Below are 144179 nucleotides of genomic sequence, written 5' to 3'. Positions count from 1 at the left end.
TAATGCATCCAAAATTGATATAACTGGAGATCTGTTTAAAAAATCTGACATCCGAGGGGCCGTCATATTATCTAACGGACAAATGTTATTTGCAGATTGTAGTCAAAGGAAGCTTATCTTGATAAATAATGACGGTACGCTCGCAAAAACCGTATTAGTGACCAGTGGGCCGTATGACGTTTCAATCATTGGCGATAGAAAAGTAGCAATGTCAGCCTTTCGTGCCGTACACATTATTGACATCGATTCAGAGGATATCAAAGACAATATCAATACACACGGAGAGTGTCAGGGCATAGATTACCATAGCGCAAGAGGAATGATAATCTGTTATGTAAAATCAAAAGGAATTCAATCGATTCAACTATTTGACAAGACAATATCAACTATTGTACAAGTAAGAGGGGATTCGAAGACGGGTTCGTTCTATATTGCTGTCTATGGCGATAATATTTACGAATCAAGGGCTGAACAACATACTATAACATGTTATTCCTTAGTTGGAGAGAAAAGATGGGTTTACAACAACACTGACCTATTGGCGTCCCCTATGGCGATTTCCGTTGATGACAACTCAAACTTGTTTGTTTCCTCTAATTTTACAAACAGTTTAGTTGCACTGTCGCCTGATGGAACAATATGTAAGCAGCTTCTAAGTTTCGAAGACGGAATCACGCGTCCGTTGGCCCTATATTTTGATGTTAAGAAGAACATCCTGCTTTATGCAAAGAAAAGTGGACCAGCCTTTATATATAATGTATCGTAAAAAAGACGAAAGCATTAAAACAGTAACTTAATTACATTTAAGGTAGCACAATACAAAAATGTTTCATCCCCAATCAGATATCTTGAATTGATGTAATTCCACTCATCCTTCTTTAAATTTTATAAATGAGCTTCCAAAAGAAAGACGAAGGATTAATTTTTAAAATTGTAATAATTTCATTATGACATAATTATTACGTAATTTATTGTTATGTAATAAGTTGTTATATTGTGATGTCCACACTTGAATTTATTTAGCTGCTTTGTTCTTCATAGCATCCGAAAATATTTTATAGATTCACACTTTGACCTCCAAAACTGTGTCTCGGATTTTTCCTATTGTATGTCATTCTCTCATAAATCTTCAATGAAGTTTGCAACATCAAGAGATCACTAAATTCAACTGGGTATAACATTTGTTCTATTGTTGGTTTTTTTTTTAATCTGAGAAACGATTTTTGAGGTCAATCTGTTTTGTACACGAATCTATAAAAAAAATTATCCGGGTTTCCTTGAAATGAGCATGGTTTATCCTTTTTATTTACCCCTGTTTGTTTTTGAAATGTATTTTGTTTATTAAAACTTGCAACTTGAACAAGAGGTGACTATTTTTTATTTAAGGGAGTTAATTAGTACCATATTATTTCAAATTAGAACCAAAAGAACAAACTTCTAGGGCTATAACTTCGTTGATATCAATCAAAATCAAGATTAAAAAAAAACTGAATTGGTCTATGAAATCAATGCTACATTAGTCCTTAAAGATATAAATGTTGCAAAGCACTTGTCCTACCTCCATGACTTAAATGACAATCTCCCTACAAATAAAGCTCCAAACAACAACAAAATAAACCCCAACGACACTAAACGAAAAGAAAATTCTTGGCACGAATAGGTCGGTTCTATAATCCTTTAAAATTATAACCATTACTATATATGATATCTTACCTTAATTAATGTCTTCCTACCGCTTCATCAAACCTATTTTCAAATAATTAACATCAATTTTAGAACACACCAAAGCCGAACTTCGAAGTTTTTGTGAACTACCGTTTCTCGAGCTAAATCAGACATGGATACTGCAAAACTCTAATGATATGTTTGAAAACTCACTCATCTTTCAACAATATCAAAACGTTTGACTTTTGTTTTGAATATTGTGTTTTACGTTTATACAAATATATTCATTATACCTAACTTAGACAAACTCAAGGAGTTGGTCCTATTTCGTTTCATAACAAAAATGTTAATTCATGTTAACCGATTTGACTCAAATTTTCATATTCCATTATAATATACTTTAAAATAATGTATATCTGAACTACAAAAATAGTGCTTGAAACGGATAATATGTATCAATATTTCGTTGTCATTTAGTCTAGACGTCTTCTTATTATCAGCGAGATAGCATTCGAAGACTGCCGACAGTCAAACACACCTACACAAACATATATATCCTACATGTGTTTGATTTAATGTTTGAGGTCACAAAAAAGTGAATCATCGTGTTTATAAGAATAATTGTTAGTGGATCGAAAAAGTCAAAGAAATTGTACATTCTTAATTGTTTTCCCTGTTCTTTTCCTTTTGATGACGGAACACAACTAATACATACGTTATATTTTTCTAGATAATAGATGTATTTGAAGATCTTATGATTATGGACTCAATATGGTCGAATTATTCACTTGCCAGTGAATAATTCATTTGCAATGTATCTTAACTAATTTTGACAAACTTGAACTGAACTGGCTGCTGAAATTATTATTTCCCAATTTCACTTTCATTAATGATTGAAAAAAACAAAAACATATTCAATTTTTCATCTCTTTTGACTAATGCCTCTTACAAAATTATAACCTAAAGAAATCACAAGAACTCGTTGTGAAGCTAAAATAGTTGATGCATATTGTTTAATGGTCTAACAGAAAGACGTATGATGTTAAAAGTTTACACTTGCCTCAAAGCCGGTTCAATTTAATCTCATAAACTCATAATGTATCGAAAATGGTTGATACATTTGTTTAAGTTTAAAAATTCACTAAAGAGACGATTGATGTTAAAAGTTTACACTCGCCTCAAGACCACGTCAATTTAATCTCAATTTCATATCATAAGGCAATTGTTTTCGATAACATGTTTATCTCTGGGACAATCTTATGTACAGATTAAACAACAATTCAACTGTTTGGTGAACTGTTTTAACATGAAAGCAGGTTGTGTAGTTAATAAATTCCCATATATTGTCAAGTACTAAAATGATATACAAGACATATTGTATTCGTTACTCCTTTTTAATTTACTCCTTTTTATAATCATATGACAAAAACGCCTTCGTATTAATAGCAATTTATCAAATTAATTGCGATTTAATCTGAATTTCAATCTATTCATATATTAATATTTAATTACGACACGGTATATTTCATATATTGCTTTTAACGAATAAGGAACTATATGATAATACATTTATAATATTAAAATGGAAATTCATGCGTCACTGATGAATCTTTTGTAGACGAAACGCGAGTCTGGTGCAATAACAAAATTTCAATTCTGGTATCTGTTATGACTTTATTTGTGTTTTGTTCATCTGTACATGTTCAGACCCAAATAAGACCAGAGTGGCAAAATTATAATTGATAATCATTATGGCTAAAAGGAGTTGCAATCAAATCTCATACTTAATTCCAGACATTATTATATTAAACATTGAGCTTGCTCTAACCTTGGAGATAATGCTTGTCAACGTGTGCATTTTATGTGTATTCACTCGGAAGGAAAATCGTTCTCCTGTAACTGTCTTATTGTCAGTTTTGGCTGTTACAGATAGCTTAACTGCATTTTCTACAACGATCATTGATTTATGTGGATATTATGTATTCAATGACGATATAAACTTAGTATTAAAGTCGTCTAACTTGCATTACACTATTTTTATGTGGAATAGGAAATATCCAGCTTGCGTAGTATTTCATGTACTTGACGACTTGGCATATGTTTGTCATATGTCATCTGTATTAATAACAACTTTTTTGTGTATGCAGAAGGCGCTCGCTATGCTGTTCCCAATGTGGGCTAAAACAAACTTGAACGCAACAACTTCTCTCATTGCCAGTATGGTTGCATTCGTTTGCTCTCTATCTCTGTTTTTGCCGACTACTATAACATCATCACTTGGAATGTTCAAAGGACCAAATGGCACGTGCTGTTATTCTGATAAAAGCAGTTCACTAGTTTTAAATGTGTTCCAAAATGAAAGTTGCAATAGCTGGCTAAATGAATCAAGCATCGATTCTCAGAAAACATTTTTTCAGGCTTATCATTTGATTGGTTGAAAAACAAACCAAAAAAATAATACTGACTACCAGATACAAATGTATATTATGTTTATAAAGGAATTATTACATTTGAAAAGCTTCTAGGACATCGTAGCAGTTTCTGTCATGTAACTTAAAGGAACAATTCCAATAATCAGAGTTTAGTAAATCTTTCTCGTGTTGTCACTGCTTTTTGTATTTTAAAAGGAAGAGTTTTGATTTAGACAAAAATTACTTTACATAATTCAATATTATAAATTCTGCGAGTTACCAAAGTTTGGATTAACAGAATCACAGTGCAACATGAACAATTGTGCTGCATTAAACCTGTATTTATAATCTATTATCAAATTCATCAAAAATAGCTTAGTCCATAGTTGCCTAAAGTAAAACATCAAAAACGAAAAACTCCAAGGAAAATTCAAGACGGAAATTTTTGATAAGTTGGCAAAATCAAAAGATAAAACACATCAAACGAAAGATCACAACTGTCATAGTCATGACCTGGTACATAAATGATGGATTAACCAGTTTTTGCAGCTAGGAAAAACTTCAAAATTAGTGTGCAGCAGTCAACAATACGTCTTTGTTACTAGTAATTTGTTGTGATGAATTCCTGGGTAATTAACATATAGAAAGAGCATTCCTCTTTAACATCAAACTCAATTTTTTATCATCTCATGAGTAATTACTTGACTGTTCATTTCATAACCATGATAACTATCAAATAGTAAGTTTTATATTGCACCCGTACTATTTGAGCAGTCGAATGGCGTTGACTGTATATTTCTATGTTATATCCAGTCACTGACCTGATATCCCTTTTCCTCATCAATATCTAAGGGGAAGAGCCAGAACTATATTCAAATATTCATGACGACCTCTTCAATTTGTTCTTGTTTCAAATATATTCAACAAAGCGTGGGACGATTCAAACTTATTTCTTTTACAATCGTTGGAAAAACATATTTCATTTGTTTAAAACAAATAAATCATTATGGTTTATGCTGATTATTGATATTTTAGTCCATACTCACACGCGTTCGTTTTAATCAAACAAGTAACAATAACACAATAAACAAAAATAAAACTATTTTTTTTAGATTGCAGCAAACAGACAATAATAGTGTATTGACTTTACGTATCAACGATATAAGGATTCGGCCCGAAACAAATAGAAAGCTCGTCAGAGCCTCGCATTTCCCCGTGTGTAAGCCTCATCCTTAAATCGTTGATATGTCAAGTCAACACACTATCATTGTGTCTGTATTAATATTCACCTGTACACATTTAGACAAAACGATTCATAGCTGAAAATACATTTTATACTTGTTGATCAGTCTAAGTAACTTTGAAAATATACCTATCAAAATGAGAGAAAAATATGTTTCTCCATACAGTTACCAAAGACGAAAAATAAAAGGAAACATGAACAAAATACATATGTGAGTATATCCTGGTCTATAGTCATTTGAATTTTGTTTTCCAGAAATTGGGCAAGATGATGATAATCTTGATTCTATAAAAAGTAAAATCACAAAAATACTTAACTCAGAGGAAAAGCAATTGGAAAGTCGAATAATAGTGTTACTTAATGATCAATTATTATCAGCATTATAGTAAGGACATTTTCTTTATCGCAGATGTTTACCATATAAAAGTAACAATAAACGTGTGTATCAATTGCACGTTTAGCCAACAGTTATCTACAAAGGACAAAAATAACTGGATCATATAAATGGCTATGTGTAATATAGTAAATAAACTCATCATAGATACCAGGACTAAATTTTGTATATACGCCAGACGGGCGTTTAGTCTACAAAAGACTCATCAGTGACGCTCAAATCCAAAAATGTTAAAAAGGCCAAATAAAGTACGAAGTTGAAGAGTCATTCAATATAGTTTACCAATTCATGATGACTTTCGTAAAAAGTTCGTAGAATGTAGGAAGGATTGACTTCAATGTCAACACTTGGAAATATACAAAAAACAAGAGGTGGTATGATTGCCAATGAGACAACTCTCTACAAAAGTAAAAAATGACACAGAAATTAACAACTATAGGTCACCTCAAGGCTTTCAACAATGAGCAAAACTGATACCGCATAGTCATCTATAAAGGCCCCGATATGACAATGTAAAACAATCCAAACAAGAAAACTAACGGCCTTATTTATGTACAAAAAATGAAAGAAAAAAGTTTGGTTTAATAGCGTCATGGTAAACGCCAACCAAAATTTATTATGATTTGTTAACGCAAGCTCCAGAATTTTATATGAATTGACAGATATAAAATCCATATGGTGGAATGTTGCTACACTAGTAGGATAACACAATTCAGACCTTATTGTCGAACATTTCTGTAATAACCAACCTTACCTGTCTGTATCCGTCCAATGTAGTGTATGATTTTAACAAAGTTATTAAAGTAATAATAATTAATCTTGCTCTATATGAAATTTTGTGATTCTTTGTTACATATTTGTATGTTTTTTCAGTGATTAAGATTATAACCCAATGATTGACTGCTGTATTTTGACATTTTCACCTTTTATGTCTGTTTGTTTTTTTCTTCACGTATCGTAGTCAGTATAATGGAAATTGATGAGACTGTCAAACAAGTGAGACTTTAAGCTGGCTATGAAATCATGTTCAATCCACCATTTTCTACATGCCTGTACCATATTAGGAATATGGCAGTTGTTATCCATTTATTTTAAAGTCTTTGATCATTTGAGTTTAGTATGTTTGTGATTTTACTTTATAGTGAGAGGAAATCATCTCTATAATGAAATGATAAGTAAACCTAAAAAAATTAAATCTTAGATTTAGAAAATACAATGAATCTAGGATTTCCTCTTTGGGCAAATTTGACCTTATGATGATTTGACCTATATTTAAATTCTTTTCAACCTCATAGCTCTTCAATTGTATCGACTCTAACATGGTACCTTGGCATTTTGATATTTGGATGTGAGCGTTCGACGGAGGCTTATCCAGAAAAGTTATTTTTCTATGTGTGTTGTTTTGTGTTGTTATGTGGCCTGATGTTTTTTGCTTTTTTTTTGTCGTCAATTCAATTGTTTATTATAATCTGCTAATTAATTGTTCGGTTTTCTCTTTCCTATTGTTAACAACCTAAAAATAAGAATAAAAAAAGACAAATTTATTAAACCTTTGAATTTAAAGTTATCAGACATCGTCTATATACCGGATGGTAAAGTTTAACTTACAGAAACTAAGGTTTTGTAATCAAAAACTAGATTCAGAATTTCATGCATATGAAAAAAGCTTTATCTATTTAATATACAGAAACTGTTGAAGCGGGACGAACGAATCCAGAGGGACTATCAAACTTATAGATCGAAAACAAACTGAAAACGCCATGACTAAAAACAAAAAGACAAGCAGACAAATAAAAGTTCAGAAAACACAACATCGAAAACTTAATACTAAACAACACAATCCCCACCAAACCTGAGGGTGATGTCATTCGCTCCGGAAGGGTAGCAGGTCCTGCTCCACATGGTGCACCCGTCGTGTTGCTTATGGTATTACAAATCCGGTAAATATTTTAATTCGGTAGGTTAAATTCGTGAAAAAGGTAGGGTATTGTAGTAACGACATAAGGAACATATACGATATCATCTCTGAAACGATTATTTCATAAAGGTCAACCAACTCGTTATGGCGTCAATTAAATTTACGAAGGGGTGATTTCAACTTCATCATTTGGAACTCTTGGTTTTATAACTTCCTTGGGAGCAGCAATCCTCTATCAATGGAATTATAATAGGAAACAAGCCCTGGAATATCGTATCAATTTGGAGATATTAATCCGTATATATGCTGGCGCTGCTGGAATGTTGCAACACAAAAATTGAATTGAAAAACTGAAATCATCTCTTTTGTCGTAGAAATTTGTTTTCAACCGACCCTCATCGTCAAATCTAGATGTACGTCAAGATATGAGGTATAGTTGTTAATGTCTGTTTCATTTTAATAATACCATATCTTCAGTTTTATATATTCTCTATGAGAAAAATTATGCTTTTGACAATGAATTATAGGTCCGGGATAACTTCAAGGAGCAGTTGGGATAGTATTGTGTATAATCATATATCAATAGCGTCTGAAATCTGCTATAACTTCCCTTTCAATGTTATTTAAAGGACATTACTAAACTTTACCTGTTACAGGTACACAAGTGACAAGGCTATGTTGCTTGTTCAAATATTTTTTTAAACAACGCACCTAAAACGTTAGCATTAAGTTCTAGATAAACGTTTAAACTTTGATCTGCATACGTATCATCTGTTTAATATCAATATCTGAATGACATACAGAGTCAAACTATAGATGGTGATATCAGGTAAGATGGTCATTTTAGCAATAAATAGAATGACGCGCACTCTTGCAATGGTTAAGAAAATACCATAGTTACCACAAAGACGTTACATGTAAGTGTGAGTTGATAAATGTATGTTATGAACTTATAATTTGTGATTTTTGAAAAACAACATGTATTAAAGTTATTTGTGAAAAGGCAATTGTTTCATCCGGTGTCTTTTAAAATACAAAATAGCTTAAATTATTATAATTTTTGGGGGCTTTATAGTTCAATTTTGTTGAAGAGAAAACACATTTGTTACGATATTACACGGGTCAGTCGGGCCCCTTGCAATTGATATATCCTGGTTTTTAAAGACTTTATAGGGATATGTAACTGTATACCTGCTTATACGAGACCATTGTGATGACCATGCTATGAAATTGATCTGACGATCAACATAAAATGTCAAAACATGCGCTTTTCACAAAGTTTGTATCAACAAAGATACATGTACAGTTTGTCATACATTGATCCTTATTTCCTTTGCACAAGTTATACACATTGAAAGGAAGTTAGTAACTGTAAAATATCCGAGAGTTAAGTACTAAAGATTCAGGTCGTGGATAGATGACTTTGTCGTATTGGTAACCAAATATCATGATAAAATCTTCATTGATGTCTAGTTGACATATTTTCCTTCTTTACCAAAAATCGCAAACCAGATTTGTTATTTTTTAAAGAAATATTAAATAAGAAATCAAAGTATAAATGAAAACTGTTTTGTCACCCCCAGCTATATTGGTAAAAACTCGTTTTACTATATTTAGAATCAAGTTACCTTCTTCTAGCAACGATCAAATATCTTCCATATTGTGATTATATGTTCTTCTCTTCTTTTTTCTTGTGAAAGAAATAATCCCTAATTTGGACAAATATTCACGCGAATAGGTAGCACAGTCGATCGCACTTAAGTTTTTTTTTCTTTGGTAGCGTGGTACTCTGGTATCGTGGTTTTTTTTTTTGTGGTAATCCGGTTGACCTTAGGTTGGTTCGGTATAGGTGTTTGTGGTATTTTGTGTTATTCTGGTAGATCTAAGGTTGGTTCTGTATAGGTTTTTGTACGAATAACAGACGCGTTAAATAAAAATCCATTTGTATTTACTTTAAGATGTATAAAATATCAACAATACATACAAATAGTATATCTCTTAACAGTATTCTAGTCTAACAATAAAATACTTTATTAACTTAGAATATCGTGAATTAAAGAAAATGAATAGCAGAAATATTTATATACCCCGAAAGCTTACTAACTCTAGTTTGGTAATCGGCAAATGGTAAATCAAATTCAATGTCAAAAGATAACGTTTTCTCGAGAAGTTCTTCTCTAAATGTGACTAACAAGCCCACATTAAACGGAAATTATCTAATTACTACTCAGTCTGGTAAATGCAAAATGGTTTCGGAACGTTTATATCAAAATCGCTTGGAATAAGCGTGTGTTACTTGCCCAGGTTAAAGTCGTACTGAAGTCTTATCCGTTTCCTCCACCGTATTTATACTTAGGTAAACCAATCTACCGATTTGGTTTTCCGTTCGTAATTTTGGTTTACCATTTACCTTTTCGGAAAATACCTAAATTACCAAAACCGGAAATAATGACGTCATTTTATTGTACGTCATTTGAAGTAAACAATTCACAGATGTTCCGATTGTAAAAGTTTTAGCGTGAACAATCTTTCAAACATAGTTATACAAGAAGTATATAATAAGAACAATCAATTATCGGTAAGATTCAAACAACGTAATCTTACAATTTTAGGGGAAACAAGTTCCAAAAAAGGGACCTGCATTTTGTTACACTACATTTAAATGATATCAAATCGAGTCAAGAAGGCGAATTATCTAAATTATTTTCTCCCCTTATTTTCATTTTTTTTCAGGGAACTATGGACAATTATAGTGAAGAGTTTTGTGGAATATGTTATGCTCGTCATATAAAAAAATCACCAAATTTCTGGTGCTCTGATTGCGATGAGGGTCTGTGAACAGAGTGTCATGGGCATCACAGTATTTCAAAATCATCACGAAACCATAATGTCATTCCAATGGAAAGTTACAATAAGTTGCCAGCCTCTATTTCAAACATCGTCAATTATTGCACCAATCATGGCCGGAAGTATGAAAATTATTGCCCGCACCATGACAAACTTTGTTGTCCTGCATGCATTTCAATTGACCACAGAAGCTGCATTGGTCTTCTGCTCCTCCAAGACGTATTAAAAACTGCAAAGACCTCGGTTTTATTAGATTATATTGAATCAGATATAAAAGACATGAAATGTAACACTGAAAATATAATTCAAGACCGCCAACAAAATCTGGCAATTATCAATGACATCCGAAATAGATACAGACTCGAAATAAAACAGGTTCGAACAACATTAAACTCTCATCTAGACACCATAGAAGAAAATATCCTTGAAGATTTAGATGCAAACGAAAACAAAGTAAAACAAGAGGCAGAGAAATTAATCTCAAAACTCTTCGAAAAAATGAAAGTTGTTGAAGATTTGGTAAGAAACATTTCAGCGATTAAAATGCATGCTACAGACATTCAGGCATTTATTGGAAGTAAATCGATTGAAATCAGATTCAAAGAAAAAGAAAAATACCTACAAGGCCTAACAGAGGATGGAAGTTTTAGTCAAATTTTGCTTAGACTGAATATCAATGAAAAATTGTCCAATATGAAATCAACCATAAAAGACTTTGGAAACGTAACAACAGAAACATCACAGTCGTCAGTCGTTTTGAAAAAGACAAAGACCAAACTAGCCCAGAAAACTTTAAAGAATCAATACTATGTTCAAAAACCTTTTTATAATATTACACTAGATCTAAGGTCAATAATTACGATGCCAGTTAGCATGGCTAGGAGCTGGCTTTTTCGCAGTTAGAATGTCATTAATTTTCGATTTTTTACCATTTTGCATAGAATAGCTGGGAAATAATCTTTATATTTACCTTTAAACGTCGAACAACAAGACCCAGACATCAAGTTTTAGGTCAATCAAATCGATGGATTGATATCTTAACAGACACTTACATGCACAGGTAACCGATCAATTCAAGATATATAATCAAACGTCATGCAACAGAGTACTCTACTTTTTATACGTGAATTTGTATTTGATTTCTAGTCCTATTGATTTTTAGCTAACATACTTTAAACTTCATTTAACACTTCTGTGTGTGCACAATCTATGAGGAGACACCGACTAAACAAGTGAACTTGTATATAAGGTAAGATGACTGTTTAAGAAATACACATTCAGCTTGAATTTAATTACTGTTCAATATGGTCTTTACGTATATATTCTAGGTAGACTTACATTGTGTATCAGCCCAATAGTTAAACGTATTATATTGTTCTTTCATTTCTCTGTGTAAATCAATACTTTTACTGTTAAGTCTTTCTTTGTAAACATTTTTTTGTTCGAGCGTCACTGATGAGTCTTTTGTAGACGAAACGCGCGTCTTGCGTATATATAAAATTTTAATACTGGTATCTATGATGAGTTTATTGGTAATACCCATTTTATGTGGTTCGATACTTAAACATCACATCATTGTGTTATTGTATTATAATGGTAATTTTTGTATTCTTGTCTTTCGTTTTTGCATTTGTGCGTGGTCTACATGCCTGTCTGCTTTTCTTTGTTGACATATTTGGGTTTTTTGTATGGTGCTTAAGATTTAAAATTTTTACTGCTATATCTAACATTTTTGACATTTTCCGTATTATGTCTGGGGTTTTTTTCACGCATAGTTGGCAATATAACGGAATTGTTTGCGACTGGCATACAAGTGAGAGGTTTCACTAGCTATAGCATCAAGTTTAATCCACCATTTTCTAGATAAGCGAATGTCTGTTCCACTTTAGGAATATGACAGTTGCTATCCTTTCGTTTGGTGTGTTTGAGATTTGGTTTTGCTATTTGATTACGGATTTTTCGTTTTAAATTTTTCTCGGAGTTCAGTATTTTTTGTAATTTCCCTTTTTTATTACCAATTTTTTTATCGTGTATATTCATTTTACAGTGTTGATCCTAATGGGTCTTTCTGTACTTTATGTCTAAATAAGAAATCTTATATTATTAACATGGAAAACTTTTACTTAACTTTCTTATTGTTAAAAAAATACTGGTGAAAAATAATCGGTCAACATACGGGCAATAAAGTTATTCTTTATATACATGGTTATCAGAATAAATATAGAAAAATATATTTTACAAAGATTGCGACTACATGATATGGTGCATTTTCATCATTCTTAACTAAACGCCTTCTCAACAAATTGTTAATTTTTCTGTTGAACTACATACCAGTAGAAGCCACTGTGAACTTAGTATAAATGCTCTACCCTTTAATATGTAACATTTGTTTTAGGATATGGATACAGAAAGTAAACGATTTTGTGGAATTTGTGAAGTGCGTCAAATTATATTGGAAGCAAACGTTTGGTGTTCTGAGTGTGGTGAAGGGCTTTGTTCGGAATGTCTTGAGCATCATAAAATTTCAAGATCTTCTAAACACCATGTGGCCATTCCCATTAAAAATTACAACAAACTGCCATCATCTATGGCAGGAATCGTTAACTTTTGCGACAAGCACCATGGCAGAAAGTATGAAAACTATTGTCCATCGCATGAGCAACTTTGTTGCCCTGAATGCATTTCTGTGGACCATAAAGAATGCAATGGTATTCTACTCCTTCAAGACGTTATTAAAACTGCAAAGACCTCGGCTTTGTTAGATTCTATTGAAACAAATATCAAAAATATAAAAAGTAACATTGAGAACATAAAGGAAGACCGAAAACAAAATCTTGCAATTATCCATGACCAACGACAGACTTTTCAGGAGAAGATAAATCAGGTACGAACCAAAGTGTACTCTCACTTGGAAACACTTGAACAACAAATTATGAAAAATATGGATGCTACGGAGGCTAAAATAAAAAGAGAGACAGATACTTTAACAGCAGAACTATCAGATAAAGTGAAAGTCGCAGATGAATTGGAAGAGAACGTTTTGGCAATCAGAGAGTATGCAACAGACCTTCAGGTATACATTGGTAGTAAATCAATTGAAAATGAAATACAAAAGGAGGAAAACTATTTGCAGTCCTTATTAGATGATGGAAGATTGCGTCAAATTCAAATGAAACTGGAAATGAACACGATATTATCCAATATCAAATCAACCGTAACAAGTTTTGGAGAAGTCATAACAGAAATAAAACAACCGGTAGTTGTTTTGAAAAGAGAAAAGAACAAACACGCTCAGAATATGGCAAACGATTCACAATCTGTCGACAAATCTGTTGAAAAAATAACACTCTCTCTAAAATCAAAGATAGCAATACCTGTTGGCATGGTTAGGAGTTGGTTTATAAACAGTTTTGTACTTGAGGGAATTAGTGTTCTTCCTAATGAGAAAATGATATTGGCAGACAGTTATTACAGGAGACTTCTCGTTGTCAATAACAACAACAATGTTGACATGTCAATAGAATGTAAAATCGCCGGATATGGACCATATGGCGTCACACATGTAGAGAAAGCTTTAGTTGCCGTTTCAACATCACGTGGTATTCAGATTGTTAACATTGAAACTAAAACAGTTGTAGAAAAAATACCAACAACTGGAGAATGTCGAGGAATAGCATATAACAATGGCGCATTAATATGCTCTGTGAGATCAATTGGTATTCAATCCATTCAGCTGTCGAACAAGAACACGAGGTCGAGCATCACAACATTAATAAAGGTAGATGACCGTCATGATCGACTTGGTATCACTGTTCACAGAAATAAAATATACGCAACTGACTTTTCTAAGCACGCCGTGAGTTGTTACACGTTGGAAGGGACGAACTTATGGCAGTTCAAAAATGAATCTATTTTGAAATGTCCAATAGGAATAGCTGTAGATAACAACTCTAAAGTTTACATTGCGGCATACAAATGCGTGATTTGTTTGTCTTCTGACGGAAAGAATAATAAAACATTTGCGGCCTCGAAAGACGGCTTCTCAGACCCTACAGCATTACATTTTGATGAAACAAGAAATAATTTGATTGTCGCTAATAGAGGACAACCTGTATTTGTGTATCATGTTCATGATAAATTAATGTGATTATCCGAATAAAACTGTGTGAACATATGTTGAAATTTGGTTCAATTCTGCTAAATATTTATGTCAAGCAACGATTTTGTGGTGTTAAATGAATAAACGAAAACGGCTCTGTAAATATTACTAGTTGCTTGCACAAATGTTTTTTAGCATGTTAAGGTTTATGATGCGAGTAGAACATAGTTCATGAAATTGTATCAGAATTTGACTGTGTCTTTTTTTCAGGGAAAAGTGATAATTACAGACATTTTTGTGCATAAAAAGAAATGTATGAAATAGTATTTTTAAATGAAATAAGAGAAGATAGGTTTTATTATATATTTTAACATTTTTAATGAAATATAGAGAAAAATTGTGTCCCGAACTTATTCTCTTGCTTAAAGTACCAAAATAAATCCCCATCAGTCAAGGCTTAATTTGGGTTGGTGGGTTCGTTTAATAATATTGTAAGATCATCTGCAAAAAGGATGATTATATCGATTTCATTGAAATTTGTTTAGACTTCAATGATCAGCAGAGACGAAAATATTTTTCAAGACCAAAGTTATATTAAAAGTGCATACGTTTAAATTTTTTCTATTATTTCGTACAGAAAAAACATTTTTTTAAAGTATTCAAAAATGTATAAATCATTAATCATGTTAATCGTTGGATTATAACAAACAACATATTGAAAGAAGCAACATTGCATGTTTCTGCAAGTTTGTTTTCTTTTGTAAAAAATGTATGAATTCCTTGCTTGTCTTCTGTTGTTTATGTGCTTTCAAAGTTATTAAGAATCCCTTGTTCCCTCTATTATATGTTTAACATAGGTGTTGTATGTCGAAAGTATTTCTATATAACAATTAAAAGTTATGGTGTTGTAAATTTCAAAAAATTCATTGCATGCATTTGAGAATGCTATTTCACCATAACTGACCAAAATTTGAGAATTACATTCACCTGAACCGCCGACAGAAGGACAATAAATCCCGTTTTCAGGAGTCTCATCCCGTCCTCCCGTTAAGGAGAAAACTCCCGTGTATGAAAGATTTCACCTGTGTTAAATTTTACCTGTAATCAAAGAAGATAATGATATGGCTTCATTTGACAACTAGCTTGGGTGTCAAACATACTGGTAATCAACGATGTTTAATAAAAATTATGTGTATTAAAAAATAACCTGGTTACTTCCCTTTGATTTATCCTGTATCAATTTATTTTTCTTACAATGATTTAAATTGTAAAAATGATAGAAATATATGATATTTGAATCAAATTATCATATGGGTCAAGTTGCGTATTAGTTTCTCCATAGGCGGTAATGGTAACGTTTTCTTCTGTTGCTCAGTCCATATCGTTAACTTGGATATGTGTGATGGCTCGTTTCGAAGCTGAGACATTTTGACATATGTGGTTAAATTTTCGGGGTACGAAGTGAGATTACTTTTTCCGTAAATGAGCAAACCCCGAGTATCCTTTTGTGATGCGGCTCCTCATGGTAAAAAATCCCATTTTAACACAATAAGTTTTTTGAAAATTTAATACTTTGAACACATTTAATAGCTCCATAGATTTTACACATTTATTCTGTGTTCCCCTACTTTCTAAATTAACTCAAATGGTTAAGCTCAGTCACTTGCTTATCATAGAAAAGTGTCAAATATCACTACACAGAGATTTTTTGTTTACACGTGACTTTTGAGTTCCTCATTTCAAGGCGCATTAGGGATATTGTCCCATATGAGGATTAGATTAATCTAAATGTCTTGGGACAAATAAAAATAAATCAATTTTAAAATTATTTGAGGAATCTAGACATGAAATTTATGAAACAAGTCTGACTGTCATAATCATTTCATAGAAATATGACTTTCATAATGCTTTAAAATTATGTTAAAATGTATATGTAAAGCATTTTTCTTTCATATTACCTATGATAAAGAGATAGAGGCAATTAATATTGCTATAATAAGAAAAACTTCATTCTAATATATGTCAAAGATTTCAGATTGTGAGTTCTTAGTGTTTCGATCTTTCACCCAGTCTCAATATTTGCCAAAAAAAGTCTGATTTTACATTATTATATAATGAGACAAATTTTCACTTGAGAATAATTGACGTGGATGTCAGCAACTGAAGGTAATTACGGCCTTCAACATTTAACAAAACCAAAACAACATATAATATATAAAATGTCAAATGAAAATTCTGCAGTCTTACAAGGTCATGTTTTTCTCTGGCTGTTTATGACGTCTTTACACTAAATCCATTGGATTTTGGATATGTACGGATTGATAGTTTAGTCTTAGTTGTATGATTTTTTTATTAGTTGTTAGTGGCTCTCAACTAGCTGTCAGATAACTGCGAGTACTCTCCGATCTGTTCATTGTGTCTTTTTGTGTCGGGATGTATAAGTACCGGGCCACGTCCACTTGTATTTTTGTCCGTCTGACGAGTTAAGCCTTTTTCAACTAATTTTTATAGTTCGTTCTTATGTTGTACTGTTATACCACTGTCCCAGGTTAGGGGGAGGGTTGGGATCCCGCTAACATGTTTAACCCCGCCACATTATTTATGTATGTGCCTGTCCCAAGTCAGGAGCCTGTAATTCAGTCGTGGTCCTTTGTTTATGTCTTACATATTTGTTTTTCGTTCATTTTTTTTTTTTTTCATAAATAAGGCCGTTAGTTTTCTCATTTGAATTGTTTTACATTATCTTATCGGGGCCTTTTATAACTCACTATGCGGTACGGGCTTTGCTCATTGTTGAAGGCCGTACGGTGACCTATAGTTATTAATGTCTGTGTCATTTTTGTCTCATTGGCAATCCTACCACATCTTCTTTTTTATATTATAATTGTTAGTATGTTTTCCATGGAAGTCACTGTTTGGTGTTATTTGTTCTTGACAGATTTTTCCAAGATGAATGTTAAAGTCATATACAATTAAGGTATCCATTCTTGTAGTGGAAAAACTAAGTATTTCGAAAGATTCAACGTTTTGTCCATTTGATTACGATTTATTTCTAGAAAAGGACAACGAAGGTCGGTTGGAAACAGAACTTTACGACGAAAGAGATGATTTCAGCTTCTCAATATTGACCTTTTCATTTTTAAAACAAAGGTTCCGAATGGTGAAGTAAAAATCATGAGTTCGTTAATTTTATGGACGCCATCACGAGTTGGTTGACTGTTATGGAATATCACTGATGATACCTGATTTCTTCCTTATGTCATAACTACAATCACGTTCCTTTTTCACGAATTTGACCTACCGAATAAGACTATATACCGGATGTGTAATAACATGAGCAACACGATAGGTTTTACACGTGGAGCAGGATCTGCTTATCATTGCGGAGCACCTGCGAAAACCAACAGTTTATTGGTGGGGTTCGTGTTGCTGTTGTACCCCTATTTGTGACATTTTTATTTATTGTATCTGTTTATTGTGTTCAAACATCGTTGTTAATATACATGGTATAATGGAATTTGATGTGACTGGCATACTATCCGTGAGAGGTTTGACAAGCTTTGAAACCAGGTTTAACACACCATTTTTTTACCAAGTCAGAAAAATGGCAATTGTTATGTTATAGTTCGGATCGTTTCTGTGTGTGTTGCATTGTCGGATTTTTTTCAAGTTCAATGTTGGTGGTCACTAATCTTGAGGTGTGTGCGTATAAAATACGATATCCATGTACAATTGAACTTGATAAGAATAAGTCTGTTCTATTTTGACTACCGTCTTAGGTCATGTGAAAGTGTGCACAAGCATTTCCATCATAAACACGGACTATTCGTAAATGACACATCAACTAAACAGCATTATATTACTAATATAAATACAATCAGGTTACAAATTGTTTTAATCGTTACACATATTATACAACTGTCAAAATCAACATCATATGGTATCGAAAAAATTTGGGTGCATATTAAAAGACTACCAAAACAACGTCTTCTTTATCAAATTCAATAGAATTATAATATAAATAAGAGAGATTATTTTGTTAACAGTAATTCACTTAGATTGTTATAGATATTTTGAATAGAAATTTAAAATATATTGATTTATTGCGCGTAGTTGATTTTCAAATTTCACCTGCATTGTGTTCTATAAAAAGACAATCTAATTAAAATATTGATCTCTGATTACGTTATACTACAATATGTAGTATAACGTAATCAGAGATCAATATTTTAATTAGATTGATAAAAAGACTGACTCTTGACCTGCTTACTTCCTGTTTGTAAGATGGTATATATATACAAAACTTTAGAGGAATACAAATTCAACATCCTGGGATACATCAGGCAAAAAATAGTATTTCTAAACAAATGTTAAGCTTGAACTTTGTAAATAATTCACAGAATCCAGCAATGATTAAACGTTGATTATTAATAGTGTAATAGTATTGCTATCATTACACGCATTATTTAAAACAAGTCTAGACTTTACGGGGCGCCGAATCACAGGGACTCGGTTAGCAGATTATAATTTTGTAAATCAATGTTTTTAATTTATTTGTTATTATTTCCTGTCTATTTCATTTTGCATTACTTTATTAACGTATTTAACGTTGCCATCACTATTTCTTTGTTTTCTGGCAATGTGCAGTTTACTATCCATATCCGTATACTGAAAAATACTAAAGGGATCTAAGTCGCCATCTTGAATTGCCTTCCCTACTTTAGATAAAAAATAATTAAAAATATTAATAAATTACTATATACCTTATAAAAGCCCTCATTGTCATTCGGGAACTTCCGGGTTGATGCGTTTACCACAACGATAACTCCTTATAAACTAATGAGTGCTGTCCCCTGATTTATTATTACCAGAGACATATAATTGTATTATATGTCTCTGTTATTACATATCGAGCGCAATATAACCATGTTAACGAATAGAACCTTTCTTCAAACGAGGTACCATAAATCATTGACTTTTTCGTAGACACATTAATAAAATGATAAAGTTACTTAAAATATTGACACGTTCAATGGGATTTATAAGGTTTACAAACAGTACCAGGATTTAAAAAAAGGGGGGAGGGCCAGTTGGTAGGTCAACTTGGATTAATACTTTGAAAAAGTCTATTAATTTATCATACATGCATGTATTATGTTCAATCAGAAGGCCCCTTTTACCCATAAATACGCCTCTGATTATATAAGTGTTGTACTGCATAAATCCATGATTTGAAAAATATCAGGACGATGTCAGAAAGTCACATTCCTTTATGGAAATAAAACCCGACAGTTTGGGGACAATCATTTGATATTTTCAATGGGCGGAGGGATAGAATGATAATCTGATATTGAAAAACACATGCACTGACTGTTCAAAGACATTTTTGTTTGATATTTAATTTATATGAAGGATATCTTGGTGTGGCGTATAGGTATCAAGTTAGGGGACAGCACTCGTTTGTTTATAAGGAGTTATCGTTGTGGTAAACGCATCAACCCGGAAGTTCCCGAATGACAAGAGTTATCTCCCATTTCGTCTATCATATTGAAAACGACATGTTTGCCAGTTACGTTGCTTTCGCCGGGAAATTTGAATATTCTGACACGAATGCAACTGAAGCTGCGTAAGGGTTCTGTTAATCCACAAATCAAAATATGCATGTGATAGAAGAATAATTTCGGAAGAAAATGAGGGCTTTTATAAGGTATATAGTAATTTATTAATATATAATTATTTTTTATCTAAAGTAGGGAAGGCAATTCAAGATGGCGACTTAGATCCCTTTAGTATTTTTCAGTATACGGATATGGATATAGTAAACTGCACATTGCCAGAAAACAAAGAAATAGTGATGGCAACGTTAAATACGTTAATAAAGTAATGCAAATAGACAGGAAATAATAATAAAAAAATTAAAAACATTGATTTACAAAATTTTAATCTGCTAACCGAGTCCCTGTGGACAAAAGTTACTTTTGTCATGACAAAATTCATTTTTGTAACACAGACTTAACTTTTGTAACCTAATTTGAAAATTGGGTGACAAAAGTCAATTTTGTATGCAAATTAGTAATGTTTGGTTTCTGTGAACTAATTTGCATACAAAATCGACTTTTGTGAGGAGGCAAAATTGACTTTTGTGAGACAAAATTGACTTTTGTGAGACAAAATTGATTTTTGTGAAACAAAATTGACTTAAGTAGACAAAATTGGCTTTTGTGAGACAAAATTGACTTTTGTGAGACAAAATTGACTTTTGTGAGACAAAATTGACTTTTGTGAGACAAAATTGACAAAATTGAATTTTGTCTCACTAAAGTCAATTTTGTCTCACAAAAGTAAATTTTGTCTACTAAAGTCAATTTTGTCTCAAGTCAATTTTGTCTCACAAAAGTAAATTTTGTCTACTAAAGTCAATTTTGTCTCAAGTCAATTTTGTCTCACAAAAGTCAATTTTGCCTCACAAAAGTCAATTTTGTATGCAAATTAGTATAGTTTGGTTTCTGTGAACTAATTTGCATACAAAATCGACTTTTGTGAGGCAAAATTGACTTTTGTGAGACAAAATTGACTTTTGTGAGACAAAATTGATTTTTGTGAGACAAAATTGACTTAAGTAGACAAAATTGGCTTTTGTGGGACAAAATTGACTTTTGTGAGACAAAATTGACTTTTGTGAGACAAAATTGAATTTTGTCTCACTAAAGTCAATTTTGTCTCACTAAAGTCAATTTTGTCTCACTAAAGTCAATTTTGTCTCACTAAAGTCAATTTTGTCTCACAAAAGTAAATTTTGTCTACTAAAGTCAATTTTGTCTCAAGTCAATTTTGGCTCACAAAAGTCAATTTTGGCGCACAAAATTTTGTGTTCACAAAATTTAATTTTGACGTCATACACGCGAAGCAATGAATGTGGTTTATAAATTTGAAAGAGGCTTTTTGTGCTTTTTTGTTAAATATTTGTTTGTTTTGAGATTGTGGCACAGTGATGACTTCTGTACCCATATTTTGGCTATTTTACCTATTATGTCTGTTTTGTTCACGCATCGTTGTAAATATAAGAAAGTTGATGCAACTGTCATACAAGTGAGAGGTTTAGCACTATAAAAGCAGGTTCAATCCACCGTTTTCTACATAAAAAAATGTCGGTACCAAGTCAGGAATATGACAGTGGTTGTCCATTCGTTTGATGTGTTTTATCATTTGATTTAGTCATTTGATTAATGTCTTTCCGTTTTGAATTTACCTCGGAGTTCAGTATTTTTGTGATTTCCCTTTTAACCTCCTTTTAAGGGTAAACTAGTCCAACATATAACCAATCTGTCTGTATGTAAGCCTAGGCTACTTCGAAAGAATAATAGTATACCTTACCTAATAATGACTTGAAGGTTCAGCTAGCAAGCAAGCTAACCAACGACCTTTCTTATTAGTAAATTAAAGGCTTTGAACTACCTGTCAGTTTACTACGAGTACTCTCAGATATATACCTAGTGTCTTTTTCTTGTTGGGATGTACAAGTACCTAGCCACGTCCACTTGTATTTTTGTCCATCTGATGAGTCCTTTTTCAACTTATTTTGATAGTTCGTTCTTATGTTGTACTGTTATACCACTGTCCCAGGTAAGGGAGGGTTGGGATCCCGCTAACATGTTTAACCCCGATTCATTATACATAAAATTGAGAATGGAAATGGGGAATGTGCCAAAGAGACAACAACCCTACCATAGAAAAAAACAACAGCAGAAGGTCACCAACAGGTCTCCAATGTAGTGAGAAACCCCCGCACCCGGAGGCGCCCTTCAGCCGGCCCCCAAACAAATATACACTACCTCAGCGACAACGAACGCCATACCAATTTCCAAATTGTAAACAAGAAACCAAAACCAAAACAATACAAGACTAACAAAGGCCAGAGGGTCCTGACTTAGGACAGGCGCAAAAATGCGGCGGGGTTAAACATGTTTGTGAGATCCCAACCCTCCCCCTATACCTCTAGCCAATATAGAAAAGCAATGTAAAAGCAAAATGTATGTATGTGACAGGAGCCTGTAAGTCAGTGGTTCTCGCTTGTTTATGTGTTACATATTTGTTTCGTTCATTTTTTGTACATAAATAAAGCCGTTAGTTTTCTCTGTTGAATTGTTTTACATTGTCATTTTTGGGGCCCTTTACAGCTGACTATGCGGTATGGGCTTTGCTCGTTATTGAAGGCCGTATTGTGACCTATATTTGTTAAATTCTGTGCCGATTTGGTCTCTTATGGAGAGTTGTCTCATTGGCAATCATACCACATCTTCTTTTTTAATAACCAAAGACATTACCCTTTGCCTTCATACTCAATGCAATCGGATTTTAACGCGTACTATTTTTGTACATATTGAAAGTGTATATGTATCAATTCTATATCACAACTAGAAACACAAAAGATACAAATAGAAAACTAAAAGGATTTCAATACAAACAACAAGTTAATCCACTTATATCAGTACCGAAATGCATACAGTTAAAATCCTGAAAAAAGGAGAGCTATGCTTCCCATCACGTGATAACAGTTTGTTTATCGCTGATATTATGTTAAAATCAAAAACGAGATAAACTTTAAGCTATATAACATAACGGTGAACAAGGTTATTTGATAATTAAAAAAAGTTACACGGTGAGTTTATTCTCATTCAAATAGAATCCGATGTTTTCATTTAAACCTTTAAATATAAATAAGAAAGGAAGAAAATAACTCTAACAAAATATTGAGGAAGTGCCGTATTATGATTATACGAGTTTCTGGATGGGGTTTACTGAAAATAAAAATAATGGATTCTAAACTGTCATACATATATGACTTTTTTGGCTTAAATTACACAATTTGACACAAATCATTTTGGCGGAAGAAATCTTTGATATTCCAAAATAGCCTACAGTTAGACAAATTAAAACATTTGAAATAAGACATGTTACAAAATTGCCAATTTCAATTGTTTGTAAAGTTTGCGTCCAAAATGTTGTATGTAAATAAGGGCAACAGTAGTTTACCGCTGTTCGAAATTCATAAATCGATTGAGAAAAAAAACAAATCCGGGTTACAAACTAAAACTGATGGAAACACAAATAATATATGAGAGGAGATCAACGACACAAGAGAAACACAACAATTAAACGCGACACACACAGAAAAGAAGACAATAACAATCAAAACCAAGGAGTAAACAGAAGACTCATATAAAAACCAAAAGACATATACATCGCAATTAAGTTATAAATAATGAATAAAAAACAACACGAATTTAACTCCACTAAAAACCGGGAGTGAAATCAGGTGCTCCAGAAGGGTAAGCATTTTCTGTACCGTATACGGCACCCGTCGTGTTATTTCTTTGTTCAGTTCGGTAATGATGGAAGGTTGTTATGACTGCATGAGGAAGAATATCAGATATGATTTCTGACACATTTTTGTCATTATGGCCGCCAATCAGCTCATGATGGTTACTGTAAAATTTCTTGAATGATGACCTTAATTTGATTGATTCATAGCCCTGTCTTAGTAACTTTTGAGAAAGCTGATTCGAACTATCATACTAATGGAAATTTTCCTGACTTGGTACAGGACATTTTGAGAAAAAAATGGTGGGTTGAACCTAATTTTTTTGGCTAGTCAAACTTCCCGCTTTTATGCCAATGTTAAATTATAAAAGTAAAATGACAACATTACATGACACGACTACAATACCAATAAAAGGGAGAACATACAGGACAGAGAAACACAAATAAAAGATAATAGAAATAATAGAAGGTATAATTGCTCTGGGAATCAAATCGCTTGTGACCGTTATGCACGATGTTCGTATATGTAAGCGTAACACAACGTCGCGAATATATGAAATGCGGGACAGCCTAAAAATAGCCGGTTTTTAAAAACGAAGCTTGTCGCCTGCAGCATAAAACATTGTTTAAACAAATTTTTTTTCGTTTTTAGTTTAAAAAAACATTATTTTTTAAAATACGTACAATACCTATAAATATGATATCACAAAATTATATATTTTGGACTTGCATCTTGCCAACTACACCGATTTTCCAATGAGGTACGAACATCGCGCGTAACGTCTGTACATTTCTTTATTTCTGTGAGCATAAATTAATTTTTGGGGTAATTAAGAAATGTCAAAGATTTTATTTCACTGCTTATAAAAACGTTCAAGATCACATACGACAATTTGGAAGCATGCATTTCGACCAAATTTTCAAAGCCTGTTTATGAGGATTTTTTTGTTTGAAAAATTAGTTATTTACGACATTTAAGAAGCCCAGCGAAGATAAGTCGAAAAGAAACTAACAATGACATTGCAATAACTTGAAGAAAAACTACAGAAAGACCAACAATTGTACAATTAAGAAACTACGGAAGCGTATTAGCGCCACACATTTTTATTTTTTTTATTTTTCTTCCTAAGTATGTTTGCGTTATAACGCAAACCTTTGCGATATAACGCAAACCTTGGCGTTGTAACGCAAACTTTTGCGTTATATAACGCAAACCTTTGCGATATAACGCAAACCTTTGCGTTATAACGCAAACATTTGTTTTATCTTATTTCTTATTTAAGTTTCAAAGGAAACAGTAGTTATTAATGGAGGAAGCTGTATATAATAAAATGTATCACCTTTGTAGTAATTGCAAAGTAAACTGCTTGAACAATTAGATCATATCAATGACTAATAATGAACAGAATAATATAAGAAGATGTGGTATGAGTGCCAATAAGAAAACTCTCCATCTAAGTCACTATTCGTAAAAGTAAACCATCATAGGTCGAATTACGGTCTTCAACACGGAACATTGGCTCACACTGAACAACAAACTATAAAGGTCCCCAAAAACGATATCCAAGTTACTACTAGTATATATATTACAAAGAAAATTGAGTAAATTGAGGTTATACCTAAGAAAAAAATCAACCCTGCTAATATAGCTACATCTTCGTTAGCCAAGGGTTACGATCCACTCCCGATCTTCGTTAGCCAAGGGTTACGATCCACTCCCGCTCTCTTCACCCTTGGCAGATTGAGCCAACATTTGTGATATCAATGTTGCGCCATCTATCGGAAGATTAAAGTCAAGCCCATTCCGAATACATTATTCTTGACCAATGGTAGCACTTGAACTCTTCAATTTGGAAGTAAAAACACGGTAGCGTCTATATTCTACCCACTTGGTAAAGCCGGAAACGAAAATATACGTCAACATTCGTGCATTTGTGCATGAAACATACACAGGAACTTCTATTAGTTGATTAAAAACATTCAAGTTGTCACTAAATATAGTCGTTTGTTTAGTGACGTAAAGACTTGTTGCACAATAAACACGTGGCAATTCAGTGTTTACAAACACTTTCTACATTTACACGTGATCATGTTATAGGCGCTTTTTGATTGGATGCAGCGAGTTTCTACTGCAACCAATAAAAATCCTTACCTTGTGTCTCCGAAATATTATCTCAATCCGCCAAGGGTGAAGAGAGTGGGAGTGGATCGTAACCCTTGGCTAGCGAAGATGTGAAGAGAGCGGGAGTGGATCGTAACCCTTGGCTAGCGAACAGAGATGATATAGCTATAACCGAATATAAATATACTTCCAAAGTAAGCTCTCGTTTGAGAACTGTGTAAAGTAGGTTAGATTCAAACAAGCTACCCTTTGGCAATAAATGTATAGAATGAAGATGTTTTATTAATAAAATTATGTTCTCTCTATTTAAATTGCTATTCAAGCATCTTAAAAATACTTCATTATATTGAAATGAAAATTCAATGACTTTCTATCAAAGAATCTTGATCATATTCTGAGATTTAAAAAAAATGTTTCCTTATTAATAATTCATTTTAAAGCAGAAAGTTTGACTTGGAGGTTTCACAATTGTATGACATTATTTTTGATCTTTCAATTTTAATATGACTATATACTAAACTATATCTATTTTCTTGTTAAATTATATACTTTTCTGATGCACAAATCAGTCTTAATTTATGTATAATTGCACTTCAGTTATTCCATTATTCCTTAATATGCATATTTATTATAATGATCATTTGGCCTTGTATGTATGTTTCTTTTTTTTTTATCTACTAGTAAATCACATCCGAAATGAATGACAGACGGACATAATACATACAAAACTTAATGAATAATTGAAATCAAGATATTTGCATTATAACGCAAAGGTTTGCGTTCCATAACGCAAAAAGTTTGCGTTATAACCCAAAAGGTTTGCGTTATAACGCAAACATAGGAAGAAAAAAAAATGTGTGGCGCTAATACGCTTCCGTAAGAAACAAAAGTTAACATGAAAAACTAAATAAATTAGCAAGTTGACACGAACATGACCATGCATTACGAACCCAAACCAAAACCTATGTATACCTGCAATGTTTCGGAGAAGTGATAACAAGTTGAACAGTGCCCTCGAAAAACTTGAAATGATATAAGAAACCATGCACATGTACTTCGTGTGCCGTATTGTTGCGTATTTGTTTTTTCTACATTGACTAAAGGTACAGGGGATGGTTCAGATTTTAAAACACATGTTTAACCCGCCACATTTTTGCGCCTGTCCAAGGTAGGAGGCTGTTGTCTTTGCTAGTTTTGTATGATTTTTTTATTTTAGTTTGTTTTATATATTTCAGATTTTAGTATAACGTCCATTATCACTGAACTATTATACATTTTAGGGGCCAGCTGAAGCACGCCTACGGATGCTGGATTGTCGCTACAATTTTTCTCTTTCAATTTTAGCATTACATCTGAGACTACTATAACACACTCTGTGTTATAGTAGTCTCAGATAACATATAGCAAGGATTTGCATATACATTTTTGTAGTGGTAACTGAAGGTGAAACAAACAATTTTTTGTCAGGGTCAAAAACTTGGCAAATTATTTTTTTCTCCAAAAGCCCTTGCATGTAGTGGCAACTGAGGGTGAAACAAACAATTTTTTTCTGCAAAAACCTGGAAACAAATTTTCAAACAAATCCATACCTCGCCCCCCACCCCCGAAAATCAAATGGTTGCTGCCTAACTGCACATCTTGCATTCAGTGACACAATTATACACAATAAAATTAATCATTCATATTCATGATGACACGAGGTCCCACAAGAAAGTGTACAGGTGAGTTAAATAAAGACTTGATAAAAATCGTGTTTTATTATCCTAGCTAATAAAACTGTAATTATAAGATCTTATAAGTATTGAATGCTTCTTTTTGTAACTTACTAGGGTTGTGAAAGCGTTGACCGTGCGCACATTTTTAGAATGAAGCGTCTCTGCGCTTCATACAAAATGTACTTCGGTCACCCAATGAATTTACAGGCTTTACAAAAATTGAAGAAGCATTCAATTCTTAAAGACAAAATTCCTACACACCAACCGTAATGTTGATCTTCATATATATGCTGTTTTATCGCTATTTTGTGCCTTTTTCCTTTGATCTTTTTTTGTGATAATTTTCATATCATGCTACTCGCTTGAGATGGAAAATTATCGCTAGAAACTAAGCCATGCACGTGTCGTTGCTAACGAAATTGACAACTTCGTCAAAGGTAAAATAGCGATAAAAAGATTATCATTGTCAACTTGATTGCCTTTCTCGCTTTCGCCGTCCCGGCTCAAGCGAGAAAATCAATCTCGTTGAGATGATCACCGATAATCTATAATTATATATTACGGATTACAAATGTGTCGAGGTTTCTGATTGGATAACAACACAGAGATGTCAGTATATATTCAGGAAACTGCCGGGGTATATACGACGTTTTTATCCCCAATTGGAATCTCAAAAACGTCCCCATAACACCGGTTACTATGTGACGTAGTCAAAAGCTATCAGACTGTCAGAGGTTCACAGAGGGAAAATAATGACGTGCTTCAGTCAATAATACATTTTTGATACAAAATCACGCAATTAACACTTTTAATACTTAAATTTAATGTTAAAAGTGTTATTATCAGATTATTACATGGCATTTTTCATATCGCATGTATTATCAGCCCTAGGTTCAATATCAGCCCAAGAGCCGCATGGCTCGAGGGCTGATATTGACCGAGGGCTGATAATACATGCGATATGAAAAATGACATGTTATGATCTTTTTATCATATGCTTCAACAATGGAGAAAAATAACAAATTCATATATTGATCCTTTTACGTGGTTCAGTTCAAAGATTGAAAAGTTCAAGGACGTCGGACCCAAATTTAGTACATTCGATATCAAATCTTTCTACCATATGCCTCAGCAGAGCAGAACACATTTTTAATATGGACGACTCGACCAAAAAAAAAACCCAACAATATACATAATGAACACTGTTTGGAAAAGTCAACCTTTTCAAAGTAACTTTCTAAATTATGTTTGAAACTTATAAAGAATGCATTTATTTAATAATTTGTTTGTTTTTTTATTTTTATTTTTTTTTAATTAATTTACACACTATACTTTTCAGTATCAGACTTAGTAAATAATTGTTTTGTACACTATTTCGTAATGTTTTTCACTGAAAACGTAGCATTTGGGTGTATTTTCCGGAATTTGCCGAGTATCACCGGAATGCCATGTGATAACGTTACGGAAAGGCATGTGATAACCATCGAAGCATGTGATAAACTTTTCATATCAGCCCGCTAAGCACCAATTCGAAAAATATGGAATTTACGTTAATTTAATGCTATTATCATACAGTAAAAATCATATGTTATTTAGTCTAAGTATATGATAATATAAATTATTACATACACGATAAAATTATGTTCACAGCAAATTAGAAAAATCCATCACGTATGCCGAACATATCAGGTTGGGTTTTTCAATATATATGTGTTGTCAACAAATACCTGTACTGGAAAATAACATTAAGTCAGGGGTAATCCGTAATATATGTGTAATTCAGGTCTCAGAAAGGGTATATACTGTGACATTCCCGGCTTAGGGCTTATATCGCCTTCGCCTTCGGCTCAGGGGATATAAACTCTAAGCCGCCCGGGAATGTCACAGTATATACCCTGTCTGAGACCTGAATAACATATAATGTTTCTGTTTAAATCTTGCCCGCATGAATGTTTTAGATCTCAGAATTCCAATATAGTTTTTTTTCCGAAATATCTTTAATCAATATTATGGTGAGATTGCTTTAGCTATAATTCAATTCAATTCAACATGTTCAATTCAAAGTTTTATTGCCATATAAACTTTACTGTTTGTGACATATAACAACAACAAAAACAAATAATCTGTATTATAATAGTGACACAACTAACATATGTTTATTGAGTGGATTTTATTTTAAATTCCCACACCATGTTTACTTTAATGCATATTATATGACTGTGTTTATAAATAGTGACTATCTCAGATATTTCTTACAATTTTCAAGGACGTATATTAGTGATCATTAGTTGTATGTTAGTTATACGTCCTTGCAATTTTGAAGCGATATCGAATGACAGAGGGGAAATAACTCCTGAGTCCTTGTGATAAAAAACATCTTGAGTAGTTTCCCTTGCAGCCTCTTCCCGCCTCAATTTTTGTAGCACTGTTTTCCTCGTTCGGGCCGTTACAGTCTTCACACATTAACATCAAGAATACAGAGACAGATAAAACACAAAAATTATATCCCTATGCATTTAAAATTTTTTAGATTATAGATAATTTATTCAATTCATACTAACAGAACTGTCACTTTGGAACTGGACATATTTTTCATCTATCCCCCCCCCCCTTTTTTTTTTTTTTACAAAATCGGCTATTTCAATAATATCCTTGAATTTATCTGTGTTATACTTGTATACAGTAAATCCTGGTAATTCAACAAATGTTTATTATTCACTATCAATTGCTATCCATAAAGTAAAAAGTGGCTTCACCCCCTTGTACGACGATATTAAAAAAAGGGGGAGGGCAAGTCCTGTCTCCAAGTATCTGGATAGGAATGTACTTAATCGGCAGGAATAATGGTAACCCGAATAATCCAGTCGTTATATAGTATTTATTGTGAACTTGTTCTCGTCCTGAATATGCATGAAATATTTGCCACTGGATGTTAAGCAACCAACAATCAATCATATTAAATTTGTTATTTCTTTATATCTTACATGTTTCATCAAAATATAATTAGTACAAATAAATATCTGTTCTCATCATTTTTTTAAACTGAAACTTGAGTGATTCTTCAAAATCAATCTAGTTTTTATTGTATTTAAAGAACATTTTATCCTGATACACCAAAATTAAACAACTAGAGGTCACTATATACATGTACGAACATCAACAATGAGCAAATCCCATAGTTATGACATTAAGCCGTAAAAGGCCCTAACATGACAAAATGTGACTCATGTTATACATCTTCATTATTATTCTGCCATTTGAATTTGAAGTAATTAAGGAATGACTGTAATATTTTTTCTGTCCATATGAAGAAATAACATAAAAAGTTTGGTGCACACTGAATTATCAATAACGCGCATAGCGGGTTATTTAACAGTGTGCACCACATTTTTTATGTTATTTCAAATAGACAGAAATAATATTACAGTCATTTCTTATAATTTAATTCTAAATTCAATTTTAAACCGTAGAAAACCATGAAAAACGTTGATGACGTCATGGTGAGGGGGGATAGGAGGGGTCCTGATCCCGAAATCCCGGACTTAAAAAAACGAAATCCCGAGGTCCCGAATTTAAATAAAGTCAATCCCGACGTTCCGAAATCAGAAAAAAAGGATTCCCGGATCCCGAAAGGGTCAATCCCGAAATCCCGAGCTTAAAAACACCCGATCCCGGAGTCCCGATAAAGGTCCTATCCCCCCTCCATGGTCACATGACTAAATTATGTCTATAGGGCGATAACAAAATAACGTCAGCCAATCAGAATACGTGTTACATCCAAAGTTAAATTATTGACTGATAAAACATAATTCCTACAATACTAAAACATTTTGGGTCAGCTAGAAGTTCAAATAAAATCATCTAATGGATACTAAAATCATCATTTCTAATGGATTTAAAAGATATGTAGAAATATGCCTGTCCAAAAAAATGCCAGTTTTGTTGCTGCAAGATCAAAGGATTCAATAAACCGGAATTAACAATGTACATTAGATTCAGAATTCAGATTTTATATGCACCAATTGAGTAATTTTTGCATAAAATTGATCATAAGTATAAAAATCGATTATAGATAGAAAATAAATTCAAATTCAGTCCCGCCTCTATCTCATCACATCTCATCACATCTAATAAAATTACAAATTTGTGTATCAGAATTTTTCAGTTCGGTAAATTTGATGATGTTATTAAACATATTCAGTTCTTTCATCTTTCGACCCTTTTTGTAAAGAAACCTTTAATCTTGTTAAGCTAAATTTTAGTATTGACATGATTGAAGTTAATAATTTATTTAATATCTTGTTATAACTTAATATGATTGTTCAATTTATAATTCCACCAGAATGAGTTTTATTTGCTCAAAAGACAGTCGTCAAAAATATATTAGTCTAAGTCTAGACCTTTTTTCCACCTTTTTTTTCATCGATGATTTTATATCACTTTAAGGGGCAGTAAATGATAAGTGATATTAAAAAATCATATTACTTTCTGATGGTTTATTAAGATTTAGCTAGAAAATTAGGGCAAGCATTCTTTTGAAAATCTTTGAAAAAATTCAGATCTGCAAGATGTAAATTTGATTTGTAATAATCAGTGAATAATATTTACAATTCATTGTTCTCTTATTCAGGGTTCTCCACCTATACGGAGTTTGGAAAAGAGAGGTAAAAGATAACATGGATACTGAAGGGATATTCACACTCATAAATCAAAAACAAGCTGACAATGCCATGACAGAACAAAAAAAATGACAAAAATATAAAACAACAGTATATTGAAACACAACATAGAGAACTAAAGATTTAGCAAAACAAACTACACTAAAAACTGGTGGTAATCTCAGGTGCTCTGGAAGGGTAAGGCCATCCTGCTCAGCTGCATTGCATGTATATTTGTCCATTCACTGCAGGTTTTATTTCATTCCAAAAATTAAATTTCAGTATTTGGTTTTGATCATTAATAGCACTTCAAAGCCTTATGACAAGAGCAAGATTCTGTGCCACACTCGCACTAAATGTATACTGAAATTTCCATTGTCAGTGAACCATAAAATCTGAGAATTTTATGATTTATTAATTTTTTTTATTTTTCAGTCACTGAAACCAGAATCAGGCAAAGATCAAAAATGATTGAAAGTCCAGGAGTGATACAAAAACTGAATATAAAAAGGATAATGGTGATGTATTTTACTGTAAACAAACTAATTTCCTTTGTTGTTTCCATTTGTGTCTTTGCACCCAAATTTGGAGTGTCATTTTCAATATGTTCCAAACCCACATTTTATTGAGGTGTATTACCACCATTGATTTATCCCTATTAGTCTTTGTTAAATTTGCACTTTTCAAAAAAATGTGTAGAATTTATCTTTGTTTCAAATAAAGAAATACTTGGCATGAGTAAAGTTTTATCCTGTCCAGTACTATAGAAAAAAAAATCACATAACATTTCATTGCAAAAAGGAAAATAAGCATCACTGGAAGTTAACCAATCAAATTTCTCTCCTTATTTTATCTGTGTACAAGGTTAAGTCACCATGTAACCTCAAGATTACATAATATTCTATAGAAATCCCAAATAAAAAAATAAGGGTGCTTTGAAATACCCAAGACATATGTTTATGACACAGAAATCTTTTACTGCAATAAAATGTAGGATTAATTACCTACAACTGTCAAATTCAAGGGAATATTTTTTTTCAACCTATTTTTGTATACAACCGGATGTGACGTACCATGATTTGGTGGTATTACACCTTGAGGTAAAATAGCCTTAAACCACACATAATTTCTTTCGATATGAAAGTGAAGTACAGTTTGTTTATACCATTCAGAAAATTTAAATTTTGAACAATAATACAATAATAGCACTATATAGCTTAGGTTCAGTGCATCTCTGCCCAGTTTTCAATATAAAAAGATCTAATTAGCACTCTCATTTGACAATAAGTCTGGTCATAATCCTTAAATTCATTTAATGTCCAGTATGAAGTGACCACCTCTTCACTGAAAAAATTCCATATTTAATTGAATGTTGAAGTGGTTATTTGCAATTTAATTTCTTTATTACACCAATGTCCTTTCAGGTAAGACTACAATATCATCTGCAAATAATTGTATAATTAACTCATGAAAGATATCGACACAATGCCGAAATTAATAATAATTGTATTAGATTAACTCTTCAACTCAATATTCTCCAGGTCAAGTACTGTCTAACAAGGATGAGATGGACAAATACAGAAATTGAAATATGTTGGAAAAAATGGGCTGTCCATGCCTGGTCGCTTGGTCAAGAGATCTGCATGCCACTTCAAAGGTTTCCAGATGGGTTAAACGGACAATAAGGTATTCTTCAAAAATAGGATATTGAAAATGTTGACAATGTAAAAGTTGACAATATTAAAATATTTTAACCTTGTAAAACATTTATTACTGATGTGAATTTGATGCACATTTGAGAGAAAAAATATGCATGTTTATTAATGAAATTAAATTAAGCATTGACCAGTAAATCTGGTTTAATATTTGATGTTGTATTTCAACAAGTTCTATTTAAAATAGACCTTTAATAGTCTTAACATGTAGGCTTGATAGTACAAAATAGACATAGCTGCTCTCTGTGGTTAATTTGCATAATCATATTTTTACAATCAATTTATGATCAGATACAAAGATTTATAATAAAAATAACCTACAAAACATAAAAATGATCATTAGTGCTTTGAATATACTTTGTGTTGTTTATACTCAGAAAATCTTAAGAATATTATGTAAAGCTTATTTTCGAATGCATTTTAAATAATTGGCCACAATATTCAATACATTATTATTTCCCTCAATCTTTCACTACTCTTCAACAGTTCACAGGTCATCAGTGCCCAAATGGTCAAGTAATTCATCCACCACATCCAAGCTCCTCAACACTAAAGTTGAGTGTTTTAAGGCAGTGTCTTGAAACTCATCATAATGGACTTCGATTGCCAGTTAGCTGAAGGTTGGTGGTTTCCTCCAAACTTTCTGGCTTCCTCTGCCAATAAAAACAATTGTTCTCTAATGGTATTATATATCCAAGAGTGCTTACTGTGTCTTGAAACTCCAACAATAAATCAATGTATCAAAATTTCATTTTTTTTTTATTTTTTTTTTGGAAAGCATTGCATATACTTACACTGATAAGGGCAAAATAACAGTTCATTAAATGACAAATGTTTTATAAGGATCACAAGTGCATTGCAGTAGATATTTATCAAATGCATATATATTTATCAGTAATTAACACATTGAAAGAAAATTTATCACACAGATTAAAACTTCAAAGTGTATTGACTTCTTGATCATTATTCTTTAAATTTACTTACGACTTATCTCCCTTTGAAGATTAGACTGTTGATCCAATTTATTACAGTGAATTACCTCCCTTTATGTAATTTCTAATCCAATTATCAGGATTAAGTTTTTAAGTCAGATAGCTAATATTTATATTTTGATTTTAATTTGATAAGTCTCTATCATGCAATGAAGTGTAATAAATCTAAATATATTGTCCCTTTTTATTAAATTTTAATTTGAAATTTTCTTAAAGAATTAAAAGATTTGTCTGGCTAGAAATAAACATACTTTTTGATTTCATGATATTGTTGTCTGTATTATTATATACCAAGTTAGATTTTTAAAGATAATTTTAGAAAATTGAATTTTCTCAATTCTCAAGATATTTGATTAGTTTTGTGGATCTTTTGGGATGATATGGATCGGACTTGACAAAGTTTTAAAAGAAAAGGTTTGTGTTTAATTGTTAAAAGAAAATAACATTTGGTGCATCTGATGAGTTTTCTGGATTTTAATCTTTAAAATTTGAAAAGCAAAGATGTATAACTCTTTGAAAACTGGAGGAGCTAAAATTATGTTGCAAGTTTTTCAGACATACTTGGCTGGCTGAAAAAAGTCTAAAACAGGCCTTATAAATGCTTTTGAGAAAAAGATGTCTGACAAAAAAAATAGGTTTTCTCTCAATTCTAGCATTCTATCGATTTCAACCCTTTCAACGCTACACAAAAAAATAGAAAAATGGCTGCTGCTGCTGCATTTTTTTTGTGTTCATTCATTAGAACAGTATATTCCTTTTCAGACTGCTGTATCTTTTTTATTATAAGAGATACAGAAAAAGTTATTGCATGAAAAATGCTCAGGAGAGTATGAACTGTAATGTTAGGCAGTTATTTCAGTAAAATTTTTATCAGGTTACCTGCATTTTCAGGTAATTAACAGGTAAAAGGTGTAATTTGTTACATTTGTGTTGAATTTTGAATAAAAACTACTTTTCGTCTTCATCTATTTTGTTTTTTTATCTGCCATATAATAAAGAAGACACCAATTGCTCGATTCCGTAGCGTATTGCACCATACACAACGTATTATGTAATCATGGCACAAATCAGTGGCTCCGTCCTCAAAATTTTCAGTCAACCTCCGTTTTCCCCCCTTTTTCTACGTCTCGTAATGATCGATCAAATCATAATTCCCACACGAATTGAATGTAATAAACACTTTGAGATAACAAGAAACCTTTTAATTAATCCTCGTCATCAGTTTCGCCATAGAAATGCTGAATTATTTCCATATTTACAGCTTCGTTTCCGATTTCCGCCATTTGCATTTGTCAAAATATTTGTTTTTATTTTCCTTCAATTTTCCTTCTACTGCATGATTTTACAATAAGAATTGCCGGAATTTCAAGCGCAAATGAGACCTTGCATATCCTCGATTCATACAAGGAAAAATTAGAGAGGACCCGAATGAAAACCGAATGGTTTAAGAGTCCTTATGAAAAATCCGTTGTCATCGCGGCATATGCCGCGAATAGCAGTGGCGGACGGCGTATGTCATCGCTGGCATATGCCGTTTATAGCGTTGAAAGGGTTAATATCTGAAAAAAACAGGAACCACCTTTTATATTGTTTAAAACATTTCCAATTACCAATTAAATGTTGCCCATCCAGAAAATAATTATGCACTAGACATTCATAATAATATTGATATGAAAATACATTTTGAGAAAAGAATGTTCCTGCATAACAAATTTTATTGGGGAGACATTAATTAAAACTAATAGTCATTTCCTCTGTAGAAATATTTGAGTTACTTCCCTTTACACCATCTGAAAAAAAAAAAGTTTTGATGATTCAATGATTCTGAATCAAACTTTGCCCTATAAGAAACAATCTACAAACCATCACATGCTTAACTCACTTAAAATTAATTACCAACAAGTGTGTACCTTTTGAAGAGTAATACGACCAAAAATCTACACCCAAATTTTACCGTTATCTTTCTTGACGATCTTTTATATAAAAATAGATGTCCTTGTGTTTTAAAAGGGAACACCTAAGATGAATGAAATGTGATGCTGCTGTCAATCTACCTGTCAGGTGAGCTCAACAATACACAGTGATAAATTGTGCATGATGCAGGTGTTAAAAGAGTCCTAAATTGTAAAATAAGATTCTTTATAAATACTCTGTAGTGACACTTGCATAATGTGTGGTTTATAGGATTCTGAAAGTCACTTTGTGATTAATTTCAGATTGAACAAATTTAAAGCACACTTTGTTGTAATGGAAAGAATAAAATGCTTTTCTTATAGTAGAGTTGTTAGGTCTATAGAACTAGCATAGACAAATGGATATTTTTTTTATTGTCACCCGCGTAAAGCGTTATGGGGGACATGGAAATACCTAGTGTCTGTCTTTTTTCTGGTCTTGTTAGTGCACTCACAGGTACAATTCTTGCCATACTTTTTGTAATAAAACTTATACTATTTAGATTCAGTGTTTGAAATGAACATTTTGAAATTAAGTAATGATTCTATATTGGTGCTTTTCAGTTATATGAGCACTACGAAATATGTGGATTTTAAAATTTTTTTGTTGGTCTTGATTGTCACAGAAGAGACATTTGGTGCAGTAAATTTGGTACTTTTGTAATTATATCTTTCTAATGTATTAAATTTAAATTCAAGATAATGAATGTTTACTTTTTAAAAGCAGTATTTTTGAGAAAAAATAGTTGCTGGTTTGTGGATGAGTCGGTGATTTAGAGGAGATTTTTTACTTTGATAGTGATTTTGAAACACTTTAAAAAAAAAACAATGTTTGGCTTGAATGTCAAATGGGTAAATATGCCTTCCCAAGATAATCCTCCTGATGTGCATATGTGTATAGCCCAAACATTTTAAATATAGGTTAGAGGTATAGGGGGAGGGTTGAGATCTCACAAACATGTTTAACCCCGCCGCATTTTTGCGCCTGTCCCAAGTCAGGAGCCTCTGGCCTTTGTTAGTCTTGTATTATTTTAATTTTAGTTTCTTGTGTACAATTTGGAAATTAGTATGGCGTTCATTATCACTGGACTAGTATATATTTGTTTAGGGGCCAGCTGAAGGACGCCTCCGGGTGCGGGAATTTCTCGCTACATTGAAGACCTGTTGGTGACCCTCTGCTGTTGTTTTTTATTTGGTCGGGTTGTTGTCTCTTTGACACATTCCCCATTTCCATTCTCAATTTTATAATAATTATAAAACCTATGATATACGCTAAACATTTTAAATATAGATACTGATAAAACCTATGATATACATGTCGATATATACTCTGAATTCATTATTATATGCTGGATACCAATAGTTCTTGATGATTTTGTGGTTATACATGTAGGTGAACCACAAATTTAAATGTTCAAAGAAGTATCAATTTCTGTAGGCATGTATGCTGACTTTGTCAAATTCTTAAAATTAAATATCCACAAATAAATAAATTATCCTCAATCCACAAATAAATAAATTATCCTCAATCCACAAATATATAAATTATCCTCAATCCACAAATAAATAAATTATCCTCAATCCACAAATAAATAAATTATCCTCAATCCACAAATATATAAATTATCCTCAATCCACAAATAAATAAATTATCCTCAATCCACAAATAAATAAATTATCCTCAATCCACAAATATATAAATTATCCTCAATCCACAAATAAATAAATTATCCTCAATCCACAAAAGTTGTTGGCTTACTGTCTTATTGGATAATAAACTGATTAACTGAAAAACAGTCACAGATTTGGTAGGGAAAAAGTCACAAGATATTCTAGTTTTCCTTTAATTCTAAGATGACTAATTGTTAAATCAAAATTTTAATTGGCTACTTCATAATAAAATTGATAAAAATTATTGGGAAATTTTTTCCTAAACATTCTTAACAGTTAACATATAACCTCTACTTTCAGTTCAAGAGGACTTAAAGTACATAAGTTATTGAAAGAAAATAGATGAATTGATTGACATCTACCTAAAGGTAACTATTACATACAATTGACTAACATATAATACAAATTGGGTCAACCTGCACTCATTAAATCATCAACCTGTCCACTCAGGTGTAATAAATACATCAAAGCCTTGTTGATGATGAATGATTTCTCACCTTTTCCAGGGGAATGGGTGAACGGTGTCCCTGGACAGCCTTTGAACTTCAATATATTAATCATATGTATGTCCAGTTTTGAAAAATGAATATTAATTAAGCCTTGTAAATAGGAATTATATTCAAATTTATATCTTTTATTTGAGTTTTATGGTACAGTATTTCGCATTATGCAGATGGTCAGATGAGATGAGGGGTATGATTGGATAAATATGTTTTGAATTGAGGGTCATATTTGAAAATGTTTCCATTTGCAATTGCTAGACTGACCTTGGAAGAAAGATTGTTAATATTTTGAAGATAAAAGGATCGATAGAAAACTAGAAAAAGTCTGATAAATAATAAGGAAATTGTTACATCAAACTTAAAATATAATTTTGTATTGGAGTTACAAAATTTTGGAAACTGAAGTGTTAAAATTCCCTATGATATGATATATCTAATTTTAATGCACAATTAAGAGTTTTGACCCCAATTTCACTGAATGTAAAAAATTATACTGCCAGTGGGGGATCCATGTACTATGGACACATTCTTGTTTGTCTAAGATTTATCAAAATGGCAGAACAAATTTCCCCATTGAGTTAAAAAAAATTAAGCCCAGCAATAAAACCCACCAGTTTACACCAGTGAAAAAAAATTAATCTGGAAATGTATCGTTTACAGTACACTTCTATTACTTAACTTCATAGTTTTGTTTGTGACCTTCTTTTTTTTATGAATTGTCCGAACATTTATCATAATATGTATTGTGTTAGGTGCTTAATGTCGACTTCAAAAAATCATGTCGACTACTTAACTTCATCTAGATGATATATATATTCTTTTATTTCCAGAAAAAATACATGGCTAAAGGGAAAATAAAAAAATGTATAAATAAGGTTTTCACTATTTTTGTATTATTAATTGCAGTTGTTATCTGTTTTGGGTTACTATAAACTGTCGTAACACTTGGATAGTTGCCATTATGATGACAAAAAGTTTGTTATTGGTTAAAATAAGTTTAAGAAATCTATTTACGAAAAACTACGATGGGCTAGTTGTAATATTTTTCCTTTATTTTTTTTGTAATTTTTTTCTAAAACAAAACTAATTAAGAATATGTTGTAAATGTAGATTATTCACATCAGTCTTTTTTGAAGTAAATATTATAGCGGTTTAAAGGAATAGGCTATAATTTTCTGTCGCTGTGAATAACTTCAGTATGAGACTGAAACTAATGAAATCTTCTGTTATCCTGTAGGGATAATCTGAAGGGATTTGACAGGTTTACATCATTTTGAATATTGGTGCAAGCATTTTTTTGCTCACAATTTATAATTTATATATTTAGACTGTCAATTCTGGTTGTTAAGTTTATTTTTTCCCTCACCCACAAACTTTTAAGTTTGTAAAAGTAAACCATTATATGTCAAAGTACGGCCTTCAACACAGAGATGTGGCTCACACATAAAAACAACTCACATGTTTACTCTGAGGTTGTGAGTTCTAACCTTGCATCTTACAGGTGTGTTTGACCTTAATTGACAAGCATTGGTAGTTTTCCCGCTGAAGGTTATAGTTTTTTCTGAGCATTCTAGCTTCCTCCACCATTAAGAGATGGCTGCCACTATGTACCCAATAGTGCTTAAACTGTTGTTAAACACCAAGAATTATTCAATCTGTGCAAAGCAGATATAAGGTATATTATTGCATAGCAATATAATATTTCCCACAGAACGTAACCAAAATTTAGCGTGCAATAAATTCCAATATTGCACTAGTGCAATAAATCTTCAAAATGCATGACATCATCAACGACAAAATCTTAGTTTGAACCAATTTTTACTTTCGAATATTATATTGCTATACAATAAAAGGGTTATTGTATGAATATTGGGGAATATTGTCCCTCGTAGAACATATATTGTACTCGCAAGCTCATGCAATATAAACTTCTACTCAGGACAATATTCCCCAATATTCATGCAATAACCCTATACTACCTTCAATGAGACAACAACCCCATAACAATATCAATTTAAAGACATTTTGACTACATGTTACAACATAATATGAAAAAAAATTGTGATCGAACAGAATCAGAAGTTAATCTACTAAGCTTTTCTCATCAATGCAGGGAAAAACATTGATTTGATATCCTGTATATAATTGATGTTAACAGTTATAATAATATTTGTGATATTGACTTTGAAGTTTGATTCTCATAAAAGGAAATTGCAAAGTAATTATATAAGTTAAACAAAATATTTTTCTTCCTTTCACAAGTCTAAATAATAATAAAATCTTTTTGATGATCATTTTATTTTAATTTCCAGGTTTTCTAACTTGTCAGAAAATTTAAATTTACTGGTAATAATTAGAATCATCTTGTTTTTTGCAGCAGCCACCTGACAGCTACAGTGACGAGATAATTTACCTGTCTGTCGATGTGATCTATTGATCGTCACACTTCAAAGGGTACATCCTATCTTTAATTAGAACCTGTCAATCAAACAGTTAATCGGCAGGTAACATTCACATGTTAGAGGTGATTATCCCATTAACTGACCACCAAAGTCAATAATTGACCATGGCAGTGGTCACTCTACTTGTAATAAGTCAGAAGTTCTCAGTGATTTTATCTGGGTGGACAGATGGCATGGGGTTTTTCATTTTTATGAAGCATTTTTAGGTGTGACATTCTTGGTAGCTTTCACAGTAAGGAATTAACAAACGATTGACATTTCACAGTTAGTCATAAAGAGGCTTAACAAAATATAAAAATGTACAGTGGATTCTTATAATAAAACAAATTGTGGATTTTGTTTGGATAGGTTAACCTTGATTAAAATAATCAACCAAGTACAAATTTTCCTAAATGCTTGTATGGAATCTTTAGCAAAACCATGGATCAATTATCCATTAATATTGAATATTTCCGTAGTAAATCCATAAAAAAATGGTGCCTACAAAACTAAATAAATCCACAGTGTCAAGTAACTTTTCCATCTTGTCTTTGGTGTAGCTAAACTGTCTATATGTTCTGTGAATTCTTGTAAGTGATATTAGAAAAAGTTGATCAGATATCAACCCATAAAATTTAAATATGATTTTTTAACCCAAGTTAAATGGTTTTTAACAACCATACAAATATGAAAAAGACATCTTATCAACACAAAGTGTAACTGAATAAAACAAATTGGGGCCAAAAAAAGGCATTTTTATGCCCCATTTTTTGGCATTATGTTTTCTGGTCTGTGCATCAGTCTGTTAGTTAATCCTCTGTTTGTCCGTTCATCTGTCCTGCTTCAGCTTTAAGTTTTTGGTCGAGTTCAGGTTAAAGTTTTTGGTTGAGGTAGTTTTTGATGAAGTTGAAGTCCAATCAGCTTGAAACATGGTACACATATTCCCTATGATATGATCTTTCTAATTTTAATGTCAAATTAGAGTTTTTACCCCATTTTCACGGTTCACTGAACATAGAAAATGATAGTGCAGATGGGGCATCTTAGGACACATTCTTGTTTCTAGTTTTTTGACAATAAGTTGTGTATAAAAGTATGGATCTCTATGAAATTGTACCACAAGGTTCCATACCATAAGGGAAGGTTGGGATTGACTTTTGGGGTTATGGCCCAATCTATTAACAAATTTTAATGATGATTATTTTGTAGTCCTGAATTGTGTAAGGTTTTTAACCTGTATTACTATTTTGAAGTAGGTCTACATTGAGGTCCAAAGGGTCCTAAATTAGACTTTGTTGAAACAAGGGAAACAAGATTTTATCCAAAAACTGAATTCTGGTAGTTCTATGATATTCTAATTTTAATTCTCTATTTAGAATTTAAATTTGGACCCTGTTTTCAAATGAGACCATATTAACAAATGATTAAGGTCCAAAGATTCAAAAATTAAACTTTGTTTGAATTCATGTTTTTTTGTTTAATTTATGATTCATGTTTTAATTTAAAGCCTTACCCTGACTTTTTAAGAGAAGAACATCGATTAGATGTATATTTATTATATTTGGTGAGATGGCTGAATGAATGATGATTTTCTGTTGAAAAACACACCCACCCAGCTTAAAAATATGTTGCATTTTGATGAAGACAGTTTCAGAGTACTTTTTCTTTGAATCAAAGTTCTTTTATTGGAAATATGATTTATCTCCTCCTCACACAATTTATTTGTATCCTGATAAGCTATTCAAATATTTTATAATGTGTCTTTCTATTTTGTGATGTTATATTACTGTTTCAGAAAAGGGAGAAGGTTTGGTACCATTAAAACATTTAATCCAGCTGCAATTGTTTGCACCTGTCTTAAGTAAGGATTCTGATGTTCAGTGTTTTTTTTTGTTTTTTATGTGGTTCATAAGTGTTTCCATGGATTTTTCTAGCATTCAACAGGGTCCGGTTTTCGGACCCATTCCCAACGGCAAAAACCCTACATTTTTCCCAATTTTGGGAGCAAAATTCCCAAATGATCACAAAATTCATTTCCATCTTTATTATTAATGACAGAGATGTTTATTTTATTCAACTGCTAGCTTTATGTCAAAAATCGCCAACAAGTAATGTGTATATAAATCCAAGTTGAAACATATTGAACAATTTTTGACAAACAATGGCTGCCATAAATAAACAGGAAGTGTGGGAAAATACTAAAACCAGATCAAATCCGGAAACGGACAAGTATAGATTCCGGGTTTGTCAATCAAATACAGTAAATAAAAAAATTAAAATAACCAAACATGTGACAGCTGACTTAGCAACACTAAAATTGAAAACTAAAAGATATATGAAAAAAGAAAATAGAAACAGGATATATTTTATACAGAACTCAAAATATTTCAGTTTACAAATTTTCATGTCAAAATCAAAAAAATGTAACAATCCTTAAGAAGTTAGAACTCATTATTTTGATACTCAAATGTCATGTTGTTATATTTAAAAACAAAGAAGTTGTAGTCCTTACTTTATTTTCACCAACAAAAAAATGTTTAATGAATTAAACGCACTAAAACTAACATCTGGTATATTGGTTGTTTTTCCCAATCTCATTGAAAACCACGTTAAAAAATTCCCAAAACTGGCCAGGGTCCTTTTTCCCAAAATACCCAGATTGTTTTTTTTTTTTATATAGATTAGACTAGGTTTTCCCTTTTGAATGGTTTTACACCAGTAGTTTTTGGGGCACTTTATAGCTTGCTGTGAGTTGTGAGCCAAAGCTCGGTGTTGAAGTCCGTACCTTGACCCATAATGGTTTACTTCTTTAAATTGTTACTTAGATGGAGAGTTGTCTCATTGGCACTCATACCACATCTTCTTATATGTATTAAGGTGGCTCGGATCTATTCGAATTTTCTATCAGAAGTGCCGTATTTTTTGTTATTTTATTCTTTATAAAAGGTGAATCAAATTGGTTTAAAAAAAATAGGGGGTCACGGACCATTTAAGCTCAACATTTTACTTTTAAACAGGTATGCAAAAGGGACCATTTTTCAATGAAATGATAGGGAAAATAGAGGTGCATGTTGACATATTTTGTGGGAATATCAAAAAAACGTTCTATAACACTTGGTCCAAAACTGTAATATAAAAAATGTAGCTTCAAAGAATGAGCAAATAAAAAACATAGGTCACCGATAAGGAAAAAAAAAATATTTTGCATTAAAACCCAAATTTTGGTGGGAAAGTGGTGAAAATGCGTGAAATGTCGTTTTGAGCCTTTAAAAGATACACATGATAACGAAAATATTCTTTAAGTGTCATAACTACAATGATTTAACATTTCTAATCAATCAAAATATTAAAAAAAATAATGTTGAATTTACGACAAATACTTTTTGTGTGCATTGTAATTCATGCGTGAAATTATGCGCAGTCGTATAGTCCAGATCCACCTTAAAGAATATGGCAGAAAAAATGGTTAGAAATTTACTTTACCCAGATTTTTTCGTTGTCAAAAAAGTATCCTATCTTTTCCTTTTGGAAATGATGGTAAACTATTTACAACTTGCCTAGAAAATTACATGAGTTGTACATGTACAATCATTTCTTTCTCTGCGTTAGTCCACAAAAACTAAAATAACGACTTCCAAGGGATCATAAGACAGTGCCAAACTGTGTTGGATTAAGGGTTAGCCAGTTCATTTCTATTACACAACTTTTGGCTCAAAAGACTTTTAAACAGCTGGTTTCAGTTTATATCTACCAAAAGATTCTTAAAGATAAGTGACTATATTGTATGACTTGTGGTAAATATGAAAATAATGAGATGTGGTATGGTTGCCAATGGAACTTATTGCTGACTGGGAATCTGACACCTTGACCTAAGAATTTTTAACATTTTAGGACAATTACTTTTCCTTTGTGGCATCTGACAGAAATTTTTTAAAAGAATCTATGTGATGTCTATTAATTAGAGACAAATTAAGTTAGATGTCTGATACAACTTTCCATATGAAGTTTAAATACCGATGAACAAAGATATTGATAATCACATATATGCATGACCTTAAATATTGTGCAAAACACTTACTGCACACTAAGTTAAAGTTAACAAACTGTGAAACAAATAAAAAAAAAATTTATATATATTTATGAAACATATTGATACATGTCTTAAAAAGTGATTCATAAAACTTGAATTCTGTGTAGTGAAGATTAAATGAAAATCGAATATACATTTATTAGATAGTCTAGTTTTTTAAGTTAATTATGTCAAAACTGCATGCACATCAACAAGACCAATGAATGAAATTTTAATTCATTACAGCTTTCTTTGTCATTTTCACCAGATTTTCTAATGTACTTGTGTCAGAATTATTTTCTCTTTTCTTTCTCTTTTCTTCGTCATCATCATCACTTTTGATAAAACAGTCCTCTTCATCTTTTTTCCCATATTTCGTCTGCAGCTGCTTCATTTCCTTTTTTCTCTTCTGTTCCTTTTCCCATTTCAGTTTGTTGTAGTCATCGTCAATATCTGCCATTTCTGATTCATATCGATCTTGAAGGTTTTTCCTCTCTTGTTTAAAACTTTCATGATTTTTTTTCCATTCTCTACATTCCTGTTCATAATCTCTGTTCTCACTGATCCATGGTTTCTTTGGATTATTATTCTCAACAATATCCTGGTTGCTGGTTATGATAATACCCTTGCCTTTTTTGCACTGGTGTGTTTTGTATTCATGTGAGTTAGGCTTATTAAGGAATGTAATTTTCACAGTTGAATGTTCCTCTACTTTGCATTCATAAGATTTTAAAGGTGAAATTCTATGTTTTGTGTTTTCAATGATCTCTATGGTTTCTTCTTCAGGCTTTACTTTAAAACTAAACAATGAAAGCCATGCTCTCTTTATCTTTTTTTTCTCTTTTTTTTTTGGTTGTATTTCCACTTTAACATCAAAAGTTGCTGCATTACAAATATGATAACTGAATGTATTTCCCATTTGTTATTCTATAGCCCTGGAAAAAGGGAAATTATGTTGTAAGAGGAGTGGTTTGATAAGAGCCAAAATTTAACTCCCAAAATTATATAGTAAATAATTCTTCTACCATTGTAAAGTTATGTTAGTTCCTCTAGTTAAGAAATATTTACATGATATGATCTGTATATTTAAATTCAGAATTGTCAATTATGTCAAAAGCATGCTGAAATTGAAGCTTTTTTTTCTCTTATAAATCTATTCTAATCAATTTAAAAAAAAAAGTAAGTTATGAGTCAAATCATTACCATTTCCAGAAATATATCGGGGATGATTCCACTATATAGTTTAGGGCCGCTGAACGGCCCTTAAATCGGCCAGCGGCCCCAAAAAAATGTTTGACAATATAATTTACCAATTCAGGAAAATAAAACAAAAATCGGTATTTCCGGAAAAGTTTCCGTCACGGATTACGGCAACTATAATTTTTCATAGTTTGTCATCAAAACATAGTAAAATACGGAAAAAAATGCTGACTATTGATTATGTCAACATGTGGTAAACAATTTTAGCGGCCGGATTCAATTGAAGTTAAAATGTTATGAGAATATGTGGTCTCGTAAAAATAGATCGCTCAACAGGTTGATCAAAAATATGCTTTTTGTTAAAATGGGTGCCAAAACAGACCTCGGCAAAGAGAAAATTTTATATAACATTGATGAATGAATTTGAATGGTAAAAGCAGATCGCCCAGCAGAGCCGGTTATGTTGATTAAAAGAAATTATTTTATATTTTGCTCTTTTTTCTGCAAAAAACAAAAGTTTGAGCGTTTTTGAAAATAATGCTGATGACAGACCATTCATGAAATGAGACCCCCACTCCCCCCTCCCCCATCCTGAAATACGATGTCATCATTATGGAACTGTTTCAAAAGATATGAAAATGATCCAAATATTTTTAGAGTTCACTGGTTCAATTGCTTTAAATAACTTATCAATTAAGCATATATATATATATATATATACTTTTGTAATTGCTTTTCTTAATTCAACAATTGGCCAGTTCTATTTGAAATACATTTAAATTTTTTTCACTGGTTAATATGGCAAGCCGTTTTGCTATTTAATCTAACTTGAAGATATCTCATAAACTTTATAAGATATCTTAATAGTTCATTAGATATTTGATATAGTTTGAAAGATATCTTATAAAGTTTATAAGATATCTTATATAGTTCACGAGATATCTGAAAAAATTTATGAGATGTCTTATACATGTAGTTTATAAGATATCTCATATAATTTTCTTAATATGATATACAATGAACTATATAAGATATCTTATACAAAACATATTTATAAGATATTTCATATACTTTAAGATATCTTAAATAAATCTTATATGAGATATCGTATATATATTATGAGATGATTTGAAATTCGAATAAATAGCTAAAGGGCCTGCCATAGGTTTATGCTAGCTGGTACTTGTGGTATATATGTTTTTTGTAATAGGCCTCGTTTACCAAAGTTAAGATGATAGTGCATCATATGCAATGATATTCATGTATTACAACATCCCTGGTCTGAATCCAATAATTTCTTCAATCAGTGTACAGAAGAAATTAACTTAATATTCATTTTCCGTTTTTACAGGAAATGATATATTATTTCGTCTTATATTGTATGCATAAAAAATTCCCAATTGGGATAAAAATTCCCAATTTGATATTCAAGGGACCCATTTGTAAACACCTGGAATCATCCCTGTATATATATACTGGTGCATTATGTTTGCGCGCATTTCCATTACATTTGCGCGAACAAATCATTATGTTTGCGCGCAGCTTTTGATTACAATTGCACGCATTTATTTGACAGGTAAACTCAGGTAAGCTTAGGTAATAATACTTATTTATTTATAAATATATTCTATTATTTTTAAGTAAAAGTACCCTTTCCGTTAGTCTGAGTCAACTGCTCATTCACGATGAGGTGGAAGTGCGATTCTAACAGGATAATTCGGTTGTGTTATATCCTATCAATACGAAAAGTTTTATATTCATCATATACCAAACAAAACTTTACAAACTAACTTAAATTATTTACGAATTTAAAAGAGATCACTATTCGGGGTACTTGTTCACCCTGACAAATTCGTAATGAAGTTACATGTATGCCCTAAGTTATAACGAAATTTATCATGAACCCTTTAAATTTGGTCCCAGAATTCAATGTAAACAATATATAGTGAAAAAAAATATTTTCAGTTATAATTAAGAAATAATTCCTTCATGTCATTTTAACATGGGTAGGCATTATATTTGTCGATATTTTACACTGAGCGTTGGGTAGGCATTATATTTGTCGATATTTTACACTGAGCGTTAGCGAGGTGTAAAATGTGGTCAAATATAATGGCTACATATGTTAAAATGAGCATAGAGCATGACATGAAGGAATTATTTCGATTCTAATAGGACAAATACAGTACTTTTATTGGTCGAAGCATAAAAAATTACCGTAAAAATGTTTGGCTGTTACCGTTTCCTCCTGGAGGAGTCTGTGCATTGCATTTCATATTTGTGCATTGCATTTCATATTTGATAAGTTTAAAAGCTATGAGCAGGGTAAATATATGTTGTTTCATAAAAAATATAATAAAAGTTTATGTTAGCTGCTTAAATGTATATATTTTAAAGGATAATGATGGAAATAACGTTAATATAAACAGTAAGTTCGTGCGCATGTGTCAAACATATTTTGTGCCCATTAGAACACGGCTTTGTTTACAAAGCGTAATAAGGACGTCATATTAGAATGATAATAATAATAATATCTTTATTTAAAGAGAGCAACTCATTTGGATTAAACCAATTTCCAATAAGGCTCTCTTACATACAAATGTTAACAATATAAATAAAACATGATTAATCTACTATTACATACATGTAACAATAGACGTATATAAAGTAATATAACAACAACAACAACAAAAACACCTATGGTATACATTGTGGCTTAACTTATAAATTTAAAACTTTTAAAAATAAAATGACTTTTTTGAGTTTTTAAATGCAGATATACGATTAATGATTAAAGGGAAATGATTTTAAGTCATATCTAATATGAAAATTATAGTCATTTATATTTTGATATTATTTATATTTTTATTATATTCCCTTTTTTACTGAGTTTACCTGTGAGATAAATGCGCGCAGATGTAATCAAAAGCTGCGCGCAAACGTAAAACATTTTAATCCCAAATGCACGCAAGCGTAATGCGCCCATATAAATTATGCTGATTTCTAACATCATTAAAAAGTATTGTGGGCTCACTGAATCCCTGCATCTTTGAACCAATAAAGTAATGTTGACTACTTGAAAATTCTTAAATTGACTTTCAATTAATTAGAAATTTCAAAGTTAAGTTAGGTTTATTAAAAATCTTTACAAAAGATAACAACATTTTATATGAAGTTATATTATTGTCTGTACATTTCAGTTTGTTGACCATTTCCAGCACCTGGTGTCTAAAGTTCATGGTCCAGTGACTTTGATTTAATTAGCATTGCTGCATTCCATCAGGTTTTCTTAGTTATGATATGATCTTTCTAATTTTTATGTTAAATTAGAGTTTTGACCCCAATTTCAATTTCCACTGAACATACAAAATGATAGTGCAAGTATGGCATCTGTGCACTTCATTTGGTCAGTTTATTTTGTACTGTGAAATGACAAAAGTGTCCAGATCAGCTTTTTAAACCAATATATGAAATCAATAAATGAATATTCAAAGTATATTTAAGTAAAAATCAGTATGAAATTCAAATTAAGCCCAAGAAAATAACAATTATTTAGATGAATCAAGTATATTTTTGGCAAATATGAACAATTAAACACTTTTTTCATGCTCGAGAAAGTGACCAAATTTTTGTTTTTTCTATATGAATGGGGATGTACAGCGGGCGGGCGGCAATCAAATGTTGTCCGTGCATTAACTCACGAACTGTCAACCAAAGCTTTTAAAATTTTAATATGTTGTTACTGACAACTAAATGAAGGTCAAGTTCAATAATGGCGATTTTGACTTTTACCGTTCAGGAGTTATGGTTCTTGAAAGATTGAAAAATGGAGTTTCCAGTCGTGGCCATGCATTTACGCATGAACTGTTCTACCAAAGCTTCCCAAATTTTAATATGTTGTTACTGATGACAAAATGGAGGTCAAGTTCAATAATGACGATTTTGACTTTTACGGTTCAGGAGTTATGGTTCTTGAAAGATTGAAAAATGGAGTTTTCAGTCGTGTCCATGCATTTACGCATGAACTGTTCTACCAAAGCTTCCCAAATTTTAATATATTGTTACTGATGACAAAATGGAGGTCAAGTTCAATAATGACGATTTTGACTTTTACCGTACATGAGTTATGGTTCTTGAAAGATTGAAAAATGGTGTTTCCAGTAGTGTCCGTGCATTTTCTCATAAACCATACAACCAAAGCTTTTGAAATTTTTATATGTTGTTACTGATGACAAAATAGAGGTCAAGTTCAATAATGACGATTTTGACTTTTACCGTTCAGGAGTTATGGTTCTTGAAAGATCGTAAAATGGCGTTTCCATTCACGTTGTTGCATTTACTAATGAACCATTCAATCTAAGCTTACAGTAAGCTTTTCAAATTTTAATATGTTGATACTGACTACAAAATGGAGGTCAAATTTGATATTGACGATTTTCACTTTCAGCATTCATCAGTTATGGTTCTTGTGATATTGCCAGGACACAAATAAATGTTAATAAATCCGGTTTGCTGTCGTTGTGACAGCCTCTTGTTGAATAATACCACTACTCTAAGAGCGAGGACTATATTGTAAATTAACTTGTTTGTCCCCTTGTCCAACACATGTTTTTTCTCAGAAACTAATAACCAGAACAACTTCATATTTTTGAAAGTGATAAATTATAAAGTTTGAGCTCTAATAAGATTAGTCAAATACCTACAGACTTCCTATTTTTAACCGGATTTTTGTGACAAAAATGTCGGTTATTGATTTGGGGATGTACGGCGGGCGGGCGGGTGGGCGGACGGGCGTCAATCAAATGTTGTCCGTGTATTAACTCATGAACCGTTCAACCAAAGCTTTTAAAATTTTAATATGTTGTTACTGACAACTAAATGAAGGTCAAGTTTAATAATGGCGATTTTGACTTTTACCATTCAGGAGTTATGGTTCTTGAAAGATTGATAAATGGAGTTTCCAGTCTAACCGTGCATTTACGCATGAACTGTTCTACCTAAGCTTCCCAAATTTTAATATGTTGCTACTGATGACAAAATGGAGGTCAAGTTCAATAATGGCAATTTTGACTTTTACCGTTCAGGAGTTATGGTTCTTAAAAGATTGTGAAATGGCGTTTCCATTCACGTTGTTGCATTTACTCATGAACCATTCAATCTAAGCTTTTCAAATTTTAAGATGTTGATACTGATGACAAAATGGAGGTCAAATTTGATATTGACGATTTTCACTTTCACCATTCATCAGTAATGGTTCTTGTGATATTGCCAGGACACAAATAAATATTAATAAATCCGGTTCTGTGTCGTTGTGACAGCCTCTTGTTGAATTTTGAATTTTTATGCCCCATTTATGGGCTTTATGTTTTCTGGTCTGCGTCAGTTCGTCCGTCGGTCTGTCCTGCTTCAGGTTAAAGTTTTTGGTCAAGGTAGTTTTTGATGAAGTTGAAGTCCAATCAACTTGAAACTTATTATACATGTTCCCTATGATATGATCTTTCTTATTTTAATGCCAAATAAGAGATTTTTTTCCCATTTTCACAGTCCATTGAATATAGAAAATGATAGTGCGGATACTATGGACACATTCTTGTTCAATATAAACTGTTCATATTTGTTCAGCAGCTTAAATTGGCAGTAATGATTTGTACATTAGTAGCATTTTTCGGATCTGTCAGATACCTTATTTGTACTTGCAAAAACTTCTAATTTTTATTCCCCATTTTTATTCTCCGTTTATTATGCCCAATTTAGGGGCATTATGCTTACAGGTCTGTGCGTCCATCCGTTTGTTTGTTAGTTCTTCTGTTCGTCTGTCTGTTCATTCGTCAGTTTGTCCGTCTGTCCCACTTCAGGTTAAAGTTTTTGGTCATGGTAGTTTTTGATGAAGATGAAGTACAATCCACTTGAAACTTAAAACACATGTTGCCTATGATATGATCTTTCTAATTTAAATGCCAAATTAGAGATTTTCCCCTACTTTCACGGTCCACTGAACATAGAAAATGATAGTGCAGATGGGGAATCCATGTACTGGGGACACATTCTTGTTGTAAGTCTGTCATGAGCTCCCTATCAATTTTTATGCCCCACCTACGATAGTAGAGGGGCATTATGTTTTCTGGTCTGTGCGTCCGTTTGTCTGTCCGTCCGTCCGTCTGTCCCGCTTCAGGTTAAAGTTTTTGGTCAAGGTAGTTTTTGATGAAGTTGAAGTCCAATCAACATGAAACTTAGTACACATGTTCCTTATGATATGATCTTTCTAATTTTAAAGCCAAATTAAACTTTTGACCCCAATTTCACAGTCCACTGAACATAGAAAATGAAAGTGCATGTTTCAGGTTAAAGTTTTTGGTCAAGGTAGTTTTTGATGAAGTTTATGTCCAGTCAACTTGAAACTTAGTACACATGTTCCCCATGATATTATCTTTCTAATTTTAATGCCTAATTATATTTTTTATCCAATTTCACGGTCCATTGAACATGGAAAATGATAGTGTGAGTGGGGCATCCGTGTACTTTGGACACATTCTTGTTTATAAATTTTTTATTATACAACATAATGTTTCTGAGTAATTGGGTTTTATTCATTAAAAAAGGGGGAGGGGTTTCAGTTTTCAGTGCTAATGAGCAGTTTTCATGTTTTTACTTTAATTTGTGACTGGTTTATATTCATTAAAACAAATCTCCATTTAGTTTTTTTTTAGAAATTTCTGATATGACATTGAACTTTATTCTTTGGAAAAGCGACAGGCTTATCATGCATGCTGTTAATTTCAAAATTTTGAATGAAATTCACAAATTTTCGTCACAAATTTCTGAAACACTGATGAACAGAATTACTCCATATTTAATAAAAGGCATCAATAACAGTGATGAGATATAATGCTTGTGAGCTTTTCAGTTTTATCAAATATCTGCTTCATGTCAAAAACGTTGAATTACCAGTGGTATTATTAATACTAGCCACGACAACACATGCATTTTGTTATTTTAACAACTAACCAAAAAATGAATACAAGCAAATTGTGTGAAAAATAACACAATATTCAAATGAATCAATATATAAAAATTTTGATTTAGAATCAAATACACATACAAGTATTCTTGTTAACTACAACTTCATTTAAAGAAAAAATATTGAATCACTTAATTGACTTCTGGCCTCAGAGTGCAGATCTTGCAACATCAATACTCTCTATAAAGAAGGGGACAAAAGGTAGCACAGATAAAGGAACAGCCACAATAACAGAGACAATTACCTATTGTCCCCGGTATGTGTTATCTGTCGAAAACCCACTTTATTTTATCCAGATATTAAACATAGCCAAAAGAAATCGATAGAAATTTGTATTTTTGCAATTGATCTTCATTGTAAGTTGATTGATAGAGCATGTATTATATCATAGTGTTGACAATTGCATTATGTTAACATTGCGCTAAAGTTAATAGAAACTGAAGAGCTGTACACCTTTATATTGTATGAAATAATGAGGTTTTAGACTTGGTTAAGATTTTCTTTGCAATCCAGAATGAATTCTTACATTACACACAAGTCAATAGAAAATGAAGTTTATACATTTATCTGGTGATGAATAACTAAAAGATTTTACACTCAATTTAGATTTTTTCTCTATCCAAAATAGATGCGTCGTTGCTTTCAATTTTCTAGAAGCTTATGTTTATAAGAATAACTTTGAGGTTTAACACTAGTTTCAATCTTTGTAGACCATTTTATTATTATGACCATTGAACATCAGGAGAATCAGTACTACAGGCAAGTTTTCTTTGAGAGTGATTATTATTAAATGAAGGATATTCAAACATTCTTTGAATCAAATTTAGGATATTTTCTGTATCATGATTACTCTTTGAAAGTCTTTTGAGGAACATGTTCATGTAATAAAAACAAACGTGTTACAGGAACAATAAATATAAAAAGGAAGATGTGATATGATTTCCAATGAGACAACTCTTCATAAGAGATCAAATGACACAGAAATTAACAACAATTGGACTGGTCATCGTACAGCATTCAACAATGAGCAAAGCCAATACTCCATAATAAACTGTGAAAAGGTAAAACAATTTAAGGATGTTTTGGATTTTTTGTCAGATTTTCGAAATCCTCTGGCTTTATCCGTTTGAATGCTTTAAAAAAAAATTGCCCATTGACCCCTATTTTTCTTTTTATAAATCTTTAACATGTATAATTATAAGCCATTTGTAAAAGTCTTATAAAATCTTATTTATTTTTTAATAGTTTTTGAGAACTTTAACTTGTCAATGATAAAGCTATGAAAAATCAAGAGAGAACATTTTCCTGCCAAAATTTCAATGGCTAATATCTTGAAAACAAGCACATTCAATTTGACCTCTATATTATTTTTTCTTTTTTGATTCCTTAATTAATCCCCTATCAATATATACTAGTGTTATGGAAAGCTATTTATTTTGAAACTGATTAGCAAACTTCCTTAAAGGAGCAAACTAAAGGTCTAAATCATGTAAAAAATAATAAACAAAAACAAATATGATTTTCTACAACAAAAAACAACTACTGAATGAAAGGCTCCTGACTTGGGACAGGTGCTTTTAGAAAGTGGTTGGATTAAACATATTTTTATGCCCCACCTACGATAGTAGAAGTTAAAGTTATATCAACTTGAAACTTAGTACACATGTTTCCTATGATATGATCTTTCTAATTTTAATTCCAAATTAAAGTTTTGACCCCAATTTCACGGTCCACTGAACATAGAAAATGATAGTGCGAGTGGGGCATCCGTGTACTATGGACACATTCTTGTTGAGTGCCTAATTCTCCTCTGACCTAGGATTATAAGTGGTGTGCATAGTTATTCTATATAATTCTTATTATTTTTTCTGCACAAAGTACATTTTTGGATAAGTAATGTATCTTTGTTATACCTGAAACCAAGATGTGAAAAAAATATTACTATCACAATAACTCCTAAATGTGATTTATAAGTATTATTAATAGAGATGCATGTGCTAATATGACATAATGGAAAATGTCATTTAGTATTTATGATTGTAGTGTCATATGTATAAAAATGATATATTCTATGCTTAATACAAATTTACTACTGTGGATCCATTATTTTTCGTTGGATACCAGTTTTTGTGGCTTTCGTTGATACTGGTGAACCACGAATTCAAATGTTCAACGAATTACAAATTTTCGATAGGCTTTGTATGCAAAGATTGGCAAAACCACGAAATCAAATATCCACGAAAATGCAAGTATGCAAAGATTGGCAAAACCACGAAATCAAATATCCACGAAAATGCAAGTTTTCCTCAATCCACGAAAATTGATACCCACGAAAATAAATGAATTCACAGTATGTGTAATATTTTACACATGTATGAGAATTGCTTAGCTAAGGGTAGTTCAGTGCCATAATTTAAATTTGTGTACTCAGTAAGCCACATTCAAAGTTTCTGTTTATCAGAATATTACAATGTGAGATGTACTTTGCAAGGTTATTATATTTAGCTTGTGCCTTAAATCATAATATATAAAAAAGAAGATGCGGTATGACTATCCACAAAAGACCAAAATGACACAGACGTTAACAACTATAGGTCACCGTACAGCCTTCAACAATGAGCAAAACCCATACCGCATAGTCAGCTATACAAGGCCCAGATAAGACAATGTAAAACAATTCAAACGAGAAAACTAATGGCCTTATTTATGTAAAAAAAATGAACGAAAAAAACAAATATGTAACACATAAACAAACGACAACCACTAAATTACAGGCTCCTGATGAGTTTACCTAGATGTCATTTTGATGGTGTGTTCTTTGATTGCTGTCTAATTTGTGTATTCCTCATATTTCATTTTATTGAAAATTATTTAGTATTTTATATATAGACCAATAGAAAAATTTCTAAAGATTTGTGTATCAAGTTGATCTTTAAAAATGCATCATAAAAATGTGATTTTGCAAAATCATTTAGATCTTTACGTATACTTCAAACAAATAAACAATTAATTAGATACTAATATTTGCATATGATATAAACATCGGTAAACAAATTGTACTATCTATTGTTCGTTAGTATACACGTAAATACCTAAATTATGACAGGGCAATCTTTACTAATATCAGTTACTGTATAAGAGATCTACCAAGTTACATTTGAGCCTACTCTATTTATACATTGTAACTTCCGAACAATTGACATCACGAAAGAACGAAAATTGACCCACCTATTTCATGCCAAAGAACCTTAAAATCGTACGGCTTAATCATTTTTATATAAAATACTGAAACTGTATACATCTATAAAAGGAGTAGTTCAATACATAGAATTTTAACATCGACTAAAGATAGTTGATTCATTGACCTGTATAATAGAGAGAAATTGAACCACTAAATAATTCTTTTGACCACAAACGGTTTTATTCGTCATTTAAATCTAATGGGATTTTAATTTTTACTTGACTTTTTTCTCATTAAAGGTATTAATTTCTTTTGAATAAGAAAAGAAGTTGTGTGTGGTGCTTGTGTTGTGGTTTTGCACGTACAGAGGATTTCACTTGAGAAAAGTTCAAGGTGTGTATTACGGTAAGGTTTGTTACAAATGTATCCGTTTCCATTTAAGATGCAGAAATTAATCAATTAATAAGAAAAGTAAAAGTATATATGAGTAATTTTGAAAGTAAGTATTGAAGAGAAATCTGTACCCACATGTTCTTCTTAGATTCATAAACTGTAAATTGGATAAATTTAGCAATGACTTTTTTTTTGGTAATATGGCAATGAGGAGGAGGAAATGACAAAGAAAATCATATTATGAGGATAATGTAATTTGATCTTTTAAAATTGCCAAAATAAGGGAGCATTAAAATAGGAAATCTGTAATAATGGTGTTGCCTTATAAATATGAGGGTCTGATTATGGAGGTCATTTTACTCTGTATTTTAGGGCACTTTTCTCTATTTGTTAATATTTTTTTATGGTTTTTCTCCTTACTTTGTATTTAACATGCTATTATTCTCTATTCTTAATGGGGTATTTTTATTTCAATTTTCAATTTTTCTGCAGCATTGGCCTCTTATTTATTCTGGAAACATCATCCATATCATGGTTTAGTAGCTTTAAGATTTATATCCAGAAACACTTTGACTACCTGTAATTTGATAGTGAAATTCAGTTTTTGAATGTTAAAAAAAAACAGTATCATATAACTTCATTTAAAAGGTTCATATAGGAAAGTATATAACTTCCTATTATAAGTAGGTTGCTATGACTTACTTGACTTTAAGATTTAGATTTGCTGAAATCTTAACAAATCAGAAGGCTTATTCTGGTTTTTCTTGCAAAATAGCGTAGATTAATCTATAGTCAAATAGTTGAATTAAACAAGATGTGGGATATACATGCTTAAATATCATATCGATATCAACTCAGTAACACAAAAAAAATGAAAACTATCAACAGCTCCAAGTAGCTATTTGAGAAAATTCTGTTGGGTAAATAAAAGGTAAAATTCCAACATACATAGGAAAATATAAAGGATGTAGGGCAAATAGCTATGATAAAAATTAGTACATGTATGTAGCAAAGAACCAAAGAAAAGCAAACAACAGTACTGTCTGTATAAGCTTCATTTCCAGCTTTTTAATATTAAAGTTAAATGATTGTTTTCATGAAAGTTTTGATGAATGTATTTTATAAAATGTTAGGGGATTTTTTTAAACGGAAATTCCTGCAAGTGATTTATCCCTTAAAATATGCAGCCAATGATGAAATAAAATAAGTACATTTTGAATAAAAAAAAGTTCAATAGTCATGATAGTTGATAATTGAATAGTTGACCTGTAAGAGTTTTCTCCCTTGAATTGGATACACCATGCTTGAAGAAATTAGAATATTTAGACAAAGATAATTTTCACTGACAAGCTTGTCTTACGGCTCACGTATTGTTTTACATATAGGGGTCTATTAATGTAAATATAAGGTAATGTTTTAGAATTATTAACAAACCATAAACCACACAGGTTGGCCATCTGTACATAAATGTTTATATTGTAATAAAAAATGATAAAAATGCAGTGCAGCCTTTTGAAGTTCTACAAGTGAAAAGAAATTTTGGCAGCTGGCAGGGAAAGGGGGCCAATTTGTTTCAAAAATTGGTGGGGGGGGGGGATATCAACTAAATATTATGATTAGACGGAACATTCATTATGTATCAAAATTAAATGGGCCATAGTTTGTAAAATTTCATCAGTCAATTTAAAGAAAATCAAATATTGGTAACCTTTGAATCAAGAATGCCTTTGAATAAAAGAAAATAAAAACATGTTACCCCATTAAATCAAGCATTTGTTTAAAATAAATAGTTGAAATTATTTAGTGAATGAAATTGAAATACATTGTAACATATAACCGTCAAGAATTTTTTAAAACAAAAACTGTTTGACTTTACATTGCACATTGCACCTGACATTGATGCAGTTACGAGATAACATTTACAATTGACCTTTTTTTAACTCCGTGGCAGGAACTTAATCAATTAGCAATTACAATGAACATTATCGCGTGCTATTTCAATATAAAATACTTGTTCCATTTCGTTGCTTTTTATCTGCTTAATCAAAGGACAAATGATTTCATTCTTTAATTATTTGTGCCTAAGAAAATCTCTGCCTGATATTTGGACGTTATTCGATCATCGACGAGTCATTTTTTCCTGATTAGATAAAAAACGAGAACGCACTTTGGATTGTTGGATAAACACCCTCGAAGATATTCATCAAGATTTTTTGTGGTCCATTACTTTTGAGATTTTTGCGTATTTCCCTAAAATGCCGAAAGTAAAGTTGATTTTGGTAATTAAATCTCTTGAATAATGTTTGGAGAGATTTTCACTTTTGGTCCATTTGATTTTCATTTTTATCCTAATTCCTAAATAATCAGAAAGTAAAGTTGATTTTGGTAATTAAATCTCTAGAATAATGATTCGAGAGGTTTTCACTTTTGGTCCATTTCACTTTATCTGATTTTATTTCCTTGGAGGCATGTTCACGAATTTTCAGCGGCCTTACAACGTGATCATGGCATAAGAGCATTCATTAGAAGCAATCCCTATCAGTGTTAAGTCATGCATGTTATAGAACACATGTTTGATAACACCCAGGTACCATCATAATATTTTTAATTATCTACCCTGATATTTTCCAATCGTAGTTTTCATTTAGGGTCTGTCATTGTATGATAAAATGATGTAACAAGATTTTGAGTCAAATTCCCAATTACCCATAGTGCTCTCCAACATCAAATATAAAATGAAACACTATCAAATGTTAGATTTTGATTTTTGAATTTAAATTTAAGAAAGCATCCTTGGAAATTCAAATTCTGAGTCCAGGTTTTCCTGAATATATTGTTTTGTCTGCAATTACAACAAAAATATGTTTCAATCTTAAAAAACAAAACACTTACAGGGCCCTTGCAGTTTATAGTTAGTAGAGCTAGACCTAAATATATTTGAATTCTTATTCAGGTTTGAACATTGTTCTTTAAATCCATTGTGGTTTTTCTGGGTTGCTGGGTTGCCGTTTTCTTAAAAATGTGTCCCAGTGTTTCCTTCCATTTGCTTTTTATAAAATACATATATTATAATTGCAAAATTTTTCTCATTATCATAACAAAGATTTTGCTGACGTTCCCTATCTACAAATACATTTAATCTGAGCTGCATCATCTTTGCCCTCATCTACTTGACTCCATTTCCCGTCAGATATGATACAAATTTGACTTAAATTAGGGTCTGCGTTGTGATTTATGTAGAAATATACACTGAGTGTAAACATATATATCATCCTTTATTACCTTATACCTATATGATGGATATGGTTACAAGGGTAGTTTTGAAAGAAAAGTCCTTTTTTGTTAAAAAATAAGTTCTCCAATCAAATTTAATATGTCACCATATCCATTTACTGAAAAGACCAAGTGACCAAATTGTCTACAGAGTTCAGTGACCTTAAATTGCTACCAGTAGTTTCAGACCAAAAAATAGTTATACTTTTTTTTAAAAGATATTTCACGTAGACTAATTTATTTGGGAAAATTCTAGATTTTACAATGCGATTTAACAGTGCTTTAAAACAAATACATCCATAAAATGCTAAGCTAGGCAAAAAAAAATTAGGATAAATATAGAGAGAGAGGCAGGATGCAGATTTTTTTTTAAGGATTATTTAGTGAGGTTTTTTTTGGCCTGATCAATATCAGAAAATGAAAATTTGGAGGAATGTGCCTGGCCTGGACAATAACCATTATAAAATGATATTTTACAAAAAACTAAAATTTGGAAACAAGCGTATCAAAGTAAGCTCTAAGCAGGGGAAAAGACAACAGCATAGAAAGTCTAATCAAATTTTCATTGTAATGATGATGAAATAACATTAGCTGTTTTGCACAATACATAAGCTTTCTAAATAGCTGCAATGATTTGCACTAAAAGAACTATTAAGTGACAAGAAGCTGATACATAATCGCACAATGCAGCAAATTTACATAATTTTTTTGCCTATCACAATCTAAGGAATATATACCATGTATACATAGATCATTTTTCCTTCTAGTTTTAAAAATGTGGTTTAATGAGATGACATAGTAAAAGAATCATCAAAATTTATAGGAAAAAGGAAACAAAATTTCTATTACCAGGAAGAAGAAAAAATACTTCACATAGGTGATACAAATGCACTGTAACATGCTTTTATTGGTTGGCTAACAAGTTTCAAAAGTTGGCAATGTTAATTTTGAAAAATCACTATTTCATCATGCTTTTTAAAACAAAAACTGGAATGAGACAACAGACATGACAGGGATGTCTGGGATGAAATATAATGAGGAAATTTCAAAACAATTATAATTATTTTGGAATTATGACAATTATGTTTAATAATTATATCTCCTTGTCTGTAATATAGATTTTCCTATTCAAACAAATTAAAAAAAACAAAAGAAATTTACACAATTAACAGATCAGAATAGGGATATCTTCCCTTGAGATTCTGTAGTCCTATGTAAATAATGTCCGTAATTTATAAAAGATACGGAATAATTTATGTATTTATTGAGAATTCCCACACATCTATTTTTCCGTCAAACAAAAAGATGATGATTTCTATAGATCTGTTCGGAGCCTCATTATTGAAATGCTTTGATTTAGTCATAAAAGTGATTTCTAATGTTACGGCGAGGTTGAATCAGCGATCTGTTCGTTGAAATCCATCCTGTTTATTGTTGACCTGCATGTATCCAAGTTCGGTTCTCTTTTCTTTATAATTGACCGTGTAGTTTATTTCAGTTAATAGTTTTCTGAAAAGACGATAGATTTCTAAAGGAAAAAAAATGACAACTTTATATGAAACAATTCATGTCATTTAAGGATATTAATTCCGTGTTTATTTTTCCATCTCATGATTCTAGATAATACCCATCGCATGACCACGAGAATATGGGTTTGACCTATCACGGTATGGTTTTAAATGGGAAGTATTGACTCTTTGTACTAAGTAAAGGTTCAACTTTCTGTGGTTTGTCATGCTTTGCCGACTATCCTCTGATTATCTCTTTAATTGTGTTTCAGACGAAGAATGAATAATTTAATCCGAGAGGCTGTATAATTTTTATTTGAAAACATTGGTTAATTTGCCAGGTGGTGAGAAAACATTGATGGAAAATTAAAAAAATTCAACGATTTTTAATAAAAGGGGGAGTATAATTATGAATTTATCGGTAAATTTTTATTTGCATCCATAATTTTCATAATTTATACACTCCACATCCGTATTCAGTTTTTGTTTGTCCTGTATCTTTGTTTCATGCTGGGTATCATATTAACTGTTTACACGCTGTTTAATGGTTAAAAGTTTCAATTCACGTTGATTATGTAAAAACATGTTTGTCGGAAAATGGCTCAGCATGTTTTGTTTTCCTTTTAAAATGGGAGGAGGCTGGATTATAAGTTCTATTGTTATTTTGTAAGGCTCGCGCTGCTTATAATAAATTGTTCTTTCTTGATAATGAAAATCTCTCCATATGGCCAATTATTTCTGTACTGTATCCAGACAAATGTATTGTTAGTTTCATGATTTTATCAAAATGATAAGAGAGTTGACAGAATTTAAAGAATATTTAAAAAATATCTTTTGGTTGTTTAATATTGTTAGAATACTTTTTCAATTGGTTATATATACCTCTGGCACATCTCTTATTTAAAAAAATAAAACATGTATATAGTTATAAGAAAAGATTGAATAAATAGTAACTTTCATATTAAAGAAGTTATGATATAAAAGATGCCATGATTTTTTATGCCCCTGTCATATATATACAAGATAGGTCATTAAGGTTTACTCTTGTACATTTGTACATACCAAATTGGTTTCCATTCTCTAATTTAAGTTTACCTCACCAAAAATTTAAAACTTATACTACACAAATGTTCATATCACTAAACTGAGATCAAGGTAGAATTTGGGTGCTGTCACTTTCACAGTTCTGGCGTTATGCCCCTTTACAACTTTATATGCAAAAATTCATTATCTGTATCCCATGGATCACATTCTCCATTTATTTAATAAGAAAAAAGGAAGGGAGCTCTTAAATATGTAAGGTTTAATTTTCAGAATTTAATGAAGTTCTTGGAATTTGTCCAGCAAGTAGATTGATAATTACTATTTCCAGAATTTTAACCTTTGAAAAATTAGAATGACTGACAGTGGTTTGTGGTTTGGTTTAATTGCAGCCATAATTAATGTTATTTGTCGCCAGTTCTGACCATATGCAAAATGAAATCAGTAAATTATTCTTGCTGAAGGTGGTAATTGTTTGTCTAATTGTTTGAGTGCGAAAGGGTAGATTTTATCTTGGAACCTAATCATAGTGTCACAGTATTGTGTGCGTGCTACACCTGTCATGCTCTCACTTTGTATTTTGGAGAAATTAACCTTTCCTTTAACCACTAAAAAGGATAATGACGACTTTTAATGATTTCATTTTGAAAACCTATAATTTCGAGTTCAACACATTTGATTTAAACCATAAATTATCATGTCTTTAACAGAATTTATGTCTTAATTTGGTGTTTTTAAACTTTTCTTCTTGCATTTAAGGTTAAGAAAAATGTCTAGTTCATGTTTAATTCACAATTTTTTTTACGCTTCTGGAAATTTTTGACGAAAGACGGTAATGTCATAACAGTGAGGTTAAATTGCCTATTCAAATAGTATAGGATAATAATCAAGACAGATTTAACGAAAACTACCAAGGTGTTGAATAAGAATTTTTTCATTCAGGGTGGTTTGGTGTAGATCTGCAGATAATCGATAAATTAAAGTTTTCACTATACAAGGGAAAGTAAATGGACAGAACTAGCATTAAAGAAATAAGGTGTGTTCTTCAAAGAGGAGTTTACAAGCAGTTGTTTTTAGATTAAGATGCAAGATATTCTTTATTTTATAATATCTGGTACGTTAATCAATAAGGATTTTGATTTAATATAATGGAATTAATGATTTTATTTGCAGATTTGATCTAATTTATGGAAAATCTGCATTTAAAGATAAAAAAAAGTGTTATTTGCAGCTAATGCCAGGTGTTTAAGATATTATGTATAGAATGTACATAGTCCACTTCTGGCGGCTTCTAATGGCTCTATTTTCAATTGGGCTCATATATACCCCCTCCACCCAACCCTTGCTTTGTGTCCAGTGACAAATAGTTCATGCATATTGAGGATGAGAACACTTATAACACACATTTGTATCATATTTAATGATGTCTGCAATAAAGTTCACCCATGTTTGAAGGGCAGGAAATTTGGAATGCTACTGTCGCCATTCGGGCCCACTCCCAGTTTGGATGATGTTTTAATGTGTATAATAATGCATGACACTCACCCAATGTGGGTATCAGAATGAACATCCCAAATCCAAAGGGTTATAACAACCATGCATCATATGAATCCTCACCCAGTGAAAATGTCGCTATGAGGGAAAATAATGATAACACTAAGACCTGGAGGCGGATTTAGAGTTTTTATGCCCCACCTACGATAGTAGAGGGGCATTATGTTTTCTGGTCTGTGCGTCCGTCTGTTCGTCCGTCCGTTCGTCCGTCTGTCCCGCTTCAGGTTAAAGTTTTTGGTTAAGGTAGTTTTTGATGAAGTTGAAGTCCAATCAACTTCAAACTTAGTACACATGTTCCCTATGATATGATCTTTCTAATTTTAATGCCAAATTAGAGTTTTTATCCCAATGTCATGGTCCACTGAACATAGAAAATGAAAGTGCGAGTGAGGCATTCGTGTACTGAGGACACATTCTTGTTTTCAGGGGGCCCAGCCCCCCCCCCCCCTTTGTGGTAAAATTTGGATTATTATATAGGGAATCACTGAAGCATGACTGGAGCGAGCCCCCTCTTAGGCAGTCAGTGGACCCCACTTATGAAAAATTCTGAATCCGCCACTGAGACTGTTTGAAATTAAATAATTTGCAAGTAAGAAGAGAAATGTGATTTTAAAGTTAAAACATCTTTACTGTCAGGAGGACATTTAAATGACACTGACTTAATCTTAACACACGGAATTAGGCAAAAGTTTTAATTATTTCTTTAGGAAACAAATTGGAAATAATGAAGCCAGGCAAATTTGCATGATGGGTGTTTTTACTATTTTGTAATGAATCCGCAGAAATATAAATGCAATAACTCGGCATTATAGAAGATGATGATTTTACAAGTATCTCAGTCTAATCAAACAAGAAAGGCTTCTTATTAGATTAAACCCAAATAAAGATTTGTAAAGATTAGACATTTTTGTTAAGCCCCCCCTTTAATAATGAATTTGGTATGATTAGTCTTTTATAAACCACTATCAGTAAATTCTGTCCATTTATTGTCATGTTTCTCCATTGGTAAATTTTTATAAATCTGTGCATCCATCAATCTGCACTTGCATGTTATTTTAATGCACCTTCTAATTAATTTAAAGAATATAAAGGTTTTCATTTACAATAAATGAACATTTGCCATGTCTATACACAAAGGGAATGTGGTTTGTTTTTGTAACTTCTTAACCACATGCAGAATAAGCAGACTCTACAATTGCAAATTTTTCATTTTAGTTTTGCACTCAAGTCCATGTACATGTAGTACTATTCTGATTATTCTGATCAGTCTCGGATAGCTTAAGAACTGAACTTTTCATACTCTTTAGGGGGGTAGATGCTATCTGTTAAATTTTCATTTCCCGACAGATTTTATCCATAATAATCAAAATTAAAGGTGCTTTCAACAATGAAATATAATTAAGATGATATAGCAAATATTTTTAGATAGAATAGAAAAAAGATTTTACGAATCCATCGCTTTTAATATAATTATTTGACAGATAAGATAAATCATCAATATTTCCGTTAAGATCAGATAACTTTCAAACTTTGACACTTTTTCAAAAGCTGAATTTTTAATAGGGCACTTGTTTGTCGTATATTCACGAGATAAATTAAAAATAGCCGGGATCATCAAGTTGTTATCTTTTCACAGTTAATAGATTGATCAAGCCAGTCTATAGATGAAATTATAGATTTTCATTTGCTGAACTAAATCTTTATTAAATGTCTTAGGTGCATTGAGTTTCATGATTTAGTTTCGGGGGACCCCATTGTCCATTTGACAAGCGAGGGTTTTCTAGTATTATCAAGATAACCTTGGGTTATTAAATTATGCCCTTTTACATAAATCTCGACAATATACCACACGTCGAAACAAAAAGTGCCGCATCTTAAAATCTTAATCTGAAAATCTTTGTCAAATTTTCATAGGTTCTCGACTATGTGATTTTTACAAAAGAAAAGTTTGAATTTTGATTAACAATAAAATTTATCATTGAAATCATCTGTAATATTTATTTAACACTTTTAATAAGGCTTTGTGGTTTGTGATTTATTTATTCTGTCGTATTATGAATATTTGAATAATTGGCTTAGAAATTTCACTATTGATGTATTTTCCTGATGACATTTTCAATAATTTTTCGTCTACATTGGCAAAAACTATTATTGCAATTTTGATGTGAAAAGAAACATTTACATTTTTAAGAAAGTAGAGGGTACTATCTTAAATTCTATGATTTTACATAGTTTTGGGAATTTTCATCACTTCAAGAAAATTAACTTTAAATTAAATGATATATATGATCTGCATTATAAAATATCCTCTTATTCATAAACTTGTTTCAGAGGCCTCTTTTTGTGACAGTTGTTCTGGTCTGACAACATTTAAACATGCCTGGAATATATATATACTGAGGGCTTGTGGTTAGTCTGAATTTGTGCTCTCACTTGAAAAATGTACCTTTCATTTCTGGATTTTGGGGGACAAAATGTGGAATGAAAGATTTGTTTGTTTGAAAATATGTTAGATACTAATTTGAAAATGTCATATATATATATTGATTACAGTCAGGGCTGATTTTTGTTACTTCAAATTTATAAATTACCACCTAAAATATTTTACAAGAGTGCAGTCCTGTCAGTAATACCTGAATACACAAGATTCTGAAAAATAGTGAATTATTTATATAAAAGTCGACTTTTAAAAAAAAAATTAGTATCATTTCAGACAATTTATCAAGAGCTTTACAACCTGTTGTGGAGACAGGTGAATATAAACACACTAGGGATTGAGATTCTCTGAGCAGACGTTTAGTAATGTAATGAAAGTAAATTCTTCTTCTAACTCTCCCAGTCTCCAAGTCCATATGAAATAACCATTTATGATGTTGTCTTTTGTACGTTTAATTGGCAGATTAACGATTTTATATTCAATTTATCAATAGCATTTCATGCTACACATATAGAACCCTGGACTTAAATCACAACTTGTGAAATTTATTTCCCTTTCGTGCATTCAGAACGAAATGGGAGAAAATATATTTGTTTTTGACAGTAAATATTTTACTAACTCTTTAGATTCTAATGAAGTTAATAAAAAGACGTACCAGGGTATTTTTGAATGAATGATTTTGAAACCTTATTAGAAGTAAAGACTGGTTTATTGATTTGTTTTTATTATAATCGGAAATATAATATTTAAAATTTTATTTGACTTCCATGTCGTAAAACAGGTTGGCGAGATTAATCGTTTTGCACATTTAAGAACTTTATTTGCACTTCATGTTTTTGGATTTCTGCCCATAGATATTAGCCGAATTATTCTCATTGTAGGAATGACGAGCAATACTAGAATTAAATTATAGAAATATAAAAGTTGAAATACTCTCTAGCTAGAAAAGAATAATTATAAGACAATTAAAACAACAGTTTGTACTTCAAAGAGGACAGAAAATAAACTAATGGACATAAAAAGTTTGATTATTCCTTTTTCATTGCACTAAATACTTCTACGATTTGTGAAGCAGCTTGGGCTACAGATTTATAAATATATTAACTATCATTCTATTTGGACTATGAGGTTTAGGTCATTTCTTTGAAGTGTGAACCACCGATCGGTCTTATAGAACGATCAAACTCATAGTGTAGGTGGCTTTATTAAAAAGTTATGAATCAAACAATTCTAAATTTAAAGCAAATATGTTTCATTCTTTCTTTAATTTCATCCAATTAAATTTCAGATATTCATTCGATATACCTGCTGAAAAACAGATGGAATATTATCATGACGGATAATCATGTCTTTTGTCTGAATGTTCTTCTGAAAGGGCGGGGGGGGGGGTGGGGTTATAGTGTCCACAGCTTTTAATATTCATATGTCTGAAGCTAATATCTAAAACTTGTCCTGTACAATTTGCTTGATTTCAATGAAACCCTCATACATTGTAATATCTTAAGCATATAGATACATTTTACAACTGTCATGGTTGAATTTGAAGTAACGGCTATTCCAGAAAAAAATGTATGGGGGGTTGGAAGGCAGTTTTTGTCAGCACCCGCCAACCAGACAATTGTAAGTGAGAATTATAGTGCATTATAGTGTGAAAAGTTGCTCTGATACCCATTACCCAAAAAGGCATGTAGTATTAATATAATGTGCCTTCCAACCCCCCCCCCCCCCCCATACATTTTTTTCTGGAATAGCCCTTAGACAGTTTGAAGAAATTTTATGATTTCCTGTAGCACAGCATTGGACTTTGTCATATCCATACAAACATGGAATTTTGTAGTTGAGGTCTTATAAATGTATATTGTTGAATGTTTTTTCTAAGAATAGCACTCAAAACATAATATATAACTAAATAATTTAATTTTGGATGTAACGCGTCTTCTGATTGGTTGACGTTATTTTGTTATCAACCCATAGACATAATTTAGTCATGTGACCGTGACGTCATCAACGTTTTTTCATGGTTTTCTACAGTTTAAAATGGAATTTACAATTAAATTATAAAAAATGACTGTAATATTACAGTCATTCCTTAATTGTCTTTCAAAAAGACTTGAAATATACTTTTACTTTTGTTCTTTGTGGAGATGAATTGGGTCCATGAGATTGATGTTGAACTTTAAAAAGATTTAAAAAGGAACATAGATTTTATGGTTTGACTCGTAATTAACCTTTCATAATAAATCATATCAAATGACTTTGATCCTCATTTATTTTGTAGTGACTAGGTACAAGATAGCATCAAATTATCACAAGATTTAAAATTGCATGTTAATATAGCTTGCGCCACTGGCTATTTCTTTTGCTTCCAGTCACTCCGAGTAAATTCAGAAATTATTGCATGCATTTATTATTGCAATTTTGCCATTGTAAACTAAAATGTGATTTAAATTTTTGTGATATTGAGACAAGTTCTGTTTGATTCGTATTAAAAATTTCAAAACGCAAGTTCAAATTACTGTGATTATAATCCTGTCACATTTTTCACAATAATAAAAACATTGCAATAGTTTCTGAATTTACAGTTGTCCAATTTGCAAGTGTGCTCTTTTATTTTGACCCAAATGGATTCTTCTGGTTCACTGATATACTTTAACCGGAAGACTAATAATGAGTCCATGAAATATTGACTTGTAAAATCTTTAGCTTGTAGCTGGTTCAATGACCGTTTTATATGATATAGATTGCAGCTACTATAACTGCCAACTCCACAAATTACATACTTGTTTAATTTAACTTGCATAATTCGGTTTTTTGTGGATATGCCATTTTGAGATTCTCTTCTATCATTTTTTATGTAAAGAATTCATTTCAATTGCATGATGGCAAAGGAAAATTTCCTGTTATTGCATAACAAATATTTGGGGGGGGGGGGGGAATATGTTTCTTGAAAAATTGGAAATTTTAGAAATTTATGTTAATTGTATTTTTGAAATAAGAATTTTTCAAGAATTTTGTTGCTATAAAAGATATTTTGTCATTATTTGCCTAAAATGACCAGGTTTAGCAACTGTGCTTTTTCTAACTTTAATACAGTTTTTTTAGTTTTTTTAAATTCCATATAAAATCTTACGTGAGAAATGTCTAACTTTTTTCATTATATAAATAAAAAGTACGGTAGCTCTGGTATGATTGCCAATGTGGCAACTGTTCACAAGAGAACAAATGACACAGGCAAAAGTTAACAATTATTGGTCACTGTAAGGCTTTCAACAATGAGCAAAGCCCATACCTCATAGTCAGTATCAATTTTTTTTTTATTAAATTCTTATGACACTGAATTGCAAAGTTTTCATCATTTTGTATGCAATGTAATGTAATCTTTTATATAATATTTTTGTTTACATGTAGGAAAACCCAAAGCTACTTCTACCCGCTATAAGAAACAACAAGTCACATGATTTTTAAGTCAGCAGATAGACAGTAAACAGTATATCGTTAAAGGACAAATCAAACTGATTTCGACAACTTAGGTGCTATTTCGACACATAACATCCACTTCACTGGAGTGTTTTACCTTACCTGTAATTTGAATGAAAGTGTTCATCTAAGGTGTTATTATAGCGATAACGATATCTTCAAACGGTAGGTACATTTACGATAGTTAGGTAGAATTAATATATAAATTGCTATCAGATCAAATTTTGTTGGTATCCTAACCACAAGAATTTTTTTTTAAATGATATGTTATTTCGAGTGACATTGGCCCAGGGTGGGAGAAGATGTTTATGTAATACTATTATCATCGACTGAATTGTATATATAGCTTTTCTTGTGTAAATGGCATTTAAGGATAGCTTTTGGATCTGATCTGTATGAATACTCTTTTTGGTGCTTGTTTTGTAAATAAATAGATATTTATTACTGTATTTTCAATTATCATTACGAGTCAAATCAGACTTTTTATCAAGCAAACTTCCTTACATAAAAAAAGTTAGGAAGATGCATATTTTGACTATTTTATTTATTGTGTCTGTTTAGTTAAGGCATCAATGTAAATATAACGGAATTTGATGAGACTGCTATAAAACCAGGTTTAATCCACCATTTTCTACATTTGAAAATGCCTGTACCAAGTCAGGAATATGACAGTTCTTGTCCATTCGTTTTTGATGCGTTTTGTTATTTGATTTTGCCATGTGATTATGGACTTTCCAAATTGATTTTCTTCTAAGTTCAGTATTTTTATCATTTTACTTTTTTCTGATATTTCTTTTTTTGGATAAATTTACAACTAATATCCAATACTTAGAAGAACGTATAATATTTAATCAGAAAATTTAAGAAAACTCAATTGAAAAATATTTTTACCTTATACCAAATTGGAATAAGCATAATTTATTGCTTTGAAATGTATTTAATTTCATTTTGATTAACAGAAGCCGGGTACATTTTTTTTTATCCAATTTAATAAATAAGTGATGAAGAAATAAATACATTTTCAATCTCTCCGTTGCTAACTGATGCATGTTTAATTTGGATACTGTTTATCACGCTCAGTCGTGCAATAGTAAGATTACAACAACAACACAGTTCACTAGCCACATTCTTGATTTTATTTGGTGTGACTCACTTTGTCTTCGAACAAAATCGTCAGAAATATTACAAGTTTCACAGTTAATCTTGTGTAAATTATAACCACACGCCAACAAAGCTTATTTGGCGGCAGCACATTTTAACCCCTTTATCACCAGGGTTTTGGTATTCACGTGTAAAATTTATGATCCTTTGTACTATAATACAAAATTTATTTACTCATAAGGTTCAGTTTGAAGTGTTGTTTCTTTTATTTGAATTTTAAGTTGAAAAAACATAATAAGTTTTTTTTTAATATCCGTGAAAGATCTTGACCTTCATTTATATAAAATGTTTGAATTGTTTATCTATGTAAGAATCATATTAGTTTCACTAAATGTTTAGCGATTTAATGTTGTGCATGTCGTCAAAAGTTTGTACAGTGCATTGGAAATTTTTAGTATTTAAAGCTTTTGTAATCATTTAGATAAAAGAATTGTCAAAAGAATTAATGCGTGTTGCTGACGTTTTTTTTTATTAATCCCAGAATTCATTACTGAAACTCATTTGTAGCACTGATGAGATAAGAGATTAAAATATAAAAGGAAGCATGGCTGATACAATTTCAGTTTTTTCATTAAATCTTATTTTGAACTCTACAAAAACGCAATTGAAATGAGGAAGATCATTGTCTAATAAATGGTTTTTTTTCAAAAGTAAAAAAAATAAAACAGACTCTGTTTCCATATTTGTTATTTTTTATACGCCCGTCAAAATTTTGACGGGACGTATTATGGTATACAAATGTCCGGTGTCCGTCCGTCCGTCTGTCCGTCCGTCCGTCTGTCCGTCCGTCCGTCTGTCCGTCTGTCCGGCGTAAACATGTCGCATCGTAACTTGAGAACGACTTATCCAAATTTCATGAAACTTAATAAAGTTGTTTCTTATGATGGTCAAATGATCTGTATACTTTTTGGTGAAAATAAGATTTAAACTTTTTGAGTTACGGCACTTTGTAACTAAAACAGGGGTGTGTTTTTTTTCACATGTCGCACCGTATCTCAAAAATGTTTCTTGATTATTGCTTAAAACTTTACACACTTCTTAGTTATATTAATCTTAATATCTGTATACTTTTTGGTGATGATTCAAAATTTCATTTTTGAGTTTTTGAGTATTTTATAAAAAAGGGGGAGGGTTTTTTTACATGTCGCGCCGTATCTCAAAAACGATTTTTGATTATTGCTTAAAACTTTACACACTTCTTTGTTATATTAATCTAAAGATCTGTATACTTTTTGGTGATGATTCAAAATTTCATTTTTGAGTTATTGAGTATTTTGTAAAAAAGGGGGAGGGGTTTTTTACATGTCGTGCTGTATCTCAAAAACGATTTATGATTATTGCTTAAAACTTTACACACTTCTTTGTTATATTAATCTAAAGTATTTTGTAAAAAAGGGGGAGGGTTTTTTTTACATGTCCCGCCGTGTCTCAAAAACAATAAATGTTTATTGCATAAAACTTCCACACAAGACGTCGGGCGTATCATGCGCTCATGGCGCAGCTGTTTATTGTTCCTGCAGTAACTTTCTTTTTAAATCTGAATATAAAATACATTTCATATTTTCCTGTCGTAATATATTTTTATAAAATAACTGTTTTCTGTCTTTTTATAGGATTATAAGCTACATAACCTATTAATTGCTTTAATATGCTATTCAGGTCAAATTTAATACACTTCATTTTATGATATTTGTTTGGTCAAAAAGCCTCCTTACTTACATTCATGATGATAATTGACTCAAGGGGGGCCAACATTTTTTTTTAATTGTTATCCCAATTTAGTATTTTTCTTTCTTTTTGTCTTTGAAATTTGCCCCACAGCAATGAGCTTTAAATGCTAATGTCAATATTGGTCTTTTGTCTCAGTTTATTGATCAGATAAATATTAGTAATAACTTGCTTCGACCATTTTAATTACGATATTTAATGTACTAGTTCATCGTGAAACTGTCAGATTAGGAAACTGCATTATTAAGGCTTGACTGCCTAAGTCCAGTGTTATTTATAGCTATTGTCTGCAAATGGCTAACTATGATCTGTTTATACACATCAGGGTACTTTTGAGAGTTGTAAATCAGGGTCAGGAAATTGTCAGGCCATTTTCCGTCTTTCTAAAAGTGCTTATAGCGCCATTAAACGACTGAAACATGAAATAGTTCAGACCTCAGGAAATTGATTGGAGATCTTTACATTTGTCAGATGGATAGAGTTTCAGTCTAAATATCTTTGAATTGAAAACATTTATGGTTGTTGTTTGTTTTTTATTGCCGGGGTGAAAGGCAGGGCACGTTCAGAGGAAGCTAATTTGGTTTATTCTTCCATATGGAACTGTTTAATGGTTCCTGCTTCTTAAGTGACACACAGATCAAATTCTATATGATGATTGAATGGCATATAGATTCTATTTATCATGCTTAGGTTTCTATTCAATAAGTATAGTTCACCTTAAGCTAGATGAAGTTATTTGAAATTTTGCAATATTGATTGAACTTGAGTTTTATTATGCAGTTTTTCCATTTTATTAAGGCTTATTTATCGCTCAATGACATTCTTAGACAGAAGGGAGACAGGAAGGAAGAATTGTTTTAGTCTGAAAATTCCAAATTTAGCAATTTTTTTGCAGTGTCATTATTGCACGATTGGCAATCATGCCGTTGCTCTAAAACAGACGTACAATTTTCTTGCTGTTTTATGCAAGTATACTTAAGTATTAAAAATACATACAAACCCTCTATAAATGTTTCATAAGGCCAAATAAAATCAGTGTTCCAGCTAGGCCGTTTTCAGAGGGCGCGGCGCCCGCCCTTTTCCCAGTGGCGCCCTGTGCCCTTTTTACAGTTTCCAGGGCGCCCTGCCTTTTTTGAAGATCGATTGCATATTAATTTGTGCGTATTGATATGATACGCTTATTACTAAATTTTACCTGGGGAAAAGTGTATGACTGTGTTTACGACCCCAAGCTGATCAATGGTTACAACTGGTGTCATAATCTGTTGTTATAGGTAATCCGTTTATCGGATGGGTCATTAATGATCATCAACATTAATTCATTCAAATAAAATCGGTCAGTCGGCAATTATCTTTGAAGAAATGTGCATACAACAACTTGGGCACAATTTGCGATGTTTACCGTAGTTTCATGGAGGAAACGTAATGACAGTAAGTTGGAAAACCATAATAAACTCGTTGAAGACATTGTTTTTCTTGTTTTCCGTAAAATAAACAGAAAATTCAGACGTATTTGTCATTGACTGCCTTCATTTTTGATACGAAAATAACAAAATCAGCCGCCATATTGTGATCATTTTACATCATATTTACGTACTGTTTATAATCCTCCAAAGAAGGAGCACACCCGAATAAAGAAAGATAACTCAATCTGATTTTTTTTCCTAGCATTGAGTAACCCATTTACATATTCTAAAATATGTCTACATGTATCTTGCTTAAGAATATATATGTTTAGGTATTTATTTCGAGTTATGGGAAAAGTTAAAGAGGGTCTTAGTAACAGTGTTGGTAGGGTGCCTTGGTCATCTTTTTCTGTATTCTTTATTTTTGATACAATTTTTCACTGTTGCTTTATATCCTAAAATTGTTGTTTTGTGCTGTATTGCCATTAAGCACAGCAGGGGTAGAAAGGTGAAACTGGTAAAATGTGGCAGACCACAGAAACAGTATAAAACAGGTCACCTTTCAAAACATACTGCTTATAAAGTTCAACTGTGCCAAGCAATGATAAAAAAACTTGTGTGACAAGCTGGTTGACAAGTTTTTCAGCCTTAAAAGTAGAAAGATAGAGTTCTATATGGGCTACTGATGTTGTTCTTGCATAACCTGTGATTCAATGAATAAACACAAATGTTTGATTAACATCTTTTATTAAAATATGCCCTTTTCATATTATCATATCGCGCGTTAAATGCCCCTTTTCAGGATTGGCACCCTGCCCTTTTGAAAACCTAGCTGGAACACTGAAAATAATATGTGTGTTTCCTGTTTCATCTTTGAAAAAAATAGGGTAGGTAGGTAGGGATTTTTTTTTATTTTACCATTTTTTTTTACATTGAGTCTATGGGAGAGAAATCCTGACTTTAACAGTGCTTATTGAAAAATGACCAAAAAAAACTTTAGGGTAGGCTATTTCTAAGCTTAAAATATAGGGTAGGTAGGGAAACAGGAAACACACATGCTTTTTTATTTGGCCTAAAATGGTTCTATTGCTTGGCATTAAGCTTAGAGGTACAATTGAAGGATCTCATTACATTCCGAAATCGATTAAAAAAAGCCGATAGGCTGCATTATTCATTGTCACATGCACAAAGCACGTCCTAACAAGCTGAAAATTTTCATTTACTAAAACTTGTAATAAATTATAAAGACTTGTCAGCAATGATTTGGATTTGTAAAAACACAGAAAATTTTATATTTAGTTTTATTGTCATCTTCTATTTGTTTTGTTTAAAAAAAAATCGTAGAATCCTTATCTGTTTTTGTCTCCCTTGAAACATCGCCTAAACAAATATAGATTTTTCTATGATCGTTTAGTCGAATTGGTCCACTTCAATAAATCAGTAATCTGAACATAAAACATTATTTACTATCGTAGATTAATTATGGCGTTCGTTCACGTGTATCACATCAGAACCTAATCCATCTCTGTCTTCAGTCACATCAAAAGGCTGCCGTTTTGAATCTCGATAAAAAAAAAATTATGACCTGCCATTTCCGTTTGTTAATGATAAAGATGTGTTAATTCCAGTGTGACTTTTTTACATTGTTTGATTAATTAAATAGATACAGCTGGCTAAAAAAAGAACTTGAAACATTCGCATTTAAAGATTATGCAAACTATTGATTTATAAATTGTCTGGAAGCTGACACTAGCTGCCAGAGTCAACCAAGGTCATAATAAATTATTTTATAAAAAAAAAAATTGAACATGAATTATTTTCTTTATTTTGAATAAATCATAGCATAGTAAATTCCACAGAAGTGCATGGTTTCGTCAACTCTGACTCATTCAATTATGTAATATAACCTTGTATTTTATTGTGGGATTTATTTTAATTCTTACCCTTTGACAAAAATCTGAAATGACAATTGTGATTAATGGTTGCTCTTAGAATTGCTGTTTCTATAATTGTAAAGTTTAGTTGTAAAGTCCAAATAAAAAACCCACAAAAGAGGAGAAGTAAAGTTTACATTGGTTTACTTTGGGAAAGTTTAGAAACCTACAGCCATATAATATTTAAGAATTGAATGCTGCTTTTTGTAAATTTATTGGGGTGTAAAAGCGTTGACCGAAGTACATTTTGTATGAAGCGCGGAAGCTGGAATCATGAAAACACGATTTTTATCAAGTTTTCATTTAATTTACCTGTGCACTTTATTGTGGGACCTCGTGTCATCATGAATGATAAATGTTATTGTCTAATACAATTGTTTCAGGAATAGCACGTGATGTGCAGTTAGCCAATCAGAATAACGTATTATAATGAAACATACATCTAATGTAATTATTGTATAATGCATATTACATATTATTCAAACAAGGAGTTTGCTTAGATAATGATAAATAAACTTTGATACTAATGAATAAAAAGCAAATGCATATATAGAGAATATTATGTTGTAAATATTTCTTGTTTTTTCGCTGAAGTTTATGTTTTCTTTCTTGGTATTCTAGTAAGAATTGTCAGCAATGATAAATCAAACTGACAGCTGCTTAAGTGGTGTTAACCACAAATAAACAATCCATTGTAAATTTCAAGGGTATAGGTTTAGCAAAATTGAAATTCACAGCCTTATTTGTATATAAAGCATTTTCTGAAATAGCAATAACTTATCTTGCAATTTAGTCTCTTCCTAAAAAAAATCACAATTATAAGTGCATGCAAAATTTCTGAATTTTTTGAAGGAAAATGTTTTTCACCAACTTTTAATGAGGGAAAATTCTAGACCTTTTCACAACAATTGAAAAAAAAACAGAACAAAGTTCTTCATTTCAAAGTTGACATATCATGAAATAGATAGTTAATTGAGATACAGTGTTCAGTTAATCCACGTGGAAGATGCAGTAAAAAAGTTGACAGCGATAAGTCAATGTATCTTGTGTATCATAAACCATCTATTCAAAAATGTTTGTGTTAGTTTGTGTAGAGACAAAGGAATGTTTCTTAAATTGACGATGAAAGATAATTAATTATTTGACATGCACTTTCTTACATTGTTATTAACGTGATTTGACATATTCATCTTGTCAGCTTTCATAGTTTTTATGGCGATTGAAAAAGCGTGACTTTAGGTTGCCATATGATCTTGTCAAACTGTTGTATGTTTCATGTTAGTAACAAGACGTTGTTCTTTTCAAGGGAAACATGTCAGGTGACAGCCAGAATGTCAATCTTGTTTGAGGAAGGTTGTCAATAAATTGTAAATTAAAAATGTTTATTACGTTATTTACATAACTTAAAATTATTCTGCAAGGTTGTTGTAGTGTTAGTGGGAGGACTTCCTGTTTGGCATGAAATAAATTTCCGTTTGTCGAATTTCGTTGCAGTAACATTAGCCGATGTTGAAACTTTTCTTCTTTTTTTTTCTTCAACTTAAATGCTAAAAAATTCAATTATGGTATCTTGATTCTATTTTAAAAAGCTAGTTGGGTGATATGAGTGTTGTTACATATTCCTCCCTTTACTTTGGATTGCTTTTAAATCACCTATAAAGTTATGAAATCTATTTTTGACACCCCCCATCTGAAGAAAAAAAACAAAAAACACTGGTACACATGTACTAGTAATTCAATACTAATGGTTCTGTAGTATAAGGTACAAAAAGCATTAAAGCTCAGAGTTTTAACCTGCCAGTATAGAAATTATACAGTCCTACATTCTACAAAAACATGTTATGGTCAGAAAAACAAAGGTCACATTTGGTCATCTGATACACAATTTCCCATAACTTTGTTTTTATTTCCCGTCTTTCCCCGGTTTGACTGGACACAAGTGGACAATAACACACTATAATTGTTAGTAATGTCAAAGAAAAACATCAGTTAACCCTGTCAGATATGTATGTCCTCGTGTCATAAAGTTATCAACAAAAACACAAGGTCTGTGTCATTTGTGAGTCACATTTATTGCCCTTTGATATGGCGCTTGTCTTTTGACTCTTCAGCTATTGTGATAGAGATGAATTTTTTGTAACAATTAGAATATGAATGGCCAAATTGCTCATTAAAAATTTTACATTTGGAATTTATAAGCCGATCTGTTGTTTCTTTGTTCATGTTGTTTGTGAGATAATATGATAAGGTTTTGTCATAAATTGAACTGCTTAGTGATAGTTTTCTCATTTGAATTGTTTTACTTTTTGTCATGTCCTGGACTTTTATAGCTGACTATACGGTGTATCCTTTTTATTGCTGAAGGCTGTAAGCTTACATGTATTGCGTTTGGACTCTTGGTAGATATAATTGTCTCCATGGAAATCATGAACCAAACCAATGATGTATAGCAAGCTAAAATAGGCCCTGACATGTAAAATTATAGATTAAAACAAGAAAACTAACAGCCTGATTTATTTCATTACAAATAACAAAAATATATGGCAGAAATGCAATCTGACTTCTTACTTGAGCAGGCAAATACAGAATGTGATGAGGTTAAACATGTTTGTGAGCCTTCAACTACCCCTAACCAAGGACAGTGGTGTTGTATGCATATAATTTAATTTTGATATTAGAATATGGAAACATAAAAAGGGGGGTTCATATACAATGATTAAGGGGAAATCAGCCAAACAAAGAATATAGAATCACTGCACCTACACTGGTCAACTGAGAATCTTCTTCACCACATAAATGATTGAGCTCCTTGCAATATTTTATAGGATGAAAGAAGGAGTGCTTTGAGATTCTTCTTGTCAAATTGAAATAAATTTTAAGAAGTCTACTCACAGTATGTGGTCATGATGACAGATTTCGAGGAGGAAACTTTATTCACAAAATTAAAAGACGAAAAAACTCAATTGGATTAATGTTTCTTTGATATTTTTGAAGATGTTCAAAAATAGCTCATGATAATACAATATTATGTACTCAACTAGACTTCCTTCGCAGATCTCGAGTGACACCTCACCTTGCGTACAGTGTAATCCCTTTATACTAATTAACTGTAAATAGGGTATTTAAGTATTGAATCTGCCTTCCCAATTGAAATTGTGAAAATGAATTAAGAGTAATTTTATTAAGAAATTATAAAAATTACCCGCAAGCCTGCTGGGAGTTACTCAGATCATTTCAATTTTAATTGAATTTGTCCTCATTTGAATTTACGAGGGTTACACTTTTGAAAAATATGAATTAGTTCTTTATATGTTAGAAATTGATAAAATATTACGTTACTTATAAAATATCTTTTTAGAAATGTATACTATTAAAAATGTATCTGTTCAATATGGACTTAAATCCATGCCATAGAAATTTGATGAAAATGTTGAAATTGATTATTTAAAGACATGTTGCTTACGTTAGTTTCATCTAAATCGGAATCAATTTCGTCACCAAACTTTTGAAGTAAAGCTACACTAGATAACCTTATGTTAATGTGAAAATTGAAAAGAATTCACTTCTTTTTATAATAAGTGAAATATTGATTGAGAAGGCAATAAAAGCATTTTCATTAAAAAAAATTGTTACAACATTTTTAGCTACTTCATGTACTTGGACATGATGTTTATTGGAAGTGTTGTACAAGCTCCGTGTTTAGATGAAGATTTTATTCATATTAGGATGTAAAGTCCTTTTGTTTTATTAACAGGAAAGCCTCTTGGCAAGTGAGATAATGAGGCATACTTAAACTAGCTTAAGGATCACAATCTCTGTTTAGCTTATAAAAGCAAAATGAGGATATATTGTTAAGGTGGTACCCAACACTTTCACTAAAATTAATTTGGCTCGTTTAATTTTCATAAAATTTTGTCAAAGTATTTACTTTGCCCTTTTACAAAAATATAAAAATTTCAAAAATTTTAAACTAACCGTTTTGTCAGAAAAATTACACTGGTTATATAACAGTTTGACAAACACCAATTTTGATCATTGAGAAGCTTAATATTCCCTTTACAACACAACGTAATTAAAACGTTAAGCTGACTTTACAGAGTTATCTCCCTGTAGTGTTAGGTACCACCTTAACTACTCTTTGTTTCATAGGATATATTAAGTTTAATTGATTTAATATAATGAAAGTCTTTGTCTTTTTGAGACTTTGACATGTATTCCTTCTCAATTTCGTTGTTTTCATAGCAAACCCATATGTACTGACACAGTGTTAAACCTGTATCAGTTCAAAGTTGCTTTGAATATACAAGTTAAGTTTTTTTTTATCAAAAAAGAGGGAGTTTACATGAATGAAATGTAGAGTTGCACTTGTAAGAAAGCTGTGATTCAAGATTTCCTGTGACATATTTTCACAAGTTCAAGGATACTTCCATATTTACTTATTCATGTAAATTTCAGTTGTAGATTATCAAGATGAAATGGACATTTATAACATTAATCAGTTTCAAAATAAATTTTACTGGACTTAAATTATGAGTCATTAATTCTCTAATGGAAATTTTATTTTATTTCTTAAAATGTAACATTAGATTATAAAGATTAAATTCTCGACATATTTAATATATATTTAGTATGATTTAATATAGAGACATAAATTTATCCCTCTTAAAGTGGTCAGTTTGACTGTTTACTTTAGCCTTAAGAAATCAACTGCTGAAATTTGAAACTTTACGAAAATTGAATTTTTCCAAAACATCTATTAATAGATGAATTTACAAAGGGTCATAACTCATGCTTACAGCATTGTTATGGTATGATAAAACGATAGTCTTGTCACAGGAATCAAAGTCACCTTAAAATTAATGTAATAAAACAGAATTTCAACTTTTAAGAAAATATAGATGAGCCCTTTACGACAAGCAGTAGATCACTTAAATTCAATTTAAAAGCATTTGTTTTGCTTGATTTAGGATGATTATGTTGAAGGGATATTGTGAAATAATTACATGATTTTGGCTGTTTATCAGATTAAAATTTAGATTTTTACAGAGAATAAGAAATGTTAAGGGTTAAAAGTTTAGGGAGGCACTGGGGTTGTCAACCTCATTTACTATATTTTAAAATGATGTGGTGTGATCGTAAATTCAACAACTCTCCACAAGAGACCAAAAGATACAAAATTTTTAGCAGTTATATGTCACTGTATGGAGTTCAACAATGAGCAAAGCTCAGAACAATTTTTCCAGCCTCCTTTTTTACTGTATATTGTTCATGTTGTTTAACAGTACAAACTCATATAAACAGATGCACATTATTTACGATTTAAATTTTTTATTTATACGGTATAGATACAAGCTCATTATAATGTATTGAGGTCATACAGTATTTAATTCCATTAATTATCATTACAAAAGGAGTTAAATTAAAATCTGCCATGGAGCTGTTAACACTCGAATGTTATCTGATGGTATTACACCGATAACTCTGGATTCATGTAAATGATACGGGATGTTTTGTCATAAATCCTTAAAGACTTCTCATAATTCACGGAACTGCCATGATTCAAAATGATAAATTCAATTTTCAGGACAGAATTTGATTTTTATTTTCTCATTAATTTTACGGCAGAAATTTAAGACTCAGATTGAATCTAAACGACAATTTATTTTTATCAACGAAAGTTTTTAACTAGAAATCATATTTAACCGATTTTATCAGCTTTGACCGTAAATAATGATTTTGTAAAGATGGTTAATGGTGATTGTGACTGGCCATTTAATGTACTGTTGGTCAGCTCATAGACTTTCATTATGTTAATTTTCCATCTTTTTGTCCATAAATTACCTTGTTATTTTCTTAATTTTTCCGCCATTATAGTATCATAATGTTTCATTAGATTTGAATTGGAAGACCGGTCATAAATCATGACTATGTCAACACGATTGGTGCCAGATACAAGAGTAGAAGGTTATATTAATAGGGTGGTTCGTTATTAAAGATGAACGCTGAGATAGCATTGTACTATGTACAGGTCTGGTATATTGAAATATAAGACGTGTTTTAAGTTCATGGAGTTTTATACTTTCATTAATATGAATAAGCGCTTAGGAATAACAGATTGAAAGCAGCTTTATAGGCTTCGGTTTAAGGTGGTACCCAACACTTTCACTAAAATTAATTTGGCTCGTTTAATTTTCATAAAATTTGGACAAAGTATATATTTTGACCCTTTGACAAAAATATAAAAATTTCAAAAGCTTTGAACCACCCATTTTATCAGAAAAACTACACTGGTTATATAGCAGTTTGACAAACACTAATTTTGATCATTGAGAAGCTTTATATTGCCTTCACAACGCAACGTAATTAAAACGTTTAGCTGATGTTACAGAGTTATCTCCCTGTAGTGTTAGGTACCACCTTAATATGATAGAAATAGATTGTTGCAAAACTAAAGGTTTTATTTCGTAATATGAATATTATTGCATATTACACAATTAGATTTTCTTAATGCCCCATGAATCAGCAGATTAGATAAAAAGTAATTTGCATAATTAAATTGGGAACAAATTACACGCCATAATAAAAGAATATAAAGTTTTAATTAAAAATTGACTCTGGTTAAATGTGGACTAGATTTAATGTATGTTGTTAATAAGAAGGCCAAGAAAATATATTTGTTTCTTCACAGAGGATCTATCTTCCTCTACCTAAACTGATTAAGTGTCTAAATCTAAGCTCATAATTAATTTTTTGTGGGCTTTTTTTATGCCCCCAACTGTAGGTGAAGGCGTCATGATAAGTGTTTCCCTTCTACCTTTCGTCTTTTCATCTTTCTGTCAGTGAGTCGGCCCCATTTTCAAAGCTTGAGAGTCAGCATTGGTGTCCTCTGACTAATTCCTCCTTTATTTACAAGAACTATTAAAGTCGAGCATTTTTCTTGTAGTTGATGAATAAAATTTTATTTGGCTACCTACTATCCTTATTTTTGTTGGAAATAAAATCTTAAACAAGCATTTTTTTCTTATCCTTATATTAAGAATTTACCAGCCATATCTAATTCTATGGCATGTATAGTAAGCCTATTGTTAAAATGATGATGATATGTTTTCATGATTTTAGACTTGACTGCTTGAACAAGTTTATGTATCTTTTTTTATAAATAATTCTATTCTTGATATGCGAAAAATTATAATGGGAAGAAGAAGAAAAAACATTAGCTATAAAATGACTAATTGTTAATAAAAGTCTTTATTGTATATTGATTTGACTTAATTTGAATATATTTCGTATACTAATTCAATCATAAAGGGTTTTATTTCCCGAAGTTGGTCATATCAGTTTATATTTAAATATCCTGAAACAACAGATTTGGATTCAAGTTTTGTTTTTGTGTCGTTAAATAGCTTACGTTGATGTTTTCAAAAGATTTTACCGATTGTTCTCACAGATAACTTAGAAATGATGGAAAATGATACATTATGACTAAATGAAATTGATATCTACGGACAATTCTTCTCCTGACCTTACAAGGTCATATGGACTAAATAGGCAAATTAAATGTAAATAAAAAACAATTTTGATGATGTTATGGCGAACATTTATGCTTGTCATTTGAACAGTGATATATTTATTGTCTTATATAAAACTTATTTGTATAAATAGTGTATTATCCTCAAGATTTTATAACTTGGGATTAACCTCTTCTGATTATTGTTTGTTCCTGTTTTGGCATTTAATTGCCGAATTTGATATTTTTGAGAGGCTAGTGGAAAAGGATTAACTGTCGTGAATTTGAAATGGATATTTTGTTTTTCGAAAAATTTCATTTTTATGAGATTAAAATTGTTTTTGACTCTGTTTTCTTTAAGTACTGGTATACAATATTACAAAAGATAAACTGTCTAATACCCTCAGAATTGTTTTTGTAGATTTTTCTTGTTCATCAAAAGAAAAACAAATATGTTACACATCGACAACCACTGAATTACAGGCTCCTGACTTGGGACAGCCACATACATACATAATGTGGCAGGGTTAAACATGTTAGTGGGATCCCAACCCTCCCCTAACCTGGGACAGTGGTGTAACAGTACAACATTTTAAAGAACAAACTATGAAAACCAAAATCAGTTGAAAAAGGCTTAACTTTAGATGACTGCTTAATAATCTTTCTAAAACTATTCTTTAAAAATATAAGCATATTGAAATTGAGATCCATTAAATCTAAATTTGAACTTTTCAACCAGAATTACTATTTGTTTGAAATTTTATAAATTATGAAAGCTGTCTGTAATCATGTGCTATGTACAAATGTTCTTGATTATGCTTTGAAATATATTCTATTGGACATTAAACAATTAACAATCAATCCTAACAAAAGACAATTATTGTTTGAGGCCATCTGAACTGAAACAATACTAAACAAATCAGAAACCTGTGCAAATTGAACTCTAGTTCTGGGAAAGACAGATAAAATATTTAATCTGTGTATAATGAACGTTCACTTGTCTATTTTGAACATTTAATTCTGAAGGGTTGTGGTTTAGACAATTTCCACTACACCATCAAAAAGATGTACCATAACAGCATCATCTTCATATATGATGATCTGATTAACGTTATTCTGTAGAAAGTAAAAAGTTCACTTAGTGACCGCTAGAACTGTACTGTATTTTCTTAACAAGTGAACAAAGATGCTTTTATTTAATTACGGAAACCACCAAAGATTGATCAATGGACACCACATACTAATAGGGTGTAATGCGATACCGTTATCTCATCAGATAATATTCAAAATGCAGGCCCAAGTTAAAATTAACTGTAGAAATAACCACATTATGTATTGTGGTCGTGAAATACGATAAGACTTAAAGACAAGAGGGTTATCAGAGTGTTTTTAAAAGTCCTGCACCAGAAAAAGGTCTCTCTTGTTACGGGCTGATATCTAATCTTCGATCCGTCAATGAATATGTATCTGGTCTTTGTGCCCATGCCATAAATTACGTTAAATTTCAACACATCTCCGTTGAATTAATTTGATGTTAAATCATCGGTAGTTCCTCGTTTATCATCACAATGCATTTGGTACACACAGGTGTATAGCGTTTTACAAGGTACAGCTTTTTTATGGTGCATTATAAATTGGATTTTACTTATTTTGTGAAGTTCGGTAATTTGATACGTGAAAAAAGTTACAAGGTTTTGCTTTTGAGCTGGTTCATCTCTGTCATAATGTTAGATTCAATTCGTATCAGTTTACCGCTGAATTAATTTCGTATTTTATGGCGTATTATATACTTAATAGGAGACTGAAATTTGACATTGAAGAAAATTAGCATTTATACTCCAAAGTCGTTCATCACCTGCAAAAGAAAGTTGAGATAGATGAACCAGAAGCATTAGAACATGTAGATCTTCGGATCGTCTTAAAAAAATCACTGTAAGTTACTTGATTGTTTACTTGGACGTTGAAAATTTATGATACATAATTATTTTTTATGCAAGAAGTCATGACAGTTTTTTTTTTAAGACTTGACAGTTGATCAAAAGCACAAATGCGCCTATAAATTTCAAGACAGCTATGCTTAAATATAAAAAATGGTATGCTTTGAAAAATTTTATATAATGGAACATATAGCACTAGATTGTGTAAAAGTTATTGCAAGGGGAGATAATACTGTAATTTGTGTATTAAAATTGTTTATAGGATGTCACATGTTTACTTTCATGATGTAACAGTGGATTTTGTAATACCACAACAACATATTTATACTGTCAATGCATGAATACAAAATTTTTAGCTATAGTTTGGTGGGCTTATATTATGTCGATCATTAGCTGTAGAAAACTTATTCAATAGAGAGAATTTAAAATCGTACCATAAGTTCTATTCTCGTAAGAAATCCAGAGCATTGTGAAAAAAATCAGATTTAATTGAACCTAATTGCTAAATAGTCCGGTTGTCAAAATTTAGGAAGACATAAATTCAATTGATTTTCAATTATTGTCAAATTTTTCCATCAAGCTCATTATCTTTTACACATTTACTTAATGTTCTTTTAATCCAAGCATCCCGTCTTTTATGAAAAATAATAAATTAGCTTATTTTTACCACAATTTTAGGCTTATCTTTTAACATTAAAAGTTTCACTCAACGCTAAAAATGGCTCTATTTTTGATAATTAGATATTAAAAGTGTGATTTAACTTTTGGACAAGTGACAGCTTATTCAAAAAGCCATCAGGGAGACCATATTCAGTTATTTGAGATAAGATCTGGGTTTTTTTTTAAACTGCTCTGGTATTAATCTATTCAAATCAAACATTAATTTCTGGCGTCACTTTCCGTTTACGTAATTTAACCAAACAAAATGATACGAAATCTAAATAAAAATTCATCAATACTGTCGAGGGCATTGTGGTACATAGAGGTATTATTTCCCAGCCCGATATTGTTTTCTTGTATTGAGAATAGATCATTTAATTGGAAAATTATCTTTTTATATGCATCTAGTCATATTTGACAGATAATTTTTCTGCCATAAATATGATATTGAATGATACGGAAAAATGATTTATTAAAGATATTATATTTCGAAATGAAAAGTCATTGTGCTTTGTGCCTTAGTACAAAGCTTCATTTTATGGACCATGATATGATATGTATTTTAATCCTTTAAAAGCTCTTCATTTTGAAATGTTAATATTTACCAAATTTTAAAATAGTAAAAGAGCTTTCAAATCCATAAACGAATGGAGATCATTTTAGCAGAATGATGAAGATTTTGAATTGTCTCCCTTGTTCATTTGCTATTTCATATTTCCAGACTGGATCTGAAGATAAAGTCCATTAAAACATGTTAAAGAGTATTTAATAGAATGAGACAGCTACTGGACAAAACTATTCTTCAATATAAACAATATAGAAAAAAAGATTAGGTATGATTGCCAATGAGACAACTCGCCACAAGAGAACAAATGGCACAGAAATAAACAACTATAGGTCAACGTACAGCCTTCAATAATGAGTAAAGCCCATACTGCAAAGTCAGCTATAAAAGGCCCTGAAATGACAAATGTAAAACTATTTAAACGAGAAAACTTACCACCTAATTAATGTAAAATGATGAGCAAGGTCATGTTTCAGGTTTGATTTTAGTGACAACATTAAAATTTGAATTCAAAGATTGAAGTGCAGATGTTTTTTTCTTCAATAAATGCAACAATATATTGTTTGTCTAAAGTTTCATTTTCTCTATTTTTAGGTACTCAATTCCCCCAAATGACCAAACAATTCGTGTAATTTTCTATGATGAGTTTAGTTTTCATCAATAACCTGGGCATAATTTTCATAATCTTTGCAAGTTTCTAATGTTTTCTACACTGTTCCATATTATGACTATTTCAATAAGGTACAGACCTACTAAAATAGATCTTTCACAATCTATTTATAAGTTTTTAATGAATGTTTTCACACACCACATTTGTTTTATAAATATATAGTCAGTTTCATCAGTTTGACACCTCATGACCTCTCTATTTTACCTTTAATTTAATTATGACACCTCAAATACACCTGGAGAAATTCTCAAGTTTGATTAATTTAAGTATAACATGCAATATATATGTCAAATTGTCAGAAAAAGAAAGTAAAACTGAATCTCAACTTAAAGGTAGCTGTTAAATTGTGAATTTTTGATGGTCACAAATTCACATGACAATGAAAATTGCCTTGATTATTCTCAAACTCATTTGCTCTTGCTATAAGTATTTCTTCTAAACTTGTCAAAAATATTATTATGAATTTTATTAAAATGTAGTTGAGAAACAAACAAAACACTCATTTCATCTTTATTTGCGTAAATCCCTCATTGTTTGTCGTAACAAATAAATTCAAAAATATGATGAAGCATCTCTATTTTTCGATGAGATAACAAAAATAGAAAATGTGACACAAAAGATATCAACTTGTCATTCGGGACGAAAAACTTCACAACGGCTCTTCAATGTTACTCACCGAATCAGAAAAATTATAAGTGTCTTAGAAAAATCTTTCTATTTACTTTTCCATAGCGGGAGATTTTTGGTCGTATCTATTACGCCAATTGATTTGATTAGTAATACCCCTATCCAAATATGCTACTATTATTTTCAAGTGCTCGTCCCATTTCTTTCAAACTCATATTGTAATAGCACTTGTCCTTAGAACATGATAGAATGACTGGTCTAATTTGTACGATATTTATTGAATTTAGGTCTTTAAATTTCCTCAGTATAAAATAAGTTATTATTTATTTTGGTAAATTTAAACTTGGAATTATTTATTTAATGCTTTATTTTGTAATTATTGGTTTTGTAAGTTTTGTGTGAGTAGTTTATTAAAAATTCTCAATACTGAATGATCTCGAGATATTTTCTTTTGACAAAGAAGAAAGTTGATAATTGAAAAAAGGAAAAAATCTTTCCTTTATCTGTATTCTAATTAAAAATCTTGGCCTTGTTCTTTGTCAGGAGTTTGAAAGTTGTTGAAAATCTTGATACAGCTGTTTAAGATGACCGTATTAGCGGAAATTTAGTCATCATTATTTGTTCAATTTCAAAATGAGGCATTTCGAGTGTATCATGATGAAATTGATTTTCTGGGTTGTGGTGAAAATTTGCATTGAAGTAGGTGTTCTTTTCGTTTGATACATATGAAATTGATTCAAATTGATATTCATGATCTTTAATTATATTTGAACAATGGAAAATTGCTTCTCAACATATTAATACCATAATCATATATTTGTCAAAAATTTGTATTTTCACAAATTTTTTAAAAAGTTTCTTATTTATTTTAAATTAGTTTGATCTTTGAAAGTTTATTGATACAATTGTATGTACAAACCACCAATTAAAAAATCTTTATGCCATTATAAATATGGTGTTATGTTTCTTTAGCCTTTGACATGTGAAACTTTGTAGGTTAATTCAATTCTTTCACCTCATTCTTATAGAAGTTGTCCCTAATGAACTCATTTTATTGGTGTACAATTCAAGATCTTTTAATTGATTGCAGTCAGCAAATATTTCATGCATGTTTTCAGAAATAGCTTGATCTTTTTAAATTAACACTGTTCTATTAAAGACTTGAAATCAGCATATTAGCTTCAAAACATATATAACATACTGCCATGAATGCCACTGTTTCATTATATCATAGGTCTATCTACTTTTGATTCTTTTTTCATAGAAATAAGAAGATGTGGTAATAGTGCTGATGAGACAACTATCCATATGATCCAAGTCGCAATGTGTAAAAAGTAAACCATAATAGGTCAAAAGTATGGCCTTCAACACCGAACAGCAAGCTATTTCTCACAAAATGAACAATTTTTATGCTCCATTTATGGGCATTATGTTTTCTGGTCTGTGTGCCCATCCGTCCTTCCGTTCATCCATCTATCCGGCTTCAGGTTAAAGTTTTTGGGAGAGAAAGTTTTTGATGAAGTTGAAGTCCAATCAACTTGAAACTTAGTACACATGTTCCCTATGATATGATCTTTCTCATTTTAATGCCAAATTAGAGATTTTCCCCTATTTGCATGGTCCACTGAACATAGAAAAAGATAGTGTGCATGGGGCATCTGTGTACTGGGGACACAATCTTGTTCATCATAGTATTCTCATGTAAATAGACTTGTGTCAACATTGATTGATAATCTAAATACAAGTCACCGTGACCTACATTTCATACTTGAGTTAATTCGTATTTAGGTTCATTGCTATGATACAGACTTAGTTCCGAAAAAAACTATTCATTCAAACATGACTTATACATTAAGAAAATATTAAATTCTTGTAAATCCATATTTGATGTAGTTAAAATCCTTGCTGGCCATGAAAAACAGAAATCGATTTGATTTCTTTTATTCCTTTTTTTTATACAAAATAAAGCTAATGAACTGAATAAATTTATATAAAGTTAACTAGAAAACCTATAAGCTTCTAGGATAAATTCTTTTTAATTAAAGCAAAGCTTACATATATATGACAAATTTTACATTTAAGCTTCCATTAGGTTAGACATGTTATATATGTAAAAGCATAGTTATATGCTGAATTTATGATATACGCTTTTAAAGTGAAATCAAATATCTAACCAAAAATCAGTGAAGTGGACGTTCAAGGACATTTGTAACACTTTCATAAGCTAACATGCAACGGTAACAATATGTATATTATAAGGTTCACTGTGCTTGTTTACCCAGAAGTCATACATGCAGTCAGATGGAAGTTATCTATAATACATTGGAGAATTGCATGTGTTTAGGAACAATGTAAAAGTTCAGTCTGATCAATAGTGTTACATCACAACATCTGTTTAGACTCGTGTCAATTAAGTTTTTAATATTTCTAAAATATTGACTTGTACATGTTATATCTGTTTTAATATTTATTATATATTGGCCTGTCACATGTTTTGTTTTTAATTTTAATATTTAAATGTATATATGTTGTAGGTTTTTCTAAATTCATTGCAACATAAAGTTTGAAGGTATGAAGTGAGAATTCCAAAAGATGTAAATTTTGGTACAAGACAAAAAGAAACTCCTTGCTCAAAGAAAAAAAGAAAACAGTATTGTTATATAACCAGAAAACAGAGAATACTAAAGACAAAGCAACAATAGTACCAAATTAAAATTGGTCTGAACCCAGTTGATATGTAAGAAGGGTAAGCACAGGTCTTTTGTATATATCATATTGTAATGATATTATATCATGCTCCTTGTGAGCCCGTTTTATGGAAATAAAGCATCTTCTTCTTCTATATCTGCCTTAATGACCATTTAGCCACTGAAAATCAACTTAAGGTGGTACCCAACACCTGAACTAAAATTAATTTAGCTAGTTTAATTTTCTTTAAATTTTGACAAAGTATTTACTATGACCCTTTGACAAAAATATAAAAAATTTCAAAAAAATTGAACCAACCGTTTAATCAGAAAAATTACACTGGTTGTATAGCAGTTTGACAAACACTTATTTTGATCAGTGAGAAGCTTAATATTACCTTAACAACACAATGTAATTAAAACATTTTGCTGATTTTATAGAGTTTTCTTCCTGAAGTGTTAGGTACCACCTTAAAAACTTTTATAAGAAATATCATGACAATCTTAGTGGAAAGGCTTACGTAAATTCTATATTCTTATTTTTTTTTCTGAACATTTATTTTTTTATCTGTGATTTTTACATGGAAACGTGATGTGATTATGAAAGAGCCTCAATCAGGGTGGGGGTATTCAAATGTAAGCTCTGATAATAGCATGCCTTTAGGTATGTCAAACTCATAAAAAATATTTTTCCATGCATTATGGCTATGCACACCAAAGCATGTAACATATGTAATAAGGTTAAAGTTTCTTAGTAAACAACAAATTTGGATTCAAAGGCTTCATGTCTTTTTATGTCGAAAACTTAATTTGCCAATATATGATCAACATAAACAATCGTTCAGTGAAAAAGATATTTTATGGTGACAAGCGGATTAAGTAGGTAGACTTTGTTGTGTGGAAGTAATTCTGACTGTATAAACACATTTTACGTTTTAATTTGTTAGGTGACAGGGGGTTTCAGCCGAACATCAACTTTCCCATTACCCGAAAACGAAATACTTGACAAATTCCGTGATTGTTACAACATAGTCTTTGAAGGGCGTTATATGTGATAGGTTTATATCGAGTTTTGACGATGATGGACATATTTATATTGTTTAGTGTAAACATGGTTTTTCCTGTTGCCAGTGATCTAAGTAAATTTGTAACGTGAAAACGCATTATAGATTAGTCTTATAGGAAATTAAATGACTGAAAAGTGCACTGTACTCTCTTACAAAAAATGCAGTCTCATGGCAGAACACTGATCAAAAACTTAACATTAAAAAAATAAATATAATTCAGATATTTAAGTATGTAATAAAATTGAGAATGGAAATGGGGAATGTGCCAAAGAGACAACAACCCAAACATAGAAAAAAACAACAGCAGAAGGTCACCAACAAGTCTTCAATGTAGCGAGAAATTCCCGCACCTGCAGTATGTATATTGTTCTGAGCATCCCCCGCTTTTCAACACTGGGACAGAATTGAAAAAAATTGCCTGTCAAATTTTTTTATACAGTGTAACCTGCCTAATCCGACACCTGAGTATTCCAACATCCTGCTTTAAGCGACACGTTTTTCTGGTACCGAAAATTGTCTATCCTTACAGAAAAAACCTGAGTATTCCGACACCCTGCCTAATCCGGCATTTTTTTCTGGTCCCCAAGTGTGTCAGATTAGACAGGTTACACTGTAATGAGATTTAGCATCAACTTTATTTATGGTCCTGAATATACATGAAATATTTGCCCCTGGATGTTAAGCAAAGAACAATCAATCAATTAACATGTAAATGCCAACCTCTGACAGATAGAGCAAAAAGTATTAAGCTTGATTTAATTATTTATAGGTACAGTTAGACTATCTGTAATACTCTCAGACAGGGAGGATCTTGATTTTTTAATTCTTTATTTTTTAGGTTTTTTATCTGTTTTATGATTTTTAGGCATCTTTTAAATTTTTTTATTATGTTGCCCTTCCTCTATTCTTCATATCTTTAGCACCCATTTTTTTCTCTGTTATGTAAACTAACTTCATCTTGACTTGACAATTTTTGTATGATCAAAATAACTAACTTAGATACAATTTTATTTTATGTAAAATGAATTAAAATCTTTTGAGCATGTTGAGAAATGTATGTATCAGTGTAACACTGTCTGCATATTTAAAAAAGAATAGAAAACAACTAAGGAATATCATTATGTTTCTCAAAAATTGATATTTGTCAATAAAAATTGATTTCTTCTTTGAAAATTGTGTCCATATTAAGATATTCTTTGTATTGAAATATTTGTATCTTCAGTTTAAGTAAGCATGTTCAGTTTTGAAAAATGGCCTAAATCAATAATTCAGAACTTAAAGTGAATCCCTCAGTCCAAACATGCATTAAGTTCAAGTACTCTCCAGTAAAATATACCTCTTCAACTTAATCCCTTTGAAATATTGTGACATGTTCCACGCTACAAAATTTGTTTATAAACTTTGCTACTGAGAGATGGTTTTCTCCCTAACAATGAGCGGGGTTTCCAGGTATTTCTGTCGGTAATATAGTGAAATGTTTTATATCGAATCTTGATAAAGACAGTATTTGTATCTTTGTGTAACGGTAATAGATAAATAATTGATCGTACAAATAGTATTTGGAAGTTTAGTTTATATAAATTGAATGATAAGAATTTTGAAATATTTATAGTTTTAGCTGTTTTGTTTTTATATTAAAATTCAACACAACTTCTGTAATGAGGCAAATTTGAAACCAAATATGAAATTAGTTCAGGACAGTCATATTTTGCACTTGCAGATTAGGTATCATTTATGGAAAAAAAATTGTTTCCTCAAAAAACCTGTTGCAAGCATTTCATCTACAGTCAATAAAAGCCTGTCAATATAAGGTTTTAAGATTTTAACCCCCAATTTGGAAAGGTGCACTCTATACCAATTTTAATTTACTTATTAAAGGATTGTCACCTTGGCTACCATGATATAAACAAGTGGTTTTTTTTTTTGGAGGGGTGGTTGGGAGATTTTGGAAACAATCAATAAATATATCAATTTTTAGAACATCACATTACTTTTGAGTGATCTTACCTGTTTATCAATAACATGATCAGGATAAGTTTAGAAAAAAAAAAACGTGATAAGTTTGCATCAGAGAGGCATTAGAAAGGAAAACTTTGTATTGTAGTTAACACTTTAGTATCATCACAACATGTGTCATTAAAGATTTTAAGCCAATCGATAAATATTGACCATTGATAACTTTAATCCTCGGATTATGCAACGCAATATCATTTCACACCTTCCCCATGCTGTTGTCTATTGCAAACAGCGTCTTATTCCTTGGGTAATCAAATTCCATTTGTTCGTGATGGTGTTTGGTTTCTTCCAAACATCCATTTCTTATCTGTATTGACCAATAGATTTGGGGGATTGACCCATGGGACCTATCTGAGTAATCGTTTGTATACCCATATTGTATAGTAGTTTTGAAGTGATAATTATGAACAAAAACTGTAAATGTTTGAGAGAATTGGCGACTTTGTCAGTTGGGTAGTCTTGGTAGGATACAATCGAGTGTTAATTTTCTCACTTTCTTACGAGAAAGGTTAGAACACGTAGTATAGTTGTGTATTGGTGTGCTGTCACTATATTTGTACTCAGGAATACATGGTCTTATTATTTTACGATTTTTGTAAGTATTTGTATGTTTCTATCTTATTTGGTCATTTTTCTGCAATTTTGGACAGTATTCTTTAGTTCTATATATCAAAAGCTGGAATGACCAGATATTTTCTTATTTTACATATTTTGATTCAATACTATTTTATTTTTCAATGGAAATATATTTGCAGCCATTGGAATATGTGAAAAAGTCAATTTATACAAGGAAAAGATATTTAGTTGGAATCAAAAGGCGGAAGTTGTCGCTTATGTACATCATGAATTATGCAAATTAACCTTCAAACGCACTTTAACCTAAAGGGACCTAAATGATCTTTAAAAGCTGTCAGAAACAAAGAGGGTTGCCCTTTGCCTGAGCCTTCATCTTTGCTTATTGCTCTCTGATTGTGGGCAGTAAAGTGTTTGCCTTGTTGCCTATAACATGTGTATTTGTCTTATTTTGGTTTTCTTGGTTGGTTGCTGTCCTAGTGACCTTTACCCTAACATCAATATTCTCTATTTGTTTGTATACATTTTATATTCATTTTATTTTTGTTGAGATTAATTTAGCAGCTAGAAAACAAGATAGCAACACTGAGAAAATTCTTTTTACATTTGCTAGCTGTAATAGATAATTACTTATTCATCAAAGATTTAAATTACCTCGATGGTATTACACATCATTTAAAATAAGATTTTTAGAAAAAGTTATTTCATAGAATTTGCAGAAAACCTTAATTCCATCAAAAATTGAAATGCAATTATTTTCTCAATTTCCAATTTTTTTGCCGTTAATTTTTAAATTAGGCTTTCAAGTATCGGAAACCTTTGAAATGACCTGATGACACATTAAGAAAAATTTCATTGTCAAGAACCTCAATCTATTAAAACGAGAAAACATTTTCTAAGATGTCGCGGAAAAAAATAAGTTCAAAATTAATTGCAAATACAAGTTTGATTGAAGGGTGAAATTGGAAAGAGATTAAATACAAAATACTAGGGATTTATTAACAAATAAAAAAAGATGTGCCAATGACGAAAGGATAAACGGGACTTAAAGCGAATGTCGTTTCGGAGAAAAACAAATTTCAAAAAAATTACTTGCGGATCTGAGAACGCATAAACAGAAGATTAATTTGAAATTAAGAAGCATCTTGTTTTTTCACCATCCATTACTGTTAACAAGGAGCATGATGGATCAAATCGCTTAACTATGATTGAATATAATTGATCCCTGGATCGTCCCTGTCATTTACAAATCTAGTAATTTCACAAAATTCTCCATACATGGCAATGGTTTAATGGCATATTTATAGTTCAGATAGCATGAAATTATAGTCGTAAAATATGGCAGAATATCTTTTAATATCCGTGCCTACAGTATCATGACCTAGGAATTATACAGTCTATAGCCTTGCAGATAACTAGTTTGTAGACAATTTGCATCTTTAATAGGATTTTCTTGAATGTAATTACTGCTAGTTGCTGCCTTATAAGCTGATCATTTAACATGCATCTGTAAAAATGAAATTTTTGCTTTTGTTTTTTCGTACTAAAATACACTACAGGTTAAATTCTTTTATTTTTTATAATTTATTAATCGAATTAAGGGAAAAACTATTTATAAAACAAATTTGTCATTTCTTTCTTCACGCTTTATTTCAGTTATGAAATAGTCGACATATTTTCAGTTTAAGACTCAAGTATGTTGTTTTTGTCTTTTTGATGACTGTCCATAGTATCTAAGAAGATGCTTGGTTTCCCATGTTTGTCTAAGATAAACTACAGAATATTGGTATTATCGATGCCACCTCTTTATCTTTGACTTGTTTATAGCCTTTAACAATGTTTGCAAGGACTGGACAGACATAAAATGTGAGTAAAAAAATTGCATTTAAAAACAAATGAAGGAAAATAGTTTGGGGTAAACATTTACCAGACAGCAACCCAAGAATACAAGTTTATAAAATTGACATTTGAAGGTTGTCATGACTTGAAGAATAGAAAAGTGCAAACTTATGTAATCGTTATCGAGATTCTGAACAAGACTCCTAAATGGAAATGGGCCTCAAATATAAAAATATAAAATTCTAGGCAAAATAATTAGTTAAAGTAACATGAAATTTATAGTATTTAACTGGAAGTGTATTTTTAGATGCAAGGTGGAAAAATTACTGAAATGTATTTTATTATTTGGTGAAATTTGTAATTTTTTGCACAAGACTATGAAAGTCTCTTCAGTGAGGCCTGAAGCGAAAACATTTGAAAGTAAAATTAAATCTAAAAACAAACGATTAACAACTGATAAAACCAAAGACGACCAAAAGTAATGATTCAAAGTTTTAAAAGAAGAGGGGATATAAAAAATTTAAGGAAATTGGAACACCTGTATTAAAAATAGGTGTTAATCCATAAATTCTAATACAAAATCAGTGGTAAAACTTTTGATGCTAACGCTAACTGCCAATAAATGCATTTAATTGTTTGATTTAAATTTGTCTTCATGACTTTTTAACAAATGTCCAAATAAAGTCTCTTTAACCTAAATTGGGTGATCTTGTGACGTAAGACCGTGATCATAAAATTCCACTAAGATGTAAACATCAAAGAAAACCTTAGGATGATCTCCCTTAATAAAACAGCATGTCATAACTCCGGCCAATTTATTACATTGTGTACTGGACAATGGTCAGTAATAAATAATTGAGTGACCAATAGAAAAACTGACCACTGGTTAAAAGTGAGATTTTTTACAGGACATCATAACTACCGATTACAATACTGGACAATGGTCAATCATAATTTAACTTGATTCAATGGTCAGTTGAACAAATTCTAGTTATTAGATAGGGTCATTTGGTCAGTCTTAGATTGACCCATGCTAAAAATGGACTATAAAATTTAAAGTCTATTGATAGAAAAAGAAAATTACAGTTGTACTAAAATTATTTGAACAGCAGGGTCCTCAAGTCTAATGAAAGTTTACCAAAGAGACAAGATATTTAACAACATGAAATCGTATAAATCTTGGCCGCTGGACACTATTGTATAAGTCGTGTCTGAAGCGGCAGGGTCCTGCAAGAGATTACAGAAATTAATGATGGTGAAAAATTGATCTGACATTCGTATAAACGGAAATTAAGTAGCAATCTTGTAAGGTTTGACGCCAAGGCCTTTGTTTACAGTTTATTACTGCATTTATCAAGCAAGAGCCCTTACAAAGATGCAGTGCAAAATTATAGTGTCAAATCTACTGACCAAGTTACTCATTTTTCATTTTGTCACACAATGAATTAGACATTCCTTGAAATTAATTTTGCATTTACGCTCTTTCATTTTTTCTCGACTTTATTAGCATTATCCATTGCAATTGAATGTTCTGTCATTGTACGCAGATTCAGTGAATTATTTTTGAATATATAATTGGTAAGTTGAATCATAATTTGTTCTGCTGCATTTTAAATGTTTAAAACTTTGGATTGAAAATTATTTTGCAGATGATTTTCATTTTTTGAATCAAACTTGAGTTTTTCAGATAAACATGATTGCATTAGAACTGCATTTCATTATTTTCATTTTGACATAATTATCATACAATTACTCAACTATTCTATCAAATGAAATTGTCCATTTGCATACTAGTAGTTCTGATATATATTTGATTAATAAATTGTTAATATTATGTAAACATTGATACTTCAGTATTATTATTTTAATTAATTAATAATATGTAAACATAGACATTTTAGTATTGTTTTATTTAATTTATTTATAATGTCATCAGAAATATACCTCAGGTGAAATGATTTAATTAGTTTCATCTAGTGCTAAAATTTTAACTGAAAAAAACAGAAGGGGGAAAGTGCAGTAAAATGTATTAAAATGCAAAATGTCAAAAAACTAATAATATTCTTTTCCTTTGAACAATTGTATTCTTTCGTCTTTATTGAAACTGTTTTAAAAAAATTAGTTTCATCATGTGCTAAAATAAACAGAAAATAGTAAAGGGGAAAAAGTGCAGCAAATGCAAAATGTCAAAAGACATCTGATTGTTCTTTTCCTTTGAACTCTGTATTCTTTCCACTTTATTGAAACTGTTTTAAAAACGAAAACCTTGAATATTTAACAGTTTATTGTTTGTAACTATAATTTAACCCCAGTCTATTGTTTTAATTTAGACATCCTTTTCAAAACTTGAAAAAACACCCAAGTTGTCTCAAAACTTTCAAGTTGTCTTTTTCAAGATCAAAGGATTACAAAAGATTAAAGGAATTACCTGTTAAACTTTCACAACACCTAAGCTATTGATCTATTGTTCGTCAATTTCTTAAAAAAACATAGGTCTTGATGACAAATAATTATCTATGATCTATTGATCTCTAATCAATTAACGATCGTGTATTTGTATAAGGCCTAAAAAGAATGACATGAAAAAGCCCTGGGGCAATTTTCAACAGCTCGTTTTTTTTATCAATTAAAAATATCTAATCTGGTTTCCTATCTGAAAATCTATATGCAGTAATTAGACTGGTCAAAGTTTGGCCTCGTGTGTGAAGATGTTCATCCCGCCTCTTTTTTTTCACCATAGACAAATCTGATCGTTTAGCTTGGAAAGAGTTGTTGTCATCCATCCCACAATGCCTTAGGGGGATCATCATTCTGACAAGGTAATTCATTGTTCGAGTATTGTTTTTGATGTATTAATATTTACTGTAAAAGGATTGTTTTTTTGGCTGGTCTGTATTAGAAATTCAGAATATATGTATGACTGTGGAATTCTATAGTAACTGTTTTTAGCGTTACAGAAATTGGAAATCTTTGCAAGAATATTGGAAAGCAATGAATAGATTCTCATAGTTGATTTTTTTTATCAAAGACATTAGGAATTTATTTACTTGTATAAGATAGTATGGATTTTTACCTATCTATTAATCAATTCTATATAACAGTGTTGTGATCTGTTAAACAAGGGACTTTATATTCTGTATGGGACATTTACATGTGGATATATTTTATTAAAATTGTAAGTATAGTATTAGAAGAAATTTGAAAAAATATACAAGCTGTAAGATAGTTCAGATATTAATGAAATATATTAGAAATTAAATAAAAGTCAGATTATTTCTTGACTGATGTGGATAAATTTTTTCCTTTTTAAACCGTTGTAACTTTTATCAAATATTGGACCTTTACCCAATTCGATTTGGTCCTGAGAATACTATGTAAGGCCTAAATTAAAATATTGTTTGTTTGCCCTTTTCCGACCCTATGTTTTGAAACAGGGTAGGTAGGTAGGTAAAATATTTTATTTTTTTCCCAAAAAAAATAACTTGGGTCGGTATATTGTTGTCATTGGTAGGCAGGTAGGTATAATATTTTATTTTATAGATACAAAATCTTCATAATGTCATTTTTGTCTGTTTTGCTTTTGCTAAAAAGTTTCTGGGACTATTTGTATAATAGTCCCAGGAAGTTTTGAAAAAAATATATCATGTAGAATGTGAAGTTAATTCATATGCACTACTATTTTGTTTTCAAATATCAAAATATATTTTCAACGTTTATATGCCTGGAACTTTGAAGAGTTTTAACTTGCACTAATATTCTGTACTACGTACCTTGTTCACTTACCTCTACCTAAAGGTTTTCTGTAAGAGTTAATATTGTCCTGGTAAAATATGCCCAGGCAGACATACATTACTAGTAGAAAAAGTCCCTAGAGTGTTTAAATTTTCCGTTGTGCCTATGTTGCCAATAAAAATGCAACAAGACTTGAAACTCAATTGTCACGTATTTTACATTGCATTTATAAATGATATGTATGGAAAACTTGGGTGATTTTACTGCCAAATATTCTCCACTTTAAAGGCGTTTGTCACCTTTGGTTCATGTCAGATATAATGAATATAGCAATACTGGTCAAAGGCATTGTTAACATAATCATCCTGATCTACGGATCACAAAAAGGCCGAGGACGTATGTTAGTTATACGTCCTTGCAAAAGGCCATCCCTACATAGAATACAATGTCCGTTTACAAAATAGTTTGTACACACGTTGATAGTTTTGTAAATGAACCCTGCTCTTCAAGTTTAAAGATACAGAGTAACGTACATCATATCACGATTTCAAAGCGTTCAACATCGATTTCAAACAAATGCTTTGAAACTCTAAATGCAAGTGTTCATGTCAAACGCTCACGTGATACCAAACGGACTAGACATTATACGATAAAGGTAAAACCCGAGGATTCCGGTAAAAAAAGTTTTGAGCGGGAAATACAAATATAAGATTTTTGGTAGGAACGAAAAAATAAAATAAAATAAAATCTTGCTGATAAATACAAATAAAAGATTTTCAGGCGGGACGAATTTATAGGGTCGGTCGGTAAAGGGCAAACAAACAATATTTTAATTTAAGCCTAATAGCATAGCCCTATCCAGGCGGAGGCATTTGGTGGGGAAAATTTGCTATGAAGCATGACTGTAGCAAGCCCCCCTCTTATGGCAGTTAGTGGTCATTGCTTAAAAAACTGTCTGGAATCACCACTGTATAAGTGACTCAGGTTTGATCCTTTAATTATATAAATTTGAATAAAGATTTGTGTGTTGTTTGTAACAGAAAAGTCAAGGACAACTTTAGTAGGTTATCATTTACTGCACAATGTTAATGATTAAAACTGTGAAGTTCAATAGTACTGTTATCTTATACGCAGCTGCATATGTAACACTCTGTATATGCTATCTTCAATATGTATGAAAAACTGTTAATAGCAATGCAATAACTCTGAGTGGATAGTGTTATAAATTTTGACCAATCTATTCTGTGACTATGTAAGTATTCTGGTTGAGCTAAATGAACTAATTTAAGAGCTGTTTTTAACTTGAAGCAAGATTTACTCTTTGTTCTATATATTAAAGGCCTCCAATGATGACAATATGACCAATGATAAATATTGCTGTTCATTGGTTTTGGTTTGTTCAATGGCAGGTAGGGATATACTTAAGTCTGATGAATCAATACGACAAATTTTTTTAATTTTTTTTACCAAGTATGCTTAAAAATGTATTTTGGTAAATTGCTGCAATTTCAATTCATTTTTCCAAGTAATATTTTAAATAAAATCTATCTTTTTTTTACGCTGATCAATGTCAACATACAGCTCATTCATAATATGACATCAACCTAATTAAAGAGTCAATGTAGGGTCATAAGTGTATTCATACTTGATCCATTGTTTTACCTATGTCATAAATAGCCATACATCAAATCGCTACTTTGAAATGACGCCAACTGAAAACCGAAACCTCATGTTGTTTTGTTCATTAAGTTTGATGAATCATTTCCTAGGTAACGTCGTTGTTGATCACAATTAACTTTTTTGGTTTCCTATAATGTTTGCACACCCATTGTAAAATTGACTTAAAACATAAAATTGTGGGAGAATTTTTTTAAAAGATTTTGATTAATAATTAATCATTGTTTTTAATACTTTTGTACTTTAAGACGGGAGGCGATGGTAAAAATCTGAAATCTAGAAAAGATGTCTTTTGCTGTATTAAATATATATAGAAGGAATTTGATTGTCCTGAACATGCATGCAATATTTGCCACTGGACTTAAAACAAGCAATAACCAATCATGTTTAGAATTGATGAAAATAACACTATTCATCTAAGGGACAACATCAAAAGATCGATGTAGGATAAAAAAAACTTAAATCAAATAGTTTGGGGGTGGGGGGGTTAAAATTCTGCAAGTTTTGTATATTTAAAATCGATTTTTACATATATCCCTATTGGTAAATCAATTTTTCCCAAATTAAGTTAAGAGGGGGGGTGGGGGGGTCAGTGAAAAAACTATGTGAATTAAGTTTTTTATCATACATTGAACTTTTGATGTCGTCCCTGGATGAACTAAGATTAAGAAAAGAAATAATAGGATGTCAACATCAGAATATGAGCAAGGTTGAAACCCATTTGTGGGGTTTTTTAGGTGTCTGGGGGTCTATTTTTTCTATTTCAGTTATAGCTTTTACCATTATCTTATCAATCAGTTAATCTTTAAAAACAATGCCAGTCAATTCTACTTTTTATCAAAAATTTATACTCTCCTTCCTGTGATAAGGGGAATCCTTTAAACACCAAGAAAATTTCTATGAAAACACAGGAACATCTTTGTTATTGTTAGTTTTGACATCCTTTTATTAAATGTTTACAAATATGACACTTTTCATTAAGACTTTCTCAATCATTACCAGAAAACAAACAAAAATCAACAATAATATCAACACCACAATGGACCTGTCACACTATTTTGTTTGTCTTTTATCATTAAGTATGGTGATCAAGATTATCCAGTCAATAAACTTGGATCGTTGATTTCATGACGATATGTACATGTATCAAAGTCATAACAAAGCTTCTTACACCTGGTTATCTACCCTTGTAGATTTTATTACGTAATTGTTGGTCAATGAGCTTTCGGCTTAGTCTTTTGTCGGTTACGTAATCTACCTTTTCTTTTTGGTGTGATAAGTGACTTTGTAATAGGTGTGGCATTATCAGGTCTCTTTGTCTCACTCCCTTTGTGACTTGTTAAATTTCTCAGGTACTTGTTGATAATCATGAGTTATTGGCCCTTGTTGATGATCTAATATTAAATTACCCATGTTAATTTTAATTTAATTAACAATATTGGTTCATCTGATCTATGCCTTGAAATTGTAAAGGTCAATAGATATAAACTTCAAGCATACAAAAATATATATATTAAAACGATTTCTATTTTTAGGATTTTTTTTTTTTTTTTTTTTTTTAAATGAGTGCTGAATTTTAAAGTTGATGAGTCAAGTTTTATAAAAGTAAATGAAATACAAATGTATATCATGCTTTAGAGTTGTCGTTTTACAATAACATTGCTTTGACAATATATTTGTAAATATGTACTATTCAAATTATATGGGCTGGTCGTGTAAAAGGATATGATTTGCAATGTGACACACAAATGTATGTTTTTTTGTATTTATGCATATCATTAATTGTGTCCTGCATTCTTTATGGTTTTGTGTCAATATGAAGATATACAAGTATATGAAATATGTAAAGGGAAGGACAAATGTCTGACACTGTTGGCAAAACTAACATCATGACAGTCATGATGTTAGTTTTGCCAACATTTGTGGCTGAAACTTTTGTCTATCTCACTTTTGTATTTGACCTAGGACAAAAATCATAGACACCGAGATAATAGACTGCAACTTTGTTTCTATATACTTGCAAAAAAGAGATATCAACAGATATGACTATTTAGGTTACTTCAATTTTAATCATGTAACATTTGTTTATCATGAATTAATCTAAAATGATGCATTCATTTGAAGGACACTCTACATATATAGTATGTCATAATTATGATTTTATGTTAGAATACGCTTGAATAAAAAATACAATAACGATTTTAATGTTTTGACATGTTAATCATTTCGTCAAATTATCATTGAAAAACAAACTGGTTCTCATTGACAAATGAATCTGTAGTAATTAAATTTTAGTGTATTATTTCACTCATAGTCCAGTTTCATATAAAAAGGTCAATAAAAAGTATTAACTTTATTAATATTCCTAACCTTGGAGCTAAATTAATAGAATCTATCATATTTACAACACTTTTTTCATTGAAGAATATTGAATACACAAATAAAAGTAAATTAAATACAGTTACATGACATGTTTATTGCACAAATATCCTTTCTATTGACACACCTTAATTAATTTTAAAAAAAACAACAAACATTTAGCTTGTAATAATGTCATAAAAGTGTTATGAATTATTGTTCACTTTTGATATATTTATTAGTTATTATTTATATATTCGAAATTACTTAAAATGATGTGGTTTTATTAAGGCTTATAGTTCTGTTGTTGCATAAAACAGTATTGGGACATTGTACCAACTTCAAAGATTATTATTTAAAAGGAATAGATATGTTTACTTCAATAGTATATATGCTTAAAAAATCATTTGTTTATGCTATTTGGTCAATGGATTTTTTTTTAACTATAAACAGATATGTTGGCAGAACTGCCGTTATTGCTTATTGTCATTGACAAAAACTCATTGCAGAAAAAAGGAACTATATGTTGAACTCCATTAATTTGGCTTTTTGTTTCATTCGATTGATGCTTATCAACTTTTCTTTTTGTTAATTTATTCATATTTTGTCATAAGAAAATTGTAAAAAAAGGACAACTGAACTTATTTTGGCTTTTCCTCAAAAGTAAATTGTTGTAACCCAGCTATTATTCTAATGCATGGACATATCTTTTCCATTTGTTTAAGTATTATATCTGAAATATTTGACACATAGGTGAAAATATTCTTAATAGTGTCCTTTTTCATTTGTGAAAATCAAAACTGTGACTAGAAAATTAACTTAAAATTGGTACTTATTTAACAACATGATTTTGAAAAATATAAACGCTAAATCTTTACAATTTTTTTCAACCAGTACCTCATAAATTTTACCCAAGTAGAAACATTTGAGGAATTAAAATTATAAAATTATCATAAAGTTTAATTCATCAATTACCTTTTTGATGTACTTCAAAGAATATTTGGACTTGGTGTACAGTTTATAAAATTTTAATAAGTCCTTAGAGGAATCATGTAGATTAAAAGTTCATAAATTTGTTATTACAAATTATAATGGGTGATTAAATCAAAATTAGTACCTGGTTAGCTTGTTTATAAAAATATTTTTTTTTAATGATCATTGATAATGTTTGGACAAATTAATGAGCCTTTGGCACACTGAGTAACCTGTCAGACATGACCACTCACCTGGTTAAGCAGGTTGTGAGTTCTACCTGAGTTTTACCTGTGGCCAGAACTACTCTCTTTGAACTTGAAATGAACTATATAAGCTTAGGTTTTGATTGACAATTAATCATATTTTGCTTCATAGCTTCTGTCATAAGAAGAAAAATCATATTACACAAAGAATTGCCAAGAGAGAAAAGTTGGTTAAATTCTTATCATTTTATTTTTAAGTTAAAATTTTCTTAGGCACATTTGAAAATTCATATACAAATTTTATTGATAAGATAATAGATATAACTTGTACTTTTATTTTTTCTTAAAAAGGATCTTTTCAGTATTCAAAAAAAGCTAATTTCTTTTATTTTTACCAAAATTTTTGTTTATGCACTGTCTTTAAGTTTCTGTATAAAAATTTATAGTTATAACAATAAAAATTATGAAATTTAGGATATATATTTGGTTTGATATGTATAATATCAAGGTTTAAATATATTTTCTTTTTAAATTTTAAATAGAAAATTAGATACAACTTTTATGTACATGGTCCAGGTTTTCACCAATTTAAATTATGATATATGAACATGTCATATTGGTATATTCTATATAGCAATTTAAAATATTAGTTGTAATTGTATACACATTATGGGAGTTATATAAAGGTCAAGAGAAGTACTACCATTGATTATTGTAAAATTATCTATTATAATACCTCAGTAACATAATTTAATATCTATAATTGTGATAAATACCCCTTTACATGTTAGGTAATGTTCCCTAGTAGAAATTATTGGCAAGTATACGACAAATTCAAAAAACTGTGTATCATTTATTATCTATAATTCTAATAAATACCCCCTTTACATGTTAGGTAATGTTCCCTAGTAGAAATTATTGACAAGTATACGACAAATTCAAAAACTGTGACAAATACCGTTGAATGACAGAATTATTACAAACGATTGCTCACGGTTGTGATGTATGGCTAACCATTGTACAAATGCATGTCGTTTTTTGGGATAAAACACAATTGTGTCAGCTCACTAGGTGGCACTTTAATGTGCAGGAATTCAGTGACCTCTCCGTTGATAAATGGTATATTGTTGTTTTGTAAGCGGGGATTGGACACTGGTCAGTGAATAACATGTATTTTTTGTCTGGTCATTGTACAAGGTAGGGTTTATTTTTTTTTTAAATGGTCATCATTGTTAAAATGCAAAATATAGTTTTGATATTTTATTTGTAAAAAAAAAGATGATTCAAGTTATCAATATAGATACTTCTTTCTTTTAATGAAATACTTTTGGCTTTATAAAACTTGTGGTGCTAAATACTAAAATTTGTTATGTAAGATTTCTTTATCATAAATTTGTTAACTGTCTTAAAAGTATTTTCCTTGTCTGCTAGATTCTCCAAATTTTTAAAAATGTTAAGGTATTTGAATGGTCAGCTAAATGACCATTATGAAAAGAGTTTTGAGTTCATTTACTGTTTGAACCTATTTAATTTTTAACCTTGTAATTATTTAATTTCCTATACTTTAAATTGACAAGTAGTCGTCACTTTTACTACCGTTTATGAAAAAATGAACTTAAACTTTAAATCAATTCTTTCTCATTATCAAATAATAAAAAGCTTGTAACCTATCATTTATATATTTGCCGATATTATCATAACTAAAAAGTGAATCGCATCCCTTTGTTCAAGTCCCATGGCCAGTAATCCTAGGAGGGGGCGGAGCTAAAGTTTAATAATGTCATATCGATAAAATGAGCTTGAGATATTCTGAATCATATTTTTAAACCAGTACCCAGCGTGACAGATTTCACGGTATCAAGTAGATGAGCTAATACCTGCCGATTTCTCAAATTATCGACAGCGTAGAAAATTAGCGGAATTGTTAAACACAGTAGTTGAACATTGGAGAGTGCTATATGTTTTATTCATTTTTGACAGAAGAGTGTATCACGCCGAACTGATAATATTGACATGTTCAAAAAGATTGTAAAGTGAAAGAATTCAGAAAGTTACATTCACGAGAGTTAATTAATTTTCAGTTGGTTTGATATTAGGACATCTTTTCAAAAAATGTGGATTTTTACATTTTATGACGCTACTGATGTGAGTGATCAAAATCTCTTTCATAGCGATTGAATTTTTTAACAAACCAATGATAAATAGTAGTACAGATTTTAGTTATTTAAAGGGACACGATTACAAAAATTTTGTTTGTGTTTCGATATTATCCTTCAGTGTAATAGGACAGGATTTTTAAAGAACATACATTTAAAATAAATAGTCAAATGTTGATTTTCTCTGGATACAGTTAATAAACGTTATTATTGAATATATCAAAATGGAGAATAAACTTGTGGAAGATATTTTTATCCCTCTTGACCAATACAAGGTAAATATCTGACCAATCAACCTATGTCAATATAAACTTCAAGCTTTAGCCTCTAGCATTTAGACAAGAGGATTTACACCTTTAGAAAGGGTCTTTAATTGACTGGTCAGTTTATAGTCTGTAGAATGGTCAGTACACAGTGATGCATGGGTCACTTGATTAAAGTGGTTTTTAATTCATTTGTGACTTCCACCAACAGAATTTAAATTAGTTTTTGGATTTTAAACTAGAAAAAATGTAAGGTAGAATTTTATTTTATTTTGTGGTTTATTTATATTTTGATGTTTAACAGGATTTTATGTCTTTTTTGAGGAATTAAATAATTCTAAAATACAATTTAATTTCTACTTAAAAATATTTTTTTCAGAAAAAAGTGTATATGAACATTTATATAATACATGGCAGTTTCTTGAGTATTTTGAATTAATAAAATACATAGTCTGTTCAAATTGTAAAAATTAGCTATGATTGCCAATGAGACAGATTTCCATCACAGACCAAGTGATGTTGTTGTGGTCCATTGTCAATACATGCACTTGATTGTAAGATTCTTTGTGATGGGTTGATGTCAAGCTAATTCAAAAGCCAAAAAATAAAATTCACAAAGCACAAACTCCATTGCAATTTACATGATTTAGTGTTATAATTAAGGTATGAAATTTTTTAAGATTTTAATTTTAATTTCTTTTTCTCTTTTCAGGTATAACTGAGAACAAGTAATGTCAACTTTAAAGATTGGATATACTTGGAATTAATAACTTGGATTTATCAACATGTGCTCTTCATTTTGTTTTTCGATTTTGACTTTTCTGATTGTAACATGTTTTGGAGATGACACCATACAGATTTCGTTCTCAATTCAGGAAGAACTGCCTATGAATACTCCTGTTGGAAATATTGCTACTGAAGCTAGATTAACCGAAAATTTGACGAGCGAAGAATTTGATAGTATTAGTTATGGTTACATTGGAGATAATGTGTATCAAAATATGTTTTCCATTGACAAATCAACAGGTGCTTTACAAACTATCATGCTGATCGATAGAGAAATTATTCCAGAATGCAGTGATGTTTCTGATTGTATTCTTGTGTTAAATTTTGTAGCAAATTCACAAAAAACAAACTTTTTCAAGTTGATAACTACTTCCGTTCATGTTCAGGATATCAACGATCATGCTCCATCTTTTCCGCAACCAATTATGAAATTAAACGTTTCTGAATCTACACCTGTTGGAACCCGTTTTTCAGTCCCAGCAGCATTGGATAAAGATACTGGTAGAAATGGAATCCAAAATTATGATATTTATCCAGACAATGGACCTTTTGGACTTAACTATACCAAAAAACTAGATGGCAGTTTTCTCCTTCATATAGTGTTAAAACAACCTTTGAATAGAGAGTTTAAGGAAACGTATACATTACAGATTGCAGCCAAAGATGGCGGGGAACAGCCTCAAACTGGTATTCTAAACATCGATGTTACCGTCTTAGATGTGAACGACCATGCACCTAAATTTGGTTTACCAATGTACAATGTTACAGTACGAGAAGATGTACCACCAAACACAGTCATTCTAAAAGTAACTGCTGAAGATCCAGATAAAGACCAAAATGGACTTGTTTCGTATCATTTTAGTCAGGTGCAGACGGATTTAGAGAGTATTAACCAGTTCTTTAGTATTGATGGTGGCTCAGGGGATATAACTCTGCTAAAAAATTTAGTTTACGAACCTAACGAGGAATATAGTATTATCGTAGAGGCCAGTGATCATGGAACCAGTCCTCAGATTTCACAGGTCAAGGTCAATGTCAAAGTTGAAGACGTTGGCAACAACAAGCCTGTCGTCAAGATTAATTTACCGTCTGCTGGAACTGGCGGTGTAGTTATGCTGTCGGAAGCAACGAACATTGATAATTTTGTTGCTCATGTGAATGTTGAAGATTCTGATATTGGAAACAATGGTAACGTGACATGCTCAACACCTAATCCTTATTTTGATGTTAAAAAGCTACCAGTGTCTGATAAAGGATTCAAAGTTGTTGTAAAGCAGAAATTAGACAGAGAAAAACAAGATGCTCATATTGTCACTATTGTTTGTCATGATTACGGAACACCTAGATTAAGTGCGGAAGCAAGTTTTAATGTGACTGTGTCGGATGATAATGACAATGATCCAGAATTTTTGGAGAAAGTATACTTAGCTTATGTGGATGAAAATAATAAATTGGGAAATCCAATCAAACAAGTTTCAGCAAGGGATAAAGACATCGGTATCAATGCTGATATTCAATATTTTCTACACAGTGATGCAGTATCAAAATTTGCTATAAATTCTAACACAGGAGTTATAACTGCTAGTGATATTTATGATCGTGAAGAGCAGTCACAGCATATGTTTCATGTTTTGGCCGTAGACAATGGCGATCCAAGAAGGACAGGAACAGCATCTGTGATTGTTACCATTCGAGACGAAAATGACAATATACCCGTTTTCAATAAATCTAGATTTATATTTGAGGTCGCTGAAGGTCTGAAACCAGATGAAACTGTTGGTTCAGTTGTAGCTATTGATAAAGATGATGGTTTAAATGGGGATATTTCCTTCACCATTGCTGAAAAAGATCAGTTCACTGTACCATTCGTGGTTCTCTTGGACGGAACGATTAGAACACGAGAAATCTTAGATCGTGAGAAGCATAGTCAATATAGTTTTAAAGTTTATGCCACTGATAAAGGAATTCCATCAAAAAATAATTCTGTTGAAGTAATAATAACAGTTTCTGATGTAAACGATAATGAACCAACTATTTTATTTCCAAAAAAAGGAAATAACACTGTTACTACAGCAATAACATCACTTCCTGTTACAACAATTATAGCGGAAGACAGGGATATCGGTGTAAACAGACAATTATCATATTATATTTTCTCCGGAAATGAGGCAAGTATGTTTTATTTGAATCCTACATCAGGAGAACTTTTTCTCAACAAGCAGTACCACTTTTCAAAGGATACGTCACAAAGTATTCGAGTATGTGTTCAAGATGCAGGAAATCCCGTCCATTCCGACTGTGCCGATTTAAATGTTCTCGTTATTATCAGTAATTCAACGCATCTGTCTGCTAATGGTGATTCAAATAAGTATATTACCATTTCAATAATTGTGGTAATTGTAACTTTACTTATCTCGGCAGCTATAGGATTGACAATTTATTTCTTATGGAAAATTGATAAGAAACGACAAGAACAGAAATACACGGCTGGAAATGGTCCACTTGGAGTTCCGATGCAGACAGGCTACTCTGAACACTCCACCTCCAACACGTCTCTGCCAGATTCGTTTGAAAATGGCGATAAGAAAAGAAAAGAAGTATCATTTTCACCATGCACATCTTTCGACAACAGCTTCCAAAGAAGTATTAGTCCCAACTCTAATGAAAAACAGGTTTGTTATTTTATATTTATAGTGTTTGGGAAATTGATGTTAGGGACCTTGAAAAATTTATTGCAATAAAAATATTTTTTGGATAACAAATAAAAATTGAAAAAATGTTCCCCACAAATATTAATATTGTATTCCACTTTTGTTTAGGCAGGAAAAAAAGTTTTCTTTGAAATGCTATGAAAATAATTTCCTCTTAAAATAAAGCTTTTTATTTTTAATTTTTACACATAATACAACATGCAAGAAATTGATAAAAAGTAATAGACATTTTGATGTTAAAAATATTTGATAATTTTTTTTTTTTTTCAAGTTGGTGATTTTTTTTTTAAAGATTTATTGTTTTCCTGAAATAGAGCAGTAAATGACCACAAAATATAGAGTTTTCTTAATACAATATTTAAAGAAAATGTATCAGTTATAACAGTATAACATAATATTAAATAGGTGATTAATGAGAAATTAAAGGACATAATTATGCAATAAATGCATGATATCTTCTTCTACTAGTTTGTCATTTATTACAGTTCATTAGTCATTTTTGTAAAAGATCTAACAGTAAAAATCCGGTAAAACTGGTCATCTAGTATCATATCCCTCCAGCCAGTAGGTTCTATGATAGAGATACTGGACATCTTGACAGGTCACACTATGATACCTGTTAATTATCTTGCTGGTCAGGTGTAACTGACAAATTAGGGGCCTCAACAGGGGTGTAAATATCAAAGATTGCTGTTAAAAAAAGGTTGTTTTTTTTTTCTCAATTTTTAAACAATTTTTTGTGGTATTTTTATTTGCTTGAAATTATTTATCAATTGTTAGTATTGATATGTGGCTTTCAAAAATCTTAGATCCTTGTAAAAATTTGGGAAGAAAATGTTCAAAATTTTGTTTGCTTAGTTTACTATGACTGGTTAATTTAATTGACAGCTTTAGAATTTAGGGTTAAGTAAAGAAAAGTAAATATTGTGTCACTAGTATCCCTTTAAAGATTTTAGATTTTCAAAATAGACATTTGGTTTTTAACATTTATCGAAGATCTTGAGAAAATACAGACTTTCTGATTTTAGACAATTGGAAATCTTAAAAAAATAAAGACATTTGGATTTTTAAACGATAGTTAATGTTTTAAATATTTATTTTACGATTTTAAAAACTTATATCACCTGGTATAACATATGTACAAACATCAGATAATAGTAGATGATTAGAATGTTATTTAATTTTAAAACAAATGTTCATTTGGTATTATGATATAAAAATATTTTTCTCAAAGATTTGCCCAAGTACTAAAAAATAAAGTATTTATGAAAAGATTCAAAAACAAAAATTAAGTGAAATTGTTTATATTCATAAATATGTAGAAGATCATTTTTAATTTTTCAATACAGGAAAATTATGATTTACAATAAGAAATAACTAACTTTTAGAATTAGATATAACTAAAGGTGTGAAAAATATTCATATACTTGTGATAAATTAATGGCTATTTATTAAATATGCAATTGGGACAAATGGAAACATTGGCCTTGAAGAGGTGGTCATTTCTTTTGAAGTTTGTCAATTCATTTGTCATAAATGATAAGTTGAAACATTTCAGTCAAAATTGGGTGAAAAATTACATGGTCATTTATCTTAAAATGTCAGTAATTGTTAAAATTTGTTTTTAAAAACAACTTAACTTCAAACAAAACAGCAAATGTACCATAAGAATAGAAATTTGTCATTACTATCAAAACAAAAAAAGCACTTTCATCTAAATTCTAAATTGAACATTTTATCAAAAGCTGCATATGGTACAAAGTTGAAAGGGTAATTTATCATTAATGAATAAAATTAATCTTGTGGATGGATACAGCTTAAGACTTGGTAGTTTAGATATATATGAAACAGAATACCAAGTACTGAAATTATTTTAAAAGCATTTTGGTCATAAATCTCAGAAAAATAAATTCTTATAGTCCTCTATCACACATCAGTAAAATTACTATGTAAAATTTTATTCACTGTAACCCATCCTCGGAAAAGTACTTTAACATCGACACATCAAAACAGTTTTAAAGATTGTTTGTTCATTTTAAAGTATAAATGAAAGAATCTTTTGTTCTGGGTGTCAAATCGTAGAATAAAGAAACAATATTTGTTCCACGGAATTAATTCAGTCAAGTCTTAAGGTGAATTTGAACGTTTGAACACGAAGGAGTATTAACGCATTTCAATTTATTCGATAGGGCGAGTGGAGGTTTGAGGATTTGATCATCAAAATTAAAATCCCACGGTAAATAATTGTGAATTACAGTTGAAGTGTCTTTCCTTTGATTCAAATAAAGTCCGAACCAAAATAATCAAATGGGTTTGAAAAATCCATAATAAAAACAGAAAATAAGTTTTAAACAATTGTAAATCTTTAATATTGTGATTTTTCTCAATGAGAAGACTAAATACAGGTGACGATTAAAGGTAGCACTATTTGAACATAACGACTGTCTTTAATCGCCAAATATTTGTAAACCCTTACTTTTGAATTTGTATTGAACCTGCCGATTTACCTTTGACTCGTTGGAGATCATACTTTTCATATACAAGTGTAGGGAACAAAGCACAAAAATGCTTTTAATAAAAGATCACTGAAAAACACTCAATATTAATAAAACATTTGGTGTGACATCTGTAGAAAAATATGGAATATGTACATTTGTGTCGAACTTTATCAGATATTTATTTTCTCCATACACGACATGTTTTTTCTGTTGGAAAAATCTGATGTCGTTAATTTGAATTTGATCATCAAAACGCATTACATGAAAATTATTGTTATCCTTTTGATATTTTTGAATATTAAGTATAGGAAATTTGTTCCCTTGGAGAATCCTATCATGTTCAAATTTGCATTGTCACTGGTCGGAAGATGAGAACCCTGAAATATTGCATAATTTGTTGTATCATAAATTTAATTCACATTTCATAAAATGGTTGATGGCACAAAATTCTCAAAATTGTCTTTTTATGTTATAAGGTGTCAAATATAATGTATTAAATTAGTTTTATGATTTTAATATGGTGAAAGATTTGTGTCTTATTACTCTGAATTTATGAAAATTTATAGCATATTTATTAACATAAATTTTAATCTGATATTTGATTTCTTTTTAATGTCTGTTATATATGAAATTTGAAGTTTAATGGTTGAATATTTTTCACATTTTTTTTTGCCTCGCAGGTTTTTGATCAAACAAAATGTGTTTTTCCTCTTTGATTTGTTTCGATTGTTATATCAGATCATATTAAATTGTAATATATTGAGATTTTTATTAAATAAGTTTTAGTGTAGCACCTTTCAAGCAAAGATTTAAAGATTGAAATCGGCTAAATTTTAACTTCAAATTTTTCATGCAGTATTTTCATGGAAAAACCAAAGTGCTATTAATTAAATTTTGCCAAATGATAATAACCTTTAAAGTTGTTGAAAACTAAAATTTTGGGTCTGTAGCTAATTATTTAACTAATTAAGCCTACAAAGAAGAATATGATTTCCAGATTAGGTGCTATTTTCGAATGAAAAAGGACAGGGATATATGGTTATTTGTCCTTTATAGAAAATCCTATAAGGCTATATCAACTTGAAAAAAAGAAACTACATGTAATTTGATTTTTTCATAATCTGTTAGATTTTAGCATTGTGTTGCCATATTTGGTTAAGCTAAAGCCACACTTATCCAGCAAATTAACATAATGACACAACATTTTTTCAATCTTGTCATTTTAATCAGACCTCTATTTTTACAAAATAATTAACTTTCCCCCAAATAAATAGAAAGTTGGTCAGTGTCCACATGGTGAGGATTAACAATGTTTTGTTCTGTGGTCGAAATGTTTACAAATATTCTCAGACAATCGGTAAATTAGTCTATGATTAATTTGATAAAGTCAACATGATTATTTTTAAATAGGATTATAGACCTGTAAATTATCAAAACAAAATGTGATAACTTATAATCTTTGATATACAAATGTTTGTTGAAAATTTAGATTTTAGATAACTATTTTACTAGATTTGATAACACATACTAAAAGTTCAAAATGTAGTTTTCATAAAGTTGTATAGTAATAATTGTACCCTAAAAAAACTGACATGAAGCATTTATCTCCCCTTAGGGCTACCAACAAGTAATAAAAAAAAAAAAAAAAAAAAATGAAATTAACTTAAAGCGACCTCATACAGGCATGCGCCGGAAAGTAATCCTCAAAAAGTTGATGGTATTCCGTAACTAAAGAAGAAAAGAACAACAATTTAAAAAAAATGACATTGAATTTTTTTTTTGAATATTGTTTGAATGCAAATTGAAAATACAAATTTTAGTTACTAATAATCAAAGTTAAAAAAATTATTATTTATGTTTTTTAGGAGCCATATTTATATGATAAACCATCAGTTCACCATAGCCAGCCTTACAGCGATTCCAATACACAGGCACTACAGCTGAAACAAATACTACTGAAAAACAATACAGAAACAGAGGTAAGAAAGTTATCATTCTATCAACCTCCTTGTATAGGAGCACCTCCACTGAAATGTTGATTCGGAATGATGCGAGTATTACGTTAAATTATAGGAAAAACATGTTTCTGCACAATTTCAGAATGAGCACATTATTATGTCATGTGACTAAAAATGAGAGGAAATTAGCATCTGATGTCAGAGGAAAAGCATTGCAGTCATTTATATCTTGTAATATAATCGGTATTCATTTTATTTCAACAAATAATGGAGAAAATTAGTCACTTCAAACAAGTGAGCCAGCTGTCTATCTGCTTCATCATTATAGTCACAAAATATAAAATGTGTTTATGACATAAGAAAAAAAGAAATATATCTAGTATAGAAAATAAGTACACAGTTTGCACAAAATAATCTGATCTCGAAATTATAATTTAAAATGTGAAAAAAAGATGATAAAAAGAAACTTTAGTATAAGTAAAAGAAGCTTTATGTCAGTGAGACAGCAACCCATCAAAACTATCAATCAAAAACATTTTGAAATTGTTCCATTACACTTAAATTGAAAATTACGTCTTAACATTTTTGTCTGCACAGTAAAACCACATTTAAATGATATGAAAAATGAAAAATGCAATCATCATAGTCATTATTAACCTTACTATTGTTATAGGCTCGTCTCCAAAGACCACATCCTAGTGATAACCATAGCGACAGTTCAGGGGAGACAACTACAAGTGATAGTGGTAGAGGTGGCAGTGAAGATGAGGTTCCGGGAAGTACATTAGGTAAGACTATTTTGGACATTTTTTCTGAAAAATTTGGGTACCAGTCCAAATCATTTTCTGATCTGTGGAAAGAAATTTTGAGTTTTACAAAACACAAATGTAGTGCTGGAATCAAATGATAAAAAACATAACAAGTCCTTAAGGTGGTACCCAACACTTTCACTAAAATTAATTTGGCTCGTTTAATTTTCATAAAATTTTGTCTAAGTATTTACTTTGATACTTTAACAAAAACATAAAAATTAAAAAAAATTTGAAGCAACCGTTTTGTCAGAAAAATTACACTGGTTATATAGCAATTTGACAAACACTAATTTTGATCATTGAGAAGCTTAATATTCCTTTTACAACACAACATAATTAAAACGTTTAACTAATTTTACAGAGTTATCTCCCTGTAGTGTTAGGTACCACCTTAAAATGAGTAAGAAGAGAGATAGGGATAAATGTCTTGTTAAGATATAACATCTTATGTGAGTAATTGACTAATTAATGCTTAATGTCCAGTGGCAAATATGAACTACAAGATGTTACAGGCTTATCCAATTATTACAAAATGTTGGCTGCAACAGTTGAAAAAGAAACTCAAACTTGTTAAGGTGGTACCTAACACTACAGGGAGATAACTCTGTAAAATCAGGTAAACTTTTCAATTACGTTGTGTTGTTAAGGGAATATTCAGCTTCTCAATGATCAAAATTAGTATTTGTCAAACTGCTATATAACCTGTGTAATTTTTCTGATAAATTGGTTGGTTCAAAATTTTTGAAATTTTTATATTTTTGTCAAAGGGTCAAAGTAAATACTTTGTCAAAATTTTATGAAAATTAAACGAGCCAAATTAATTTTAGTGAAGGTGTTGGGTACCACCTTAAATTGCCTCTTTTATGCATCTTTCAAAGACAGTTTAAAGTTTTACTTATTAAGAAATCGGCTTCTTACTGCCTGATCTAAGTATCAAGGAAGTGTTTATATATTTTACTTTCAAAACATCAAATTATGGATAAGTCTGTATCATATTAAAATTTATCTGCTAAATCTATAGCCCATAAATTATTTAATGAAAAAATCCCATTAATTACAAATTTTAAATCTTCACATACAATTTGTGGTTTAAATATGTCTACATCATTAGAGAAGAAGATTTTGATCACATAGAAATGAATATTTATTAATCTTCAAAGTTAACAAAACAGTTAAGTTACAATATTGATCAAGATTATATCTAATATTACAAATAATAGTATGAATCTAATAAGATATGCATGAGTGCACAGGTTAATGAAATCGTATATGGATGTATGAATTTTACTTTGCACTACAAAAGGCTTTATAGCTAAACTTATAGATTACATATGTTATCCTTTCACTTTTCTTATAGTACAAAATATATTATATAAAAATCGATCTGCTTTTCTCATAATGCAAAATATATATACGTAAATCTTTTCACTTTCTTAGGTGTTAGTATCGATTTCCATTGCTCGTGCATGCGTCAACAAACTGTATACATGTGAAAATTTGTTTTGATGCAGCTTACTTATTAATGATGTTTGCATTTATATGTCTGATCAAAATATCAATTGAAAAAATAGATAGACAGTTTAATAACTGCATACATCAAATCACAAGATAAAATTATGTGTAATGAGTGGAGGTAAAAAAATCAGCACACAATCCTGAAAATCACTTAGGTTATTACACCTTTTTGCCATCAATCAGAATCCTTACAACTGCACATATACAATTTGCACATTGATTCCTCAAGCGTTATCTTTGGAGTTAATAGAGTGGAACAAACAGCTAAGAAATCACAACCTTATATCACGAATTTCCTTCAAATCGGATGTTTCCATGGTGATTGAAAGTTTTTGAAGGAGATGTTTGGTGTTCACTTAATTCTTATATTTGTCAAAGCAAAACTGATTAGGAACTTGGTACCAGTTTATTTTGTAACTAGTTTACTGATAAGGAAAGAGTACCAGTAGATATTTGTATTAACTGTTTCTATTTTCTTTTTACAGATGATTCCCGATCGTTTGAGTTCCAGAGTCCTCCACCATCATATTACAGTACAAATTCTTATTCCAAAGACAAGTTAAATGTTTATAGAAACAAAAACAGTGATAACAGACACATGGCGAGACCCAACTCGTATAATATTAAAAACAACGCTAGTGCTAATATTGTAAACAATCTGTCTACAAGTCAGCCATATTTAGACAATAGTTCAAAAGACTTGCAATATCATTCATGGGATTTTCTACAGCAAAGTGCATATGCTCAATATCCAAGAAAAGACAGGGATTATTTTCACCTGCGTCCTGAAAGTTTGAGTACATTAAGGTCGCGAGACGAAGATGATGATGCTGCCACGACTACTTCAGGGAGTTATACTATAAATCCAGAGGAACTAGAAGATGAATTGTTTCATGCACAGAGAGATCTTGTCGTGTGAAATTCTGTGATTTTCTCATTGTAAACTTCTCATTTTCATCTTTCTTATACATAAGATGAACTGCTGATAGACAGAAAAATAATGATGGAGTGTTTATTTACTTTGCCATGACATTCTATTTTGCATAATTGTGATACATTTGCAAACTATGTGTATTTTTATTGATCTCAGATTATTTTGTACCCTAGAAGTTTTAATATCTAATTGTATTCTTATAATTGGAATTTAAAAATTGGATTGATATTCAAGAAACTGCCAAGTAAATCAGCACTTAAAAAAACAGCAATATATATTTTTACCATGTATTTTATTAAGTAAGCTGATGAAGGGGAAATAACTCTTTTTAAAAGTTTTAATATCTTAATTCCAATATCTCAATCTGGTGTAACATAAAACTAAATTTTCATAGTATATTGTTAAATAGATAAATATTTTAAAACATTAAGGTACCTTCCTTGAGTTTTAAGAAAATTGTTTTTCTATAAGCAGTCCATGACATTTTTGTTGAGAATGCCACACAGTATTTAATACAAAAGACACAAAATTTATTTTTAACAATTTTGTCAATAATTATCTTTTGTCTTGCTTTCTGAAAAAAAAAAATCACCAAAGCTCGAATGTACTATTTCATAGCTTTAATTATGTTAGAAAGACCTGGAGAGAATAAAACTCTTCTTGTTTATATTATGTTGATCTACCTCAATTTTAACCTTTTAATTCCTTAGCACTCTTGTACAGTGCATGTGCTCACCTTGTTAAAATATTTAACATAACTTACATTCCCAATTTATTTGTATATTATTTAAAAGCCAGAAAAGTTGGCTTTGTATATAATGTGAAAATATTTTATTTATATCGATAACAATTAATTTTATAAGTTTTCACAAGATATTAAAAATTTATCTTTAAAAAAAAATAACATCACAGGGAATTTGGCTTTAATATTAAAAATCTTAAAATTATATTTATACATTGCTAATTCAGTAAAATATTTTTATTTTATTCTTGTGAAGATATTTGTTAAAGCATGTTATTTGTTTGTTTGTTATTTGTTAATATTACTTTTGCACATTTGAATGATTTATGTTATAAATTTGAATATTTGAACTGGTTACTATTCCAATATGATTTCTCATGTAACCATTTGATGTAACTTTAAATAAAAGCAGATATGGTCAGAAACTGTGAAAGAAAAGGTAGTTATAAAACAATCCATTTTGGGGATTTTATAATAAAGATTTTTTTTAGAAAGAAGAAGGTACAATTTGTAGCTGATTTAAGGTCTTTAAATTCAGTCCAAAAGTATTTCTTGTTGCAATTTGAATAAATTAATTCAAAGTTTTGCTCATTCTTATTTTTAAACAAGTACAAGTCAATTATTTCGGATTTTATGCAATTTCACCATTTTAGTGAATTATAAAGTTCCTATAAACAATGAAAGTGATATTTTAAACAAAGTAATGCATTTTTACCGCTATGATGTTTTTAGATTTAGTGGATTCTGTAAATTAGCAACATTTTGAAATCATTTTATTTTAGGTATTACTTTGCCCAGAGTTGTACCTTCTCCTTTGCATCATGTATATCATAACATTGTGACTGTATTGCGAGTTTTTAGACCTGAAAAACAAATATTTGTATGTTTTTAAGAATATATTCCATTCAAAAGTGCAGCTATTATAATAAAACAGAATAATAATTGAAATATTTTGTTGTTCCTTTCTTAGATTTGATGTGTTTGGACTATACATTTTGATTTATTGAGAAATTTTTTGTTGTTTGATATAAAAATAGGGAGATGGGGTATGATTGCCAATGAGACGACTATCGACCAAAGTTCAAAAGAAGTGAATGTAAGCTATTACAGGCAACTGTATGACTTTCAACAATGAGAAGAACCCATACTGTATGGTCATCTATTCCATAAAAGGCTCTGATAAGAAAAATATAAAAGATTTCAATAAAGAAAACTAACCGCTTAACACAAAATAATTTACAAAAAAAATAAAATAATTATGACAGACATGAACCATCAACAAACACTGAGCGACAGGCACCTGACTTTGGGCAAGCACATAAAAATGTGGTGGGGTTAAACATGTTTGTGAGAGCTCTACCTCTTAACCTGGGAAAGTGGTGTAACAGTACAACATAACTTTCGGTTTTGGTTGTTAATTATTTTTCAAATATTTTGATTTTTCAAATCTAATCTATCAAACTTATAACGAACTATGAAAATCAGTTGAAAAAGGCTCAACTCATCAGATGAATACAAATAAAAATACATCTAACAAAAACAGAGTGGACGTTAACAAGTACTTATACATCCCTCCAACACCACTTTCAGCAGTATTGGCTACATTTTGGCAGCCAACTTTTATTGTTGGTTGAATCAGGAGGGAATCATTGGCCCCCAGGCTAGGAAAACTGGCACACCTACTCATTAAGATAGGAGTCAAATACACCTTCAACCTTCAACAGAAAAATGGTAATCCTAGTCAACTAAGATTGTAGTCAAGTAAACCAGCCACTTGCAATGTTAAAACTTTCAATCTCAGTGTTGTCAGGCTAATGCATGGAAAAGAAGATGAACTTCATAGATCACTTGACCACCATGGCCTCCTTCTTTAAGTCCCGTCTTTATGGCAAACTACAATTATCTACTCGTGGACAAAAAGGTGAAAATTACAACACATTTAGTACATTAAGACAAACTGTAGCAAGCATACACAATTATACCGATAAAAAACTACAAGCATAAAGTTTTTGAAATGTAATTAATGCCTGTTGATTTTTTTTAAATGTAGAAATTATACCACTTCTCCCCTTTCAAGATGCAAACACAAGTAATAAAAAATAAACCAAAATCTGTTAACAAATAGTTCCTGGATGCTAACTCAATTTCTTTCTGTATTTAAGATTGCATCCTCTCGCATATAATGAGATGAAGATCACTATTGATTTGAGTTCACCACCTAAAAGGTCCTGAACATTCATGAAATATTTGCCACTGGACAACCAATCAACAAAATAAAAAGTAAATTTCATATTTCCGAAAAGAATATTAGATTCGTTCAAATAAAATAGTGCTAAAGCAAATACTACATAATTAAAATGCAACCTTACCAAAATGTTTTGCTAAATATAGTGGGCTATACATCCCCAATTCGGTTTTGAGGCCTTCAACATTGCAAAGCCATATCGTATAGATTGCTATAGAAACAATGGCCTCGACATGTAAAATTTGAAACAATTCAAAAGAGAAAACTAACTACCTAATTAATAACAAAACAATTAACAAAAAAAATATGACGGACATGAACTAACGACTTCTAAATTTAAATTACAGGCTCCTGACTTGGGACAGACACATAATGAATGTGGGGGACAGGGTTAAACATGTTTGTTTGCACTCAACCCTCCCATATCCTTGGACAATGTTGTCACAAACACATGAAAAGAAAAAAAGTATGGTTTATACTATTCACTTGGAATAGAATAACTATGTTTTTGGAATTTTGGATCCTCACTGCTCTTCAACTTTGTACGTGTTTGGCTTTATAAATATTTTGATATGAGCGTCACTGATGAGTCTAATGTAGACGAAACGCGCGTCTGGCGTACTAAATTATAATCCTGGTACCTTTGATAACTATTTACACCACTGGGTCGATGCCACTGCTGGTCACGGGACGTTTCGTCCCCGAGGGTATCACCAGCCCAGTAGTCAACACTTCGGTGTTGACATGAATATCAATAATGTGGTCATTAATATATATAATAAATTTACTGTTACAAAACTTTGAATTTGTCGAAAAATTTAGGATTTTCTTATCCCAGGAATACATTACCTTAGCCGTATTTGGGACAACTTTTTGGAATTTTGGATCCTCAATGCTCTTCAACTTTTTACTTGTTTGGCTTTATAAATATTTTGATATGAGCGTCACTGATGAGTCTTATGAAAAAGAAACGCGTGTCTGGCGTACTAAATTATAATCCTGGTACATTTGATAACTATTTGTCATATTTTAAATGAAAATCTAACTCAAAACTATAAAAAAAAAAAAAAAAAAAAAAAAACCAACGTGAATGTTACCAATATATACTTGATTGATGGATAAATCAATAAAGATTAAAATACTTCACATTATTTTTGGAAACAACAAGTGAAAATGAAAGAATCATCGGTTTCAGACATATTCAAATCTACGAGATCAAGATTTTTTTTAATTTTTCAATCTAAAGTTAATACAAACGCCATAGTTGATACCATGTAGATCTATTTGATTAGAAATCAAACTTCGACAGAAATCTTCACAGACAAGCCTTATAATACCATGTTTTTGGAATTTTGGATCCTCACTGCTCTTCAACTTTGTACGTGTTTGGCTTTATAAATATTTTGATATGAGCGTCACTGATGAGTCTAATGTAGACGAAACGCGTGTCTGGCGTACTAAATTATAATCCTGGTACCTTTGATAACTAATTAGCTTGCGTTACAAATCTGCTTTGTTTGATTGGCTGGTTTTGCACGAGATTATTCACTTTTCAAACTTGACAATGAGGTTGGATCTGGTATACCGGTCTTTCCAATTTTACCCTTAGTACGATATTGTAATACTACTTAGATTTTGGTAAAATCTTTGCTCTGCAGGGGTAGGCGGAGCAGTGGGTAAGGACCCCGGGGACACTGTAATGTAATGGCCCCGGTAGATGATGTGGATTGCAAAAAACAAAAACTTTGTCACAAAAAACACGCAAAATGCAATGCAGTGGAGAAAATTAATTACCGAGCACAATAGCCTGCTTTCAATGTGAGAAGATTTAAAAAAAAAATGATATTTCAAAGGAGAACCAATTTTCTACGATGATTTTTCTGATGTACTTTTAAAATACAGCTCTATCTTTTCAAGTGAATATACTTTGTAGTTTTTATCAACAAAATTGTGTACACTGTATGTTTAATCATTTAAAATCACATAATAAACGTCTTCACTAGGCCCAAAACTGTATTTTTCATCGTATTGGAGTATCTTTTAAAAAAAAATGTATAAGAACAATTTGAGCCAACACAAAAATATATCTCAAAAGTAAAACTATATTCATTGTCTTTCAGAGACAGATCAATATATGTATTTTTATTTGTAGTTTCTTGACGTCCAGTGGCAAGTATTTCGTGCATGTTCATGATGTAATGATTTTTGTTGTACTTCGATGTAAACAAAAATTGTCAAAATATTTACCAAGAAGTTTCAAAATACATCTTTGTAATAACGTGGAGCGCTGAATATCGTTTTGATTTGATTGATATTCTAGGAAGTCGAATTATTGATACACTCAAAACATTCAAATTTTGATATGTTTTTGAACAACCTTAAGAATTTGAATTTACGAGTAGAATAAATTTGCTCTTCAAATTTTCATCCATTTATCTTTTGTTGCCGACTATGAGGGGGAGGACAGGGGTAAGAGAGACAGGGAGAAAGGGGGTAGGAGAAAGGAGAAAGGGGGTGGGAGAAAGGAGAAAGGGGGTAGGAGAAAGGAGAGGGAGGCTGGGAGAAAGGAGAAAAAGTTGGAGAAAAAAAATTAAATATGAAAAAATAAAATATCTCTTTTTTTCCGGTAAATTAAAAAAAATAAAATAAGGAGAAGAGGGGTAGGAGAAAGGAGAAGAGGGGTGGGAGAAGGGAGAAGGGTACCCCCCTGTCCTCCCCCTCGACTATGGGTTTGGTTAGTAACATTCTGTGATCTTTCATACCAAATTTGAATAAGAAATGCAGGTCAGGGTGTTTTTTTTCAAGAAATGATTTACAATAATTTAACTTAAATTCACTGATTTTCAATTGTTTTGTACACAACAGAAAGAGACTTCCAGCTACTTTTTTTCTTCTGACATTAACAGTTATAACTTTAGAATTTAGAAGAATCGTGTATTATTAAGCAAAAGTGTTCTCAGCATGCTCAGTAACCAATTCGTTTATTTTTTTCCTATGTAGAATTGTCAAGTTTTCGACTCCACTTCAATTATCTTTTTCCGCAAGTACATCTTTTAGCAGTATAAATGATGTGCACTGGGTTCTGTGCATGTAAAATTGATCATGTTTAGGTTTTTTGTTGTCTATTTAATAATTACAGAAGTATTGAGTTCATACATGTTAACGATTCCATGAGTAAAGGGAAATAACTCAAATCATTTAATAAAAATTTGTCCGGATGTCCTCGGGGCTTTTCTGTATTAAAACAACGATACGCAAATAACAAACCTTGAACTTAATATAGAAAAATCGGGAATTTGCGTTGTATTTATAGAATGATCAAGAATGTACGTACTTTTATTATGTAATCAGCTGACTATTTATTCGCAAACTTTTATAAGATTTCATCAGAAAGAAAAAGACAAGCTGCAAAGATGTTGGTGAGATTTATTCCCAGAGCATGCCGCCAGATAACCAGTGGCTGTCCGAGGTGGCTGAGTTCCAGGAAAAATGTACCAATGTTTTGGCACCGAAGAGATCCTTGGGATTCTGTTAGAAATGAAAACTTTTTCGTCAAACCTTTTGAATCTCAGTTTCGGGATATGGCGAAGATGTTTGACAATTTTACACGAAGTCCGTGGTATAATGAAGATTATGTCAGATCAAAAGAAGTAGCTGATGCATTAGCGAAATCTGAAGTTGCAGAAGTGAGTCTTTATTTATTTTTATTTTTTGTAATTGATATTCGTTAGAATTCGCTCCCTATAATGACAAGAATTAGATGACTTATAATCGGATATCCGACGGAGGTTATCATAATACATTGTTTTTTTTAGAAATGATTAAGTCAGAGAAATACAATTATATGTCTCTGATTAAGTTGAGGCGGATTTAACGGCCGGGAATGCATAACCAGTTTGATGTTTTACAATTATTATTTTAAACAATGGCTAAACAGCCCCAATTCCCCTTTTTCACAATCTTAGATCAGTATCTATCCAAGTACAAGTTTTATACACTGATTTCTCCAATCACAGTGTACACTGCATGAGTTTGCCGCATAAAAAAATGTCAAATTCGATTTAAAACTGAATTTTTAACAACATTCTTGTTCCTTACAACAGGTCAAATATGACAGCAAGAAGCTGGAAATAAAATTAGATGTATCTATGTATAAACCGGAGGAACTTAATGTCACCATAGCTGAAGACAGACTTATCATCAAAGGAAAACACGAACAGAAAGAAGACAATCATGGTTTCATTACACGAGAATTTACACGGGAATTTGTTATTCCAGAGGTAATTCGTTTTTAAAAGTAAAATAATAAAGAAAATTCCAAACAGAAACTAACGGTTCATCAAATGACAAAATCAAAAGCCCAAACACGAACGGAAAACAATTGTCATTTTCTGACTTGGTTCATCTTGGTTCTTGATAAATTTAAAATGTCTGATTAGCACGCCAATCGAGCAAACGGTTTAAACAATTTGATAAATAAAAAGTAATATTGTGAAGTTCAACGAGAGTTTAGACGGCGTGCACAAAGCTGAGTCCACAAAGGTAACGTCTTCAAATTACTAAAATCATTTACGACGTCGGCATCCCCCCCCCCCCCCCCCCCAGAAAAACAAGCACGTAACAAAAACACTGGACACCTAGTATATCACATAACTTTAAATATTTACGTTCAACATATTTCTTTTTTCTTTCGAAAAAAAAAAGTAAAGCAAATGCACATTCTGGAAATATAAATAAATATATGCTAAGAGCAGTGAAATGGAAATGATTAGCGACTATGTCTTGGAGCCTTTTCGGAAAATAACGTTAAAACGTCATTTCTTTAGATTGTAACATAATAGCTGGACATAAAAAAAAATCAGGTGTTCAGTCTGGACTATCGAATCCTTCATATTTTGCAGATTATTTTAAACCTCTGGTTATGCACATTTGGAATACCAAGTTATTTTGAAAATAAACAGATTGCAATTACATATTTTATCTTGCCGATTCTTCCATTTCGATTATTAGTCCTCCCAAATTACGACTTCTTACACATAACAAAGATCATTCCAAACTTATAAACCATGAAAGTTTTTGATTTTTTTGCGATGAATTTCGTGTGATGTCCGAGTCCGAATCCGAACAATTCTAGTATACGAAAATACAGGAAAATATGTTGAATTTGTAAAAGTTTTAGGTCAAAAACTCTAATTTATGTTTTTTTAAAGTTACAAGTTACACCGTATTTTTGCCGTTTTCTATATGTCCGTTTCATGCTTAATAGATTTAATTTTAATTTACCTTACTATAGTAATGTGGATTTTAATGGCATGCATTTATAATTTTATCATAAAAAAATTCTTATTCTTATTCTTATCCATGAATATTTTAAACATGGTTGTATAAAACTATTTAAAAAGCGCATTTTACAGTTGCCGTCAACTTTGTGCACGCCGTCACAACACTACGGGTACCACATGTTGAACAAGATCTGTTACTCATTTCGAAGCATACTATAGCTAGATCACTCCTTTTTGGGGTTTCGTGTTGCCGGGCTTCATACTAGTATTATGTGTTGTGTTATGTAGACTGTTGTTTGTCTTAACATTTTTGTCGTTTTTCGTTTCCTCCAAGAGCGTTATCATAATTCGAAATGATACTAGGGCAGCCAGGGCTCCTATTTTTCATTTACAGTGCGTATTATTGATATTTAATCTGTCAGGTTTTTTTTCTCCATTTCTATGCTTATGACTACTTGATAATCTTATTCACCACCATTGGCAAACTGTTATCATTTTTTAATTTATCTTTTAGAATATTGATGTAGATGGAATAACTTCTACTTTATCTGAAGAAGGTATGTTAATGATTCAAGGCAGAGCAAAAGGAGCTGAAGAGACAAAGGAACGAGTCATTAATATTGAACGAGAACAGAAAGACGTAGACGTTGAACAAGAAAAGAAAGAAGATAGCTGAAAGAAACGAGTTGTGAACATTGAACAAGCAATTAAAGACGATATCTGACTCTATAATCATGTCAATTAGATTTATGTGGTTGTTACATTCAACCATTGTCATATCATCATTTTGAAATACCAGACTGTCGAAGTTCATATTCCATTTTGTATTTGTATTTGTTAAATAAGCAAATAAATCAATAGAATTTATCTTTACTATGCTATATATATACGTGAATTAATAAATGTAAATTTTGACAGGTATTGATTAGATATTTCGTTATATATGTACGTATACTTAGGGTCTTTTTTGTTGTTGTAAGGCATGAGGGATGGATATATACCCTATCACGTCCTGTTTGTGTGTTTTTTGTCTGTCTTTCCTTCTTTCTGTCTGTCTGTATGTATGTATATCCGTCAGTCAGGTGAATCAGTTTTCCACACTTTGTTTTCTTCATTCTTTAAGATATTTATTTGATATGTGTTGTATTGTTTTATCGTGACAAGTTACAGATCAAGTTCGAATTTTGTTCCCGTCTGATGATTTTGTGCAGAGTTATGGTCCTTTGACTTAAAACATTCACTTAAATAATAATAGTTTTCTGATTTTTTTTGCCATTCTTGAAGACGTGATAATTGGTATATAATAGTTTAATCATGACCAGTTACAGTTCAAATTTGAATTTTGTTTCAGTCTGATGATTTTGTGTAGAGTTATTGTCCTTCAACGGTTGTATTTTTCTTTGTATCTATCTGACGAGTTAAACTTTTTTCATCTGATTTTTACAGTTTGTTCTTTTGTTGTTCTGTTACACCAATGTCGCAGGTTAGGGGAGTGTTGAGCACTCAAAACATGTTCACCCGCCACATTCTATGTGTGTTTGTCCTGTCAGGAGCCTGTAGTTCGATCAGTGGTAGTCGTTGGTTCATGTCTGTCATATTTGCTTTTCATAAATTCGTTTGTTATAAATTATGCCGTCAGTTTTCTCAATTGAATATTTTCATGTTTCATGTCAGTGCCTTGAATAGCTGTTCATACAGTATTGGTTTTTCTCATTGTTGAAGGCCGCACGGATGCCTATAATTGTTTACAACCACTTTATTTGAACTGTGGTAGACAGTCTCATTGGCATTGATACCATATCTCCTCATGTTCATATTAACCACCAATGTATTTTCGTGGAAACTTTTCTAAAATGCGTATTGCGGTTAAAAAAAATTAACACAATCGTGTTAAGTTCTTTGATCGTTCTCCAAGTCTTTACTAGTTGTTACAGCCGATTGCATTTAGTGTGTAGCTATGTTTGGTTAGCTTGCTTGATAGCTGAACCGTGAAGTCATTATAAGGTTAGGTATACTACCGTCCTTTCGAGGTAGCCTAGTCCTACAGACAAATAGATTGGTTATCTGTCGGACTTTTAAAGAAGGGAAGGAGGCCACGATAGTTTACCTAACCTTATAGTAATGACTTCAGGGTTCAGTTAGCAAGCAAGCTAGCAAAACATATTTCCTTTAACTGAACACTCAATGCAATCGGCTGTAATATAATTAAAAGATACCATCCCGCAATTGGCCAACGGTTGTAGAAATAACAGGTCTCAATAACAGGTACACTACTACTATAGGGGAACATAACGACCTTGACTAACCGAGATGGTCTCGCACGATCGGTTCAAAAGACCAGATACACAAATAATTTGTGGCTGTATCATTCGGCAATCCTCGGTTGAATCCGCTACTCTCCTTTGGTACGGAATCGGCAGAGTTGAAACGAATGGTGGCTTTATTTGTACTTGTGCAAATAAAGTCTCCTGTTATCCCGCTTCACACGACAGATGTTTTCCATTAGTTTGATGTTTTTGAACTTTTGCTTTTGCAATATTATAAAGGACTTTCCGTTTTGAATTATCTTTGGATTTTGGTATATTAGTTAGTTTACCTGTTTCCATCTTGAGCAAGTTATGATGTGAATATTTATTTCAGCATGACAGTTTATTTTTGGTTCCTTTTCGCGGTCGACGTTTCGATTTTTTTAATCAGAGACAACTATTTCAATTTAAACACCTATACAAAGCTACAAGTGCTGAGGATAAATTGCAAGATAAAAACAATATATGAACATCGTCGGAAATATAAAATTTATTTGTACCCGCTACGCAACTAGACTGGGATAAGCTTAACGAGCCTATTTTCCCGCCTATTTCTTAAGCAGGTACAAATACATTTTCATTTTTCAACCATGTACACATATTTTATATCTACCAAACGAAAAACAACCAAGAAATAAAAATTGAAAAGACTATAAATACAGCAATTTCTAGGTAGTCAGAATCATGTGGAAAGGTTGAACGGTTGATTTCTAGTAATTGAAACATGCACATAAGTTGCACAGAGGTGCATAGTCCGGAATGGAAAGGTGTTTGTTTGAGACAGAGGAAACAACTATGCCTAGCTTCTCACTGCATCTCGAAAAATATATAAAAGTTCAATACAAACGTCGAAGAGCTGATATAACCAGAGAGGGACCAAACATATTTCCAAACTGCATGGGACTGCAATCCGACATTTGCGAAATCCACAATCAAATGCATGATTTTCCATATATGGGCGTTTTTCAATACGTATTTTCTTGTCCCAGCCACTTTAAAAAAAATGTGTTTGATCTTTGCAAGTAATTTTTTGTGCAGTCAGTACATTGAATTAGATTTAACATTTTTAAGCAAAGAAACAGTTTATTTTTAGAGGGATTGATAAGATATTGACTCATGAATGGTCCAAAACAACCAAAATGGCATGTCCCTAGACCGCCTGTTCAACATTCATACTCTAAAATATCGTAAAGTTCTTTAATAATTCAAAAGTATGTTCAGAGCCAACATATTTTAATAAACAGCTTTCAATATAGGTTTTTTAATTTCAAAAAGGTGTGTCCCCCACAAAATGTCCACTACGAAACGAAGTCATTAAAATTTGCCAATAAACAGTTTTATAAAATCAATGTAATTTTTGTTTGCAAGAGATATAAACATTAGGGTCTTACAAAAGAAGTGATGCTTTTATAACGGCACTTAAATTGTTGGTAAGAAAAATTGAGCACATCAAATGGACCAGAGTGATACCGTATTTGTGTTTAATGTCCACTACGAAACGGGTCAAATATCCTTCAGTATCTGGTTTTAAAATTAAGAAAAAAATATCAGTGTACAGCTTGATAAATGCTTTGATGAATGCAATCAGTCTTGTTACTATTGCAAAATAGGGATTGTGGGAAAAAAATAAAACATGCGAATACGTCCCTTACGAAACGGTCCCCTACGAAACAAGAATGGGAGAAAAACGTTTCGTAGTGGACACTACCACTACCATGCAGTCTTTTTTTAATCTTTTTTCAATTATATTCGTGCAAAACAAATAACAAGGGTTAGTTTCATGTAATTTTTATTATGTTTTTATTAACATATAATAGGGTTGATGTCAACTACGAAACTTTTTGTCCACTACGAAACGGTTTTGTCCACTACGAAACGCATCAAAATGTCCACTACGTAACATGAGTTGAACCTTCATATGTGAAGTACTGTCTAATCTTTATCGATAAAAATGGTTTTCCAATTCAGAAAAAGATGAGATTTTTCTAGTATTTAAAGTAAACAAACTGGAATGTCTATAGGAAACATTTAAAATTGCAAAAAAATATGTGTGTTTAGAAGAAGTTTCGTAGGGGACTTTTTGTCCCCTACGAAACTTCTTCTAAACACACATATTTTTTTGCAATTTCCCCTACGAAACAGTACACAAATTATGAAAATAATATAATTTTAAAGAATATTTAAGATTGCACTTTTTGTTTACAAACAGGTCTATTATAGAGGTATTTAAAATAACTCTTGAAATTAAATTTTAGACAAGTTGATTTTCCATTTTTTTTAGGTCTGAAATTTACGCTTTTATTGAAAAACGCCCATATACAAATTAACAGTTGTGTTAAGATTGCCAATTAGACAACTCTCCTCAAAAGACAAACTAACAATAAATAACCAACGTATACGGTCCCAACAATGAGCAAAATCAATACAGCATACTAAGCTAAGAAATGATTGTGAAATAAAAAATGTAAAATATTCCGTACAGGAAAACTAATGGCATTGTTTATTTACAAAACCATACGTAAAAAAGATATGACCCACGGCAAACGACAACCACTGAGACAAGCAAGTACAGAATGTTTATTAATTCTAGAATAATAAAACAATGTAGCCTAATACATATTGCAAGTATTTTATTACTTATTTATATTCAAATACATCGCAAATATTCTGATTTAGTTCAAAAAGTTACTCATGAACTTGAATGAGAAAGCCAGAAAACATACTGAAATGATAATCAGGTTCAGCATAAATATAGTTTTCAACATAGTTTTTAACCTGACTTTGTTTAATGTACACCCTGTCTCCTCTCTTTAGGTCAAGTACCATATTGAGTGTACCCCCATAGTGACTATTCGAGTAAACTGCAACAGTCTTTGAGTGATTTTTCCACAGATTGACTCGAATAGCATTGTTTCTATGAGACATTACGGTACATGAGAAATGGTATGCGCCATTTCTTGGAGCTGTATACACACTAGAATATTGATCAAAATTGTTCCCTATGTTGCTCCATACTTTGTCAAATCTTATGATGCCTCCTCTGACCACGTGTTTACTTTTACTTATAGAAGCTGAGAAACCCGACGCACCTGTAAAATAAATATGTACTCTATGATTTCAATGTTCCAACAGTATTTTAGGTAATATAATTGAGAATGGAAATGGGGAATGTGTCAAAGAGACAACAACCCCACCATAGAATAGACAACAGCAGAAGGTCACCAATAGGTCCTCAATGCAGCGAGAAACTCCCGCACCCGGACACGTCCTTCAGCTGGTCCCTAAACATATATATGTTGTGTACAAGATGTAAGTTTGTACAAATTATAATTTGTACAGGGTTTTTGTACAAGTTATAAGTTTTTTGACACCTACCTTCTTGCAACAGGTGATACAGGTTTAACTTATAAAATGTACCAGTGTAATGTTTTAAATTCAAAGAAATATACGTCAACCTAACATTTAGTGCTATTCCCCTTGCCTTCAAACTGGAAATGAGGATACCTGAATGGTTTGAATTCTAATTTTATTTTTTTCCTTATACCATATTCATATCTATACAACATTTTTGTGAGGTCTTATAATGATTTTGTATCAATGCTCAGTATTAGTCTGTATCATGAAGTTGTGAAAAATTGACAGAAATATGCGGAGCAAACGATTGTGTGCTTGCACCATCCATTTTTGTTCAGCAGGTCATAAAACACTGATAACTTGTACAAAAATTCTGTACAAATTATAATTTGTACAACATTACAACTTGTACACAACATATATATATATATTTCGTGTACATTTTATTATTTTGTACAGGTTATTACCTGTACAAAAACTTTGTAAGAGTAATTACTTGTATGATGCCATCATACAAGTTATTATTTGTACAAAAATAATTGTACGATTAATTACCTGTACAGTTTTTGTTGAGAAAAAGATAATAACTTGTAAAACTCACTATCTTTTAGTTTTATTTGTTTCTTCCTTCTATCTGCTTTTTAAGTAAATTATAAATAACATCAGCAAACATGACACTTTGAGCATATTGGGTTGAAAAACTAGGTGCCACTAAAATACGGACTACTGGTGCAAAGTGACAAAGTCATTGAAAGGAATAAATAAAATGAAACTCTTCTTCCAATTATTTTGATTTACTATTTTTTTCAATGGAGGGAAATATTCAATTGTTCCCTGACAGTTGAGTTTTAATTATAATTATTTATTTACTTGGTTTTTTTTTTTATGGAATTACACAATTTTTAATCATTCAGACCAGTGTCAGTTGTTCTACTGTGTTCATGTAATCATTATACTCTTTAAGACAGCGTCCTATATTTGTACGGACACTTTGAGGTGCAAGTGGTCTATCATACATAAATTAAAGTTCTAGCCAAAGAAGAAATTCCCTTCAATTAACACCATGCAGGATAGATATGTGGAGCTCCAAAAAGTAAAAACAAAGTCAGTGAGTTGGTAAGCTACATCTGCCTTTAACGGGCGCAGTCCACTGAATTTGGTACAGTGATCCTGATAGTACATGATTGATAATCACCATGGTCTACCTGACAGTAACATCTTTGACTTTGACTTGACAACAAGCATTAAAGACTGTAGTAATGATAGAAGGAGCGACCTTTTTCAAAATATTCACACATATGAGTGAAAATCCGGATAATTTCTCTCCTTATATTGCCAATTTGTGGTTTTTTAACTCCTTATAATTATTATTTGTATGCCTGCAGAGTGTGCTGTGTAATCAGAGGGTAAAGTTGATTAACTTTACAATAATAAATAATTTCGTCTCCTTTGCGAATGAGTTTATTAATTTATTTCCTGCTGCATTCAAAACATCATGCCATCTTAAGAATTATTTTTGAAGTGCTGTCTTTTTGAAACTTAACTTGGCTTCCTTTACATAACTTAAAGTATCTCTTTATCTTTCACAAGTGAATACTGAATAATTAGAAGATTTTATTTGATATTTTCCATTTTTATCCTTTAATACCCTACTCAACTGTACAAATTGGCTACCATATTTATCAAATAATTTTTTTTTGAAATGTTTCAAGTTTATACTGATGCTCTTATTTTATATTATTTATTTTAAAAGGAAAGTTTTATTGTAGTCATCAGGAAATAGGCCAAGGTAGAATAATGATTTGTACAAGTCATTATCTTTTTCTCAATCAAAATTGGACAAGTAATTACTTGTACAATTGTATTTGTACAAGCAATAACCTGTATGATGGCATCATACAAGTAATTTCTTGTATAAAATGTTTGTACAAGTAATAACCTGTACAAAATAATAACATGTATATTATTGTAGAGCCCAGGTGGTCTTGTGGTCTAGCGGGACGGCTGCAGTGCAGGCGATTTGGTGTCACGATATCACAGTAGCATGGGTTCGAATCCCGGCGAGGGAAGAACCAAAAATTTGCGAAAGCAAATTTACAGATCTAACATTGTTGGGTTGATGTTTAGACGAGTTGTATATACATTATGTACACAGCCATGTATCACCATCATTGATGGTGATCCGATGGATACATCTGTTGTAGAGTTGTCACTGACTCAGACGTACTTATAAATATAATTATTTTCTGTGACTGTATATTACATTAATTTGTAGGATCCTTTACTATAGATAATTTAGCTGATCTGTAACAATAACATCTTCATGCCTTATATATCATGTACTGTAGTACGCCGCTAGATTAAAACTGACGAGGAAAGGTAACACACGGCCAGCGAAAGCTCTATTATTGTAGAGGTCAGGTGGTCGTGTGGTCTAGCGGGACGGCTGCAGTGCAGGCGATTTGGTGTCACGATATCACAGTAGCATGGGTTCGAATCCCGGCGAGGGAAGAACCAAAAATTTGCGAAAGCAAATTTACAGATCTAACATTGTTGGGTTGATCTTTAGACGAGTTGTATATACATTATGTACATAGCCATGTATCACCATCATTGATGGCGATCCGATGGATACATCTGTTGTAGAGTTGTCACTGACTCAGACGTACTTATAAATATAATTATTTTCTGTGACTGTATATTACATTAATTTGTAGGATCCTTTACTATAGATAATTTAGCTGATCTGTAACAATAACATCTTCATGCCTTATATATCATGTACTGTAGTACGCCGCTAGATTAAAACTGACGAGGAAAGGTAACAAACGGCCAGCGAAAGCTCTATTATTGTAGAGGCCAGTTGGTCGTGTGGTCTAGAGGGACGGCTGCAGTGCAGGCGATTTGGTGTCACGATATCACAGTAGCATGGGTTCGAATCCCGGCGAGGGAAGAACCAAAAATTTGCGAAAGCAAATTTACAGATCTAACATTGTTGGGTTGATGTTTAGACGAGTTGTATATATATATATATATATATATATATACAACTCGTCTAAACATATATATACAACTCGTCTAAACATCAACCCATATACAACTCGTCTAAACATCAACCCAACAATATACAACTCGTCTAAACATCAACCCAACAATGTTAGATCTGTAAATTTGCTTTCGCAAATTTTTTGTTCTTCCCTCGCCGGGATTCGAACCCATGCTAATGTGATATCGTGACACCAAAACTCCAAATTATACACAAGAAACTAAATTAAAATGAATACAAAACTAACAAAGGCCAGAGGCTCCTGACTTGGGACAGGCGCAAAAATACGGCGGGGTTATGCATGTTTATGAGATCTCAACCCCCATACCCTATACCTCTAGCCAATGTAGAAAAGTATATATATTGCGAGCAACTATCAAGGACATTTTTCATTCATAAGTACTTGGGGATAGGACAATTTGGTTTAGCCTTTCCCTTTTATTCCAAAATCCTTTATTTGTTTTTTGTTTCTATTAATTTCAATTATTTTTGCGTTTATCTGTATTGTATAAACGGTATGATTGCCAATGAGACAATTCTCCATCCAAGTCACAATATATTTGTTTGTATACCAGCTATATTAAAACCAAATAATAAGAAATTTACATACCCCAACTTGACCCCTGCGTCATGCATATTTCTCCGCACCAAATAAGAACAGATACGTAGAAGAAAAGGTACATATTGTCCTCTTTAGAAATTAATCTCTCGTTTCCTCAGAGTGTGTTTAATTTTAGTCTTAGCAGTGAATATTTTCTGTAAATTCTGACTCTTAAATCTGTTACCGTGTCCCATGTAATGTAATTCTATTCTGAAATATTATACATCTGATATCTATATATCATGCAATTGTATTGATAGGTACAACAGTTGCACTTTAAAGGTAAACACAGCTTCGAAATTGATCGACTTTTAGGCTATGGGGCGACTGCTTAGAGTGCTGGTTGTCAAACTTGCCCAGCAAACATTTAGGTTTTCAGCTTTATACTACTGTATTTTGTCTTTTTCATTTTCAGTTTCATATTTGGATATTCAAAATTCTCCTTATTCTTATATTAAACTGGTATTTTCCATAGAATAAATATATTGTAGATATATTGTAGATACTTCAGTGTGTTTTGGTAGATATATAAGTTATCCGAGACGAAGTCGAGGATGGTACAATTTTTTCAGAATTTTTTAAATATAACTTTATTGCAAAAAACATGAAACCCTGACGGGTTAAAATGCAAACATAGTACATTGTATACACAAGTGACAAGAAACATAATACATGATAAATGTTTTAAAAGTGAAGTTGATATTAATAACATATATCTATCTATATATATATATAATAATAATAATAATTGACCAATGTGGACCTTATAATTTTCGCAATTCCATAGATTGCTTTATATAGTCTACAACACTAGACAACATATCTTTATTGGGATCTAGAATAGTTTAGAGTTTGAGTCAAGCTGGTTAAAATTAGGATAATGGGTTTTAATTGCATTTATAAGGGAATGTCTTACATTACTGTTAATTTGGCAATGAAGGAAAAAGTGTTCCTCATCATCTAAAATTTTACAAACTTTGTATAAAGGTGACACCTAACATCCACGTATTCCAACATCAGTCTGAAATCCGATAGTAAAAAGTCTTATTCGGAAGACTCCGTATATATACATACTATTAGTACTTTATTGTAATTAAATTACAAAATATTGATCACATGATGCTAGTATTACTAGACTTTCAATTGCTTTTCATCTTTGTATAAATATAAGTCTGTGTTCTCTTTGAATTATTTTATAACGTCCTAATTCAATTTCCAAATTATGATCACTTACACGTAATTTTGTTAAAAGTTGACGACTATTACAATTGTTTAGATTGTGCAAGTAGTCCTCGAATTTAATTTCATTTTTAAGTTTACTATAAAGATAAAGTTTTGAACTGTTATCAATATTTGAAAGTTTTTCAAGAGTGATGTTATTATACTTTTCCTGCTGTAAAGGCACAAAAATCATCAAAACCGAAGTATTCCTTTAACATTATAAGTTTTTAGAAACCGAATACGATTGTTTTAGCGGCAATCCCGTCAAGTGATTTTTTTTTCAAAATTGACACCTCAAAAAGAGAGTTATTGTAGAATTCTGTGCTTACATGAGGAACCGTGACGACGCCGGATTCCCAAAATGAGGAGCAGGATTTTCTTACCCTTCCGACACACATGATATAACCCCCGCTATTGTTGGAGTTAGTGTTGCTAGCTCTTTAGTTTTTGAAGCTGTCTTTTTCTGAATGTAGTCGTTTAAATTTTCGTTTTTTTTTTTTTGCCATGACGGATCAGTTTGCCTTCGACTCTGCCTTCGACTAATGAGTTTTAATGTTCCTTCTTCGTCGGTTTATTCAATGTTTTCTTTTTGTTTGAATTGATTTACATTTGTTATTTTGGGGTTTAGACCTTAAAATGCGGTTTAAAAATTGTTTAATATTGTTCTTGTTTGTTATATATTGCAAATGAAAAAAATCTATATTAAAGAAAGCCAAAGTGTGATTGATTAATTTCAAAATGTATGTTTAAGCAGTGTTTTCGTTCAGTTGAATTAGAATGGAGATACCAGTATAGCATCTGGTTCGGCTAGCATCAATTTTCGATTGGATAGTCTCAAGGTTCCAAATACAATACAGGTATACATATATAACAAGTCAAAAAGGGTACAACATCACCATTAAATAACTATAAAATGAACAAATATTAGATATTTCGGATAACAGATATCCTTCTTCAATAATAGCACGATGTCAAATGAATCATGTAAATATATTCAAACTGAGAAACTTTTTCTAAATCTTGAAATTTATACATTTTACATCGTGTTATTATTGAAGAAGGATATCTGTTATCCGAAATATCTAATATTTGTTCATTTTATAGTTATTTAATGGTGATGTTGTACCCTTTTTGACTTGTTATATATTATATTTTGTAGTGTACAGAATCATATTACATGATCCATCGCCCTGTTAGATTGATCGTTGACTATTTTATTCAGTCATTTTATAATATATATAAATATCCAAACTTGCAATGAATGACATGTTTCTACATAGTTATCAAAAGTACCAGGATTATAATTTAGTACGCCAGGTCTACGGGGCGCCGAATGGGACTCTTGTGGTTTTGTACTCAAAATTCAACTTTGTACGGACAAAAGTGACTTTTGTTCAACAAAAATGAGTTCAGTTTAACAAAATTTGTATCATAGTACAAATTTAAATTTTTTTCATACAAAATTATCTATCAGCGGACAAAAGTCACTTTTGTCATGACAAAATTCATTTTTGTTACACAGACTTGACTTTTGTTACCTAATTTGAAAATTGGGCGACAAAAGTCAATTTTGTATTCAAATTAGTTTAGTTTGGTTTCTGTGAACTAATTTGCATACAAAATCGACTTTTGTTACACAAAATTGACTTTTGTGAGACAAAATTGACAAAATTGACTTTTGTGAGACAAAATTGACAAAATTGACTTTTGTCTCAACAAAATTGACAAAATTGACTTATGTGAGACAAAATTGACAAATGTGAGACAAAATTGACTTTTGTCTCAACAAAATTGACAAAATTGAATTTTGTCTCAACAAAATTGACAAAATTGAATTTTGTCTCAACAAAATTGATTTTTGTCTCACGAAAGTCAATTTTGTCTCACTAAAGTCAATTTTGTCTTATAAAAGTCAATTTTGTTGTTACAAAATTGAATTTTGTCGTCACAAAAATGAATTCTGTCGTCACAAAATTGACAAAATTGACTTTTGTCTCAACAAAATTGACAAAATTGACTTTTGTCTCAACAAAATTGACAAAATTGATTTTTGTCTCAACAAAATTGACTTTTGTCTCAACAAAATTGACTTTTGTCTCAACAAAATTGACTTTTGTCTCAACAAAATTAACAAAATTGACTTTTGTCTCAACAAAATTGACAAAATTGAATTTTGTCTCACCAAATTGAGTTTTGTCTCACAAAAGTCAATTTTGTCTCACAAAAGTCAATTTTGTCTCACAAAAGTTAATTTTGTCTCACAAAAGTTAATTTTGTCTCACAAAAGTTAATTTTGTCTCACAAAAGTTAATTTTGTCTCACAAATGAATTTTGTCATCACAAAATTGAAGTTCTCACAAAACAAGTCTGTAGCACAAAGTTTTGTAAGACAAAAATGATTTTGTTATGACAGAATTGAATTTTGTACAAAACCACAAGAGTCCCATTCGGCGCCCCGTAAGGTCTACACCAGATGCACAACTAGACAAAAGTGCCTTCTGAGATCAAAGGAGGCAGAAATAATTGAAAATCTAAAACCTAATTCAAACGTCAAAGTGTTGGTATCACCTAAGTATATAGTCTATTACAGACAATGCAATTCTGGTATACACGATGGAGATGCATTCTTTAGTTTCATTAATAAAATCGGCTGGGTTTAAGTCATTAAAAAAACAATGTAAATTTATACACATTTTATTGTGATATTCTTTGTATAGATACGATACCAGTATGTCGATATATAAGTGACAAAGTTTCTCAGGAAATTTGAAAGCCAGAAAACATACTGAAATGATATTCCGGCTCAGCATGAATGTAGTTTTCAACATGACTTTGTTTAATGTACACTCTGTCTCCCCTTTTCAAGTCAAGCGCCATATTCAGTGTTCCACCATAAGCACCATATGAATAAATTGCAACAGTCTTTACGTTATTTTTCCACAGATTGACCCGAATACCATTGTTACCTTGAGACATCACTGTACAAGAGAAATGATAGGCACCATCCCTTGGGCTTGTATATACACCAGACCGTGGATCATAATTATTGCCGACGTTGGACCATACTTTGTCAAATCTCACGATATTTCCTTTTACCACATATTTCCTCTTACTCACAGATGCTGTGAATAGCGACTCGCCAGCATCAGTGATGTGACTCCCTTGAAAAGAAAAATGAGATGCAATTTTATTTATATATCGGTCAATATGATTTCATTTCATCTTATTTGCATTTTAAAAAATATTCTATCAGTATTATTGCACAAATTCTCAGACCTTTTCTAAAAATTCTGAATCGTTAGAAAATACTTTATGTATAATAGGTTGGGGGTTTCTTTAGACTAAGAGAACAAATATGCATGTTTTTTACAGGGTTGATACAAAAATAAGAAGATGTTGTACGATTGTCAATGATACAAATATCCACCACAGACCAAATGATAAATCTTCAAAATATATATTGAGTTCCAAATAATCAGCTAGCCTGAAGGAAATGTGGAATATTATTTGAAAAGTTGGACTTACCAGGATTGGCACCAGCTCCCATATCACTACACAACAGTTTTAGTTTGTTGACAATCATGTTAGATTTTTCTGAACAGGCTGTAAACAAAAAAGCTGATATAATTCTAAATGAGTTATTTTTCACTTAAAAGAATAGTTGATACATCGCAGCTACTTTTTTTACTTTCCGAAATTGGTAAACCTACCAGTGTCCAAGAACAAGAATGTTGTAAGCAAATAATTGAGGTCACTCGAACTAGTATCATCCGAATAGGCGATTATTGGACACACAACCGGGAAAATATAAAACTTCTAAAAAAGTAATATTTTTTCCTGTTTACGCGTATAGCAATGTTTATCTCTCACATTGTTGCCCATGTAGCATTTACAAAAGTCAAAAGTATTAATTAAAATATGTTTTTTGACCAATATTAATTGATTAATGAAAAAAATTGTGTCACGTCGGCAACTACACACATGCTGATGTTAAACTAACAACAACTTAATGTTACTTTTATGTAAACTGAATTCCTTTAAAAGAACAAAGCAAATTATAAAAAATGCGTATTTATAAGTGTTTTTTATAGCCAAGTTTTAGGCAAAAAAAAGTAAGTGCATGCATGTGTGCGGGAAACTTGTCAAAATACGACCGGTTATCAGTCTCTTGTATCCTTTGACACGTGCCTTATATAGCTAGAAGGAGCGCCACGACCTCTGTTTAATATGAATTGTTTTTAATTTCCCTATAGGCTCTTGTCGTTTCGTTTTGTGTTTGGTGAGCTTTTGATCGTCTTTGTTCTCGCTTTTTTTTTTAAAGCAACTGTTTCACATTTTAAGATCAGTTCTTTGCGCTGTTTTCAAAGCATTAATTAAACATAAGAAATGTACGTACCCAACTCTGATCCTAAAATCATGTGTATTTCTCCCCACACAATCAGACTAAACAAGTAGAAGAAAACAAACAACATATTGCAAATCTTCTTGTTATGTTATCTGTTCACTATATAGTCTAAAAACATATACATTTGTTGCACAGTAAGCTGCAGTTTTTATCCTGTTTTCCGTGTCTTAAAATGTCATGTAATACCATGCATATACTGAAATTAACACCTCTAATGTGTAGCTAGCATGCTATTGTAATGTTTTTTTGGGCCAACTGTTCGAATCGAAAGTGCACGGCTTCGAAAATTTGAGTGTTTTTTTTTTCTTTTTGTTTAATATTGTTGTGTTTTGTTTGTTTTAATTGTGTGTGTGTCCATATATGTGTTTCTCTCTCATTTTTGTAAGTAAACCCCAAAGTTTATTGACGGACGAAAAGAACTATTGCTATCCTTGACCTGCACCTGTCTGACAGTATAAACGTTTTCTTATATTTCGTTTGGTGTCCGTTTAGCTTGGCTCGAGCGTATGTATTATAATAGATGCACGGCCTCGTTTGGCCTGAAAAAGCAAGTTGCACCACAATCTATGCCTTTTACATGCAAGAAACCCGACATTGTAAAAACTCTCTGAAGGGTCCGTAGGTAGCCTGTTTCGTCAATAATTTCCCGCTATTAATGCTGTCTTACCATGCAGAACTTAACTATTCTGAATAAATTGATATTTTGTTTAAGTCCTGAATAATCATGAAATATTTGCAACTGGACCTCAAAGTCATAAATAATCTTGAAATATTTGCAACTGGACCTCAAAGTCATAAATAATCTTGAAATATTTGCAACAGGACCTCGAGCAGGCAAGCAAAAAACAATCAATTAACCAATGTTTTAGATTAGTTTTTAGTATATGATGGCGTCGATGAATGATACAATTTGAGAGTTTACATTTTTTAGGCCTAAGTGTTTGCTTGAAACACGTTGTATCTAAAAGTTTTCAATTTAAAACACATAGCTAGACGACACCACCAGATACAGAAAAAAGAAGTGTGACCTCAAGTGTCTAAATCTAAATATTTTAGACAAAAAAAAAAAAGAATATGTTACTGTCTATCAAAGGGCATCATGAAATTTTAACTGTGTTTATATCACAACCTTGCATGCTTTTTCACCGGAAATTATTTGAGGAATAAATTATGTCTATAGACTAAACATTTCGAATCAAAAAAG

The 144179-nt window shown here is 31.2% G+C and overlaps 2 protein-coding genes and 2 long non-coding RNA genes across 9 annotated transcripts in view; 3 read left to right on the top strand and 1 right to left on the bottom strand.

The window, feature by feature from the left end:
• The window catches only part of LOC143042384 (uncharacterized), a 3460-nt gene extending 2446 nt beyond the window's left edge, over positions 1-1014 (top strand). Inside the window, exon 2 of the long non-coding RNA XR_012967961.1 lies at positions 1-1014. This exon is cut by the window's left edge and continues 952 nt beyond it. This is a non-coding gene — a long non-coding RNA (uncharacterized LOC143042384).
• Positions 1015-39033: 38019 nt separating this feature from the next.
• Positions 39034-121463, top strand: LOC143042382 (protocadherin-9-like). Of its 6 annotated transcripts, XM_076214662.1 has the most exons (10): positions 39034-39091; positions 41604-41730; positions 57435-57528; positions 70750-70983; positions 86352-86486; positions 91548-91759; positions 109272-112017; positions 116420-116533; positions 117186-117300; positions 119325-121463. In XM_076214662.1, exons 7-10 carry the CDS (start codon positions 109345-109347, stop codon positions 119756-119758), a joined length of 3336 nt encoding a protein of 1111 aa, XP_076070777.1. In that variant the 5' UTR covers positions 39034-39091; positions 41604-41730; positions 57435-57528; positions 70750-70983; positions 86352-86486; positions 91548-91759; positions 109272-109344; the 3' UTR covers positions 119759-121463. The 6 variants fall into 6 exon arrangements, with proteins under 6 accessions (XP_076070777.1, XP_076070776.1, XP_076070780.1 ...); XM_076214661.1 differs by lacking the exon at positions 86352-86486; XM_076214665.1 differs by lacking the exons at positions 39034-39091; positions 41604-41730; positions 57435-57528; ... (1 more) ...; positions 86352-86486; positions 91548-91759 and adding an exon at positions 100106-100370.
• A 4603-nt stretch (positions 121464-126066) lies between these two features.
• Positions 126067-128909, top strand: LOC143042381 (alpha-crystallin A chain-like). The gene is made up of 3 exons (XM_076214660.1): positions 126067-126446; positions 126864-127040; positions 128557-128909. The coding sequence occupies exons 1-3, from the start codon at positions 126174-126176 to the stop codon at positions 128716-128718; spliced, it is 612 nt and encodes a 203-aa protein (XP_076070775.1). The 5' UTR covers positions 126067-126173; the 3' UTR covers positions 128719-128909.
• A 12361-nt stretch (positions 128910-141270) lies between these two features.
• LOC143043453 (uncharacterized) lies at positions 141271-143079 on the bottom strand. The gene is made up of 3 exons (XR_012968401.1): positions 142967-143079; positions 142096-142173; positions 141271-141731 (listed from the first exon to the last, which is right to left on the bottom strand). It is a non-coding gene; the product is annotated as an uncharacterized LOC143043453 (long non-coding RNA).
• Between the last annotated feature and the right edge of the window lie 1100 nt (positions 143080-144179).

The sequence above is a fragment of the Mytilus galloprovincialis genome, chromosome 8 (assembly GCF_965363235.1).
Source record: "Mytilus galloprovincialis chromosome 8, xbMytGall1.hap1.1, whole genome shotgun sequence".
In the NCBI taxonomy this organism is placed as follows: Eukaryota; Metazoa; Mollusca; class Bivalvia; order Mytilida; family Mytilidae; genus Mytilus; species Mytilus galloprovincialis.
This window is presented reverse-complemented; position numbering and strand designations above follow the sequence as displayed.

Coding starts and splice junctions, on each gene's coding strand:
- LOC143042381 (XM_076214660.1), top strand. CDS start 126,174: ATGTTGGTGAGATTTATTCCCAGAGCATGCCGCCAGATAACCAGTGGC. Junction 126,447..126,863: donor CGAAATCTGAAGTTGCAGAA/GTGAGTCTTTAT, acceptor TCCTTACAACAG/GTCAAATATGACAGCAAGAA. Junction 127,041..128,556: donor GGGAATTTGTTATTCCAGAG/GTAATTCGTTTT, acceptor TTTATCTTTTAG/AATATTGATGTAGATGGAAT.
- LOC143042382 (XM_076214661.1), top strand. CDS start 109,345: ATGTGCTCTTCATTTTGTTTTTCGATTTTGACTTTTCTGATTGTAACA. Junction 112,018..116,419: donor CCAACTCTAATGAAAAACAG/GTTTGTTATTTT, acceptor TATGTTTTTTAG/GAGCCATATTTATATGATAA. Junction 116,534..117,185: donor AAAACAATACAGAAACAGAG/GTAAGAAAGTTA, acceptor CTATTGTTATAG/GCTCGTCTCCAAAGACCACA.